The sequence below is a fragment of the Pelophylax lessonae genome (assembly GCF_965119305.1).
Source record: "Pelophylax lessonae genome assembly, chromosome: 7".
NCBI classification, from domain to species: Eukaryota; Metazoa; Chordata; class Amphibia; order Anura; family Ranidae; genus Pelophylax; species Pelophylax lessonae.
Genome location: NC_138774.1, coordinates 49,195,177 through 49,339,355, shown reverse-complemented (window position 1 = coordinate 49,339,355; position 144,179 = coordinate 49,195,177). Strand labels below are relative to the sequence as shown.

The following is a 144,179-nucleotide window of genomic DNA, read 5'->3' as shown; positions in this document are numbered from 1 at the left end:
CACACCTTTACAATTTTTGGGCCTCCTTCAACGCCAGCTCTTTGGGGTTAAGGTGGGGAGGCTATGCTAAAACAAAAACTACAATGTTTGCGCACCTGTTCCACAGGTGCACACCTTTACAATTTTTGGGCCTCCTTCAACACCAGCTCTTTGGGGTTAAGGTGGGGAGGCTATGCTAAACAAAAACTACCATGTTTGCGAACCTGTTCCACAGGTGCACACCTTTACAATTTTTGGGCCTCCTTCAAAGCCAGCTCTTTGGGGTTATGGTGGGGAGGCTCCGCCAACACCAAAACTACCATGTTTGCGCACCTGTTCCACAGGTGCACACCTTCATAATTTTTACGCCTTCTTCAACACCAGCTCTTTGGGCTTACAGTGGTATGGCTCCGCCAACACCCAAACAACAATTTTTGCGCACCTGTCACACAGATGCATATCATTGTAATTTTTTTCCTTACAAAGGCAATTATTGCTTTCATTACCAGCACTTTCATAGGGATATGGTGTCAAGGCATCGTCCGCACCACCAAATGCCCAATTTTTAAGCATCCTTTACTTCTATTCAAAGTCAAGAGACAACAGTATTCATCCAAAACATCTCTAATCTTGTTCACTCTGCACTACATTGTGGCCCCTACCCCTAACCCTCAATGTATCCGTGCATATATGTCTGTTTCTTGTGAGATTTCAAGTTAAAGTGCACCAAACACCATTTTACATGAAATAAAGTGCAATTACATACATCTTTGGACTTCTTGAAACATTTGGTAATAAAAGCCCCATTGTGGAAATACACCCGTTAATTATATGCACATTTAAAGAGACAGCACCTTTTTCCAAAAAAACCTCTAATCTTGTTCCCAGTGCACCGCATTATGTCCCCATCATACACATTGGCTGAGCCGTTGATTAGGAGCAAAAGAAAGGTGCGGTTAAGCAAAAAAGTCATTTTTGAAGGTTTGGTATGCTGTAATTCTGGTTCTGGACATGCTACAGAGCTGAAACTTCACAGGTACACCTTTTAGACCCCCCAGACACTAAATCCAAAGAAATCTCTTTTTTTTTTTTTTTTTTTTAATTTTTTCAATAATTGGCTATCTATCAAAAACGACAATTTTTAAGAACTTTTTTTTGTGTGATTAATAGTCCCTGGGGCATGACCCAGAACCCTAGGCACTTTTTAGGGGCATTTATTGGGTTTTAGGGCTTAAAAATGGTGTTTTTTGATTACAGAAGTTCGGGTCCCTTTGATTTCAATGGGGTTCTGAAATCCGAACCGAACTTTCGTGAAGTTCGGGTGTTCTGGTCGAACCGAACTTTTCAAAAGTTCGATCATCCCTACTGATTGCCACTCAGTCCACAGATATCATTGTGCACTCAGTGTACTAGTGAATATCACTTGTTAGATGGCCACTGGTCCAGAAGGAACAATCATTCTGGCAGGCTGATAATTATACACACAAACTAAAATGCTTTAATTAACATTGAACTATGTGAACAGGACAGCCATCATACATTTTGTGCCACCTTGCACAGCTTTAGACCTGCCCCCCCCCCCCCCCACGGCAAGCCAAAGAAATATTCTAACACACATTGTTGAGTGTAAACATTTTTTAATAAAACACATTCACAGGGTTAGGGTTAGGGTCAGGGTGTTGTAAAGTGCTTCATATGCATAGGAGCCCTGTATAAAACAGTATAAATTTTTTTAAAACTTTGGGACACCTTTTGCACATTATCAGGTATTGGCCAAAAAATAGGCCATACATTTTTTTAAAAACATCGGGAAAACAAAAAATATCCCAATTAAAACAAAAAACATAGAAAAATAAATAATCTTAAAATTTTGCTAGCAGGTCAACAAAGTCATGCATTTTGCTTTTTAATGCTGTAGCAGCCTCCTTCATTTTTCTAGTTCAGAGCAACACTGCAAAGCCTCAACTGTCATCCTGGCAATTGTAAAACTAGGAATAACATGACCTGTTAATAAAAAATAAAATATATTAAGTACATGCCAAGCAACTAGATGAGGTCATAATATCTAAACATTTGGGGTCAAGTTCATCATAAACTAATTAATAGTTAGTACCTACCCTGTGCATTGTTGTGTGTAACCAGCTTGCCCTTATGACACCTATACTACTATGAAAGTACACAGTGCAAACATTATGTTCTCTTTACACTGGTGTCTGTGGCTCATAAACGATTCCACCTGTTGAAACAAACAGCTCACTACACCTCTTCCTCCCCCATGGTAATGCACTTTATACTATGTACATTAGCACTGTATGGTTTCACACCTTGCTAATGTAGCAAACAGGTAGTTCCTTTGAAGCATTACTTCAAATACACCAAACTAGAAATACACTAGAAACAACATTAGAATAATACTTACTTGGGCACAAAACAGGCTCCCCAACACTTGGTTCTGTTTGCTGATTTTTTGGAGACGCACTCTGAATGATGGCAGGGGATCTTGGATCAAAGTTTTCCACATCTGATCCGGCTGGAGGTGACAGATCCCATGGCTCAAATGAGGGAACCTCGGGGACATCTGGAATGTCCATTTTGTCTGAAATACAACAATAGAAGGTTAAACAATCATCCCAAAATCACATATTTTACGTCTCCCATTTATAAACATTATGTGCCTACCAACCTTGATGTTGCTGTGGTGGTATGCTGATTTGCTGCACACTTGACTCCACCATGCTGCACTCTGGACTACTTGCCATTTCCTCCCTAGTGGTCACAGTGTGTTTTCTTGGTTCATTTTCTACATAATAAAAATGTGGCATGTCAGAAAATTCACAGGGGGGAATTTGCTATGACATGTTGGACTGCTTGATAGCTATTTTCACATAAAATATTCTGACATGTACATGGTTACCTCCTAAAAAGTAGGGACATTAATGATTGACATAGGAAACAATTACCTTTTTGGGAATGTGCCACAGCATCAGGGCCAATGTCTTCATTTTCTTCATCCAATGTGGATGGAGCAGCCATTGTAGATTCCCTTCTCCTCATATTTTGTCTTTCTTTTAATTTCATTTTTTGTTTTTTCCCTATTTAAAGGTGAAAAAAAGAATATGGAACAAATATGAGTTTGTAAAGAAAATTCTTTGCAATAATATGCATATATAGTTTAGTGTGGATTCCTGTCTTTTAATGTAATATACAAATAAATCATAAATATATCAATAAAATACATACATGACAAAAAAATATAAAAAGTCAAGTTTTCATATACATAAGTATCTATACATTTCTATACAACATACACCAAATATACCCAATACATATTGCTTAAACACAACTATTGCTTACTTTTTTTCAAGATATGATGGATGTAACCTAGCTGTTCTTGCTCCCGATGTTTCAGATCTGACCATCTTTTTCTGATTTGGTCCTTTGATCGATCCACACCATAAATCTTTCTTAAAGATGATATCACCTTATCAAGAATTCTTTCTTTTCTGGAGTTGGGCCTTTCATAATTCTCCAGCTTGCCATCATAGTCGTTTTTTCTAGTATGGCCTTCATCTCCACCATCTCACCCTTGCTCATAGGTGTGGCTTTGTTTTTTTTTCTGAGCCCAACCACTGCGGCCTTCACTGCAACTCCACGATTCCGCCATCTCCTCCACGAATCTTCCGCCGACTCACGTGTGTGTGTCTCATGCAGCTTAATATTCGGCACGTACACGCAACTGCGTCAGCGCGTCACTGGGGGCAGAGTTGACGCATGGGCTGTATTTAAAGGACGCCAGATCGTTCGCTCTCCGATTCGCCATCGGACAGATCTTTTCCAGGAGCACGATCGATCGGCGAACCACGATTCTTCAGAACAAAAAAAGGTACGACTTTTGATGCAAAAGCAGGTGTTTTGGGCCCTATACAGCTTATATTGGGCCTATCTTTATTATGTGACAAAATACATGATCTTTGACTATGTTTTGTGTTGTGTTGTGTCTTGCAGGAATATACATAATAATGGTAGACAAGTTTACCTCACCAGACTTTTTGCTTCTATTCATTGAGGAATACCGCAAATTGCCTTGTTTGTGGAAGGCCAAGAGTAGGGATTAGTCAAACAAGCAAATTAAAAGTGAGGCCTATCAAAAATTGGCCGATTTATGCAAGCCTATTTGCCATAATGCTGACATCAATTATGTCAAGAGCAAAATCGGAAACCTCCGCAGCACCTATAAAAGGGAGCTCAACAAGATCCGAAATTCAGAGAAGTCAGGAGCTGGTACAGACAAAATCTATATACCAAGGCTCTGGTATTTCGAGAGCCTGCGGTTCCTGATGGAACAATCTGAAGCAAGGCCATCCCTGTCGACTCTCCCTTCCACTTTGGCAGAGGGCTCATGTGGTGCAAGCCAGGAGGAAGATTTCCTGGAGCCAAGCTTGACACAGGTATAGCATTTAACAATATATTGTCTGCAATAAAGATAATGATGCAATAAATATATGATCAAGCCAATAATTCACCCTTAATGTAAAGTCTGTTATTTGGTTAAAATAATCAAACAAACATGACTTTTTATATACACTATAACATTATAATAATTTGTTAATTTCATCAACAGGAAAGTGTCAATGTGGAGGAGCCAAGTGGAAGCCAGGCGTCATCGGAGCAGTCGGCAACCACCCAACCTCCACAAAAACGCCGGAAAAAAACTAAAAATTTGGAGGAGGCCACTGCTTCGTTGCTCAGTCAGGCCTCTATGGCATTGCAGAGAAAGCCAGATGAGGCTGACTCATTTGGCTTTCTCACTGCAAATAAATTGCGGCTAATGACTGAGCAGCAGCGGCAAAGGGCAGAGGTACTTGTCCTACAGGTGCTTAATAAAGGTGTCTGTGGAGAACTCCATGGACACACGCACCTGTCACCACAGCAACCACCTCCACCACAGCCACAACAGCCACATGGCAGTCAGTGGCAATATGCCCCTGATCCCCACCTACCCCAATGGTCACACGACTATACATATTTATAAATGAAAATAATTTATAATATGTTTTTTCTGTTACCCCTTATTATTTATTTATACGTTATTTGAGGAGGGAATGCCCTTTTTTTCTGTTGTATTTTGATTAATGTGAGTATCTCGATATTTATGTTTGAATATCTTTATTTCTAAATGAAAGAAAATGTTAAAAAAAATATTTGCCTGTCTTTATTTGTTAAAATTGAGCATATTTGGAGTAGGCAGCAATATATGTTTTATACATTAATGAAAAAATTAATAAAGGAACACATCAATAGTTAGATATTTTCCAGTCATAAACCAAAGAGAATGGTGAAGAGTTTTAACAACTGTTTTAAAAAAAATTCATGCAACATATAGAATAGCACAATCATTATCATCATCATAACAGAACACATGCCTCTTTAATTCTAAAGTATAGAATTATGAGCAGCAGCTTCCTTCTTCTCACATTAACCAAGATGAGCATGTGCACCGCATTTACTATATTTATTTGCCTGCCGCGAGACGAAAGTTCTTTCTTGATACAATAGCTAGTTTTCTTGACAAAATTCTTCCGGGCCGTTATTTGCTTCCGATAATGCGTGTTCCGATTTTTAGATTTTTGTCTGAAGAAATCTGTACTAACTGCAGGAAAATCGGACGTTGTGTTGACGGTTGACAAAAATTTTATAGCCTGCGCACCAGGATTTTTTCGGCCGAAAAGTCGGAGTCTGTTGTCGGAAGCATCATACTAACAAGCCGAAAATCGGCAGATCGGTCGTCGGACGAAAATTCCCGGCCGAATTTCGACTCGTGTGTACGGGGCTTTACCTAGATATAACCCTCACTTCTTACCCTGAGCAGTTCTTTAAGGCTAATTATCTTCCCTTAGAAAAAAAATTACGAACAAGTCTACAACTCTTAAGCAAACACACATTATCATGGTCAGGAAGGTGGGTAGCCTTCAAGATGCAACTATTGCCTCAACTGCTCTATATATACCAATCCATACCTATACTTGTACACAAAAATGTCTTTCATACTCTGCAATCCATATTATCCAGATTCCCCTGGGAGGGTAAAAAAGCTAGAAGAGGGGGCAGGGGGAGCGGGATTGCTAGTCCTCACTGATTATCATTTAGCAGCCATACTGGCACAGCTTAGAGGGTGGTTTCCTAACTAACCTACTCCTCTTTGGGGGGAAATTGAACAATCTCTCATCCCAGGTGGCAGCTTGTATGATTTTGTTTTAGCTTTTTTTCACCTAAAATCTACACCTAAAGATCTCCCTCTACCAGTCCTAGCAACCCTGAATTCTTGGAAAACCTTAGTTGTTACTCAAAACACATTCATCCCCTACTACCCATTTCTCCATGCCCCTTTCTACTTCATCACTTTTAATCCCTGAATTGATTATGGACTAGTTGACAAAGAGGGGAATCAAATGGATGTCGGACTTATACTCGGGTCCCAGTGTAAAATTCTTTGCTTCTATGCAAGCAGAATACTAATTACCTAACTCGGGGTACCTTAACTATATCTGTGTAACATCGTATCTCAAACATAATTCTTCCTTAGGCTATGGGTATATCACACCTCTAACAAGGGCCATAGAGGAGGCATTTCTTTATTTTACAAGTTTTTCAAAGACAAATCTATATTCATGAAAATGCCATGCTGGCCTGGGAGGGGGACCTTAAAACATAATTTTTGGACGCACAATGGAGTGAAGCTCTACGTATACTCCTCAACTAAATGTACCAATCTTTGTGAACTTTCTCACAAAGTTACGCAAAGATGGTATCCAACACCGTACAGAATTGCCAAGTTCAGCTCTTCCATGTCCACCTTGCGCTGGAGGAATCGTACACAAGTAGGCACAATTTTCCATATATTATGGTCCTGTAGCAAGCTGGAACATTTCCAGGTTAGACTATTCATAAACCTCTGCCAAGTAACATGCCTACCCATACGGCTCTCTCCATCACTGGCCCTCTTAAACATGGGCATAAAGGATATACCACCATCCCTTAGCTAATTCACTTACTGCCCATCTCTTTTTGGCAGCTAAACTAGCCATACTTACACTATGGAGATCCCCATCTTCCCCAGAGGTGAATGATGCCATACGTACACTCTCCACTCATTATATATATGAGAGTATTCTAGCATCAATATCTGGAAAATACATAGACTTCAACAAACAGTGCAACCTTGGATAGGCTGGTATAAATCCCATATGAGACTATAGGGTACTCTTTGAAAATCTCTCCTAGAGTGTTGACTCCTGAGACTATTGAGCATACAAATAACTTTATATTTGAGTCCTGAGTTGCTGAGTCCTCCTACATTTTCTTCTTCTTATGTATTTTTTTATTTTCCTTTCTCTCTTTATTAAGTTTTATACCATTTGTGTGACTTCTCTTTTGCCTTGCTCCACCCAATAAAAAGCATAGATGGTATTGTGACAACCTACTTTAAGTGTACAGTAGTTGATATTATGCCTTCCAACCCATTACCAAATGTCAAAGGATCAATGTACGCACATAGAAAGGCATTGTTTTTTGTTACTTGTGCTTCACCATTTTCTGTGCTTTTTCTATTACTATGATGTTGCCAATGTGATATTTGTGTTGGTCCCCTTTTCTCCAATATAATTTATTGAATTTAAAGAACTTACAAAGTATTTCCTGAACAGCGCCCATGCCTCCGATATTCACAATATTCACAATGCATCATTGCAGTTGCTCATCATGGCATTTGGAAGCAAGTGGAAATCGCTAGAGTAACAGTGTCTATTGCAGTGTTTTTCAACTTCCAGGAGGATCAACCACATATGGTAAATGCATAGTTACATTGGTTCAAGCTGGGCCAATGCAACTAAGTAAAGATATCCATACCTGGGTTTAATCTTTGACCTTTGTAGGACCACCCACCTGCATTGTACTGTGGATAGGTGACTCCTACAGGCACAGTAATTTACCTGTCAGGCCGGCCATATAGGGTTTGAATCTCGGCCAGTTCAGCAGGAACTGGTCAAGATTCCAACCATTAGAGGGCAGGCTAAATGTACCAAGTTGATTGATCAGATAAATTGGGTACAACCAGCCTGCCGGACTCTTTTAGGTTTATTGCTAGTGGCCCCTATAGCTGCTGGTGATAATGACAGTCTTCTCCCAGCGGGGGTGGCTTCCCCTGCATCCCCCCCCCCCTGCTGGGAACAGACAATTGCATGGCAAGAGGAATTCCTCTGTCAGCACTGACTGTGTTGATGGGGGAATTGTGTGAATTTGCAGGAAAGAAGTTTGCACCGTGTGTGGCCTGCCTAAGTCGTTGGCCTCTTCTGGGTGGGGGGGGGGGGATGTGTGATTAGACACAGTGGTATTTTGTCAGCAGGTCCAGGCCAGTGATTCATGGCTGGGATCTGCTGATCAGTTGTGACCAGTCACTTCCTAGAGCGCTGTGTTGACAAACAACACAAGTCTCTGTACAGAGGGAATGATCTCTTTGTTTCAAAGAGATTTTTAGCAAATTTTTTAGCAAAAAGATTTTCGATTTTTTGCAAATAGCAGCATATAATACTTGTTAGGCACACACTTAACATCTTGATTACCCTAAGATGTTAAATTTATTGTAAAGTCTCATTTTTTTCTATAAAAATAACAAACATGTTATACTTACCTCCTCCGTGCAGTTTGTTTTGCACAGAGCAGCCTGGATCCTCCTCTTCTCGGGTCCATCTCCGGTGCTCCTGGCCCCTCCTTCCTGTTGAGTGCCCTCATAGCAAGCAGCTTACTATGGGGGCTCCCGAGCCGAGCCGCAGCTCCATGTTTAAATTCAGACACGAAGCCGCGGTTCGGTCTCGCCCCCTCTATCTCCTCTTTGGCTAACTGACTTTGGTTGACAGCAGTGGGAGCCAATGGTGTCGCTGCTGTGTCTCAGCCAATCAGGAGGGAGAGTCCCGGAGGGGCAAGGTAAAGTCCAGATGGGGCTCAGGTAAATATTGGAGGGGCTGAGGGAGGCTGCTGCACACAGAAGTTTTTGTTTATGCTAATGCACAGAATGTATTGAGATATACAACTCTGCCTTTACAACAACTTTAATGCCTTCCCACCCAGTGTCATTAGTACAGTGACAGTGTATCATATTATCACTGATCATTGTATAAGTGTCACTAGAGATGGCAGTGTCAGTTACACAGTTCCCACGCAGTGTCAAATTTCCTTTCGCGCTACCACAGTCCCACTATAAAGACAAGAAAAAGGATCTCCCAAGCAGGACTTTATATGAGGCTGCCACAATAGTCATAAAGAGTCAAAGAGTAAATTTATTAGTAGAGTAAAAGCATACAATGAATATATATGCATAGCTATAAGTATAGTTACAAGACATGTACAGCATGTAAGACAAATTGACAAAATAACAGCATAACAGCAAATTGCACATGATGGCAACATTACAGCATCCGTGTAGCATAACAATGGATATATCTGTATTGGAAACTCTACGCGTTTCGTGGGTCTATACGCTCACTCATCAGGAGTATATAAGTAGATCTATCTAAAAATAAATAATAAAATGTCAATGTTTGCCGTGTGTTTATATTGGCCGACAAATGTGAAGTTTCAACAAATTTATGACCCAAGTGGGGAAACAACACTTACATCGGGCCAAATCAGATTGATAAATGCTGCCATGAAGTGGGGGTGCCAACGTCTGATCCGGGAGCTAAAGAGACAAGAATACCCACAACAAAATGGGGATCCGGGCAAGGAAACGTGTGGTGGAGAATGCGATCATTAAAGATAATATGACGCTGGCTGAAAATGCAAGGAATAATATACCAAAGTATTAGAATATGGGCTGTATCCCATAGTAAAAAGTAAGAGTATTCAATGTGGAAGGTATATTCCAGCAGAAACAGTGTCGGCATTAAAAGAAAAAAGCAGAAAGAAAGCACCAGATCCCCAGAAAAAGTGCTGATCTCAGTGGTCCTCAACTCCGGTCCTCAGGGCCCACTAACAGGCCAGATTTTAAGTATTACCTTGGGGAGATGCAGACTAGAGTACTGCAATCACTGAGCAGCAAATTATATCACCTGGGATGTATTTCAGTTATCTTTCAAACCTGGCCTGTTAGTGGGCCCTGAGGACCAGGGTTGAGGACCACTGCTCTATGTAACCAAAAACCGGGAATGTGTGATAAGAAAACTATGATAAATTAAGTAAAATGAAGTAGATGAGCTCATATGGTTTCATAACACTGAGTGAGTAGACATAAATAGTGAAACATAGTATCTCAGGATAATATTAGTACAAAATAGTAACAATGTAATAAAAATAAAATACAAATGAAAATATAGTAAGGTTGAGACAAGTGTGGAAACCATAAAGTAATGAGCTCGCAGGGTGATGCCTGTCCTAAAAACAGCTATGCTGAAAGTAGTGAAGGATTGAAAGGGTGAAGTGTCTCAAGGAATAGGATGTGGAGATAGTGAGGGAAGTGATAGGGATGTGGCAAGGTGTGTAAATGTAGCCACATAGTAAACCCATAGGAGATAAGATAGGAGTTGTCAGTGCGTGAAAAGATAGGTTGAGTTCCTCACCCAAATATCCACATAGGCTGTATGTAGATCTTGTCCCTAGTGCCATGTATATGGTAGGACAAACAGACACCTGTTCGTCAACATGGAAAAAGCCAGCAAGAGCTGGCAACCATGACCATGGATGTTACAAACACCACCAGCACGTGTAGACGCCGCAGATGCAGCGGTGCACGTAATCAGCAGGAGCATGACGCCGATATATAGGTGGCTCCACCCCAGAGGGGAGGAGACAGCAAGGGAGGAAATTCTCCGCATAATACATCGCAGCTCCCGGAGCATATCTGCACCCGCCACCAGGGGGAAGCGCATATGCCACTAAAATTCGGGTGCCAAAGTGCACCTGCAAAAAAGTATTGTAAAATGGATTATTAATATAATATAAAATGCTTTATTGAATTAATGCTATGATGTTGCATTAGTTAGACTAAAGCAGTGCGAGACCGAAGGCGGGCAATAGGTGTCTACAGTCCCACTATAAGTCGCTAATCACCATCATTAGTACTATTAAAAAATAAATAAAATAAAAACATTTCCAGTATACATAACATAATTTGTAGATGGTATAAATTTCACACAAACCAATCAATCCATCAATATACACTTATTGGGATTTTTCTTTTTACCAAAAGCATGTAGCAGAATACATTTTGGCCTACATTTACATTTTTTATTTTCTTCATTTGATATGTTTTATAGCAGAAGGAAAAAAATATATATAGTTTTCTTAAATTTTCAGGCTTTTTATGTTTATATAATAAAAAAAAAATATTTCTTGCAATAAAGCTTTTTATTGAAAAAAAAAAAAAAACAGTGCTGATCAATTACCACCAAAAGAAAGTGTGGTGTGAAAGAAATTATATACATTTTGTTTGGGTAGAGCATTGCATGACCCAGCAATTGACAAGTAAAGTAGCTCAGTGGCAACTAGAAAAAAATGGCCTGGTCATGAAGGGAGTAAAACCTTCTGGAGCTGAAGGACAACTTCACCCTTAATTGTGTGTAGTATGGAGAGAAACCAGCCACGTTAAACAGTTAAAAAAATTAAAACCATTTCAAAGCCAAAGTAAAATCGTTAAGCATTAAATATTTTTTTTTCCTCATATCTATAGTTTTATCGATATGAGAATTTTTTTTTATTTAATAACTAAAATATAAAAGTTGCATTTTCTGGTGATTACAGCTCATCATTCTATTTGTTTCCTTTGAGTAAGAACCCCCTACTGTTTTCTTTATACCTCTTGTTTAATGGTCAGTATTTTTGCCATCATTCATTGGAAATTAGAATTTACAAGCAGAAACTTCTGATTGATTGTAATGTTATCTTTCACACAGCAGCAGTAAATCAGTGTGGCAATTGTGATTTTTATAGCACTGGGTATGTATCTCCAAGGGGTTTCAAGGGTTTTTTCAGAAGTAAGAAATGATCCCTGATGTGGAATTTGTGTTCTAGAATCCTTCGTTTGTATATTTTTTGAAGTATGTTAACTTTGACACATTGAAGTATTTGAGAATAAAAATTGCAAAGCGTCATAAATATAATTTTTAAGATAGATAATTAAGTACTTTGTCATTGCCACAAGTCACAATGAAATTACTTTATAAAAAAATACTTACACTTTTTAAATATATAAACAATTAATATAAAACAGATCATTTTTTGGAAAAAATAAATAAAACAGATCCATGTTATTTTCTTACCTGCTGCTGTAATGCTCAGTGGTAAGAGAAGGGATAAAACAAAGGTTGGGACAGAAACCTTCATCTCTCTTCTTTAAAACTTCTGTGAGAAATTAAAAACAGCTATAAATGATAACACCAGGAAATGTACTTGTGTGTTTATGCAAAAAAGGGAAAATCTGTTTCTCCTTTTACTGTGTAGGAGGAAATGGTTACTGGGTAGGTTTATATTGCTATACACAGGTCACACAGGGTCACTTGATAGACCTCGTCTGCTATAAAGTTTATCTAAAGCTATGAAAAATGTAATATATTGCAGTTTACGTGTCCTGTGATGCCTGCATTAGCTCTCATTTTTTTACACTAAGAACATGTTTAGAAAGCACAAAAAATACTTGTTGATCTTACCAGAAATTATGTGTTCTTGTCACTTTGTCTGAACTTAGCTGAAAGCATAAAATGATGTTATCTTCCTTCTGTAAAACACCAAATCCCCAACTCCAATGTCATAGAGAGGAAGAGGACAAGACATTTTTGAAGATGTTGAAGATGTTGGTGCCAAACTGTACAAGTCCCCACCCCGCTTCTTCTCGGATAGGACAACCACATCCCTTAAACATCCCTTGTAATAGAAATAAGGATGACAGGTCCTCTTTATGGAGAGATCTGGGGGTCAAAAGGACCTCAAATCTCTTCTTTACCTTTAAAAGAAAAAAATACAATTTTTTTGATCTTTCACATAAAAAATATACAATATATATATAATATATGTGTATTCACTGCTCAAAAAATTTAAACATTTTCTAATGCTTCTCATCAAGTCAAATAAACTTCTGGCTTAGTTAAGTAGCAGAGCGGGTTGTTAATCAGTTTCAGCTGCTTTGTTAATTTAATTAACAACAGGTGCATTAGATGGGCAACAAAACAACCTCCAAAACAGGAATGGTTTTGAAGGCCACTGACATTTTTTTCACCTACTCATCTTTTCTGACTGTTTTTCACTAGTTTTGCCTTTGGCTAGGGTCAGTGTCACTACTGAAAGCATGAGCCAATACCTGGACCCTATAGAGGTTGCACAGGAAGTCCAACTCCTCCAGAATGACACATCGATACATGCCATTGCCGGAAGTTTTGCCAGCACAGTCTCAAGAGCATGGAGGAGATTCCAGGAGAAAGTCGGTTACTCTAGGAGTGCTGAACAGGGCCGTAAAAGGCCCTTAACCCATCAGTAGGACCGGTATCTGCTCCTTTGTGCAAGGAGGAACAGGATGAGCACTGCCAGAGCCCTACAAAATGACCTTCAGCAGGCCACTGGTGTGAATGTCTCTGACCAAACAATCAAAATAACAGACTTCATGAGGGTGGCCTGAGGGCCTGACATCCTTTAGTGGGCCCTGTGCTCACTGTCCGCCACTGTGGAGCTTGATTAGCATTTGCCATTTAACACCAGAATTGGCAGATCTGCCACTGGCACCCTGTGCTTTTCACAGATGAGAGTAGGTTCCCCCTGAGCACATGTGACAGACGTGAAAGGGTCTGGAGAAGCCACGGGGGAATGTTATGCTGCCTGAAACAATGTCCTGCATGACCGGTTTGGTGGTGGGCCAGTGATGGTCTGGTGAGGCAAATCCATGGAGGGACGCACAGACCTCTACAGGATAGACAATGGCACCCTGGCTGGATTTAGGTATCGGGATGAAATACTTGGACCCAATGTCAGACCCTACGCTGGTGCAATGGGTCCTGGGTTCCTCCTAGTGCACGACAATGCCCTGCCTCATGTGACAAGACTATGCAGCCAGTTCCTGGAGAATGAAGGAGTTGATACCGTTGAATGGTCCCCACGCTCGTCTGACTTAAATCCAATAGAACACCTCTGGGACATTATGTTTCAGTCCATCCGACGCCACCACTCAGTCTGTTCAGGAGCTCAGTCATGCCCTGGTGCAGATCTGGATGGAAATACCCCTTGGACACCATCCGTCATCTCATTAGGAGAATTCCCTGACATTGGCAGGCATGCATACAAGCACGTGGGGGGCCATACAAACTAATTAGTACCATTTTGAGATGCTGAAATGAAATGGACTAGCCTGCTGCCTTTTTTCACTTTGATTTTTGGGGTGTTGTTTAATATTAGGCCTCTGTAGATTAATAATTGTAATTTCCCTCAAATGATTTGGCAGCCTTTCATTCCTAAACACATTACCCAGACCATATCTGTATAGATATCCAGCATGATATCTTTACCCATTGATATCTGATGTGTTTTCAAAGTGTTCCTTCAATTTTTTTGAGCAGTGTATTTTCTTCCGGCCTGGACTGGAAGTGATATTTGGTCCTCCAAGGCCACAGAGTAGATCAAAGAGTGTTAACCGCACTGTCGGATAGTTTCTTGGGTGCACCAGCAGAAGCTGTAAGAAACAGCGCCGCTTCAGAAACCTTTCCAATGGCTCATGAGCCACTTGGACCAGTTTCCTGAGAAAGCCTGCTGAAAAAAATTATACCGGGGTTATGGGTGATGTATTCAGCCATAACCCTGGTAAACCACTTGCAGGCCCAGTGTTCATTTTTACGTCAAATTTTGATTTCATTTTAGTCATAGTCTTTTGACTAAAATGGTAGTTTTAGTCGTATTTTAGTCTTTTGAATTGTTTGATTTTCTGTCATATTTTAGTCAACTAAAATCTCCAGTACCATAGAAACATAGAAACATAGAATGTGTCGGCAGATAAGAACCATTTGGCCCATCTAGTCTGCCCAATATAATTAACAATACCAGTGTTAATTATATAAAATATTTTCATCGACAAAATTACCACTTCAAAGGCCCAAAGCAAGTGCACCGAGAAAACCACTGTTTTCATCATATACACTCACTGGACACTTTAATAGGCACACCTGTTCTGTTCAATTGCTTGGTAACACAAATTGCTAATCAGCCAATCACATGGCAGCAACTCAATGCATTTAGGATGTGATTGTGGTAGAAAGGGGATTTCAGTGACTTTGAACGTGGCATGGTTGTTGGTGCCAGACGGGCTGGTCTGAGTATTTCAAAAACTGCTGATCTGCTGGGATTTTCCACACAAAACCATCTCTTGGGTTTACAAAGAATGATCTGAAAAGGAGAAAATATGAATTGAGCAGCAGCTGTGTGGAGGAAAATGATATGTTGATGTCAGAGGTCAAAAGAGAATGCGCAGACTGGTTTGAGATGAATGTAAGGCAATAGTAATGGGGCAGACAGGTCAGACAGGGGTCAGCCCCTATTGGTGGGTGGAATAGGAAAAGGTGGGGGGAAGGGCTATGGCAGGTGATATGATGGTTCCCATGTTACAGATGTAGCACCCTCCTAGGTAGGTGCTAGGAAAACACATTAAGTGGCTCTGCTTATCAGGAGAGCCTGATCTGTTAGATTTTCCAGCCACATTTCCAGGTGTGATTTAGTGGGGCTAAGGGAGTATCCCCACTGTATCCAATGAGGGAGCATGTTGGACAGTGGAGGAAACCTAACCAGTAGCACACCAGGGTTTATGGCTGTCTCAGTGGGTGGACATTCTCGCAATGCATCCTGGGATTGGCCATAAATCCTGAGGGAGCATGTGACAGGGCGTCTTTTGGCGGGAGAAAAGTCCCAGGAGGAGGTGGACGGCTGTCTGTCCTCTTGCAGGTGTGAGGAAGGTGGTTCAGGCGGTCGGCCTATTGAACCAGGTCTGGAGCTGGGCTGCAGAGGATCAAGAGAGCTGACAAGTGGAGCTGCTGGCAGAGTCTTTTGGGAAAAACAGTATTGTGAGTACCAAGGGGTGTGCCTAAGGGTCTGCCTAGGAGAGGGAACCACTCCAGAGAAGTCAGGGGACCAAGGAGCTAGCTCACACAGCAAGCTTAACAGTAAAGGGGGTACTGTGTAATGACCCTAAAGATTAAAGAACAAGAGGGTTAAGGCAGTGCTGTAAAATAATGGTGGCCACAAAAAATATTGACACTTTGGGCCCAATGTGGACATTTACACATAGGAGTGTACTTACTTTTATTGCCAGTGGTTTAGACATTAATGGCTGTGTTAAGTTATTTTGAGGGGATAGCAAATTTACACTGTTACCTTACATTGTAGCAAAGTGTTATTTCTTCAGTGTTGTCACATGAAAAGATATAATAAAATATTTACAAAAATGTGAGGGATGTACTCACTTTTGTGACATACTATATATACAGTGCCTTGCGAAAGTATTCAGCCCCCTTGAAATTTGCGACCTTTTACCACATTTCAGGCTTCAAACATAAAGATATAAAACTGTACTTTTTTGTGAAGAATCAACAAGTGGGACACAGTCTTGAAGTGGAACGAAATGTATTGGATATTTCAAACTTTTGTAACAAATAAAAAACTTAAAAATTGGGCGTGCAAAATTATTCAGCCCCCTTAAGTTAATACTTTGTAGCGTCACCTTTTGCTGCAACTACAGCTGTAAGTCGCTTGGGGTGGTATGTCTCTATCAGTTTTGCACATCGAGAGACTGAAATTTTTGCCCATTCCTCCTTGCAAAACAGCTCGAGCTCAGTGAGGTTGGATGGAGAGTGTTTGCGAACAGCAGTTTTCAGTTCTTTCCACAGATTCTCGATTGGATTCAGGTCTGGACTTTGACTTGGCCATTCTAACACCTGGATATGTTTATTTGTGAACCATTCCATTGTAGATTTTGTTTTATGTTTTGGATCATTGTCTTGTTGGAAGACAAATCTCCGTCCCAGTCTCAGGTCTTTTGCAGACTCCACCAGGTTTTCTTCGAGAATGGTCCTGTATTTGGCTCCATCCATCTTCCCATCAATTTTAACCATCTTCCCTGTCCCTGCTGAAGAAAAGCAGGCCCAAACCATGATGATGCCACCACCATGTTTAACAGTGGGGATGGTGAGTTCAGGGTGTTGCTTTTACGCCAAACATAACATTTTGCATTGTTGCCAACAAGTTTGATTTTGGTTTCATCTGACCAGAGCACCTTCTTTCACATGCTTGGTGTCTCTCCCAGGTGGCTTGTGGCAAACTTTAAATGACACTTTTTATGGATATCTTTAAGAAATGTCTTTCTTCTTGCCACTCTTCCATAAAGGCCAGATTTGTGCAGTATACCAGTGGTCCTCAACTCCGGTCCTCAGGGCCCACTAACAGGCCAGATTTTAAGTATTACCTTGGAGAGATGCAGACTAGAGTACTGCAATCACTGAGCAGCAAATTATATCACCTGAGATGTATTTCAGTTATCCTGCAAACCTGGCCTGTTAGTGGGCCCTGAGGACCAGAGTTGTGTAACGCTCCTGCGTTTTTTGTTAGTGAATGGATTTACAGCTGCAGAATTATTACACTCAGTAGTCATGTAGAGATGTGTTGAACAAACATATCCAACTCTTAGGACTCATCACCGTGCACAGCCTGATTTATGCAAATATACATACACTCAATATGATGTTCCTGGAGTGATAGGATGTATATGATAGTATAGAGGTGAGAGACAGGCGATAGAAATGGTGAACACTTAGTAGTAATATTCAGGAGAGTGGTAGGTGATGATAGGTAGTATGCAGATAGGTTTAGCAATCATGTATAGTAACAGGTGGTAGGGGACAGCAGATGAAGTATACAAGAGAGAGTAACCTAGTGCAATGGTATAGATGATGGTAGGCTCAAGAGCTTGCAATCTATGAAGTTATGCAGATGATAGAAATAGTGCTTAGATAGTAACAGTCCTTTAGTATGCAGAAGTAGATAATGAGGTTAGTTAGGAAGGAATCCCCAGCGAGGTTCCGGTTTTGTTCAGGCAAAAGAATAGCTAGAAGCTCCGGCAGCATAGGACAAGACTGGTCAAGCATGCGGTTTGAACGAGCAATGAGTGAGAGAAAGCCGGCGATTGAAATAGCCGCTCATAGCGGCGCTCGGCGATGATGTCATCGTTCTTAAAGGTGTATGCGTTCCACCTGATTAGCAAGGTGGGACGCAATATTAAGGAGAAATACGGAAATAAGGGTACCAGAGGTACCAGAATCTTACAGGTTGAGGACCACTGCAGTATACGACTGATTGTTGTCCTATGGACAGAGTCTCCCACCTCAGCTGTAGATCTCTGCAGTTCATCCAGAGTGATCATGGGCCTCTTGGCTGCATCTCTGATCAGTCTTCTCCTTGTATGAGCTGAAAGTTTAGAGGGACGGCCAGGTCTTCGTAGATTTGAAGTGGTCTGATACTCCTTCCATTTCAATATTATCGCTTGCACAGTGCTCCTTGGGATGTTTAAAGCTTGGGAATTTTTGTATTTTTTTTTTATTTTTTTGTATTTTTTTGTATTTTTTTGTATTTTGTATTTTTGTATCCAAATCCGGCTTTAAACTTCTCCACAACAGTATCTTGGACCTGCCTGGTGTGTTACTTGTTCTTCATGATGCTCTCTGCGCTTTAAACGGACCTCTGAGACTATCACAGTGCAGGTGCATTTATACGGAGACTTGATTACACACAGGTGGATTCTATTTATCATCATTAGTCATTTAGGTCAACATTGGATCATTCAGAGATCCTCACTGAACTTCTGGAGAGAGTTTGTTGCACTGAAAATAAAGGGGCTGAATAATTGTGCACGCCCAATTTTTCAGTTTTTTATTTTTTAACAAAGTTTGAAATATCCAATAAATTTTGTTCCACTTCGTGATTGTGTCCCACTTGTTGTTGATTCTTTACAAAAAATTACAGTTTTATATCTTTATGTTTGAAGCCTGAAATGTGGCAAAAGGTCGCAAAGTTCAAGGGGGCCGAATACTTTCGCAAGGAACTGTATACTAGTGTATCTCCTACACAGTCTGACAGTCTGGTACTGCGGAGTACCACTAGGGGGAGCACTGAGTGGCAGGCTGTACAGCACAAAGGAAGACCAGATAGAAGTGGTTTATTTTTGAATGTATTACTTGTGTTAAAAGTTGCCTCTGGATATGCTGCTGGATTACTTCCTAAAGATATAGTATATGGGAGAGGAAGTAAAAATGTGTTCAAGATTTCACCTTCACCTTCTTACAGCCAGGTGGAAAGCATTTCTGCTGCTATGGTCCAGGGTGGTGCTGGTCAGTTGGCAATGAATGGCGCTATACGCCTATATATATGGAATATACTACACCAGTGACCACATTGTGGGAGCTGGAAGGGCCAAATGTGGACCAGAAAACAGCAGAGATCCTGACCGGGGCTCAGATGGATGTGATTAAAGAGATTGGGGACACCAGGTCCACAAAAGGTTTATGTGACAAACCAGATCGGGTCCCAGAAATGGGGAAATGGATAAGCAGTGTGGTAAAAGTGAAATATAGATCAAACGAGAGTTCACCTGTGAAATAACTAACACACAGCACAAAAAGGTCGTGATTAAATAATAAATTACCATCAATATTAAGCATAAGTGAAGGTGCAACGTGCAAAAAAATTACAATAAATTGTGTTGTGATAAATACAATACTTAATCGCATACAATAAAACACTTAGAAATAAATAGTACATAGTTCCACGTGAAAGTCCAAAAATTAAATATAAAGTGCATTCAGCAAGTAGCCAGTGAAAATAGTCCAAATTTTTAAGTGCCAATAGATGTGTGCAAAACCATGCCAGCAATCCAGTGCAGTGTAAATACAGATCCACCCCCTTTGGACGTTCCACTTACCGGACTAAAATGACCCCTATGCAATATAGCATAAAAGTCAAAAAGGCTTGTGTCCTAGTAAGGGACCAGATGGATATCCTTGGAGTTCTAGTGGATAATTCTCCCAGCAAATAGCAGCACGGTATGCAATCATATGAGGAAGGAAAGTGCACAATAGTGTAAATCTGTTTTTCAAATGTATTAAATGAAAATAAATGAAAGTTACACTCACATTTAATCAGATAGGAACAGGCGTTTTTGCAAATCAAAGCAGATCTTGTATAGCTTTCTGACTTCCTAGCTGCGGTGTTCGCTCAGGATGAGGCTTGGTCCCGGCGTGCATTCCACCGCAACCAGAAGTGACGTAGCGGCAACGTAGGACCGGAAATTGCATCTCTTTTTTTATGCGTTTCATCCTCCTCCAGGACGTTATCACAGACGTATTTGCGGCTACGGCATTGGAGGTCGCACTTATACATCCTCCACTCATTACTCGGTCATCTTACTTCCTGTTCCTGTTGGGTGTACTAGACCTCATCTACACCCAACAGGAAGCCGCTACCCACCATATTAAATTGTATGGGGAATATATAAATATACATTTGATACATATAATTCACAAATATGAGTGATAAGATTTGAATCTAAAAAACATATAGGCTAAAAACCTACTTCTAAAAATAATTTTATGCGCCAATGCATAAAATCATTATAGAATGTCGGGACATATCTGATGGTTATAATGGGGTTTGATGAAACACCCTAAAATAATCTGAGCATACATTAAATCAATAAAGCCATATACAAAGCTATATACTATTATTTAGTCCCTTGATAATAACTACCATTATAAATCAATAATAGTGACAAATATATTAAATAATTACATAGGGAATGAACATCTGAATTTATATTAATAAGGAAAAATATCAATATCATGAATAAAATATTTAAAAAAATCACCACTAGTTATAATTAAGAACAAATAATCTAGTAATTATTTTTATCAAGATTAAAAAAATATATTTATTATTATCAAGATATTAAAAAAAAATGTTTTATTTATACAAAATTATTTAAAAATATATTCATATTAAATTTTAAAGGGAACTTACTACATATAAAACTAAAACTACTACCAATTAGATAAAAAGCAGTTGAGGTCGGAGTCGACATTCAACCCATTGGGATGCAAAGTTTTTAAAAGGTATATCCATCTCCCTTCATTCTGTGAAATCCCTTTTGTTAAATTTCCCCCTCTCCAGTTTTGTATCAATCTGTCTATACCACAGAATTTGAGTCCGGATGGATCCCTGTTATGCACCAATCTGAAGTGATTTTATAAACTATGATTTTTGAATCCCTTCCTTATATTTACTACATGTTCCCGTAGCCGGACTCCTAGTTTACGGGTGGTACGGCCCATGTACTGGAGTTTACATGGACATTCCAGTAAGTATGTTACGTGGGTGGAGTCACAAGAGATGAATTTATCAATTTTAAAATGTGTTCCTTTGCTGGTAGATGAAAAATATGGTGTTTTCCTAGCTCTATATTTGGAGGTTCTACATATTGCACAGCGCCCGCATGAAAAGAAACCTATTTGGTCAAAAAACGTACTAGTGGTTTTAGGAAAGTCTACTACATTTTTGGCTAGTTTGTTTCTTAAAGTGGTTGGTTTAGTATAAATAAACTGAGGTTTCTTTGGCAATATTTTCTCAAAAGTGGGATCTTTTTGTCGTATATACCAATGTTTTTGAATTAATTTCTCTATTTGTTTATACTGTCTCGAAAAGCCTGTAATGAAGGCCGTTCCATGTTTATTATTGTTGTTCCTTGGACGGGTCTTTAACATTTCTTTTCTATTGTAGTTGCAAACTTCTTCTTTTATTCATAATAAAGAGCTTTTTTCGTACCCCTTTTCTTCGAATCTCTTTATGATTGTGTTTGCTTGGCTGTTAAAATCATTATCATCATCACAGTTGCGCCTAATCCTTATTAACTCGTTTTTGGGAACCGTATTTAGCCATCTTGGATGGTGGCAACTGTGTACCGGAATGTAACCGTTACGGTCCACTTCTTTAAAATAAGTTCTGGTGCATAGTTTTCTACTTTGCTTAAAGATTACCAGATCCAAGAAATTAATAATTTCTTTATCCCATAGGTCCGTAAAGGATATATGATAATCATTGACCCTAATTTCTTCCATAAACTCTTGGAATAACTCTGCGCTTCCTTCCCAGACAATTAAAATGTCATTGATATATCATTTATATAAACGTAGCTGTGGTCTGTGTTTGCTAAAAATCACCTCCTCTTCCCATTTACTGAGAAAAATGTTCGCCACCGAGGGAGCATATTTTGCTCCCATTGCCACGCCTTTTCTTTGTCTGTAGAAATTTCCACTGTGCCAAAAAATGTTTTCACTCATGGCCAAATCAAGCGCTTGTATAAGGAATTCCACTTGCTGACTGTGCATATTCGATCCCTCAAGTGCCCACCTTACTGCTTCAAGTGCATGTTCTTGATGTATATTGGTGTATAGCGAATCTATATCCACGCTTGTCAAAATTTGGTGTTTATTGGTGGTAATTTCTTGTAAAACTTGTATAACCTCCTTACTGTCTTGTAAATGACTTGGGAACTTTTTTGCCAAGGGTTGCAGAAAGCAGTCTAAATATTCTCCTAATCTACTAAATAAGGACTCAATCCCACTCACAATGGATCTTTTGGGGGGTTTATCCTTGTTCTTATGGACTTTGGGGATTTGGTAGATGATTGGTAGCCAGGGAGCATCCGGGACCAGATATCTGGCCTCTCGTTTATTAATCAATTCATCTTTTTGAGCCCTTTTGACTAAACTTTTGAGTTTTGCTTTATTTTTGTTAGTAGGGTTAACTTTTAATTTTTCATAGGTTTCTTGGTCTCCCATCAGCCTAGAGAGTTCACCTGTAGATAGAAACCTAGGTGGTATTAGAAGTGGTCAGATGCTAGGACAGATGCCTGCTGAGTGGGTGACCCCAGGGGAGGTGACATCTTGCTAGGTTCCCGTGGGTAATGGCCGCCCTCTGCTCTGTGTACCCTGCGCAGACTCTGCCCTAACCAGTGCTGGAAATAGGAGAAGTGGTCCCCTTAAGAATACCATAGAAATAGGTCCCCTACAGGCTCAGGACAGTAACGCAGGGAGAGGTATGGTGAAACCTGGAAACCTAAAGTGTGGAGGCAGAAGGGTTGAAGTAACGGCCAGGGGTATCTCATTAAAATTTCAAAAGGAGAAATGCTTATGGAAGTGCACATGAAGGAAGAGTTTGGAAGGTCTCATTAAAACCCGTAGCAGAGTGACAGTTGGGCATAGAGGGAGAAACCAGAGGAGGCATTGGTTAGAGTTCCCCTTTAGAACAAAAGGCGTAGTAAGACAGGGTTTGGTCCCTGTGGGTAAGAGCTGGCACAGAGGTGCCAAGTGGAAGGTAGGCTGGTGTCTTACGCCCCCTCCGGGGTCGAAACAAGGGGGGGGGGGATATGTGGCAGTGCAACTAGTGGTGAGCAGGTATTTCTCCCAGGGTTATCAACCAGGCAGGTTGAGAGGCTCCAGAAGGACTGTTTTACTGGGAGAAGACTGGGTTTGCAGTTTCCCTTATGGTGGATAAAGTCCAGTTGGGGACCTGGAGTCGTGAGATTTCCAAGTGATCTGGGTGAGTTTGGAAGGTCTCATTAAAACCCGTAGCAGAGTGACAGTTGGGCATAGAGGGAGAAACCAGAGGAGGCATTGGTTAGAGTTCCCCTTTAGAACAAAAGGCGTAGTAAGACAGGGTTTGGTCCCTGTGGGTAAGAGCTGGCACAGAGGTGCCAAGTGGAAGGTAGGCTGGTGTCTTACGCCCCCTCCGGGGTCGAAACAAGGGGGGGGGATATGTGGCAGTGCAACTAGTGGTGAGCAGGTATTTCTCCCAGGGTTATCAACCAGGCAGGTTGAGAGTAACTCAGTAAAGTTATATCGAGACCACTGTTCCTGATCTTTGCTGACAGTATTAGGACAGGAGATGTACCAGGGGATTGGAAGAAAGCTAACGTGATTCCAATATTCAAAAAGGGCCAGAGGCATATCCCGGGAAATTATAGGCCTGTCAGTTTGACATCAGTAGTATGTAAACTTCTGGAGGGGATGATAAGGGACTTTATTGTAGAGTTTGCTAAGGACAACAACATCATCAGCAGTAATCAGCACGGGTTTACAAATGGGCGTTCTTGTCAAACCAATCTCCTTACATTCTACGAGGAGGTGAGCTGTGAGCTAGATAGGGGCAGACCAGTAGATGTGGTGTACTTAGATTTCGCTAAGGCGTTTGATACAGTTCCCCACAAGCGCTTAATTTATAAAATAAGGTCTGCAGGTACCGATAGCAGGGTTTGCTCTTGGATACGGAACTGGCTAAAAAGGCGGGTCCAAAGGGTAGTAATAAACAGCGCATACTCAGACTGGTCTGAGGTGGTAAGCGGGGTCCCCCAAGGCTCAGTCCTGGGACCAACCTTGTTCAATTTATTCATAAACAACATTGAGGTCGGGATCAGTAGTTCGATATCAGTTTTTGCAGATGACACAAAATTGGGCAGGGCAATAACTTCACAACATGAAGCAGATATCCTGCAGAATGACCTGGACAAAATAACAGAGTGGGCAACGACATGGCAAATGAGGTTTAACGTGGAGAAGTGTAAGGTTTTGCACTTGGGGACTAAAAACATAAAATCACAATACACGTTAGGAGGGGAGCCCTTGGGGGAATCAAAAATGGAGAAGGATCTGGGAGTATTGGTTGATGATAGATTAGGAAACAGCATGCAATGTCAAGCGGCAGCTTCCAAAGCCAACAGAATATTAGCATGCATAAAGAAAGGGATGCATTCCAGAGATAAGACTATAATCCTTCCACTTTATAAAACTCTGGTCCGACCGCATCTGGAGTATTCCGTCCAGTTCTGGTCGCCAGTCCTCAGGAGGGATGTGTTGGAGCTGGAGAGAGTCCAGAGAAGGGCAACTAAACTAATTAGGGGATTGGAGGACCTTGACTATGAAGAGCGTCTACAATCGCTCGATTTATTCTCCCTGGAGAAGAGACGTCTGAGGGGGGACATGATAGCAATTTATAAATATCTTAATGGGGATCCCAGCTTAGAAAAAAAGCTGTTCATTCGAAGGGATTGCATGAGGACTCGAGGGCATACAATGCGATTAGAGGAGAAGCGTTTTAACCTCAGGCAACGCGGGGGGTTCTTTACTGTTAGGGCAACAAGATTGTGGAATTCTCTACCACAAGAGGTGGTTTCTGCGGGTAGTATGGTGGCTTTCAAAAGACTCTTAGACTTACATCTCAAGGATCAGAACATTCAGGGGTATGGGAGATGATTACAGCCACACATGCCTACACAGGTTGAACTGGATGGACTATTGTCTTTATTCAACCTCACCTACTATGTAACTATGTAACTATGTAAGAGGCTCCAGAAGGACTGTTTTACTGGGAGAAGACTGGGTTTGCAGTTTCCCTTATGGTGGATAAAGTCCAGTTGGGGACCTGGAGTCGTGAGATTTCCAAGTGATCTGGGTGGGAGGAAATCTCCAATCCTGGGACCAGGTCTTAGGAACAGCCAGCACACTGATTGTGCAGGTGGATCTGGGCCTTTTAAGACAGACAGGACCAGGGTTCTGGGCTCCACCCTCCTGAGGAGTCCTGGCGCACAAGGGAGAAGGGTGCATGTCTGCACGGTGCAAGTAGAGGGTGAGCCTTTGGGCTGGAACAGCAAAGAAGCTGGAGAAAGTGTGCTAACTGAGGTACAGTGTTTGTACAGGAACTCTGTTAGATGGCCAAGAGAGTCGAGGCTTAAAGCCTGAGCAGCGGTGCTTCTAGAGAGCCAGGTGGCTTTGGATTTTTAATTTACATTATTGCTGTGGAAAGCTGAAACTCCTGCATGGGCAACTGTTATGTTATTGGACTTGTGTTTCTTTATATTTTCCTTTAATAAAAGTGGGCCAACAAGCCCTTAAATGGCACAACTGCATGGACTAAGCTCACTGGTAGGCTCTGCACTCAAGCTAAACACCCCCAAATATTACAAGATAATTTTTTTTTTTTTTTTAAGAAAGAAGTCTACCCAAATCACAGATGCTTTTAAAAAAAGTGGTTAGCAAATGTGCCGTGCAACAGTGTATTTGAGTGTTCCAATCCCTGAACTACCTACAACTGTCTCTGTTGTTCTATATGACAAGCAACAAAAATATGGCTCCCCCCCCCCTAAAAATAACAAATTGTATACATGTGAAAATAATATATTTGTTGGTTGAGTGGAAAGACATACCGTATTAGTGTTGCTTCCCATAAAGAACCACATTAAACTATGAAAAATAGCAAAGTGTTTGAGCTGCAAAATCCGAGAATTTGGAAATTGATTGAGCATATGCAGTGGAACCCCAGAACTCAGAATTAAACAACCCTTAAAAAAAAAAAAATATATATATCTCCCCAAGATATAATTTATATATATTTTTTTTTGTTTAAGAATGAGTTCTGCTGCTCATGCTCAAACCATTTGCTATTTTGCACAGTTTTTTGTTCCAAAAATACTACATCAACTCAACCCACATAAGAAATGCTTTCAATAATCTCATGAGCACAAACTGGCTTTTCCATTTTGACAAACACTTTCATTCATTAGTAAACTGGTGCTTTTGCATTAGGAACCAACAGACCCAATTAATTACTTTTCTGGGGGTTTCCTTTACTGGGTGGGTGTAGTTTAACCAATGTTATATAAAGGCATGGTCTAGAGCAGATCATTTGCCCTCTGAAAGGGCCACATGTCTTTCTGCCCGAATTGGCTTTTGGTTTTGGGGTGGGGGGGTTTGCTGGCATGCCTAAGGACCCATATTGCAGTAAGTGTATTTTGTTGGATGAATACTTTTCATGCTCTAAAGGTTTTGTATAGTTTTTGCAAAGTGTGTTTTTCTGCACTCTATACATGTGTTTTTTTTTTCTTTTCATGCCTCTGTGTAACTGTATGTTCTAGTGATTTGATAGTGGCTTAAATGGAAATGGAAAGGTAGGTTAATGCAAACACTAACCCTAAAAATGTGTTGGGTATGTTTCATGCTTAACACTAAGGTGTCTACAACATATTTTGTTTGACTGTTGGATATTGTAAGCTCTATATCTATTAATCATATGTTGTATCTTTGCACTGTAATTTGAATAAAAATACTTGATTTGGGGATTTGGGGATTTGGGGGTTTGGGGGGGGGGGCATTTCACCTGCCTGCTTGAATGATTACTGATGTTTTATACATGTTCAATAAAGCTTATTCATTTGTACACAGCTCCTGGTTTTTTCTTTTCTTTTCTTCATATTTGTCTGGGTGTAATTTAGATCTCTTTTGTGTCTTTTGAATGTATTCCATTTCTTATATTTTTGCCGTGTGTGCAATGTCAGTACAGTATGAACATGGGTATGGCTCCCTCCCTATACTCCAGCGAAGTGTGTATGGCTCCCTCCCTATACTCCAATGAAGTGTGTGTGTGTGTGTGTGTGTGTATGGAGGGGTGTGTGTGTGTGTGTGTGTATATGGAGGTGTGTGTGTGTGTGTGTGTGTATGGAGGGGGGGTTTATGGAGGGGTGTGTGTGTGTGTGTGTATGGAGAGGGGGGTTTATGGAGGGGTGTGTGTGTGTGTGTGTGTATATGGAGGATTAAGGATTACCATCACTGGCATAGGTAAAATATTTCCAATACATTTTAGTTGTCTGTGTGCACCATTTTTAAAATAAAGCAAAATCCCTTTAAAATAAATTGCAAATGGCACATAGGCGTTCGCGCGTTCACACTGGACTAGAAATGAGACCAAATTGGGTTGCACACATTCCAGGAAGTGGTCACAATCAACTGGCTAATCATGGTGAGGGCCACTTTCAGCTATGAAGAAATGGCATTCATATGCAAAGTAAGTGTGTGTGTGTGTGTGTGTGTGTGTGGGGGGGGGGTCTGTGCTTGTAATCAGAGCATTGATTACCAGTGCAGACTCTTGGGGGATGCCACTGGAGCCACCAGGGATTGCTGACCCATGGCCACCAGGGATGCCCACCCATGCTACCATTGATGCCAATTAGTGCTCAGGGAGCCTGTTAGTGCCCTCCTAATCAGTGCTGCCCATCATTACTATCTATCAGTGCTGCCCAGCAGTGCCACCTGTCAATGCCCATCAATGCTGCATATCAGTGCCGTCTATCAGTGTCCATCAGTGCTGCATATTAGTGTCTCATCAGTGCCTCCTCATCAGTGCCTGCCAGTGCAGCCTCATCAATGCTCGTCAGTGCAACAAAAAAACATTGATTTACAAAATTTTATTACCTAAGCAAAAACATTTTTTTTTTAATTTTTTTTTAGGGGTCAAACATTTTGGTCTTCTTTTAGCAAAAAAAAAAAATAAAACCTTGCAGTGATTAAATACCACCAAAAGAAGGCACTATTTGTGTGAAAAAAATGACATAAATTTGGGTTAGGTACAGGGTTACATGACCGTGCAATTGTCATTCAAAATGCAACAGCATAAAAAGCTGAAAATTGGAGCAGCGGCCCGGAAGTGGACATGTGAGGCTGTACTCTGTGAGCCTCGCGGGAATCTCCCTCCCTTTCAAGGACCCTATCTGAGAGCTGAGCGGGAGATCGGCATGCAGTGATGGTATAGAGTGGCGAACGCTGCGGACCCGCTCTTTGTTATCCCGGCCAGCCGGTGCGAGTGACCGAGCAGTACCGCGGCTCGGAAGGAGGTTCGCTTCCGCTCTATACCCCCCGCCAGTGGACGGAGTGAGAGCGGGGCTATAGGGCGAGTGTCGTCAGTCGGCTCCCCCATGAAGTCCGGGGAGAGGAGAGCGGTGGAAGCCGGCACTCGGTAAACCCCATAGAGAGCGGCGACCCCTGCTGACACACGCGAGGCAGCTCTCCCGATGATGGGCTAAAAAGACGCCAGAACTACGGAACTAATACTCCCTCAGGTCCGGCACTGGCTTTGCTGTTATTAAGGGCAGTGTGTAAGATATGTAGCGACTGCCAGCAGGAACTATAAGCATAAAAAGGGTGCTTAGAACGGAACCCAGGAGGAAGGCTTCCTGCAGGCGGGTGACTGTAAAGGAGGAGAGTAGCTGCATCATCTCTCTGACGCTTCCTAAATACCCCGACAGTGCGGTCTGTAAAAGGAAACTGGCGTGGACACACACACAAGGAATATAAGATCACCAGAAGAGCAACTTTGGAGAGGAGAAGGTCTGCTCAAAACCGTGAGTGCAAACCCCTATTGCCTATTGCTTATTAAGACTGCATGTACTAGCAACAACTGACTGATAGAGATATATCCAGCGTTGTATAGGCATAGGGACAAATTGGTGATAAAGTCGGGAGGGGATAGAAGAGGTCGCGGCTGGCAATATTGAAAATAAAACTAGTTTCTGCCACCAGCGGAGGACTCTGGGAAAGCAAAGGAGGAAGGCTATAATAAAAGTGGAAAAGCGGCAGAGCGGAGTGGGGGTCCAAACTCTTGGAGGCGCACACGGCTGGATAGAATACCCTAAAAAATCGAAGGAGACCGGGGGGGCCAGCTAGCGCCATACCATTGACTTCCATAGGATAAAGAGCTAGTATGACCCTCACAAAAAAACGGAAAGTTAAAAAGAATACGGGGAAGACCCAAGGGAAACCAGAGGGAGAGATAAGGAAGTTCCTCTTCACTGGCCTAAAATCTGTGACAGCAAACAATATGGCGAAACTAGCGGACACACAGACAAGCTGGGATACCAGTGACATCACAGACTCTAGGGCTACGTCACCCATAGGGGATATAGCCACAAGTTCTAACTCTAAATTCCAGGAAGAACAGGTTGCATCCTCCCCGATTGCTCAATGGGCAGCGCAAATGGCGGAATTTAGAGCTATGATTAGTTCGCTCCCAACCAAAAAGGACATGGAACAGCTAGTGAATCGGGTAGAGGAGACCCATAAAAAGGAAATTCAGCTTATTAAAAATGAGATTCAGGCACTGGCCACTAATCAAAGCAAGGAGGATGCAGAAATTATTGCAATAAAGGAACGGTTAATAGTGTTGGAGAGGAAGGTAGAACACCAGGGGGAAAATGAAGCTAGGCTACAGCTTCAGATTGAAGATATGGAAAATCGAAGCCGCCGTAATAATTTAAGAATTCGAGGCCTAACAGAATCACTAAAAAGCACACAACTGGAAGAATCTGGAAGAAACTGGAAGTTACCCGGGCAAAATAGAGCTTGACAGAATACACAGGGTGCCCGGCCCAATTAAGAAAGATCAGGAAAGACCAAGAGACGTAATATGCAAATTGCACTACTATGCCCAGAAAGAACTGATACTGAGATTGGCCCTAGACACCAGAGAGTGGAAAATGGAAGGAATGACCATACAGGTTTTTTCAGATATCTCCAAAGGGACTCTAAAGAGAAGGGCGATACTGAAACCCATTTTGGAATTGGCCAGGCGAGAGGGATTTTCTTACAGATGGGGTTTCCCATTTACAGCAACATTTAACAGAGATGGTCGCTTTTTCACGTTGCGGAACTTTCAAGATAGGACGGCTCTTTTTGACTTCCTGGGGGTTTCGGCAATAGATACCCCAAACTGGATGGGGAAAATTAATGGAAACTCGTCCAGAGGCCCACATAACCCCGAGAGATAGAGGGGAGGAGGGAGGGTAGGGATTAGAGTATAAGGGGTACTATATTGAGGGTGGAGATGTTTAGACCTCTGGGGGAACCCGGAGGTTAGTAAAAGATGGAGAAGGACGCAGTCCTATTGGCAGATGGAAGGGAGGGGCTGTGAATGAAGAGGGAGTGCCCCTTCATCTAGGCCCCTCTTTGTACAGTTTTTGGGGATGGTTTGTTTTTTTTGCTTTTGTTTTTTTTTTTTTTTTTGTTTGGCACTAAGAGCACAGTGTAATTTAGGGGTATAATTTCCCCTACTGAATTAAGTCACAAGAGTTTTCAGAAGTGGTGTTGTGTTTTTTTTTTTTCTCTTCTCTTTTCTTTCCGCACTAAGACTATAACAAAATGTAGGGGTACAATGTTCACCATTGAATCAAGTTTTAATAGAAGGGTTGCAGCAACTTTTTGGGTTTCGGGTCCTTTTTTTTTTTTTTTTTTGGTACTGGGAAGTATAGGAATACTATACCCCGATTAAGTTAAGACACTGGAATGGTGGGAGTAATACTGCATTTTTTTTTTTTTCCTTGATTGGGGTTTTTTTTTTTTTTTTTGGTTTGGCACTAAGAGCACAGTGTAATTTAGGGGTATAATTTCCCCTACTGAATTAAGTCACAAGAGTTTTCAGAAGTGGTGTTGTGGTTTTTTTTTTCTTCTCTTTTCTTTCCGCACTAAGAGTATAACAAAATGTAGGGGTACAATGTTCACCAATGAATCAAGTTTTAATAGAAGGGTTGCAGCAACTTTTTTGGTTTCGGGTCCTTTTTTTTTTTTTTTTTTTTTGGTACTGGGAAGTATAGGAATACTATACCCCCGATTAAGTTAAGACACTGGAATGATGGGACTAATACTGCATTTTTTTTTTTTTTTTCTTGATTGGGGTTTTTTTTTTTTTTTTTTTTTTTGGAGCATAGAATTGAACATAGAATAAGCCAATAGTGATTGTGGGAAACTTGGGTGATCTGACCCCCCAAACCCCCTTTTCGTATTATTAGGCTTGGAAATCTAGCAGAAGAGGGGGGACGTAGAGTTTCAAAAGCAAGGGTGGGTTAGTAAGGTCAAATATGAAAACCGATCATTGGGTACGCCATATATCTCATTGCCTCCCTATCCCCCTAGCGTTCAATATTTTATCCCCGGTTTCTTTTTTTTTTTTTTTTTTGGGGAGTAGTAGCACTGGGAAGTATAGGAATACTATACCCCCGATTAAGTTAAGACACTGGAAGGGTGGGAGTAATATTGTAATTTTTCTTTTTTTTTTTTTTTTTCTTTCCTTCTTAATGAAATTTAAGGGTATAATACCCCCTATTAAGATTCACAAGGTTGGTCGTAATTGTCGGCCTCACTTTACACATATTTTCCCTTTTTTTTTTTTTTTTGTTTAATATATGGCACGGTGTTAATGTGGGGCACAATAGCCCCTATTAAATAGAGTTAACTAAGCTTTAAGGGGAATGGGTTTTTTACACGTTATTGGGGCGAGTTGAGGTGTTTTTTTTTTTTTTTTGTTTGTCCCTGTTTTTATCATTGTGTTGTAGAGGGGAAGCTATTGTTAGACATCAAGGCTCTAAAATACTCATAGAGTTTCAGGAGGGGAGTATCTCAGGGTCACAGAAAACTAGAGGCTTGGGGTGTAGAGGAAGAAAGGGATGGGCAGTGGAGATAGGGAAATAAAGCATATAAGCAAGAATAGGGAGGGAGAATGCGGGGACAGAGGGGATGGCCTCAGGTAATTCCCTGTAAAAAGTTTAGAACACACAGGTGGCAGTAAAATGCTGTGTGTTGGAAGGATTTAAAAATCCTACCTGGGGATCCGACCGGGAAGAGCTTTCGCTCCAACCGGCAGGGTAGGATCCACAGGGAAGGGCATAGGAGTGATTGGATCAGTGTGAGGTGTGTGGACAAAAGATTGAGTGAGTGATTGTTCATAGTAGGCTGTGAGATTTTTTTTTTTTCTTTTTTCTCTTCTCTTCTCTCTTCCTCTCCTTTTCCTCCGATCCTCAGTCTCCACTTACGTAACACAATTTGATAGCTTAAAATGGAGAATATAAAGATTGTTTCAATTAATGCAAAGGGCCTAAATACGCCCGAAAAAAGGCGAATATTATTATCAGAACTCAAAAGAGTTAAGGCGAATATAGCGTTTATACAAGAGACGCACTTTAGATCAGGGAACTTACCATACCTAAAAAATAATGCATTTCCATACACATATCATTCAACTTACACACAATCAAAATCAAGAGGGGTATCAATATTAATTGATAGTATGACACCATGGCAGATGGAGGAGAAGCTATGTGATGACAGCGGTAGATATCTCTTCCTAAAAGGGAAAATAGGAGAAACACAGATGACACTGGCAACCTTATACTCTCCTAACAAGCAACAAGATAGATTTGTCGCTAAAACATTGAATATACTCAGAGAATTTACTCAAGGTCAATTGATAGTGGGAGGAGATTTCAATACACCGCTGTCTCCCGTGGCTGATACCTCTAAAACTAAATCTTCTTCCTCAGAAGCGATGTGTCGGCGGATGAGGAAGAACATACATAAGGAACAACTGATAGATGTATGGCGTCTCCAGCACCCAACTGAAAAAGAGTTCACATTTTTTTCACATCCGCATGAGACCTACTCGAGAATAGACTTCTTCTTAGTGCCACATGCGCATCTCCGGGCGGTGATATACACCGACATCGACAACATTTCATGGTCAGACCATGCAATGGGGTCGATGGTTTACAATATTTCCACAATTAAATCAACTAAACAAAGATTTTGGAAATTAAATGAAAGTCTGTTACAGATAGAGGAAGTAAGGTCAGAGGTACAAAAAGAACTTAAGGACTACTTTGATTTTAACGATCTACCTGGCTGTGCGATAGGCACGTTATGGGAGGCACACAAGTCAGTGATAAGGGGAATTCTAATTAAGCACGGTGCAAGAATAAAAAGGGAAAGGAATAAACAATTGCTAGCATTACTAGATAAGCTCAAAATACTGGAAACAGAACACAAAAGAAAAAAGGCAAATATAGCAGTAGGGGAATTGACTCTAGTAAGAAAGCAGATACTCGATTTAATGCATTATAAAGCGAAAGCCGCGATACAAGTATCAAAGAAAATCACATACGAATCAGGGAATAAATGCGGTAAAGTTCTAGCAAGATCTGTTCACAATCAAAAAGTAAGATCCTATATCCCACAAATTCTATCTCCAGAAGGAGTTAAAAAAATATTGCCTGATCAAATAACGGGAGAATTTAGGAATTTCTACTCATTGCTATATAACTTACCGGAAATAGGAAAATCGCAAAAGGAAATGGATGACTATATGGCACAATCAGGACTACCGAAACTCTCTGAGGAAGATAAAGACGATTTGGAAAGGTATATCTCACAGACTGAAATAGAACAGACCATAAAAAGTATGAAAAGTGGCAAAGCGCCAGGCCCAGATGGCTTGACAATACAGTATTTCCATGTATTGGCCCCCATTCTGGGGCCATACATGGAGAGACTGTTTAATGAGAGAGGAATAGAGGGGTCGCTACCTAGGGATACATTAATGGCGTATATAACGCTAATTTTAAAAGAGAGTAAGGACCCCTCGAATTGCGGAAGTTATAGGCCCATTTCACTTCTGAATACGGACTTAAAAATCTTCACAAAAATCTTAGCGGCAAGGATGGCAAAGGTACTCCCTAAAATAATACACTTAGATCAAGTGGGCTTCATGGCGGCGAGGGAAGCAAAGGACAGCACTACAAGAGTTCTTAATTTAATTCATATAGTCACCAAAGAAGAACTACCATGTATCATACTGAGTACCGACGCAGAAAAGGCCTTTGACAGAGTCGAATGGACCTTTATGCAGTCGGTACTCAAGTATATAGGAGTAGGCGAAATAATGCGGGAAAGAATAACTAGGGTATACTTCACCCCGACCGCAAGAGTGAAGGCAAATGGTGTGTTGTCGGAACCTTTGAGTATAAAAAATGGTACAAGACAGGGTTGCCCATTATCTCCCCTGTTATTTGTGTTGACACTGGAACCCTTCTTGAACAAAGTTCGATTGAATCAGGATATAAAAGGAGTCACAGTAGGTAAGGAACAATATAAGACTGCAGCATATGCAGACGACTTATTGTTCACATTGACAGAACCAGAAATATCGCTACCAGTACTCCTAGAGGAAATTAAACAATATGGAGAGTTATCAAATTTCAAAATAAACTATAGGAAATCCGAAGCAATGGGAGTGGGAATATCACAAACAAATAAAGACAGAATAAAGAGCAACTTCGGATTCTCATGGGTAGAGAAAGCAGTGAAATACCTAGGGACCTATATATCCGCAAATTTAGCCCAGATCTATGAACTAAACTTCACCCCCCTGATTGGAGAGACAAAGAAAATTCTGGAACAATGGAGGGGAGGCCTCCAGTCATGGTTTGGAAGAGGAAATTTAATCAAAATGAATATCCTGCCAAAATATTTATATATCATGAGAGCGCTCCCAGTCAAAATTCCTAATAGTTTCTTCAAAATGATTCAGGGTGTGTTTGGAGGATACATCTGGGCGGGTAAAAAAACATGTATAGCGCGCAATACACTAACACTCCCCAAAAACATGGGTGGACTAGCTGTACCCGACCTGCGTAGATATTACCACGCCATCCATTTAAATAGAATATTGGACTGGTGGCACCATTGGGAATCGAAAGGATGGGTCCAAATGGAACAAGCACAAACGACGGTCTCATTAAAGAGAGCAATCTGGTGCTATAAGACACTCCCTAAACCTCTGAAGTTACACCCCTTGTTGGGAAACACAATAAGAATAGGGTCTCAACAGACCCTGAGACAAAACTTAACTTCAATAGAATCCCCACTATATCCGATCTTGGGAAACCCCAAATTTATCCCAGGCTTAGAGAGACAGCATTTTAAAAAACTGTGGGAAACAGGACAAGATGGTATTAAAAACTTTACGAGCCAGCAGATGTGGCCTACAATAGGTAGACTAATAGATGAGGAGGGTCCATATAGGCTACTCTTATGGGAGGCACTCCAACTGCGACACTTTTTAGAGTCGCTGCCGGAGCCGGACAAATTTAAGAAACCACTGACACACTTTGAAAAACTATGTGAGAAAACAGGAGGTATAGATCGCTCATTATCTATTTTATATAAAATGTTGAACACTCCATTGGATCAACCGAATCTGAAATGGTTGGAAAAATGGAAATAGGATCTAAATATAGACATAACGGACACACAGAAACAGAGGATGTTTAGGGCAATATTTAGACCAACTAAATGCACGAAAATGCAGGAAATAAACTATAAAATTCTGACTAGGTGGTATAACACACCAGACAAATTGCATAAGTGGTACACTCAAGAATCAGATAGGTGCTGGAGATGTGGAGAAGGGGAAGGCACAATATATCACATTTTCTGGAACTGTCCAGAGATAAAGAAATTTTGGTCAGAGACTGGTGATATAGTCCAAAAAGTAACAGACTATAAAATCGAGGGAGAAGCTGCCTTCTGCCTCTTACAGATATCAGAGCAGTCAGAGAGGAAATACGCAAGATCAGTACTGCCACACATGATGAATGCCGCAAGAGCATGTATTCCCCAACACTGGAGAAATAGACAAGCGCCAACGGTGTTCGACTGGGTAAGAAAATTAGAACACATTAATAAAATGGAGGACCTTGTGCTTTCCTCACAACACAAACAGGAACAATACAAAAAAACATGGAGAACATGGAACTTATTCATATCTTCAGATGCGGGCAAACAATTGCTGGTGCCCCCATCTCAGAGTGGGGAGGTTGCATGAGAGGGGAGGGGTTCCTTACCACTCTTTGAGGGGGGGGGAGAGGTGAGAGAGGGAAGGAGAATTTTCCGGGCTTTCCCTTTTTTTTTTGTGTGTGTGGTGTTTGATAGTGGGTATGAATGAGGAGAGAGAGGGGGGGGGGGTAATATAGAAAAGATGAGGGAAAAGGAAAGGAATGAACAGATAGAAAGAAGAAGGGGAAACAAAGACAAGATTAGAGGCTAGGTCATTTAAATTAAAGTACAAGGAAGTAAAGAGAGGCAAGGATTGAATGAACAGGAATAGAGAAAGAGACTTGCTGACTTAACAATATCTTGCCTTAGCTGAATATTTGACAAATGACTATATGTTAATGAGTTGGAAATCTCTAGAGGTCTCTTTAGACCTAGGAGATGAAAAAAATTGATGTGGACGATGTCTTTGTAACCTATCTACCTATTATGGAGTTATATATTCTGTAATGATTTTTTCTGAAAATTCCAAATAAAATTATAAATATAAAAAAAAAAAAAAAAGCTGAAAATTGGCCTGGGCAGGAAGGGGGTGTAACTGCCCTGTAGGGAAGTGATTAGCTATTGAAACATAGGACTCAATATTCCAAGGGTAATCATGCTCAGCTCAATGGTTTAGTGGTTAGTGCTCCTATCTATAAACACTGAGAGCATGAGTTCAAATCCCAAGTATGAATAGGGAAATAAGGTGCGCGAGCCTTGTGGCAAGATGAAAAAGTGAAAGCAGCACTGCAAAAAGAATTAATAGTGAAAGGGTCGTAATATATGGAACATAAATTACAAAAGTGCGCTAAACAAAATGATGAGAACAAAAATGTTCATGAATGGTGTCTGCTAGACTAGCAGTTAACACAAAACATATATATATCCAAAGAATATAAAAAACTGTGAAAAAGTCTTTCAGTCCAAAGAATATAGTGAAGGTTGGGGAGTGGTGGGAGGTGGGGGTGGCCTCTTCCCAGACTGTGATCCAAAGTGAATATAAGACTTCAATGCACATGTGAACACCCAGTGATAGGAGTGGACTCTTACCACAATGTGGAGAGATGTGAGCATATACTGTATTATATCCAGAGGTCCAAACTGATCGGCTAGATGATGAAATTCTCAGGTGGAATGGATCAACCAGCTGCTTCCAAATTGAGGGGATCTGTAGGCTTCCAAACAGGGGGATATCGCCAAAAGATCGTGCCCAAAGAAGAAGAAGGGACTATAGTGCATTACCTTCAGTTTATTTAAGAAATATGTGAAGTGACACTTACAAATTCCAGACGAATAAACAGCATATACAGGGTAGTCGCGGACGTCTGCAGTACGGTCCGAGACTTGTAACAGCACGGCTAGCTCCCCCCGACGCGTTTCCACTGAAGAGTCGTCTTCTGGGACTGGAGCTGTAGCCGTGCTGTCCGCATCTCTCATAAATAATTTGGCTGATGGAGACTTCCGGTGCGGCCGCGGCGGGGACCCGGAAGTGTAGTGACGTACTTCCGGTCGCGGAGTCGGCCAATCGCAATGTCTGACCCATTGCGATTGGTCGGGGGGAGCTAGCCGTGCTGTTACAAGTCTCGGACCGTACTGCAGACGTCCGCGACTACCCTGTATATGCTGTTTATTCGTCTGGAATTTGTAAGTGTCACTTCACATATTTCTTAAATAAACTGAAGGTAATGCACTATAGTCCCTTCTTCTTCTTTGGGCACGATCTTTTGGCGATATCCCCCTGTTTGGAAGCCTACAGATCCCCTCAATTTGGAAGCAGCTGGTTGATCCATTCCACCTGAGAATTACATCATCTAGCTGATCAGTTTGGACCTCTGGATATAATACAGTATATGCTCACATCTCTCCACATTGTGGTAAGAGTCCACTCCTATCACTGGGTGTTCACATGTGCATTGAAGTCTAATATTCACTTTGGATCACAGTCTGGGAAGAGGTCTTGTGTTAACTGCTAGTCTAGCAAATCCCAAGTATGCCATCACCTCCTTAAATTTTAGACAGCTGTAAATAAATACTGAAACTTGGCAAATGCATAATTGCACCCGGCGCATGTGTATGCATGCATTGTATAAATTACACTGGCAGGGAAGGGGTTAACATCTGGGGTGATTAAAATGTTAAGTGTCCTCCTGGGGAGTGCTTTCTAACTGTGGGAGGAATGGATGCACTAGAGGAAAACATAGATCAGTATTCCTGCTTAGCAGGAACACAAGATCTTCCTCTGTGACAGATCAGCGGTCTGCCTTGTTTACATAGGCAGATCGCCGTTCTGCCTCTCCTCTGAATGACCGGACATTGTGTCCACCGGACCGGCTGATTGGCTACCATTGTGTCTATACACAGAGGGAGCGGGTCACTGGTGTTCATGCAGTAGGGCTCACCTGCCGCAGTATATCTCCTTTGGGCGGTCCTCAAGTGGTTAAAGAAGTTGAAAAAAATATTTACTGGCCAGATCACCAGGTGAAAATAAAGAAAAAAGCCTAAAAGGAAAACAAATTCAGCCACCACATCTAACAATTGGTAAGCTGCAATAAAATATTTTTTTTTATTTTTGGGTTTATTACTTGAAGGGAGTGAATATTGGTTTTGTTGCCATATTAAAAAAATTAAAATGCATACAACTAGAAAACAAATAAAATATTCTATAACAAATAATATGTAGTCTTCTGTCAAGTCAGCAGATAGAACTTTATGCTCCCTTCATTTTTTCCTGCTTCTAATAATATTAAGGGCACAGTTGCTGTACCCCCTTGGGGATCTCAGGCTCTATTCCTTCTGCTCCAGACGTGGGTGTTTTAGTTTTTGGCCCACCAGCACTGATAATTTTAACCGCACAATTGATGTACCCCCTTGTGCATTTCAGATGCTATTCCTTCTGCATCAGCAGGGGTTTTCTTTTTTTTTTTTTTGGCTTTAATAATTTTTTCTTTATTAATAAAAAAATATATAATAAAATGGTTTATAGTGCACTAAGGACTAGGGATGATCGAACGGTTCGGGTCCACCATCGGTTTGGCCCGAACATTGGGTGTTCGAGGTTCGGCCGAATTTAGAACTTTTTGCCCAAAAAGTTCGGAATTCGGCAACCAGAACCGACCAAAATGCAATGCTTCAGGAAATGGGCTTTAAAAGCCCGTGATTGGACCAGAACCATTAGCAAAAGCCAATTGAGGGGGCAGGAGAATGCTAGGAATGTGATTGGAGTGACTAGGGGGTCCCTAGACCAATCATTAGTGAATACGCCCCCCAGTATATAAGATCGCCCCCGCCATATTCCTAGCATTGTTATACTGAACATGGAAGAGAGTGGAAGCAGTTCTGTTAATTTTACTTTAAAAGTGTCATTTAGCTATTTATTAGTGTGAGGAAAGGGATATCTAGTGTAGTTAGAGTGCTCCTTTACACTTAAGTTAGCTTCAAAAATTTAGTTTCTGTAGGGAAATTGTTAAGTGTAAGGGGACCGTAGTGTAGTGTAGGGTTAACTGGCAGTGACTGCTATGGCAGGGTGACAAAACCCTTCCATAGCAGGGTGACCGCTATAGAGAAATGATCATTTCTCTGAATTGCTTCGGCACAGGAATATGGCTTCTCACCAGCCAAGCATTTTTTATGCTGCAGGGGCTGCCACTGCCAGTGCTTTTTTGAGGACATGTTTGATGTCAGACATGACATCTGAACATGTGTATAGGGGGTATATATACACATATATGTCTGTATATATACCCCTAGACATATATAGGTGTGTGTAATGTTCTAGTACCTTGGGTACCCTAATTACTCTTTTTCCTAAGTGTATGCGCCCCACCATTCTCTTGTGGTAAGGTGCGCATACACCTTTAAGACTGATGCTGTCATCACTGAGCGCCAGACTGAACAGCTATTTAAATCACCAGCTTTCACTCACATGTGTTCGTTCAATGTGCTTTGTCCCTTGATGCTGACCTGTCTTGGAGCTCTCATGCTTGCAAGCATACCTTGCTGTCGGAACCACGCTGAGCTGATCCCTGTATCCCGCTACCGGATCATCCGCTCTTGCCGAACCTCTCCTCTGCTACATTGCTACTAGTGATAAGTACCCCACAGGGGAAACCTCTATACCCTTCATACTAAAAGCTTACACTATCTAGCGCTGCATACTAAAGACTATTACTGCATTTGCATTATCTAAGATTGCTAGCTCTTGAGCCTACTACCATCTGCTCTTGCACTGGGTTGATCTCTCCTGTATGTTCACCTGCTATTCTATCATCTGCTACCATACATGATTGCTCACCTATCTGCATCCCATCTGCTACTATCTTACTTTCAAGAACATTCCTTTCAAGTGTCTGTCATCTACCATCTCTACCCAACCTGTCTCTTCAGCCTATCATCACTGTGTTACTATATACATAAGTCACTCTAGGAACATCTTATTGAGTGTGTGTATTTACTTGCTGAATTGAGATCATCCACACATGATGAGTCTTGGGAGTTGGGATTGGTGTCTCAGCGTTTCTCTATATGACTACTGAAGTGGAATATTTCTGCAGCTGTAAATCCACATCATACATAAAACGCAGGAGCGTTACAGTGTGATAGTAGCAGAAATAAATGCTTGCGCTAATGAAATCATTTACAGTAATATATTTCTGCTACTATCACACCTATATATGGCTAGGTGTCTATATACATATAATTATGTGTGTATATATACCACTATACACAAGTTCAGATGTTTTGCCTGCCTCAAAAGAACCCAAAAAAATGCCAAAAAAACCCTAGCGTCAAAAAAAAAATGCCCAGGTGTGTTTTTGCTGGCATTTTTTGGGGGGTTTTGGAGGCAGGCAAAACATCTGAACTTGTGTATAGTGGTGTATATACACACATCCATATATTTATATACACACCTAGACATATATAGGTGTGATAGTAGCAGAAATATATGCTTGTGCTAATGAAATCATTTACAGTAATATATTTCTGCTACTATCACACCTATATATGTCTAGGTGTGTATATAAATATATGGATGTGTGTATATACACCACTATACACAAGTTCAGATGTTTTGCCTGCCTCAAAAGAACCCCAAAAAATGCCAAAAAAAACCCTAGCGTAAAAAAAAAATGCCCAGGTGTGTTTTTGCTGGCATTTTTTGGGAGTTTTTGGAGGCAGGCAAAACATCAGAACTTGTGCACAGTACCACTATACACAAGTTCAGATGTTTTTCCTGACTGCAAAGAACCCAAAAAAATGCCTTCTATTAAACTGGCAAGGTGTTACAGCAGCGAAGCCAACCCCCTGAGCTGAAAGTTTTCTAATACAAACAATCTTTTTCATTCCCTAGACCCCAGGAGTTATACGTGGCTGGGGAGAGGTTGCTCCTGACAATGTCATCCTTAGTGACCCAGAGGACTCAGAATCACATGCCTCCTCAAACTTATGCTGCATGGGCTCCCTGATTCTGCAAAGCCTGCGAAAGAACCAGAGGATTTGTGGTATGAAGGAGAGGGATTATTACTGGTTGGCAACCCTTCTTGATCCAAGTTACAAGGGTAAAGTTGCAGAGCTCATCATCCTGCCTTCACGGAGGGAGCAGAGGATGAAACATCTTAAGGACGCCTTGAGGAAAAATTTGTGTAACACCTTTCCAGACACTGGAAAGTTAACATTCTCTTGACGTGTTTCTGAGGCATCATTCAGCCAAATGAGGAGAGGTGGAGAAGGCGGCTGGCTAACCAATGCCTTTAAACAATTCTTTAGTCCTCAGCACCCAGGGCTGTTCGTTTTAAGCAACCACCGGCAGCATCTCCCTCATATGATGCAGGATTATCTAGGGGCAAGAGCAGACTTGGAGACCTTTCCAACTGAGAATCCACTGGGTTACTGGGTCTTGAGGATGGACCACTGGCCAGAACTTGCTCAATATGCAATGGAGCTACTGGCCTGTCCTGCTTCCAGCGTGCTTTCCGAATGGACATTCAGTGCTGCTGGAGGTTTTGTGATGGATAAAAGAATGTGCCTGTCCACAGACTCTGTTGACCAGCTGATATTTATCAAAATGAATCAGTCCCTGATCAACAGCAGCTGTCAGGCCCCTGATGCTGATGTAGCTGATGGAATTTTCTAGGGGTCTGACATCCCTTGAAGACTGCATATGCTGCTTATCCTATTCCTAAATCTTGATTATGCTAGCTTGCAACAATGTTTTTGGTTTAGGGCACCACCAACACCCAAGGCCTAATTTTTCTGCACCTGTAAGAAAAGTACATGTGATTTCAATTTTTTATGTAATTTTTAACAGCAGGACCCCTTCCTGCACCCAGAAAGAGTAACTGTGAGGGTTTGCATTGTTCAGGCACCACCAACACCCAAAGCCCAATTCTTCTGCACTTGTATGACAAGTACATGCAATTTCAATGTTGTATGTCAATTTTGACAGCAGGGCCCCTTCCTGTGCCCAAAAAAGAGTAAATGCAAGGAGTTGCGTTGTCCAGGCACCACCAACACCCAAGGCCCAATTTTTCTGCACCTGTATCACAGGTTCATGCGATTTCAATTGTGTATGGAATTTTTAACAGCAGGGCCCCTTCCTGCATCCAGCAAGAGTAACTGCGAGGGGTTGCATTGTTCAAGCAACACCAACACCCAAGGTCCAATTTTTCTGCACCTGAATGACAAGTACATGCGATTTGAATTTTGTATCCAATTTTTAACAGAAGGGCCCCTTCCTGCACCCAGCAAGAGTAACTTGGAGGGGTTGCATTGTTCAGGCACCACCAGCACCCAAGGTCCAATTTTTACCCATGTGCTCGGCTGTGTCCAATCACAGCTGGTCACATGTAAATGAAGAAGTGCTGTTTACTGGCTCTCCTCGCCTCACACTGTCAGAGTGTGTGGCGAGGAGAGCCGATCAACAGCTCCTCCTCAAAGGGGAGTCTATGACAGGTAATCAGGGAACTGATCATCAGTGCCCTGATTGCAGTACAGTAAAAAAACAGTGCCCATCAGTGCCCACAGTGCCCACAATCAGTGCCCATAGTGCTGCTATTAAGTGCCCATCAGTGCCTGCTCATCTGTGCTGCCCATCAGTGTCCATCAGTGACACCCATCAGTGCCGCCCGTCAATGCCCAGTCATGCCACCTATTGGTGCATCCTCTCAGTGCCCATCAGTGCCGCCTATCAGTGCTCATCAGTGCTGCCTATCAGTGCTCATTAGTGCTGCCTATCAGTTCCACCTATCAGTGCCCATCAGCGCGGCATATTAGTACCTCCTCATCATTGCCACCTCATCAGTGCCACGTCACCAGTGCCTATCAGTGCAGCCTATCAGTGCCCGTAAGTGCCACCTTATCAGCGCACATCAGTAAAGAGGAAAAAATTACTTATTTTCATTTTTTTTATTTTTCAAAATTTTCTGACTTTTTTATTTTTTACTTTTTTTTTGTAAGAAATAAAAAACCCAGTGGTGAATAAATAGCACCAAAAGAAAGCTCTATTTGTGTGAAAAAAATGATAACAATTTCACATTGGTACAGTGTAGCATGACCGCGCAACTGTCATTCAAAGTGTGACAGTGCTGAAAGCTTAAAATTGGCCTGGGCAGGAAGGGGGTGAAAGGGCCCTGTATTGAAGTGGTAAATTTATTTTTTTTCCTTTAGAAATGTCAGTATTGCACCAGCAGGCTACATACATCACTCAAATGCTCCCTTTTACAGGCACATTAAGGGGACCTCCCAAGCACGATATTTAAAGGAATTTTTCATTTTCATTCTTTAACTTTAAGCATCATTAAAATCACAGCTCCTTTATAAACGATTGTTTAAATTTTTTTTTTTTTTGCATTGGTACATGTCCCCCAGGGCAGTCCCCGGATCCCCATACCCTTTTTTTGGGTAATAACTTGCATTTAAGCCTTTATAATAAGGACTTTTGATTTTTCATGTTCGAGTCCCATAGACTTCGATGGAGTTCACATGTTCTAACAATTTTTTTCCGCTGTTCTGGTGCAAACCGAACCAGGAGGTGCTCGACCCATCACTATTCACGACATCATGTAGATGGTGGATGTTAGAGACTTTGCGCTCCTCCACCCTCCATTTGAGGATGCCCCACAGATGCTCAATATGGTTTAGGTCTGGAGACATGCTTGTCCAGTCCATCACCTCTACTGTCAGTTTCTTTAGCAAGGTAGTGGCCGTCTTGAAGGTGTGTTTGGGGTCAGTATCATGTTGGAATACTGCCATGCGGCCCGGTCTCCGAAGGAGAGGATCATGCTCTGCTTCAGTATGTCACAGTACATGTTGACATTCATGGTTCCCTCAATGAACTGTAGCTCCCCAGTGCTGACAGCACTCATGCAGCTCCACACCATGACACTCCCACCACCATGCTTGACTGTAGGCAAGGCACACTTGTCTTTGTACTCCTCACCTGATTGCCACCACACACGCTTGACACCATCTGAACCAAATAAGTTTATCTTGGTCTCATCAGACCACAGGATATGGTTCCAGTAACCTATGACTTTAGTCTGCTTGTCTTCAGCAAATTGTGGGCTTTCTTGTGCATCATCTTTAGAAGGCGCTTCCTTCTGGGATGACAGCCATGTAGACCAATTTGATGCAGTGTGGTCTGAGCACTGACAGGTTGACCCCCCCCCCACCCCTTCAACCTCTGCAGCAATGTTGACAGCACCCATATGTCTATTTCCCAAAGACAACCCCTCTGGATATGATGCTGAGCACATGCACTCAACTTCTTTTGTCGGCAATGGCGATGGCTCTTTTGAGTGGAACCTGTCCTATTAAGCCACTGTTTGGTCTTGGCTACCATGCTACAGCTCAGTTTCAGGGTCTTGGCAATCTTTTTATAGCCTAGGCCAGTGTTTCTCAACTCCGGTCCTTAGGGCACACTAACAGGCCAGGTTTGCAAGAAAACTGAAATACATCAGGTGATATAATTTGCTGCTCAGTGATTGCAGTATTATAGTCTGCATCTACCCAAGGTAATACTTAAAATCTGGCCTGTTAGTGTGCCCTGAGGACTGGAGTTGAGAAACACTGGCCTAGGCCATCTTTATGTAGAGCAACAATTCTTTTTTTTAGATCCTCAGAGAGTTCTTTACATGAGGTGCCATGTTGAACTTCCAGTGACCAGTCTGAGAGAGTGAGAGCGATAACACCAAATTTAACACACCTGCTCCCCATTCACACCTGAGACCTTGTAATACTAACAAGTCACATGACACCGGAGAGGGAAAATGGCTGATTTGGCCCAATTTGGACATTTTCCCTTAGGGGTGTGCTCACTTTTGCTGCCAGAGGCTTAGACATTAATAGCGGTGTTTTGAGTTATTTTAAGGGGACAGCAAATTTACACTGTTATACAAGCTGTACAATCACTACTTTACATTGTAGCAAAGTGTCATTTCTTCAGTGATGTCACATGACAAGATATAATAAAATATTTACAAAATGTGAGTGGTGTACACACTTTTGTCAGATACTTGTATGTATTATATTCTGAACCACCCCCAAGCTAGCACACCTGTGTTGAAGGCACTGGCAGCCCCACAAACTGCTTCCCCTCTGTTTCAGCCCGGACAGTTGAGCTGCCTCCTTTGCCACCGCTGCCGCCATTAACCTCACAGACTTTTGAGTCTCGCTTTCCGCCTGGGAAGTGGAGCTAAGTGGAGGGAGATAAATCACTTGGCCAGGGAAGGCAAGTACATAGGTAGGCAGGCGGCCAGCTGGGACTTGAGCCAAGTCCAAACCACAAGAACAACATGCGAAGCAGGTGCGGAATGGACATGTACTCAAAACAGAAGAAATAGTCCCTCCACTTCCACCAGGACATCATCAGGGAAAGGAGCCCAGAAAATGGAAAAAATACACCAAGCTAAGTTCGTAGGATGGGGGGGGGTGTGTAATTCAGAAACGGAAATTTTTTTTTGTCCTTGAGATTACCTGGGCCCCCCTGCTAAACTGAGGGCGGCGGGCCTAGTACAACAGGGCCGGTTGTACTGGCTTATTAGCGACCCTGGTGAGCATATTCATAACTCTGCCCATACCTCTGTGTATCAGGAGAAATATTAGATGTGCAATAAAGAGTAGACACAAACATTAGCATGCACTCTCAGCATTGCTGTTGGCATCCAGTGGCCTATATAAACTGAAGAACTGCAGAAGGCAGTTGTTAAGTGGTCTTCAGCTTGCTCCAGTTTACTTTAACCCTGATCTGGTGATTTTGTCTTACAATGTATGACGCAGAAATGCTTGTCTCCAGACCTGCCTCTGGACTGTTGCCTCTTTATTGTGACCACGACCTGCCTTTTGCACTCTGCTTACTGCCTTCTGGCTTGCCCAGCTGTTATTACTATATATTTTTTTATTTATTGTGATCAAGTATTTATTGATTTGGTTTAGTGAATTATTCCATTTGAGCAGTAGCATGCAAAGGATTGTGATAAGACTAGGTGTGGCTTTTGCATCTGCAGACATGTTTCTGGCTGTGTCAGTAGGGTTCTATTTGTGTCTGTATGGATGTTTCTCATTGTGTCAGTATAGACATGGTTCTGGTTGTGTGGTTGTGTTGTGTTGTGTTGGGGGGGGGGGGTGTAATTCAGAAACAGAAACAATTTTTTTTTGTTTTTGAGATTGCCTGGACCCCCATGCTTGTCTCCAGACCTGCCTCTGGACTGTTGCCTCTTTATTGTGACCACGACCTGCCTTCTGGACTCTGCTTACTGCCTTCTGGCTTGCCCAGCTGTTTCTGACTTTGACTTGTTTCCATGTCCTTGCCTCCTGATCTGGTGCTATGCTGCTTGGCTGTTCCTGACCTCAGTTTGTGCTTTTGTCTTCTGTTCTCCACTGCCTGATCACGTCCGCCCTTGGCTAGGGCTTAAACCTAGCTTCTGTAACCTTCAGTAGTGATAGCCAGTTACATGATACTGTAGTGGCAGGGTCATTTTAAAGAGTAATTCCACGTTTGTTGAGAAAAAATAATCCCCTCTGAGTGATCAATGTACATTTCAAGGATTTTATTAAACTTTATTTATTAAAATCTAAAGAAAATGCTGTATGTTGTGTGCAGAGTAACCCAAATGATGAATAATCAGCTGATGCACTTGCATGGTTCTAATGAGGAAAGTTATGCCTCGTATACACGTTCAGATAATCGTACGAAAAAACTCACTTTCGACCTGGTTGCACAATAATCTGATCGTTAGTACACAGCTTTCGACAGCCGATCACAACAGTTCGTCCAACAAAATCCGAAGGGACAAACAGGAAAACTTCTGTCGTACGATAGCCTAGCGAACGACAATCGTGTAATCAGTACACTATGCGTCTGCTAAAGATCGTTCAACAAAGCCCGCGCATGATCGGAAACACAGAAATAACCCGGAAGGGGATTGGAGAATGTAAACAATGGTGTTACGACCCGACAATAATATTGCAGCCTATTCCCAATGTTTTCCCGAACGTTCGGCCAGTAATAGTAAAATCCAGCTATAATGATCAAGCCTGGTTATTTTATTTGTTACCTAATTTTACATAATTTTAGCAAAGACTGGCATAAATGATAAAGATAAAGAACTGATTTTCTTTGCATTTTGGATACAATTTGCACTACACTGTTGGTCTTAATTTAAATAAAGAGCAAATAGTGGGTACAATTATACAATCATAAATATCTAATATAATAATGACAATATACAAGGCCAGTGATGGAAGCATGGTAAACTTTATTAATCAACAGATAACATCAACAATCACAAGCAACAACCATATCAATAGTTAGCAAGATCAACAATACAAGTGCCACATATGTGTGTTTGAATGTCCAAAAACAAGGAAACATTTTCTTAACTCAAAAAAACTCTATAATTGAGTGTAATTAAAATCTTGCGGCCATGGAGTATGTTGTCTTTCCTGTTGCATGTGGTGCCATTGGGCACCATGATGCTGTGATCCTGGTGATGTATGTTGGTTAGATTGGACAAATTGCTGGGATGTCAATCTACTCTCTATGTATTCTGTCATGCGAGTATTTCTGGACAATTCCCCTCTCACCCCTTTATTCAGCGTCTCCAGCATCAAACTTTCCGCAAACTGACGTTGCTCCTCAGACATTTTACAGAGCTTGCTTGTCGTAAGGATCCCAAAAGCATCTGCTTCGTCATGTTTTTTTTGAAGAGCAGCGGTTGCTTTGCTTAAAAATGATGTAGTCGCATCTTCAAATCTCCTCCTCTTTTGAGGCCTATGAACTGGAGTTGATGTAGTGCTCTCCTGTTTTTTTTTCAGTGAGAACATTTATGTCCTCTGATGTTTCCTCTTGTGTGTTTGTCTAAAAAAGTGAAAATCAAGCTTATATTTGTATCACAGATTGCATTTCACATTAACATCCAACCCCCAAACATCAATTGTACCTGAAAACATAGCATGGACGGATTAGTTATAGGATTAAGAAAGTTAATACCTGTGTCTGTGGTATGTCCTCAGTGTCCTCAGACAGGTTTTCTGGAGACATAAAGTCATCCAAAGCTGCTGATGTAGATGGTGTAGACAGTGTACATATGGACGATCTGGCATCCACCTGTTCAGTAAGGAACCGCAGACTGTCAAAATACCACAGTCTGGGAATGTATATGTCCTCCGCTCCTGCTCCAGATTTTTGGGAGTCAACAATCTTGTTCAATTCTCGTTTGAATACGGTTCTCAAATTAGCAATTTTATTACGTACATAATTAATGTCCGCTGACATATGAATGGTTTTGCATAGGTCTACCAGTTTTGATAGGGCCTCATGCCTCTTATTCCAGTCTGAGTAGTCTTTTGATTTTATTTTCCACAAGCAGGGCATCTGCCTGTACATCTCTATGAATTTCGGAAGGAATTCAGGGGATGTGAATTTGTCCACCATGGTTCCTACAAAGATAAACACGCTGGTTTAGCTATGTTGCACATCATGTACACCGGCATAGAAGTATACCAAAAAATATGTCTTTAATTAAATAAAGTGGCAGCAGTAGTACATAAGGCCTCCTGCAAGCATATGATATAGAAAGATACACTGAGATGCTAGGAATCTGCCAAAAATAAAGTTGACGAATAATATCAGAACAATGAAGAAGCAATGGGCTTGCAAATGATGTTTCAATGCTTCAAGAGAACAATCTTTCGAACAAATGCTTAGTTTACCTTTGTTCGTTATCACAGTTCCGTCGTGAATCGGAAAATGCTGGTTCAGTCTTCTCTAAACCACAAGTACAATCCTTCCGTGATTGTGCCGCCACAAGACGAACATTCGGTGTTTGACGGTCTGTGCATGCGTCGGGTGTACCGCCCCTATCCGATGTTACGCACATGCACGTCGGGCGCCGTGATTGCAATAACAAAAACGTCACAAGTAAAACGACCGAATGTCTGATGTGGAGGAGAACAGGATGTCAGCGAAAAAACCTGGGAGACAGGAAAGAAGAGTTAAGGCAACATCCATGTCAAAAAATGAAATGGTGGAGATGGTGAAGATCCTGGAGAAGCATGATTATTATGGCAGGCTTGCACATTATGAGAGGCCTAATACAAGGAAGGACCGCATCCTGGACAAGGTAGTGGAAGTCCTCAGATGCAAGCATGGTGTGGAACGGTCCAAAGACCAACTGAGGAAGAGGTGGTCTGATTTAAAAAGTCGTGAACACAAGCAACTGCTGGAAATCCAGGAAAGAATTAAAAAAAGTAAGTACATTTGCTTGTTGACATTTATTATTGCTTTCCAATGCTTTTTTGATTCTAGCCTTCTAATCATATGCTGTACATTACTGTGTATAGGATATCTGACTGATATTTCTTGTTTGTGCTTTTTTTTTAAAATAAGTTATATAGCTGTGAATGTGCCTGCCTCGATATATGCTGTCATTTATTTAATGTTATTTTCTGATAGTGAAAACAATGAGCTTGAAGAAACGGCTGCGCCATCAGAAGATTCATGAAAGGAGGAGGGGTTTGGCATCAGAGTCTGTGGATGTGGATGAGGAGAAAACAGCAGATTCTGTAGTTTCCGCTGCTGCAGCAGGTTAGTCATGTGGGTTTGTGAAGCAAGTTTAAAGTTCTATGATGACATAGCAAGTAATCCAATTTATATGTATTTATATATCGTTTAGGCTCCAAGAGGAAGAGACGACGCATACAATCGGACAGTGACGATTCAGGAGGAGAAAAAGCAGGGCAACCAACAAGCAGTGTCCATGATAAAGATAGTGGTGTACGCACCATTGAAGAATTGTCTGAGCATACTGAATTAAGTATGTGTTTAAATATATTGTACATTGAATGTTAATTTTGATGGTAGAGGAATGCACGATTTATGAGGGAGGACATGTTCTGGAATGCATTTCAGTACGCTTCAGATAGTAGCAAAGTTCACAGACAATAACTATATATATATATATATATATATATATATATATATATATATATATATATATATTTAGTGTGCTGGTCAGTGGCGGATGGTGTGTTGAGGGCGCAGGGGCGCCACCCCACATCCATGCGTTCGGCCCCCTAATCTACATGCAGGGGCGCCGGACACATGGAGTTCAATGGGATTTATTTTTTTGCCATCATCTGATTAGAGCCAGAGGCTCTAATAGGGCGATGAAAAGGATGGAGCCGGGGCGCAGAGCAGTGCGTCCCGACTCCACCCATTGTGTGACAATAGCAAATGAAAATTCGCTATTGTCACACTGATCCTCCTCCTAGTCCCGCCATCAGCAGCAGAGAGCAGCAGAGTCGGTCCGGTCATCGTGAGGAGGTAAGTGATTCAAGCAGCCGCTGCCTCAGACTCAGTGCCTCCCTCCTCTCTCTCTCCTGTCACTGTGCGGGACTGCGGACTCAAGTCCGGCGGTGGTGGGGGGGCACACCGTGGTCACTGTACATTGAAGGGGGCACACCGTGGTCACTTTACATTGATGGGGGCACACCGTGTTCACTCTACATTGATGGGGGCACTGCTCACTGGTCACTCTGCATTGATGGGGGCACACTGTACCTTGATTACTGAAGGCACCTTTCACACTTGTGTGACCTCAATGTCACGTTATTTTTAAAGCGTTTTTTGCCGCAAAGCAATGCCTATTAAATTTTTCTGTTTGCGCCCCCCCCCCCTAAAAAAATTTTCAGCACCACCCACCACTGGTGCTGGTGCAATTCAAAACTGTTTGCAATGACAACAAGGTAATCCTGTCATGATGCTGAAAGATCACTATCATACGTAAATCGTGTTATCAAGTATGAGAAATTTGTACATAGGGAAAGAATGTTTGTAAGCAAACTATGCTATTTTTCCAGATGACATATGTGTCGAAGCAATCCAGCAGAAACAATGCAGTGTTTCTTCTCCAATCCACGTATGGGATGCCATAATGGAGGGTACAGCTGACTTTCCCACACGGAGCACAGAGGATACTCTGCAGAGTGTGACTAGCACACGTACATACAAGTGAAATGAAATGAGTTGTTGTGGTCTTTACAGATGCACATCTCATTAGTAATCAATACCTCTCCTTTATTACAGAACCTGGTTTGGATGCTGCTACAGTGGGACAGATATCCAGGGAGTTCATTTTAGCATGTACTGACCTCCAGAAGATCAAGGATGCAGCTACATGTGTACTGAGCCGTTTACAGTACTTCATAGACATATTTGCGAAATTACAGGCACATGTTTAATTTGATTTTTACCTTGCTTGTTTATTGTCTAATAATTGTTTTGTTTTGTTATTTTTTCATGTGGATTTGGTGGAAACCTAAAGTTCAGGGTTGCGTTTGTCTGTATTTGTCTGTACTGCACGCACATTGCACAATTGTTCACACTGCAATCTGCAAAAAATTAGGGACATCAATGTTAGATCGCAGTGTGACCGCGTGAACTGATACATGGTGCTGCAGTGGCATTGCATAGGTGTCAAGACCCATGCAATACCATTCCAGTGCAGTACCAAAAGAGGGTTCATCATGGCCCATTAAGGTTGATTGCTGGAAAATCATAGCTGCTGATTCTTCTTTTTTATATTGGAAAACATGTTAGCTAAAAATAAAACTTTTAACTGTTTTCAAATCTTTGCTTCATTATTTTCTTGAATATAACCATTGATTACTTGTTTAAAGTGCTACTTTTGCTAATTTGATGAAGACATGTTATAGAACCTTATAATATAAGCTATTTCTGAACATTATCTTAATGCTGTGGTACAGTAAAAAAGTACACTGTTTATAATGAAAACAAAGAAAAAAGTTATTAGATACAGTGGACATATTTATTCAGCACATTTGCAAACCCAAACTATTATAGACATGTAACTTTAATAAAATATAACAACTAGATAAGCCAAGAAGTTATGTGAAAAATAACACAACAATCAATTTTTTATGCAGAATTAAAAAAAAAAGGAGCCTGCCATATTGCATATGTATAGTATTAGCTTTATGTTGTCCAGTGGTCTTTTATTTGTCATCCTGCCAGGAAACTGAGCCCCTACCAACAAAATACTCCATGTAATCCAGTCGACACTGCCGTGCATTTGTGAGGGAAGTCTTGGATATCCACTGTTCAGGGGAGTTAGTAAATCCATATGCTCATGACTGTCTCCACGAATGGTACTCCCTGGCATTGATGAAGGATCATCAGGCTCTCTTTCAAAAGGCACAAGTGTCATGTAGCCATGGGCATTTCTTCTCAGATAGTTGTGTAGAACACAACAGCATAGAACAAAGCAGTCGATTTTATACAATGCTAAATTTATTGAGGTGAGAAAAAATGCGGAAACGATTTGCAAGTATGCCAAATGCATTTTCAACAACCCTGCATGCCCGGGACAACCTGTAATTGAAGATCCTCTGTTGTCTTGTTAGATTTCTCATGGGGAATGGTTTCATGACATGTTCACTAAGCGCAAACGCGTCATCAGCATCAAATACAAAGTTCATGCCTTCAAAGGTTTCCTCGCAGGATGGCAGATTGAGTTTCCCTTCCTTGAGACGCTTGTAGAACTCTGTTTGATCGATGATACTCCCATCTGAGTTCTGCCCATTCTTGCCAATATCTAAATACATGAACTCGTAGTTGGCATTAACTATGGCAAGCATCACAATACTGAAGAAACCTTTGTAGTTGTAGAAAAAGGAGCCAGAATTTGCAGGTGGCACTATACGTACATGTTTGCCATCAATGGCCCCACCACAATTTGGGAAATTCCAATGCTGTTGGAAATTGTTGGCGACCTCATTCCACTCATGGGGATTGCTGGGTAACTGAAAGTAAATTTAATAAGAGGTCAATACAATGAATAAACATATAGCTGGACATTAGCATACAAAAGATTGACTGTACCTTGATATATTCCTGCTGTAATGCCATTATGATAGCCTTGCAGGTCTCTGGGATTATCTTCCCAAGTGATTGTGGAGAAATGCCTGTGGGAAATTTCAGGTCCTGAAGACTTCTCCCTGTTGCCAAGTAACGAAGAGTAGCAATTAGCCGTTGCTCTGGGCTAATAGATTCCGGCATTGGGGTGTCCTTTTTGATGATGAATGGTGTGACAGCTTGCAGCAAATTTTGAAAACAGACATCATTCATCCTTAAAAAATTCCGATAGTCATCTGGATTGTTCTCATTCAAGTGTTTTAGCAGAGACATGTGGGAGTACTTCTGGCGGTCACGCAACCATTGCTTGGACCATGTCTTTCTTTTTTGCTTCTTCCTGTTCATTACATTGAGGATAGCCACTACCCCCAAGATGGTAATTGGAAGCCCGGTGTCATGCATTCCTTCACGTACAGTTCTCCGTATTATGAGAACGAGCGAATAAACGCAAACAAACGATTAAACGCGGGGAAGAAAATCACAGATATGCCTCTACAATGCGAACGGAAGAGGTGTGTCAGATACAGGGGTCACACGCATGTGATGTATGTGACATCACTTTCCAAGACGTAGCTACGCATTCAGGTTGCTTTCACACAATCGTACGACAGAAATCATATGGTTAGTACACATGGTTGAATTCAACATTTTGTAGCATGCTACTTAACTCGAACGATACGTCGTACGATTATCTGAATGTGTGTACGAGGCATTAGATTGACCCTTTGGGATTATACAACCAAAAATTAAATTTTTGTTGCAGAGGATGCCTAAAATTTGACGTGTATGACATAAACAGAAAATGTAATTTTTGGGGTCGTTCTGTATACCAATGGTTTACACAATACCTCCAGGTTGCCATATTGCATTGAATTTTACAGAAAATGAGTGCTGCAGTTTGAAAGGAAAAGGGAATTTTTAATAACATTAGTTTACAATTTGCAATTGTATATGCTATATTATTATTATTAATTTTTTTTTTTGCTATTTTTTTCCTATAAAAGTGGAGTTACTCTTTAACTTTGGAGGTTAATTTTGCATATACAGTGCTTTTAAAGCATCTCACTTAGCACACTTCCACTTGTGCAGTATTAAGTTGGAGCTGCAGTCTCTGCCTCATACTAGAACTAAGAGGGAACTGAAATTCTATTTTACTTCCTATATTTGTCTTTTGCATCAACGTGCTGTATAGGATTTAAAGACAGTGAAGATTATTTATTTATTGTAATTGTAAACATGGTAGATATATTATGGAGTTTATAATTATAGCTTAAAATGTATAATATTAATAATAAAAAAAAAAAAAATATATATATATATATATATATATATATATATATATATATATATATATATATATATATATACACACATATTTATATTCACAAATAGCTAAATATAAATGTTCACTTCGTATTATGTATAGTATGTATGTTTATTAATGCATTTACTTATTTTTTTATCTATTATTTATTTTTTTATTTATTGTCAATAGCAACACATACATTGTTATTCCAGGTTTATTATTGTACCATATTAATTTATTTAATACTATCCTTTATATGTGCTTATTTATTGTGATCAAGTATTTATTGATTTGGTTTAGTGAATTATTCAGTTTTAGCAGTAGCATACTGTGACGAACGCCCATTTGCTGGGACGTTCACCATGGGCTACTGGAGGAGTGTGGAGGCCAGCCTCCTGCCCAGGGACTACGGACCCTGGCTTGTAGGGGAGCTCGGCTCTGTGTGGGGGTGTATGCTGGGGGACCCTTGGAGTACTGTTACTTTGAATTCAAGTCCCTGTCACCCCAAGGGACACAGACTCTAGGCCTAAGCTGCCTACAACCAAGGACTTTACACAAGGAGAGACTAAACAGATGCTAATGACATAAGACTCAGCTATGGTATACTGGGGGGGTGTGTGAATGGACACTTATAATAAGGTGTGTTGAAAATGGAGACGGGCAGTCTGCAAGCCTATGTCTTCTGCTTTCATCTGTTTAGAGGTGGTGTGTGTTCACACTTCTAGGAATGCGTATTCGGCTATGTTTTGGGCTTGTTGTTTGTTGAGTCAATAATGATAATGCTAATCCTGTCTGAGCCTGCTGTGTCATTCACCTAAGACTGTATATACTGGAAGTGAGTTGTTGAATAAAGAGTCTTTGTTTTTACCCTTCATCGAGCTTAGGCTGATGTTTGGGGGAGAATTGGGGGCCATAGTCACTGCATCACGTGGGATTCAGGCAGTGCTGGGGAGTAACTAGTTACATGTAACGGCGTTAGGTAATTTAATTACAAAATAAATGTAACTGTAATTCGTTACAGTTACTGTGCAAAAACGTGTAATAAAATTACAATTACATATGGAAATCTGAAAGATTACAAATAGGGTTACTCTCGTGTTCAACATTTTATAATTATTAGCCACATTCTGTGCTGGCTGCCTGGGTCTCACCTGGCTCTCTCTCTACTTCCTGGCCTGGCCTGCACTGTGCGCCGGATACACTGGATGTGTCACGTGACGTCACATCAGCATCGTCAGACTCAGGTCAGGTGACTGTGACAGGCAGCACAGCAGCCGAGTCACCTCCCAACAGAGGAGGATTCCTCCTCCGCGCCTATAAAGTCTCCCCCCCACCGGCGGCCACCTCCTCCCTCCTCTCAACTCCAGGCACAGCAGCGTGTGTCTCAGCTTAGGAGGGAGGGCCTGAAGAAAGCGTTGCACTGGCGTGGCACCATTTTCACACATGCGGTGCTCTTCAGTGCTCCAGGCCAGGCTGCCTCCACCCTCCAAGACCACACTAGGACTAGTAGGACCGACCAGGAGCTGGAGTTATCGATCGTTATCCAACGAGATTTCACACACACCAATGTGTTTCAGCAGGACCAGGACAGAGCTGGGTTAACATACATCAAAAAAGTAAGTTATCATGATTAGTGTTGAGCGAACACGGACTGTATTATTCGGGTTTAAACTTTACTGTATGTTCGGGTTTAAAATCTGTGTTCGGTAATTTTATTTCCTGTTTTGTATGTAATGGCTCACTTTTAATGGCGGGCTTTCAACAGCCAATCAACAAGCGTTTAACTGGTGTGCCAAAGAAGCCATCACAGCCATGCCTACTAATGGCATGGCTGTGATTGGCCAGCTGAAGCATGTGACCCAGGTCTTTATAAGCTCGAGAGACACAGCGCAGTGCGTCAGTCTGCTGTAGTGTAGGGAGAGAGCACACATAACGGTGCTGGCTGCTGCTGATTAGGAACAGACAGGGTAAAACAACATTGTGCCCGAAAAGAATGCAGGGACAGTTCGGAGTGTAGGCAGGGAAAGATATTTGAGCATTTTATGGACAGGCTGGAGAGATTAGGCAGGGAGAGATTATTAGGAGACACAGGACAGAACAATTGTCCGTTAGCGATCTACATCGATTTTGCTGTGTGGGGGGTGGTGCAGTGAACAATCTTTTTGCCCTCACTTGAGCCCACTGAGGAGGAGGAGGGAGAAAAAAATATATTTTTATCAGTCTGTTGTGTGTAGCGTTCAGCTATATTTTACTACAAATTGCTGTTCTAATCTGCTTTTTAAAAATTACAAAGTTAAAGGGGAATTTTTTTTTTTCCCTTCATAGCCTGCTGCTGACCGTGACATAAAACATAAGACACTGCTGTGTTCACATGTGCTATTGAAAAATCACCAATTTTATATACTTTTTTCTATTCCGCTATTCAATATACACCCTTTTGGGGTAAAGAAAAATTAAATTGCGGCATAGTCTGTATTGGTACGTGTGAGATAGACCTTTTTATATACTTTTTTCTATTCCGCTATTCAATATACACCCTTTTGGGTTAAAAATAAATAAATTGCGGCATAGTCTGTATCGGTACGTGTGAGATACACCTTTCACATTTTTTTGGCGCATCTTCCACCGCCGAGGATTGCAGGGCGCTTCAGTTTGCCTCCTGTTCCGAACTCCTCCTACTCCTCTTCCTCATCCTCATCCTGCCTTTAGGGTACAAAAAATTGTAATCGGGGCCTAGTCTGTGTTTTGTACGTGTGAGATACACCGTTTTATACATTTTTTTCTATTCCGCTATTCAATATACACCCTTTTGGGGTGAAAAAAATAAAATTGCGGCATAGTCTGTATCGGTACGTGTGAGATACACCTTTTTATATATACTTTTTTCTATTCCGCTATCACGATGTGGTGTACCTAGATTTCGCTAAGGCATTTGATACAGTTCCCTATAAGCGCTTAATTTATAAAATAAGGACTGCAGGTATCGACAGCAGGGTTTGCTCTTGGATACGGAACTGGCTAAAAGGGCATATCCAAAGGGTGGTAATAAACAGCGCATACTCAGACTGGTCTGAGGTAATAAGCGGGGTCCCCCAAGGCTCAGTCCTGGGACCAACCTTGTTCAATTTATTCATAAACAGCATTGAGGTCGGGATCAGTAGTTCGATATCAGTTTTTGCAGATGACACAAAATTGGGCAGGGCAATAACTTCACAGCAGGAAGCAGATATCCTACAGGATGACCTGGACAAAATAACGGAGTGGGCAAAGACTTGGCAAATGAGGTTTAACGTGGAGAAGTGTAAGGTTTTGCACTTGGGGACTAGAAACATAAAAGCACAATACACTTTAGGAGGGGAACCCTTGGGGGAATCAAAAATGGAGAAAGATCTGGGAGTCTTGGTTGATGATAGACTAGGCAACAGCATGCAATGTCAAGCGGAAGCTGCCAAGGCTAGCAGAATATTAGCATGCATAAAGAAAGGGATGTATTCCAGAGATAAGTCTATAATCCTTCCACTTTATAAAACTCTGGTCCGACCGCATCTGGAGTATTCTGTCCAGTTCTGGTCGCCAGTCCTCAGGAGGGATGTGTTGGAGCTGGAGAGAGTCCAGAGAAGGGCAACTAAACTGATTAGGGGATTGGAGGACCTTGATTATGAAGAGCGTCTGCAATCGCTTGATTTATTCTCCCTGGAGAAGAGACGCTTGAGGGGGGACATGATAGCAATTTTTAAATATCTCAATGGGGATCTCAGCTTAGAAAAAAAGCTGTTCAGTCGAAGGGATTGCATGAGGACTCGGGGGCATACAATGTGATTAGAGGAGAAGCGTTTTAACCTCTGGCTGCGTGGGGGGTTCTTTACTGTTAGGGCTACAAGATTGTGGAATTCTCTACCACAAGAGGTGGTTTCTGCAGGTAGTATGGTGGCTTTCAAAAGACTATTAGACGTACATCTCAAGGATCAGAACATTCAGGGGTATGTGAGATGATTACAGCCACACACACCTACACAGGTTGAACTGGATGGACTGTTGTCTTTATTCAACCTCACCTACTATGTTGTAACTATGTAACTATGTACCTGGAGGTGAGCCTGAACGGTGAGGAAGGCCTCTCTTACGCCTCCGACTCGGGACCCCTGATAGTGCAGACAGGAGGTGCCGAGTATAGAGTAGCACGAGTGCCTGATGTAGCTGGAAGCAGGCTGATGTCCACAGACAGGGATAGCCAAGTAGGTCCAGAGCAGGTATGCAGGCAACTGGTGCTGGTGGCAGGAGCGTAGTGAGACAAGCCGGGTCAGAAGCCAAATGGTCATACAGGAGCCAGAAGGAGCAGACTGGAGCAGAGGTCAAGGGACAAGCCGAGGTCGGTGCAGACGGAAAGCAGAGGATAGTCAGGACAAGCCGGGTCTGGTACTGGTAACAGGATACAGGTAGCAGGTTCAGGTCAATAAGGCTGAAGACAAAGCAGCACTGGAGCTGAGCAAGGGCTGAGTTTAAATAGTCCATTTGGCGCCTGCATCTGTCACATTGTGTGTTTGCGTGGTCGCGTGCTTGCGCGCGCGCGAGTTCGCGCATGCGCATTGGCCAAGTCCCGGCGGGATTGAACAGAAACACCACTCTGAACAGCAAACCTCTTCTTACATCCGCTATTCAATATACACCCTTTTGGGGTGAAAAAAATTAAATTGCGGCATAGTCTGTATCGGTACGTGTGAGATACACCTTTTAAATTTGTTTGGCGCATCTTCCACCGCCGAGGATTGCAGGGCGCTTCAGTTTGCCTCCTGTTCCAAACTCCTCCTACTCCTCTTCCTCATCCTCATCCTGCCTTTAGGGTACAAAAAATTGTAATCGGGGCCTAGTCTGTGCTTGTACGTGTGAGATACGTATACATTTTTTACTATTCCGCTATTCAATATACACCCTTTTGGGGTGAAAAAAATGTAATTGCGGCATAGTCTGTATCGGTACGTGTGAGAAACACCGTTTTATATACTTTTTTCTATTCCGCTATTCAATATACACCCTTTTGGGGTAAAAAAATTTAAATTGCGGCATAGTCTGTATCCGTACGTTTGAGATACACCTTTTTATATACTTTTTTCTATTCCGCTATTCAATATACACCCTTTTGGGGTAAAAAAAATTAAATTGCGGCATAGTCTGTATCGGTAAGCATGAGATACACCTTTTTATATACTTTTTTCTTTTCCGCTATTCAATATACACCCTTATGGGGTAAAAAAAATTAAATTGCGGCATAGTTTGCATATTTGACTGTGAGATACACCCGTGCGATACTGTTGTTTTTTTGTTCCGCTATTCAATAAACACCTTTCTAGGGCAAGATCATAAATTATAGAAATATGAGGAGAACGTCAAATAGGGGCCGTGGCCTGGGTCGTGATGTTGCTGGTAGAGCTCCTGTTGCAAGGAGAGGATGTGGTCGATCTGTGCCAGCTACACGCATAAGTGAAACACCTTCCTCAAGTGTGAGTAGGCGACAGAACCTGCAGCAGTATTTGGTAGGGCATCATGCACCTCTACAAGTGTTGAGGCAAGAACAAGTAGAGGCGATAGTAGATTGGTTTGCTGACAGTGCCTCCAGTTCCTTCACATTGTCTCCCACCCAGTCTACTGCAGAAAGGTCAGAGTTGGCACCTGCAGCCAATGTCCAACCGTCTTTCACCTCACCCCCTTGCAAATCAGGCAAGCAGTCTGAGCCCCAAGTCATGCAGCAGTCTCTTCTTCTTTTTGATGACTCTGTCAGCAGGGTTTCCCAGGGCCATCCACCTAGCCCTGGCCCAGAAGTGGAAGAGATTGAGTGCAGCGATGCCCAACCACTTATTTCTCAAGATGAGTACATGGAAGGACCATCGCAGCATGTCTCCGATGATGACGAAACGCAGGTGCCAACTGCTGCAGCACTCAGAATTGTGCAGACCGACAAGGAGGGCAGGGGTGAAAACTGGGTGGAAGATGACGTGGAGGACGATTAGGTCCTCGACCCCACATGGAATGAAGGTCATGCAGGTGACCTGAGTAGTTTGGAGATAGAGGCGGTGGTCGCACAGAGCCACCAGCACAGCAGAAGAGGGAGCAGGGTGCAGAAGCAGAGCGGTCGTGCCCTAGACACTACGCCTGCTACTGCCCAACGCAGCAAGGGACCGAGCGCACCAAAGCCAGCTCAAAGGAGTTCTCTAGCGTGGAAGTTCTTCAGACAATGTGCTGATGACAGGACACGAGTGGTTTGCACCCTGTGCAATCAGAGCCTGAAGCGAGGCATAAACCTTCTCAACCTGAGCACAACCTGCATGATTAGGCATCTAAGTGCAAAGCACAAGCTGCAGTGGAGTAGACACCTTCAAAACCAAGAAAGGTCTCTGGCTCCTCCTGCTTCCTCTTCTGCTGCAGTCTCGGCCTCTTCATCCACCTCTGTAGTGATACCTGCACCTGCCACACCGCAAACAGACGATCTGTCAGCAACACCACCACCTGGGTCACCAACCATCTCCACAATTTCCCGTGGAAGCGCTCAGCTTTCCATCTCCCAAACACTTCAGAGGAAGAGGAAGTACCCCCCTACCCACCCGCGATCCCTGGCCCTGATTGCCAGCATTTCAAAATTCTTGGCCTTTGAAATGCTGTCATTCTGTCCGGTGGAGAAGCACAGTTTTAAAAGCCTTATGTCGGTGGCTGTCCCACAGTGCGTCGTGCCCAGCCGCCACTACTTTTCCAGGCAAGCCATCCCTTCCCTGCACAACCAAGTGGGGGAAAAAAATCAGGTGTGCACTGCGCAACGCCATCTCTGGCAAGGTCCACCTAACTACCGATACGTGGACCAGTAAGCACGGTCAGGGGCGTTATATCTCCCTAACGGCACACTGGGTAAATGCAGTGGCGGCTGGGCCTGAGGCGGATAGCAATTTGGCGCATGTCCTTCCACCACCGAGGATTGCAGGGCGCTTCAGTTTGCCTCCTGTTCCTAACTCCTGCTACTCCGATTCCTCATCCTCTACCACCTCCTCATCCAGTCAGCGTAACACCTTCACCACCAACTTCAGCACAGCCAGGGGTAAATGACAGCAGGCAGTTTTAAAACTTGCCTGTTTGGGGGAAAAACCACACACCGCGCAGGAGTTGTGGAGGAGCATGGAACAGCAGACAAATGAGTGGTTGCTGCCAGCAAGCCTCAAGCCCGGCCTGGTGGTGTGTGATAACGGGCGAAATCTCATAGCAGCTCTGGGCCTAGCCGGTTTGACGCACATCCCTTGCCTGGCACATGTGCTGAATTTGGTGGTGCAGAGGTTCCTTAAAAATTACCCCGATATGTCAGAGCTGCTGCTGAAAGTGCGGGCCGTCTTTGCGCACTTTCGGCGTTCTCACCCTGCTGCTGCTCGCCTGTCAGCGCTGCAGCATAACTTCGGCCTTCCCGCTCACCGCCTCATATGTGACGTGCCCACAAGGTGGAACTCCACCTTGCACATGCTGGAAAGACTGTGCGAGCAGCAGCAGGCCATAGTGGAGTTTCAGCTGCAGCACGCACGCATGAGTCATTCCGCGGAACAGCACCACTTCACCACCAATAACTGGGCCTCCATGCGAGACCTGTGTGCCTTGTTGCACTGTTTTGAGTACTCCACCAACATGGCCAGTGCCGATGACGCTGTTGTCAGCTTAACTATCCCACTTCTATGCCTCCTTGAAAAAACGATTCGGGCGATGATGGAAGAGGATGTGGCACAGGAGGAGGAGGAGGAGGAGGAGGAAGAGGGATCATTTCCAAGGCTTTCAGGGCAGTCATTCACAAGTGGCTCCGAGGGTGGGTTCCTTCACCCACAAACGCCAGGGACACAATTGTCCAGCAGGGGCACAGTTCTGGAGGATGAGGAGATGGAGGAGGAGATGGAACCATGTTCACAGCAGGGTGGCACCCAGGCCAGCTCATGGCCATCACTGGTGCGTGGCTGGGGGGATACAGAGGACACAGACGATACACCTCGCACAGAGGACAGCCTTTCGTTGCCTCTGGGCAGCCTGGCACACATGAGCGATTACATGCTGCAGTGTCTCCACAATGACCACCGAGTTGCCACATTCTAACTTGTGCTGATTACTGGGTGGCCACGCTGCTGGATCCCCGTTACAAGGACAACGTACCTTCCTTAATTCACTCACTGGAGCGTGATCGCAAGATGCGCGAGTACAAGCGCACGCTGATAGACGCAATGCTGCTGGCATTCCCACCTGACAGCGGGGCCAGAGTGGAAGCACAAGGCCAAGGCAGAGGAGGAGGAGGAGGAGGAAGAGGTCGCCAAAGCAACCAGGGCACCGCCAGCACCTCAGAAGGCAGGGTTAGCATGGCCGAAATGTGGAAAAGCTTTGTCAGCACGCCACAACAAACAGCAGCACCAGCAGCTCATATGGAACGTCTTAGAAGGAGGCAGCATTTCACCAACATGGTGGAGCAGTATGTGTGCACATGCCTACATGTAGTGAATGACGGGTCTGCCTCCTTCAACTTCTGGGTCTCCAAATTGGGCACATGGCCTGAGCTTGCCCTTTACGCCTTGGAGGTGCTGGCGTGCCCTGCAGCCAGTGTATTATCCTCCCTCCTACTCCATATGGGCCTCGTCCTTCACAGATGAAGAAAATTGTTTTATTTTTCAGTTTTTTTTTTTGTTGTTTTAAGTTATTTGTTTGCAGAGCACTTGCCATGCTCTTAACTACATTTTGCTGCCATTTGCAGCACTCTAGCCCTTTCCATTGTTTTTTTTAGAGCCATTTTAGTGCCTGAAAGTTTGGGTCTCCATTGACTTCAATGGGGTTCGGTGTCCGAGTAAAGTTCGGAAAAAGTCCGGGACACGAACCTGGACTTTTTTTTCAAGTTTGGCTGAACCCGCCAAACACGGACATCCAGGTGTCCGCTCAACTCTAGTTGTGACAGTATACCATCTGATAGGATCCTAGCTGAGGGAGTGGAATAGAGTGAGAGAATGGCTTTTTGGAGCCAATCTGTAATACCAAATTTTTGTAAAACTGCCCATAGGAACATGTACTCGGGCAAACGCCTTCTCTGCGTCTCGAGACAAAAGCAGAGAAGGCGTTTTTTTCAGGTTCCAGGTGATGTATGAGGGAGAGTAGTCTTCTCATGGCATCAGTAGCCTGGCGGCCAGGGATAAAACCTACTTGATCAGGGTGATCAGTGATGGGAGGACTGGCATTAACCTCTTGGCAAGAATTTTTGCACACAATTTCATATAGGTGTTTATGAGGGATATAGGCCTATAATTTTGCACATGTTCTGGATCTTTACCTAATTTGAGGATCATTATCACGGATTGTAACATTTCTTTAGGTACGGAGCCAGGGGTCACGACATGGTTGTAGAGGTCAGTTAGATGAGGGGACAAGATAGGAGCAAATTGTATGTAGAATTCGTTAACAAAACCATCACCTCCTGGAGCTTTGTTTGAGGGGAGGACTTTAATGACTTTTTCTATTTCTGTTGGTGAGAATGGGAGAGATAGAATTTGGAGTTGAGATGAAGATAATGTGGGGAGTTTTAATGAGTGGAGCAAGTTCTGTACATAGCGCACCCCTGCACTTTTCACTCTGTATGTAGTGCACCCCTGAACGTTGCGCTCTGTACATAGCGCACCCCTGGACTCTGTACATAACACACTCATGGCATTTTATTGCCCATTTAAGATTCTCCCACTGTGCAATTTGGCCACACTCACTGTTTGGTGCAGTTTTGGAGAGAAAAAGAGGGCAACCATAATTCTGATGTGACCTGTGATTATTTCTGATACCCCTGATCTACAGGATTACAACCTGTTTGTTTTCATCTACACTTATCCTGGTCTGCGTTATACAGTATCCACTGATTATATAGCTCTCCTGTAGGGCCATCGGAGGGGACATAATATTAGGGAGGGAAGATTGGGGTTTAGGAGGGATACAGGGGACAGGGGGCTCACTGGGGTGGGGTTCAGGTGGAATGGTGGGATTTTAGCAGGAGGGCTGATAGGGTTAGGGGACCCCCCCAGGGGGGTTAGCGGACACACTGTATTTTTTGTTATACTGTTTATGTCCAGTGTAAATAAACTGCATTTAGTAGCTATTGAGGTGCTTTATCCTTGTGCTGTTTTGTTTTTGTGTAACAGTATTTTTGGATTCACTTCCACTCTATTTGGGTTTAGCACTTTGCAGAGTTACCACTCCCAGGATTCCTTTTTGGTGTTTTTTTTAAAACCTGCCTACATGCTTACATCCAATATATGTCATTTTTTTCTTGGTGATCCTGAGAGAAATAGGAACCTACCCAATAGACAGTAGGTTGCTCACAGTTCAACTACAAGAGCTTCAGGCTTCCCAATCTACACTGCTGAAAACGAACATACAAGTCCATTTCCTCTTTACTTCAATATTTTAGACAATTTTCTTTTTTTTCCTCACAGCAGTTTTAAAGAAGAGAGATGAAGGTTCTTATCCCATCCTTTATTGTATCTTTTCTCATACTACTGAGCATTGCAGCTGCAGGTAAGAAAATAACATGGATCTGTTTTATATTCATTACATTATTGTACAATACGTTCTTTATGCATCACAACTTATATCATCAAAGTGTGGCTGCATTCACACCTGAGTGTAGCGTCTTTGAGCTTTTTCTGGTGTTTTTTTACGTGTTTTTATGCGCGATATTGGCTCGTTTTTATGCAGCGTTTTTGAGCTTTGACGTTTTTTTATTAGCCAATAGAGAAAGCTATTATCAGTTGCATCATTTGTTGCTAGGTATTTCAGCTTTTTTTAACTGTTACCTTAGCTTTTATTTCTTTTTTTATTATTCTTATTAATTTATTCTTATTTTTTTCCGTTAAGGTAAGGGATTAGAGTTAAGGTTAGGTTAGGGTTAGGATTGGGTCAAAAAAGCCAAGGAATTTCCAGTCACAACTTACCAACCAGCCTGAGACCAACCAAATTAACCTGTCTAACAGTATGCGTTAAAAACAGGGGTTTCGTTGCACACATTTGCAAATACATGCATAAGCTGCAGGCCACGGCAAGGCACCCGGATATCTGCAGACCCTAACTCTACCTTAAAAGAGTCTCCATAATGAGAGCAACAGTCACATGTCCCCCATTTATCCATCAGAATGCATATGCTCTCATTGTGGAGACTCTTTAAAGGTAAAGTTAGGGTCTGCAGATATCAGGGGTGCCTTACTTACGCATGTATTTGCAAATGTGTGCAACTAAACCCCTGTTTTTAATGCATATTATTAGACAGGTTAATTTGGTTAAATATAACCAAAAAAGTGCTTCGCCAGATCATAAATAAGTGCTTAATATATGACTCAAATAATCAAATAGAAAAATATATGACTCAGATAATCACATAAAAAATTAAAGTGCTACAAATATCATGTGATAAAATCAAAATCCAAGTGAAAAAGTGATGCTGTGGTCCCAATATAACATCAGTGTCCAAATCCACACTTCCGTGAGCGTGCTCCAGTTCAGCACCACCACAAAATTATAGCCTCTCACCTTAATTTCTGACCCAGGAGTCACCCAGGGTCAAATGCAGTTATTTGGGGTATAGTTTCATTTGACCCTGGGGGACTCCTGGGTCAGAAATTAAGGCGAGAGGCTATAATTTTGCGGTGAATGTTAAAATGGTGTGTTCAATAAAAACCATGGCAACATTTCATTCTTTGTGTGTTATTAGTTTAAGCAGACTGTGATTGTCTATTGTTGTGACTTAGATAATAATCAGATCACATTTTATGACCAATTTGTGCGGAAATCCATATCATTCCAAAGGGTTCACATACTTTTTCTTGCAGCTGTACATTTTCTTTGGGTAAAGTGTCGCACAACTGCGCAATTGTCAGCGCCGTATCGCAAAAAATGGCCTGGTCGGGAAGGGGGGTAAACAGTCCGGAGCTTAAGTGGTTAAAGACTTTTGATAAATTAAACAAATTTAGGCTTGGATTCTGCATTACATGGTTGTAATTTCTTGTAATACATTGTAGGTAAACCCTTACAATTTAAGTCTCTTTTTTGCTTCCTTTTTTTGATCTGTTAAATCCTATACAGGAAGTAAAATTTCAGTTCCCCTTTAGTGCCAATCTTATGGCCCCATGTACACAGGGCATCAGAAAAAATTAGCTGCAAACCTATTTCTGATGCCAGGAAAAAGCGACGTCAAAAACTCGCCTTTAGCAGCATTTCGCATTGGGGTCAATGTGCGTTTAGGCGCGTTTATGCACGTCGGTGCTTAGCAGCATTTTTAAATAAACACAACTCTCTTCTATTTGTGACCAATCACATTTTAATTTTTCACATCTTAAAAAATGCCTGACGCTGCTAAAAGCCGATATACAGCATTAAGCCGCATTTAGCAGCATCAGGCGTTTTTACAGCTTAACGCTGCTGCTCCTGAACGCACTGGCCCTGTTTTTTTTTGCAGCTTATACATGCCTATGCCCCTAGAGCTCCTAAAAGCCTGTGTGTGCATGAGGCCATAGAATAACTTAGAGGGGCGTTTTTAAGGTGCCCATTTTTGTGTCATCCGCAAAAACTGAGATTGAGCTAGTGATCCTGTGCTCAATGTTATTTATGAATAAATTAAACAAAATTGGTCCCAGAACTGAGCCTTGGGGGACCCCATTTACCACTCCAGACCAGTCTGTACGCGTTATTTATTACCACCCTTTTCACTCGCCCCTGCAACCAGTTTTCTATTCAAAAACAAACCTTGTAGTCGATGCCTGCAGACCTTAGTTTGTAGATTAAGCATTTGAGGGGAACTGTATTGAATGCCTTAGCAAAATCCAGATACACCACATCCACTGGTCTCCCCCTATCTAGCTCACAGTTCACCTCCTCCTAAAATGTTAACAGATTGGTTTGACAAGAACATCCTTTTGTAAACCTGTGCTGATTACTAGGGATGATCGAACGGTTCGGGTCGACCATCGGTTCGACCCGAACATTGAATATTCGAAATTCGGCCAAATTCCGAACTTTTTGCGGAAAAAGTTTTCACATCTTAAAAAATGCCTGACGCTGCTAAAAGCCGATATACAGCATTAAGCCGTGTTTAGCAGCATCAGGCGTTTTTACAGCTTAACGCTGCTGCTCCTTAACGCACTGGCCCTGGGTTTTTTTTGCAGCTTAAAAATGCCTATGCCCCTAGAGCTCCTAAAAGCCTGTGTGCGTGAGGCCATAGAATAACATAGAGGGGCATTTTTAAGGTGCAAAAAAAACACCTGATGCTCCTAACAGCAGCTGCAAAAACGCCCTGTGTGCATGGGGCCTATGTAGAAACTGCAGCTTTAAAATAAAACTATATATGTGAAAATAGTGGAAGTGGGCTGAGTGAGATGCTTTTGAAGGAAGGGATTTGGAAAATTAACCTCTAAAGTTAAAGAGGCCCTGTTACTTGACCCTAAGTAATCTGCACACCAGGAAGAATACTTGTAGCAGCTGGGCAGCAGCGATGCAGCTGATTTTCAATATACCGGCTGCCTGAAAGGTCAGCATATAAAATCTTATATGCTATCCTGTTATGTAAAATTGGCCCCGTGTTGACAAAGTCACTTTGAGGACAATACTTTAATAAGTTTAAAACAGACTTTAACAATACGGCACTGTGGATGAGCGTGTCCAGCCAATTTTTCCATCACAACATTACATAGTTGAATAATAGTTGAGGTTGAATAAAGACAGCAGTCCATCCAGTTCAACCTGTGTAGGTGTGAGTGGACGTATTCATTTCCCATATCCCTGAATGTTGTGATCTTTTAGATGCATGTCCAAGAGTCTTTTAAAAGTAGCTATATTCTCCACAGTTACCACCAATTGTGAAAGAGAGTTTCACAATCTTTTTGCCCTTACATTAAAAACCCCTTACGTAGCTTAAGGTTAAACCGCCTCTCCTCTAATCTCATTGTGTGGCCACGTGTCCTTTAACACTGCTTGAGACGAAATCGTTTTTTCCTATGCTGAGATCATCATTGAGGTATTTGTAAATCGATATCATGTCTCCTCACAGGCGTCCCTTCTCCAGGCAGAATAAATCAAGCGCATGCAAACGCTCCTTAAAATTTAGGCCCTCCAATCCCCTAATCAGTTTAGTTGCCCTTCTCTGGACTCTCTCCAGTTCCAGCACATCCTTTCTGAGGATTGGCAACCAGAACTGGACAGAATACTCCAGATGTGGTCGGACCGGTGTTTTATAAAGTGGTAGGATTATAGTTTTATCTCTGGAATAAATCCCCTTCCTTATGCATGCTAATATTCTGCCAGCTTTGGCAGCTGCAGCTTGACATTGCAAGCTATTGCTTAGTCTAGCTTCTACTAAGACTCCCAGATCTTTCTCCATTCTTGATTCCCCCAGAGGTTCCCCACCTAAAGCGTATTTTGCGTCCATGTTTTTAGTCCCCAAGTGCAATACCTTACACTTCTCCACATTAAACTTCATTTGCCCTGTAGTTGCCCACTCTGTTATTTTGTTCAGGTCATTCTGTAAGATTTCTATATCCTGATAAGAAGTTATTGCCCATTTTTGTGTCATCCGCAAAAACTGAGATTGAGCTAGTGATCCTGTGCTCAATGTTATTTATGAATAAATTGAACAAAATTGGTCCCAGAACTGAGCCTTGGGGGACCCCACTTACCACTCCAGACCAGTCTGTACGCTTTATTTATTACCACCCTTTTCACACGCCCCTGTAACCAGTTTTCTATTCAAAAACAAACTGTTAGGAACCTGTCAGGAAGGCTCTGGCAGTGGATGAGTTAAGACTCACAGGCTATTCCGGCTCCACCCCTCTCATCTAGAAAGAGCTCTATTTAAGCTGGATCAGCACACAGGTTCAGTGCTGTCTTGTCTTCAGCTCCTGCCGTTGTTCCTGAACCTGTGACCTGTTTGCTGCTGATTTCCTGTTGACCTTTTGGCTTGTTCCTGACTCCGCTCGTCTGCTGCCCGTCCTGACCCCGGCTTGTTTGACCATTCTCTCGGATCTCCCTTGTCTGTTTACCCGCCTTCGGACCTTGATCGGTTCACCCCTGGTGGGGCGACCCTGAGGACCGCGACCTGGTATCCACACGCAGCGAACTCCATCCTCACCACTAGAGGCTCTGGCGAAAACCGGTGGATACTTCGACTCCGCACCTCAGGCTAGCCTGTGTCACTTACCTTGGGGGTTCCGTCCAAGCTCCGCCCTCTAGCGGACATCGGGGCCTATCTCTGTCGCCAGGTTACCACCAGCACCCTAACAGTACAAGACAGACATGTCGGAACCTGCAAGAGAGGCTTCACCGTTAGAGGAGATCGGCCAACACCTAGCAGCCCTGTCTCAAGCCGCGAGGACGCTTCAGGATGGCTATACACAGTTAGAGGGACGATTACGCTCTGTAACCCTCACGGCAGATTCCACTGCGCCATCTGCTCCCTCCTCCGCTGCCGAAACCGCAGCACCGGCCTCCAGCCCCACAGTAGTGATGCTGCCACCGGAACCTCGGGTCCCTGCCCCTGAAAAATATTCCGGAGATCGGGGTAAATTCCGAGCGTTTCGCAATGCCTGCCAGCTCTACTTCTCCTTGCAACCCCGGACCTTCTCCCTGGAGGCCACCAAGGTGGGGTTTGTTATTTCATTGCTACTATGCGGACCCCAGTCCTGGGCCCATCGGCTCCTTGAAGAGGGTAGCCCCCATTTGAACTCTCTATTGTCATTTTTTGAGGCTATGGCCCAACTCTATGACGATCCACAGTGATCTTCCACCGCAGAAGCTGCGCTACACGTTCTCCAGCAGGGGCGCAGACCCGTAGAAGACTATGTCACGGACTTCCGTCGCCTGAGTTCCGACACCTCCTGGAACGAGGCTGCACTCCGGTACCAGTTCCGTCTAGGATTGTCCGAAGCACTGAAGGACGAATTGGCCCGGGTGGGCATCCCCGATGCACTAGAGGATTTGATCTCCCAGGCCATTCAAATCGACCGTCGGCTCCGAGAACGCCGGGCGGTACGATCAACGCAGCAGTTTCGGCCAGCCTGGATGTTGCCACGAGTAGCACCTCCTGTACACTTCCCTTCCGCTGGGGCAGTCTCTCCCAGCCCTGCTCCCGCCGGAGCCATGCCTGATGCTCCTGAACCCACGCAACTTGGGGTCATGCGGCCTGTCTTGTCTCCAAAGGAGAGACGTCGCCGCCAGCTGGGTAATCTTTGCCTGTATTGCGGAGAAGCTGGCCATTATGTGCGCACTTGCGTAGCAAAACACCATAAGTCTTTGCCAGTCTTGCCCTCCAGTTGTGTGGCATCAGTTACCTCCACCTCCCACTTAGCCTTTCCTGTGTCTTTGCAACTCCCAGAAGGACCCGTCCAGGTTACAGCAATCATTGACTCGGGAGCCTGCAGTTGTTTCATTGACCGTTCCTTTGCGGGGCAGCAAGGCATACCTCTCCAGACCAAGACCCAGGACCTCACTATCTTCCTGGCCGATGGCTCCCACATCAAGTCTGGACCCGTGACCCAAGAAACCCTTCCTCTTCCAATGGTCTCTCCATCTGGCCATAAGGAATTGATACGTTTGGATGTCATCGCATCTCCCTTATTTCCCATTATCCTGGGATTGCCATGGTTGCAGGCACACAACCCGCAAATCAACTGGATCACAGGAGCCGTCCAGTTCCCGTCTCCTTACTGCAGGAACTCCTGTCTACCCGCTCCATCCAAGTCCCCCCAAACTCTGTTCTGTCTCGAATCTGAGCCTGATTTATGTTCTGTTGTACCCAAGGCATATCACAACTTCCTGGATGTTTTCAGTAAGCGGGGAGCTGAGACCTTACCTCCTCACCGTTCATATGATTGCCCCATCGACTTGCTCCCGGGAGCCGAGATCCCATTTGGCCGAATTTACCCACTATCTGAACGTGAGCTGGACGTTTTAAAGGACTATGTGGACGAAAGTCTGAAGAAGGGGTTTATCCGTCCTTCCACCTCTCCGGCAGGGGCAGGTATCTTTTTTTGTAGAAAAGAAGGATCACTCCCTTCGACCTTGTATCGATTACAGAGACTTGAATAAAGTTACCATTAAGAACCGCTACCCTCTCCCTCTGGTTCCCGAGCTCTTTCAGCGGCTCAGATCTGCTGTCCTGTTCACTAAGTTGGATCTCCGCGGGGCCTACAACTTAGTCCGTATTAGAGAAGGCGATGAGTGGAAGACAGCTTTTCGTACCAGGTTCGGGCATTTCGAATATCTTGTGATGCCTTTTGGCCTCTGCAACGCCCCAGCTACGTTCCAACACTTTGTGAACGATATTTTCCGGGATTGGCTGGATATCTTTGTCATAGTTTACCTAGATGACATCCTAATCTTCTCTACATCCCTGGAGCAACATCGCGAGCATGTTCGAAATGTCCTCGGCCGCCTCCGTCAGCATGGTCTCTATGTTAAGGCCGAGAAGTGTGAATTTGAGCGGAGCAGCATCCCGTTTCTGGGGTTAATAATTTCTACAGAGGGTATAGAGATGGATCCCCAGAAAGTCTCTGCCATCCTGGATTGGCCACCTCCATCTGACAAAAAGGGAGTGCAGCGATTCGTTGGCTTCGCCAACTTCTATAGAAAGTTCATTAAGGGTTTCTCTCATATCATCACTCCCATTACTCAGCTCACCAAGAAGAGTGTTTGCTTTCAATGGACCCCCGAAGCCCAGTCCGCCTTCTTGGTCCTTAAGAAGCTCTTCACATCAGCCCCTGTGTTGAGTCACCCAGATCCCACCTTACCCTATCTCCTCGAGGTTGACGCTTCTGAAGTTGCTGTCGGGGCAGTCCTCTCCCAAAGACAGGGAACCAAGAACTTGATACACCCGATAGCCTTCTTTTCCCGGAAACTCTCCTCTGCAGAGAGGAATTATGATGTTGGGGACCGGGAACTTCTGGCGATCAAAGCCGCACTTGAAGAGTGGCGGTATTTGCTTGAGGGGGCTGTACACCCTATTCTTATTTTTACGGATCACAAAAACCTTGAGTATCTGAGATCTGCAAAACGTTTGAGACCCCGTCAGGCACGGTGGGCACTTTTTTTTTTCAAGGTTTTCATTCCATATAACCTATCGGCCTGGGTCTAAAAATGTTAAACCGGATGCCCTGTCCCGGATGTTTGATAGCCTGAAGGAAACTTCAGTACCTGACACCATCCTATCCGAAAAGAACTTCCTACTTTTATTCACAAATCTGAAGGCCCGTCTTGAGCAAGCCTCTGCCCACATTCCTGGTCCACCCGGAATACCCCTGGTGCACAAAAATGGCTTGTTATGGGTTAAAGACAAGATCTTCGTCCCGGAAGAGGTCAGAACAGCAATTCTGGCTGCCTGTCATGATCACCCTCTGGCCGGTCATTTTGGCGTCCATAGAACTCTTGACCTCCTGCAGCGTTCTTTTTGGTGGCCTGACATGGAAGAGAGCTGCAGGAGTTATGTACTCTCCTGTACCACCTGTTCCCGGTGTAAAACCGCCAGAAGTAAGGCATGGGGCCTTCTCAGACCTCTTCCCATCCCTGATCAGCCCTGGCAAACAATTGCCATGGATTTTATCGTGGAACTTCCACCTTCTGCAGGGTGCTCTGCCATTTTTGTGGTGGTAGATCGACTCTCTAAAATGGCCCATTTTTTGCCCCTCAAGGGTACTCCCTCTGCAAGGGAAACTGCAGAGATCTTCATTAAGGAGATCATAAGACTCCATGGGATTCCCAGGAACATCATCTCTGACAGAGGGGTACAATTTACGTCCCGCTTCTGGAAGGCTTTATGTAAATTGTTAAAGATCGAGCTGTCTATGTCCTCAGCCTACCACCCACAGACCAACGGACAAACTGAGAGGACAAACCAAACCCTGGAGCAGTACCTGCGGTGCTTTACCACCTTTGTCCAGGACGACTGGGTAGCCCTGTTACCATTTGCAGAATTCTCCTACAACAATTCCAAGCACTCTGTTACTGGCCAATCTCCCTTCTTCGCTAATTACGGATTTCATCCCTCCTTCTTACCAGATATTCCATGTGAATCCGGAGTTCCTGCAGTCCAAGACACTGTCAACTTCTTTTCCCGGAATAATAACCTTCTGCGGGAGACCTTAGCTAAGGCCCAAACTGCGTCCAAAAGGATCTTTGACAAGAGAAAGAAGGGAGAGTTGATTCTTCAACCTGACGATCGGGTCTGGCTTTCCACGGCTAATCTCCGCCTAGCCTGTCCGTCCAAGAAACTGGCTCCCAGATTTATTGGTCCATTTCCAGTTAAAAGGAAACTCAATGATGTGTCCTATGAACTATCCCTACCCGATACCCTTCGGATCCATCCCATATTTCATGTTTCCTTACTGAAGCCCGTGATCCCCGATAACTTCCCTGGTAGAAGTTCAGGTACCCCAGAACCTGTGTTCGTGGATGGAGAAGTGGAGTATGAGGTTGAGGCTGTGGTGGACTGTCGAAAGAGAGGCAACCAGCTACAGTTTCTCATCAAATGGAAGGGTTATGGTCCGGAAGAGAACTCCTGGGAGCCTGAACGGAACGTCCATGCTGCGGACCTAATCCAAGCATTTTTTCGTGCTCATCCACAAAAAAGGAGCTTGTTGGGCACCCGGAGGTTGCCCTTAAGGGGGGGGCAATGTTAGGAACCTGTCAGGAAGGCTCTGGCAGTGGATGAGTTAAGACTCACAGGCTATTCCGGCTCCACCCCTCTCATCTAGAAAGAGCTCTATTTAAGCTGGATCAGCACACAGGTTCAGTGCTGTCTTGTCTTCAGCTCCTGCTGTTGTTCCTGAACCTGTGACCTGTTTGCTGCTGATTTCCTGTTGACCTTTTGGCTTGTTCCTGACTCCGCTCGTCTGCTGCCCGTCCTGACCCCGGCTTGTTTGACCATTCTCTCGGATCTCCCTTGTCTGTTTACCCGCCTTCGGACCTTGATCGGTTCACCCCTGGTGGGGCGACCCTGAGGACCGCGACCTGGTATCCACACGCAGCGAACTCCATCCTCACCACTAGAGGCTCTGGCGAAAACCGGTGGATACTTAGACTCCGCACCTCAGGCTAGCCTGTGTCACTTACCTTGGGGGTTCCGTCCAAGCTCCGCCCTCTAGCGGACATCGGGGCCTATCTCTGTCGCCAGGTTACCACCAGCACCCTAACACAAACCTTGTAGTCGATGCCTGCAGACCTTAGTTTGTAGATTAAGGGTTTATGGGGATGCTCCTATCACACCTGTATGTGTGTATGTGTATATATACATATATGTGTGTGTGTGTGTATATACCCCTATACAGAATTTCAGATGTCATGCCTGCCTCCAAAGACGCCCAAAAAATGCACAATAAACGCCTGCGTTAATAAAAATTCTAAGAAAAATTATCTTTTTTTCTGGTTCTAGACATGCTACAGAGCTGAAACTTCACAGGGACAATTTTTAGACCCCCCAGACACTAAATCCAAAGAAATCTCATTTTTTTTTCAATAATATTTTCAATAATTGACTCTCTATCAAAAACGACAATTTTTAAGGAATTTTTTTGTGTGATTAATAGTCCCTGGGGCATGACCCAGAACCCTAGGCATTTTTTTAGGGGCATTTTTTGGGTTTAGGGCTTCAAAATTGTGTTTTTTGATTACCGAAGTTCGGGTCCCTTTGATTTCAATGGGGTGCGGGAATCCGGACCCGAACTTTTGGGAAGTTTGGGTGTTCTGGTCGAACCAAACTTTTCAAAAATTTGATCATCCCTACTGATTACAACTGATGATACTGTTATCCCTAGCAAGTTCATGCTAAGTTGGCCTTTCCTAAAAGGAACCTGGCTGTAGTTTGGATTTGTATCATGTTATCAGGCATGATTTGTTGGTGAAAAGACTCACTTTTCTAAAGAGCAACACATATCGCTGAAACACACCACCTTGCCTGGTCTTTTGCCACTCACTGCATAGGGCAGTTTTGAATTTTTTCATATACATGTTAAAATCATCATTCTTTTTGCTAGAAAATTGCTTAGAACCTGCAAACATTAAATCTTTTCTGAAAACAAAGGCCCTGTAAACTAAAATGGTTGTTGCTGCAATTTATTATATCAGACATTTATCAAATGCAAATAATTTTCAAGAAAAAATACAATTAATAATGAATAACTAATGAATTTTAGTGTGAACAAACACAATATAATACCCAATTTTTGGTAAAATATACAATATGATGTTGCATCGAGTAAATAGATATTAAACATATCAGCTGTTATAAACACAGCTGAACGTTGTTCTCTCTGAAATTATCACAGAACACCTGTGATACTTCTATATAGGATCACAGGTCTCTATGGTTATTTCACAAGTCAATCCCCCCCCACAGTTAGATCGGCTGTTTGACTAGCTGTAGCAGCCAGGTAAACACCCAGCTGAAACTGGAAGTGATGAAATCCTCAATGCTTCCAACTTAATTTGTTACAGAGGAGAGGGAGGAAAAGATGTTCCTCCTTTTCCTCTGTGCACAGCCGACCAGTGGTCCTGGGCTCCCCGGTAGAATGGGAGAGCCCTGGAAAGGAAACGGGCTGGGGACGCATCCATGCACCCTTAAAATGATTGGGCAGATTGCTTGGTTCGCTTTTACTGGAAAGTCAGTTGCTGCCTGTAAAAATAATACCAGGATCATGGCTGCAGCTGCAGGAATTATACACAATGCTATGTTTACTGACCAGGAAGTTCAGGAGGCTGAACAAAGGGTGAACAAAAGAGTACTGTTTCTGTGGTTCCAGGAGTGCAGTTATCTGCAGGAGATGGCTGGGACTGGTGGGTCAGTGCGAGCAGCAGGAAGAGACGTGGTCACCAAACAGTCAAAGGATCTGTGCAGGTGGCAAGCCATAACATAGTTGATTACCAAGCCATCAGTCATCAGACATCAGCTCATTATTATGCTGAAATATGTAGGGTGTGGCTTCCTGAAGTGACAACATCCCGCACAACCTGTCCGCTTGCGGTTTGGTCTGATAGCTAAAGCTGACATTTTTGAGAATATGGACTAATTGTCCCCTAGACACGTGCAGTAGTTTTGATCCAAATCAAGATTCGAATGTATCTGAACTTCGAATACAACAGTAATGAATTTCAACAAATCCAAATAAAAGATTAATGAAATTCTGTGGTGTGCTGTGGCGTTCTTACCAACCATGACTCATCTGCTGTTAGCGGAATTCCCGATGTCAGCAGAATATAAACAAATCAGTGCCGACATTTGAAAATGAGAAAAAAAAAAAACAGCATGGAGGTCCCCGTTCCTCAAAGCATCCCCCCATGTTGAGGGCATGTGGCCTAGTATGGTTCAGGGGTGGTGCCCTTGCTCATCTTCCCCCTTCCCTGACCTGCCGAGCTGCATGTTCTGAAAGATTTTGAGGGGGGCCCCGCGCTGTTTTTTTTTGTTTTTTTACATTTTGGCATGGGGTTTCCCTTAAAATCAAGTAATCCCCCCCAAAAAAACGTAAATTTCTCTGACAGCAGAGAAGTCATAGTTATTAAGCTGCCGGCCGCCCTGCTTCTTAACCACTTTACCACCAGAGCATTTTGCTGTCTTACGTCTGGGCCACTTTTTGCGATTCGGCGCTGTGCGACTTTAACTGACAATTGCGCGGTCGTGCGACGCCGTACCCAAACAAAATTTACGTCCTTTTTTTCCCACAAACAGAGCTTTCTTTTTGTGGTATTTGATCACCTGTGCGATTTTTTCTTTTTGCGCTATAAACAAAAAAAGAGCGTTTATTTTGAGAAAATAACAATATTTTTCAAATTTTTTTATATGAAATTCCCCCCAAAAAAGATGTAAAAACCAATTTTTTTTAAAATTTTTGGCCAATTTGTTTTCTGCTACCCATGTTTGGTAAAAAAAAATCGCAATAAGCGTATTTTGATTGGTTTGCACAAAAGTTATTGCGTTTACTAACAAAGGGAAAGATTTATGTCATTTTTGGTGTTTTTTTTTTTTAACGAGTAATGGCGGCGATCTGCGATTTTTTTTGCGGGACTGCGACATTGCGGCGGACAGATCGGACCCTTGACTGACATTTTTGACACTTTTGGGGGTACCAGTGACATTACTGCAGTAATCAGTGCTATAAATATGCACTGTTACTGTAAAAATGACACTGGCAGGGAAGGGGTTAACTTTATTGGAGAGGGAGGGGTTAATGTATGCCTGGTGCTTACTGACGTGTGGGGGGGGAGGTGACTGTGTGAGACAGGGACAGATCGGATGTCCAGCTATGCTGAACACTCCGATCTGTCACTCCCTGTCACTGAGGAGATCCGCCCGCTTGTGTTTACACAGGCGGGCGGATCTCCACACTAGATCCCCGACGATCGGGGCAGAGCAGCGGCGATCGCCACTGCTCCTCCCCTGGCCCGACTCCCGCTGTGAATGAAAACAGCGGGAGCGCGCCTCCGGCGGCGCGCGAGCGCCGCCTACAGGGGAGGAGTCTGGCGACGTAGGTCTACGTCGTCAGACGGGAACGAGCCACTTTGCCGCAGTACTATTACAGTACTTAGTGGTAAAGTGGTTAACAACCAGCTATTTTTAAAAATGAATTAAAATAGATTCAGTAGTTTCAATTCAAATTTGATTAGAATCCGGTCGAAAACAAAGGAAACAAAACAAATTTACTTATGAATGTAACGAAAAGAAATTGGTAATCTAACAAGATAAATTCCAAAGTGTCAGATTGTATAAAGGGGTACCTACGTCCTAGTCTTTATATATACATAAAGAAAAGAATGGAGGCATAATGGACTTTGATGGTACCATAAACACTGAACATAAACTGAGAATCTTATATATAAAATGGGAAATGTTCTAGTGAACATGAGAACTCCATTAAAGTCTATGGGACATGAACATGAAAAATCAAAAGTCCTCATTTTAAAGTGTATGGGGACCTGGGTACTGCCCTGGGGGACATGAATCAATGCAAAACAAAAAGTTTTTAAAACAATCGTTTTTACAGGGGCAGTGATTTTAATAATGCTTAAAGTGAAACAATAGAAATGAAAAATTCTGTGCCTGGGGGGGCCCCCTTAGTGTGCCTGTAAAGTGGTGCATTTGTGCGATGTATGTAGCCTGCTGCAGCAATACTGACATTTCTAAAAGAAAAAAATGGCATTTAAAATTGTCACTTAAAAAGAGTATGTTCAGCCTATGCAGCCTTGACGGTAGTGTAGGTGGTGGAATACCAGGCTTGCAATTGAGATGGTTGGGAGTTTGAATCCCTTGGCCAGCAGGTGATTTATTGGAATCAGAGGTCAGAGTCCATGATAATGCGGGAACTCAACACAAAGAATCCCATTTGTTCGTCATTCAACGAACGAGTGAACAGCCAAGGTTCGAGTCGAACTTACGCTTAACTCGAAGCTCATCCCTATATAAAATACAAATTTAGTAAATCAACATAAAATCATCAATGAAAAGCACATACAAATAAGTCATGTAAAATATATCACATCTGAAAAAAGCTCTGTAATAATACCACGGATGCAATAATAAAGAGCAGTATAATAACCCCAATGAACATCATCCTAGTAGATTGAATAAAAGTGCAAAGTGGTTGATACGGCGCTACATGTGAGTGACCCTGTGATACGGCGCTACCTGTGAGAGCCCTATGCCTGCAAATAATTTCATTAGCGCAGGCATAGGGTTCTGCTACTTTCACACCTACAGTATATGTGTGTATGTGTATATATACTGTACATATATGTGTGTGTATATATACCCCTACACAGAAGTTCAGATGTCATGCCTGCCTACAAAGACGTCCACAAAAAAGCCCAATAAACGCGTGCAACAAAAACGCCCAGGTGTGAAAATAGCGGAGCCATATCCCTGCTCTACTGCAATTCTAATACAAACAATCTTTTTTCTATGGCGGTCACCCTGACATAGAAGAGTTTGGTCACCCTGCCATAGCAGCCAGAGTCAGTTCACCCTACACTACACTACGGTCAGCCTGACACTTAACACTTTCCCTACAGAAACTAGATTATTGAATCTAGAGATATCCCTTTTCTCACACTAATAATTGCTAAATTACACTTTTTAAGCAGGAGTAACAGAACTGCTTCCACTCTCTTCCACAGCCCCTGTATTACAATGCTAGAGATTTGGCGGGGCTATCTTATATACTGGGGGGTGTATTCACAACTGATTGGCCTCTGGACCCACTGGTCACTCCAATCACATTCCTAGCATCCTCCTGCCCCCTCAATTGGCTTTTACTGATGGTTCTGGTCCAATCACGGGCTTTTAAAGCCCAGTTCCTGTGCCATTGCATTTTGGTCGGTTCTGGTTGCCAAATTCCAAACTTTTTCAGCAAAAAGTACGGAATTCGGCCGAATTTCGAACAGTCAATGTTCAGGTCGAACCGATGGTCGACCCGAACCGTTCGATCATCCCTACTTATAACATCTCCAGTCGTTGTTGGGAAATCACGTGCACCACAATCACCTATTACAGTTTTTGGACACCTTTCCCTTCACCTTACAGACACTTGGGATTTTTGTTATTTATACATCACCATGGACTTTATTTGGACACTTATGATTGCATATATTTGTTTACATGCAATGTTTTACTAGCGCTGCACGGTTTATCATTTTTTATCATTTTTTCCATATTTTATCAACTTCTTTTTGTCAGTTGTTTTTATGCTAGCAGCTTATCTTAAGGTTAGCTCAGTTTATTTGCTTTTCTTTTAAAAGAGGTATAGACTCCAGAGAGAGGGACGTAATTTTGCCCCTGTACAAGTCATTAGTAAGACCTCATCTGGAATATGCAGTTCAGTTTTGGGCACCAGTTCACAAAAAAGGATATCGGGGAACTGAAGAAAGTGCAGAGAAGGGCAACTAAACTGATAAGAGGCATGGAGGAGCTCAGCTATGAGGAACAAATAGCTGAATGGAAAATGTTTTGTCTTTTGAGAAGAGGCAATTAACCACTTCAGCGCCGGAAGATTTGGCTGCTCAAAGACCAGGCCCTATTTTGCGATTCGGCACTGTGTGTCTTTAACAGACAATTGCGTGTACATGTGATGCTGTACCCAAATGAAATTGACATTCTTTTTTTTGCCACAAACAGAGCTTTCTTTTGGTGGTATTTGATCACCTGTGCGATTTTTATTTTTTGCGCTATAAACAAAAAAAGAGCGACAATTTTGAAAAAATAACAATATTTTTCAATTTTTTTTATATGAAATTCTCAAAGAAAATGTAAAAATCAAATTTGTTTTCTGCTAGATATTTTTGATAAAAAAATAGCAATAATCGTATTTTGATTGGTTTGCGCAAAGGTTATTGCTTTTACTAACTACGGGAAAGATTTATGTCATTTTTATTGTTTTTTTTAAACTAGTGATAGTAGCGATCTGCGTTTTTTTTTGCGGGACTGCGACATTGCGGCAGACAGATTGGACCCCCTGACTGACATTTTGACACTTTTGGGGGTACCAGTGACATTACTACAGTAATCAGTGCTATAAATATGCACTGTTACTGTAAAAATACACTGGCAGGGAAGGGGTTAACTTTATTGGTGAACAAGAGGTTAAGTGTGTCCCTAGGGGCGTGATTCTAACTATTAGGGGGCGTGGCTTGTGAAGTAATCACAGAGACATGTGATTCTATATAGCAAGATCAAATAGCCTCTGTGATCACTTCAAGGAGAATGACAGACGGCTGTGTTTACATCAGCCGTTTGTCTTTCTCTCTTTCCTGTGGGAGATCACGAGTGGCCAGCGGCCATCAGAGCACGCGCTGGCTACGCAGGGAATGAGCGGGGGAGGGAGCGTGCCGCAGGCGGCGCGTGCTCACCCCCTACAGGCTCTTTGGCAAGCGACGTAGGTCTACGTCACTTTGCCTGTAAGCGGCTGAGTGCTGCAGTAAAAAGACGTGAGGCAGTCGGCAAGTGGTTAAGGTGGTATGATCACCATATATATAGATGGTCCATATAGCTAACTTGATGTAGAGTTATTAATTTTTAGGCCATAACAGAGGACAAGGGGGTCGCATTATACGTCTGGAAGAAAAGAGATTTAACCTCCAAATACAGAAAAGTTTCCTAAGATTAAAAGCTGTGAAAATGTGTAAGACTCACTAAAAACTAGTTGTAGCCAGCTCAGTAGATTGATTTAAAAAAGAGCTGGATACGTCCTGAAAGGGTTTGTAACCCTAAATAATGATTTGCTGCCAACTCCTCTCTTTTAAGCTCCCATCCTGCAATGTATACAGCACAAAAATGTATTTAGAGGCATAGTTTCTAAAAAAACACTTATACAGTGCAGAATGGGAACATAAAGGAGATGGGAGCGGGGGGGGGGGGGGCACGGACACAGACTTCCCAGCTGACAGGCAGCGAGGAGAGGGGGGAGAGGATGGAGGGATGGGGGAGCAGAGAGGAGACACAGCGGATGACGGAGGCACATAAACTGACCACGGTGTCAGAGCTCAGCAGCCATGATAAACCGTGGTCAGTTTACAGGGGGGATAATAGAAACTGAGAGGGTCAGGCAGGTATTTTACAGTTTCCAGAGAGGCAGGTTAGACAACACAAGCCTGCTATAAAGAAACAGGATCTCGTTTTTTTTTTTTTTTTTTTGCGTAACAACCACTTGAACCACCTCAATACTAGGCACTTTCACCCCTTTTATAATTATATCATTTTTTCACACAAATAGAGCTTTCTTTTTGGTGGTAATCACTACTGGGTTTTTTTATTTTTTTTTTAAAAACTAAAAAAGACCAACAGGCCGCCCTAGGCTGCCCCCTCAGTTTTTGTGTTTCCTGCGTCTTGCAAACACCGGAACAAGAGGGGACAATTCCCCAGTTTGTTATTTTAGGCCTGGAAACAGGTCTTTTCTTACCCATGGCAGGCATCCCTGGGTACCTCCTGCACCCCCCTGTGGTATAAAAATGTTGAATATCCCCGCTACCAGAGAACAGCAGCTAGCATTAACCACAATATGATACACAAAATAAAAAAATAAAATGCAGCGCTATAAAATTGTAAATATATAGGCAAATCAACAATAGTAAAAATGCAAGAGATATAATTATATAAGTCCACTTCACGATGGTATATGGAGTTGACCAATTCACCAGCACCACCTCATTGTGTGAAAGTCCGTATATTCAGTGACTGGGACAGTGAAAACCTCCACCACACATAGAGTAGCCGATTGGCCTCTTACCAGATGAATATGACCACTGCTCTCACAATGGTCATTAGATGCTTTGAATTACAAGGCTGGACAATTGACCCAGGAAGCCGCCAATGGATACTCCCAGGACATCCAGAAATCAAATCCCAGAAGCAGGAACAATCAAACACCACCACTCCCGAATGTGAAAATACAAAAGCGAGGGAACACCATAGTGAAGTATGTTTTAACATGTATATATTTATTCAAGATAGAATGCACTCACCAAATATATGAGCATAAAAGGCCATTCAATAAAACTGCAAACATAAGAACCGCAACACAGCATACAGCGGTGAAAGCTTTCCGGCTTGTGACGTCGACGCTGGCTGGTACTACGCCTACATGTTTCGCAGGCAACTGCGTCATCAGGGGGGGGAGTGGTCAACATCAGAAGACGTCATTAAATAGTAATTGTGTCCGGAAGAGGAAGAGAACATTGGACCCACCCACCAGCGTCATACAGGAAACCGGAAGATCCAACTGAACCGCACGGGGAAACTGGAAGGGACTCCTGAACCGCAAGCTAGCTGGGCAGCAACCGGAAGTAATGTATGATTGCGGAACAGGACAAAAATTTCACCTTGGGAGAGAAAGCGAATCCACACCCCGGAAAATGCACAATCAAATTAATCAAATTAATGTATACTACGGAAAGTGAACATCCGACCATAACAATGGCCACACTTCCGCAGTATCCGTGGTTTGTGGAAACACTTATACAGCACCCCTCCGGAAGATAAGTGAAAAATCGTCCAGATCAACAATCAAAAATCCCGCCATTATAATCAACCAAGATCATATAAGAGACTATAAAAAAAGGAAAAAACATTCCACTTAAAACCCAAAAGCCGCAGGGGTTAAAAGAAAAGTTTACATTTATATTAAAATCTCTATAAATATAAATGTGCCAAAATTTATATATGTATAAAAGAGTCAAGGTCACAAGCCAGAAAGATACAAATAATGCAAAACACCGTACAAGGATATAATATATATAAAAATCACAATAAAAATGTATCATTTAACACAAGAAATTGTGAAATATTTAAAAGAATTAGCTGTTGTTAATAAAGGAGTTGATATCAATGTCTACATTCAGGCCAGATGGTCTAAGACATTTCAAAAGGTAGATCCATCTGGTCTCCAACTGTGAGATGCCCCTACGCAGGTGACCCCCTTGCCAGTTGGATTTAAAAAGGTCAATGACCACGAAAGAGGTCCCTGAGGGATCCCTTCAATGGTATTTGTCGTAGTGTTTTGACAAATTGTGCTTCGGAAATCCCTCCGAATATTTCCGATATGCTCATTCATTCTCACCCTAAATTCCCTAATTGTGCATCCTACATAGTGTAGCACACAAGGGCAGGTGATTAAATACACCACATTTTTTGTCATGCAAGTGGCAAAGCACTTGATGTCATACGTTATGCCAGTTTTATTGCACGAAAAAATTGGGTGTACTTCCTCTGTTTCAAGTGGGTAATAGAACAGACGGCACATCGCCTGCAAGCATAAAAGCCATCTCTGTCAAAAAAGAACTTAGATTTGACAGGAGGCTCAATAACATTGGGAGCTATCCTCAGCCTCAAAGGGGGAGCTCCCCTAAAGATGACCAAGGGGTGATTGGGGATGATAGGTCCCAAAACTCTATCCCCTTTCAAAATTCCCAATGCCTGGCCAAAATCCTTTTCACCATATAATGGTGAGAGGAAAAGGACGTGAAGAAGGAAAACCTGGGTGAGAACTTAGTAGACTCAACTCCAGCCCCATCGTTGGAAAGGATCTCCCTCTCCGGATTTAAAATCAAATTCCTGTCCATCTCTGCCACCATTTGAATAATGGAATCGAGTTCATCCGATCCATAGCCTCTGTCCAAGAAGTGTCCCTGCAGAACCTGGGCCTCTACATGATAGTCTTGCAACAAAGTACAATTCCTCCTGAGCCTCCGGAATTGACTTTTGGGGACCCCCCTTAACCAGGGTCTATGATGGCAACTCTCCAAACTAATAAACCCGTTCTGGTCCATTTCCTTAAAAAACGTGGATGTAACGAGTCTATTACTCTGGACCCGAATCCTCAGATCCAAAAAATGTATTTCCTCCCCACTGATATCATGTTTGAGGGCTATACCGCGATCATTGCCATTCAGGTACAGCTGTGGTACAGCTGATGAGGCAGTCAGTCACAGGCTGTGGGGTGAAGGAGGAAAGAGGAGTGGGGGCACCCACTCCAGCATGCTGGAACCCACCCCACTACTAAAGAGGTGAGTGCTCTAGAAGGGGAAAAAAGGGTATCCAGTGTGAAGCTTCCTTTGCCTCCCATCCCTGCTTTAGGCTAAGGGGGGATGGGGGAAGACAGAGCCAGGAGGACTTACATGTGACACCAGTGGTATCCCGCAGTCTGCCGCCCCTCTAAAAGCCTCCGGGCAGGCTCGCGCAGGAGATGGTGGACGGGTTCCTCTCTCTCTCCCCCTGCATCACACTGCTGGACTTCGGACCGGAAATGACGTCATCAAGATGGCGCCGCCACAGGAAGTGGCGGTCGGCCCTCTTAAGTGTGGGAAAAAACACTGTATAAGCCAGAGGGATGCCCTTACTTCAAGGGGGCAGGCCCCACACATACCTGGCGCGAATTCCAATATAAAAACATGCCAGAACACAGCAGCAGGGCTTTGCCACTTCCACAGGGGAGCTACTAAGCCAGAAGTGACCCCTCTCTAGGACGGTCTTATGGCGGAGGACCGGACCAAACTGCCAGAGGATGCGGAAGTTACCCCCAGCTCTCATATGGTAAGGGGGCAGGGGGATTGATGGAAAGCCCGGTCGGATGGTCTGGGCCCCATTCTCTATATGTACAAATTAAGGGGGTTTTTATCGGGGGAGATTATTGAAGGTCCTTTTGCTAAAACTCGTTTTCTCTCTCTCCACCCCAGCCCCCCCTGTTTTTTCTCTGTTGTCTTGCTCACTATCCTCCTCTCTCTCTCCCACCCTGACACCTGTGATTCCTTTTGCACAGCCTAAAGGTCAGGAAATGGCGGAAGCCATGGATAAACCAAAAAAGAGGAAATACTGTCGCACATGCAGTGCAAAGATGGCACCTGAAAGCGACAAATTGTTATGCGAAAGATGCATTAAAAAGATAATAGATGAAGAAAGTAAACCGATAGCGAAAGATTTCATGGACTTCAAAAAGGAAATGACATCCACGCTACAGACTTTACAATCAACCATCAACACTATGAAGGGACAGGATAGAGCAACCACTTCATCCCAGGGAAAAACCCCTAAAGCAAAGGGAAAACCCAGGAAACCACCACCCCAACCACAACCAAGCTCCTCAGACTCAGCCTCTGACTCTGAGGAGGAATGCAAACTGCTGTTCAAAAACAGCTCAGACTCGGATGACGATGTAGACATAACAGAACCTCAAAAAATCTCCAAACACCTCTTCCCGGCAGAAGAGACAGAGGAACTGCTTAAAGCAATCTACTTAACGGAAGAAATTCAAAAAACGGCACCTACAGATTCCATCAGAGACAAATTATACAGGGGACTTCAAGAGGAAAAGCGCAAAACGTTCCCTATCCACCAAGCCATAAAAAATATCAAAGATAAAGAATGGAAAAATCCAGAAAATAAGCTGTTTTTTCCTAAAGCCTTGAAAAGAAGATTCCCCTTCGAAGAGCAGCAGAGCATCCTCACCAAATGCCCGAAGCTGGATGCATCACTGGCCAAAGTATCTAATAGATCGGACCTCTCTTTTGAAGACATGGGTCAATTAAAGGACCCGATCAACAAAAAGATGGATGTCACATTACGTCAAGACTATGAGGCCGGGGCAGCGGGGTTCCAGCCCAACATCGCAAACACATGCGTTGCCAGAAATGTCGCTTTTTGGGTGGAGCAGCTCAAAGAACATCAGACCTAATCCTCGTAGAAAAAGGGGTGGCCTATATAGCAGATGCCTTGGCGGAAGCCATAAGTTTCTCCGCCCGCAACACAGGCCTTGTCAACGTGGCCAGAAGAACCTTATGGTTGAAGACCTGGGAGGGGGATTATGCCGCCAAAAATAAATTGTGCAACATCCCATTCAAAGGTAACCTGCTGTTTGGTGCTGATCTCGAAAAAGTTCTAGAAAAATCAGCAGACCGAACGAAAGGGTTTCCTTTTAAAATAACCAAAACAAAGAAGGAATTTTTTTCGTCACCCAAGACGTGAAACACAGACAAAAAACGAGAGACCTCGGGCACAACGCAGATGGACCCTCAACAGGAACAAAGCTAAGCCCAATGTCCTGTTCCCAAATAGGGCTTCTTCCAGCAAGACACAATGACGCCAGTCAGGCCGTGGGAGGCAGACTGCGTCATTTTCTTCCGCAGTGGAAAACATTCTGCACAAACAACTTCATTCTACAGACAATAGCCCAAGGTTAAAAAATAGAGTTTGGTTCAAAACCGCCAAACAGATTCAGGACTATGAAAGTACAAGCTTGATCAGACCACAAAAAGATCATGAAATCCGCAATCACGGAGCTACTAAGGGAGGAAGTAATAATGGAAATAAACCCATCCCTCCTCTCCCAGGGACATTACTCACACATCTTCCTGAGAGTAAAACCCTCCGGCAAACCCCAATTGATTCTGAACCTAAAGAACCTGAACAAATCGATAACTTACAGAAAATTCAAAATGGAAACCATTTTTTCAATCCGAACGATCCTTCCAACGGCAGCGTTCTTAGTAACACTCGACTTGAAAGATGCCTACCTACACATACCGATACACCCCAACCACCAAAAATTCCTGAGATTCGCCATGCCGGAGGGGTCAAGGATACGACACTATCAGTATCAAGCCCTCCCCTTCGGCATCTCTTCAGCCCCGTGTATATTTACAAAAATTATAGCGGAGGCAATACAGGAACTCAGGCTAAGAGGGGTCCAGATAATCCCTTATCTGGACGACTTCCTAATCTATGGAGCCTCCCAAGAAGAGGCCATGGCTGGTCTACAAGAGTCTGAACTATTCTTCACCCACATAGGTTGGAAAATCAACTTCAAAAAATCAATCAGGATCCCTTCCCAGGAAATCCTATTTTTGGGCTATATCATCAACACAACAAAGCAAAAAGATCCTTCTGCCAGATGAAAAAATAACAGAGTTGAGCAACAGAGCAAGCCAACTGAAGACAGCAAAACAGGGGACCCGGAGAGCTGTTATGTCTCTCTTAGGACTCATGTCCACAGCAATACCAGCGGTACAGTGGAGCCAACTGTACATGAGGGCCCTACAACACCACTTATTAGGTGGCTTGAACAAGGACCAAAAATCACTTGAAGAGACTATTTCAATCCCTGGAACAGTCAGGGAAACCCTGACCTGGTGGACGCACAAGACCACTCTCAGGGAAGGCAAACCCTGGTTACCACAAACGCAAGTCCGGGTCACCACGGATGCAAGTGCGTCCGGATGGGGTGCGCACATCAGACAGCAGGTCAGACAAGGGACCTGGGACCCCACTCTGACAAGAGCATCCTCCAACCTAAAAGAACTAACAGCTGTAGGGATAACTCTACTAGCGTTCCAAGAAACGGTAACGGGGAAACATGTACAGATACTGTCAAACAATACGACGACAGTAGCGTACATCAATCGACAGGGAGGAACAAGATCAAAGACCCTTATGAGGACAGCACATGTGCTCCTCTCCTGGGCAGAAACGCACATTCAGTCCCTATCAGCGATACACATAAAAGGTTTGCTAAATACACTAGCGGACACACTGAGCCGTTAGACTCAACAGAATGGCAACTAAACTACCAAATCTTTGCCAAAATTGTCAGGAAATGGGGAGTCCCCGAGGTGGATCTCTTCGCCTCGGCGAACAACAAGAAAGTGGAGAGATACTTCTCTCTGAAAAGGGAGAAATACTCCCTAGGGATAGACTCCCTGGGGTTCTCATGGCAATTCAGGCAGGGGTACGCTTTCCCACCCATACTACTATTCCCCAGGACAATCAGGAAGGTTCGGACAGAAAAGTCAAGAGTGATACTAGTAGCACCTCTCTGGCCAAAAAGATCCTGGTTCTCGGCCCTGAGGAAGATGACAGAGGCAGAACCCTGGACCCTGCCACTACAGAATGACCTCCTTCACCAGTCAGGAGCCTATCACCCTCAACTTCAAACCTTAAAATTGACAGTGTGGATGTTGAACGGGGCATTCTACGGAGAAAAGGCCTCACGGCGAGAGTGATAGAAACCTTCCTAAAGAGCAGAAAACCTATTACACAGAAAATATACGGGAAAATCTGGAATAAGTACTCCGCAAATATGAACCAGAAAAACAGAGACCTACATAGCAACAGTGCTGGAATTTCTACTGGACGGAGCAGAAGCAGGGTTGACAGTAAGCACCCTCAAGGTACACACTGCTGCACTCTCTGTCTTCCTGGATACCCAGCTTAGTGCTAACCCGCTGATCACACGTTTCTTCAAATCTATAGCGAGATCACGCCCAATCGAGACCATGAACGTGGCACCATGGGACCTCTCCTTGATACTCAAAGCTTTGACCCAAGCACCTTTTGAGCCAATCTCGGAAGCCTCTGTAAAAACCTGACACTTAAGACGGCTTTCTTAGTAGCAATTACTTCAGCCAGACGGGTCAGTGAACTCCAACCACTCTCAATAAAAGAGCCCCTTCTCACCGTCTTTCCAGACAAAATCTTACTCAGGACTGACCCATTGTTTCTTCCTAAAACCTCGTCAGAGTTTCACAGATCTCAGGAAATTACCTTGCCATCCTTTTGCCAAAATCCGGCTAACCAAGGGGAAGCAACGTTCGCAACCCTAGACGTTAGAAGGTGTACCCTAAACTATTTGGAAACCACCAAACAATTCAGAAAAGCCTCAAATCTATTCATACTGTTCGGAGGCATACATATAGGAAAACCAGCGTCCAAAAACTTCATTGCCAGATGGATAAAAAACGCAATAAAAATGGCTTACGACAATCAAAAACAAGCTGTACCAACACACGTGAAGGCACACTCTACACGCTCCATAGCCACGTCTTGGGCAGAGAGAGCTGGGGCCTCCATTCAGCAAATATGTCGAGCAGCCATCTGGTCCAGTGATTCCAATTTTGCAAAACACTACAGGATCAACTTGGTCTCCGCCCAAGATCTAACCTTTGGTCGAAAGGTCCTGCAGGCGGTAGTCCCACCCTAGGTATGAATATTTGGGGTCTCGTGTGACCGTCCTGGAGGATGACTTGGGAAAGCTAGAGTTATTACCTGATAACTCCTTTTCCAGGAATCCTCCAGGACGGTAGACCCCCACCGTCATTGATGTAAGATACTAAGTCCGTATGTCAGCACACTCGTGTTTGAAAACAAAGCAATCTTTGTACAACTGAGGGGGCAGCCTAGGGCGGCCTGTTTTAAACTTGTGTGCTTGTGTTTCCTGCAGGAGGTGGAGCCTATCTCTCATGTGACCGTCCTGGAGGATTCCTGGAAAAGGAGTTATCAGGTACAGGTAATAACTCTAGCTTTTTCCATGCTGGAGCAAATTGGACCATGTTTCATAGATGGGGGGGGGGGGGGGTCTTCCTCAGGATCAACTGTGCATATAAGATTAGGTTTTCTTTCTTTTTTACTTTTTCTTACTTTTACTTACTTTTCTTTTTTTTCTTTTTTTAACTAGATAGACTTGTGTTGTTCAACATGACTTATTATGTAACTACTGGTAAGTTTACGGGTACATGTTTCCCAGTGCAGTGCCCAGGCCTCATGAAAATGCATTGCCTATTAGTTTAGAAAATGGCCAACTGACTTCATTGGGGTTCAGATTCAGCATCCAGATTTTGCTCATATTCTGTAAACCTCCCTCGAACCAAACCTGGGTACATTTAGCTCAACCCTACCAGGGACACTCAAATGTCAAAATCCAAGTTTGTTCTGAGTGCTTCTTGTGAGACATTTCATAGTACTGGCATTTTTTATGTTAAGTTTTATGTTATGAGAGACCTGCTTAGATATACATAACATCATGAGAGTTTCCTTTTCTTTTCCCAGGCTCTCTGAGGTTAACATGCACGCAGAACATCTATTTCTCAAATGAACAAATACAGACTGCCTGGCTCTCCCTGGAAATAGAAGACATTGAGATAGCGGCATTCTACAATGATACATGAACAATTGAATTTAAGCAAAGCTGGTCGAAAGCAAACATTACTTTTCTTGACCAGAAATTGATGGATATGTTCTTAAGACGTTATATGGATAATGCCCAAATATTCTTCAGAAAAATCGACCAGGAGCTTGGAATTAAAGGTGAGCGATTGTAATAGGGAGCTTTAACCTTTCACTTCAGCAGAAGTCATATCATTAAAGTTACATTGTCATTTGCTCATTCTGGACAGAAGACAGTACCCCTGATAGACCCCCCCCCCCCCAGCAAGACACAACCATCCGTCAGTGCTCCCTCACTCTATCCTAGTCAGTCCAAGCCTTCACCCACAGGGCTTCCAGGTATGGGGTAGCATGTGACCTCCCTCACGTGACAGTACACTACCCTCCAGAGGGGGCAGAGAGTTCATCCACCTGGATAAGTGCCAAAACCAGAGTTTATCCAGCAAGTAAGAGCTAGATACAGTATATGAGTATATCTTGCTGATGCATGCAGGTGACAGAGTTGCTTAGGAATCAGTATAGTATCTTTAAATTATGGTTTAGAATGGCGCTGATCTCACTCCAGGGGAGGACACATTATATTTGGTCACACAACATCTCAGAGTCACAAAGGAAGTTAGCGTTGGAAAAATAACTACAGACATTATGGTTGCAGGTCTGAATGGGGAGCAGATAGATACACTAAATTACCAAAAGTATTGGGATGCCTGCCTTTACACGTACATGAACTTTAATGGCTTCACAGTTTTAATCCCTAGGGTTCAATATTCAGATGGCCCACCCTTTGCAGCTATAACAGCTTCAACTTTTCTGGGAAGGCTGTCCACAAGGTTTAGGAGTGTGTCTATGGGAATGTTTGACCATTCTTCCATAAGCGCATCTGTTAGGTCAGGCACTGATGTTGGATGAGAAGGCTTGGCTCGCAGTCTGCGCTTTAATTCATCCCAAAGGTGTTCTATCGGGTTGAGGTCAGGACTTTGTGCACCCAGTCAAGTTTCTCCACCCCAAACTCGATCATCAATGTCTTTATGGACCTTGCTTTGTGCACTGGTCCAAATCATTTGGTGGAGAGGGTTATGGTGCGGGTTTGTTTTTCAGGGGTTGGGCTTGGCCCCTTAGTTCCAGTGAAGGGAACTCTTAAAGTGTCAGCATATCAAGACATTTTGGAAAATTTCATGCTCCCAACTTTGTGGGAACAGTATGGTGTTGGCCCTTCCTGTTCCAACATGACTGCGCACCAGTGTACAAAGCAAGGTCCATAAAGACATGGATGAGCGATTTTGGGGTGGACGAACTTGAATGGCCTACACAGCGTCCTGACATCAACCCGATAGAACAACTTTGGGATGAATTAGAGTGGAGACCGCGAGCCAGGCATTCTCGTCCAAAATTAGTGCCTGACCCCACAAATAATCTTCTGGAAGAATGGTCAAACATTCCCATAGACACACTACTAAACCTTCTGGACAGCCTTCCCAGAAGAGCTGAAGCTGTTACAGCTGCAAAGGGTGGGCCAACTCAATATTTAACCCTATGAACTAAGACTGGGATGCCATTAAAGTCCATGTGTAGAGTTGAGCGGACACCTGGATGTCCGTGTTCGGCGGGTTCAGCCGAACCTGAAAAAAAAGTCTGGGTCCGTGTCCCGGACTTTTTCCGAACTTTACCTGGACACCGAACCCCATTGAAGTCAATGGGGACCCGAACTTTAGGCACTAAAATGGCTCTAAAACACCAATGGAAAGGGCTAGAGTGCTGCAAATGGCAGCAAAACGTAGTTAAGAGCATGGCAAGTGCTCTGCAAACAAATGTGGATAGGAAAATAAATTAAAACAACAAAAAAAAAAAAAGGAAAAGGAAACAATTTTCTTCATCTGTGAAGGACGAGGCCCATACGGAGTAGGAGGGAGGTTGAGGTGGCGGTGGATGTGGCGGTGTAGGTAGAAGCGGCGGTGGAGGGGGACGAGGTAGCCAACACTGCTTTTTTTCAGTCATTTTAAATTAGGGTACACCCCAAAAGAGTTAGAAAGATCAAAAATATAACAATGTCTGGGTAAGGTCGGTATCCATCTCTATTCTGCACAAGGTACGGAAAAGTCCTGTGGAATCCATGCCTGGTTCATTTTAATGAACGTGAGATTGTCCACATTGTCTCTAGATAGGCGGCTGCGCTTGTCTGTGACGCCCCCAGCCGTGCTAAATACACGTTCAGATAATACACTGGCTGCAGGGCACGCCAGCACCTCCAAGGCGTAAAGGGCAAGCTCAGGCCATGTGCCCAATTTGGAGACCCAGAAGTTGAAGGGGGCAGACGCGTCATTCACTACATGTAGGCGTGTGCACACATACTGCTCCACCATGTTGGTGAAATGCTGCCTCCTGCTAAGACGTTCCATATGAGCTGCTGGTGCTGCTGTTTGTTGTGGCGTGCGGACAAAGCTTTTCCACATTTCGGCCATGCTAACCCTGCCTTCTGAGGTGCTGGCGGTGCCCTGGTTGCATTGGCGACCTCTTCCTCCTCCTCCTCTGCCTTGGCCTTGTGCTTCCACTGTGGCCCCGCTGTCAGGTGGGAATGCCATCAGCATCGCGTCTACCAGCGTGCGCTTGTACTCGCGCATCTTGCGATCGCGCTCCAGTGAGTGAATTAAGGATGGTAATTTGTCCTTGTAACGGGGATCCAGCAGCGTGGCCACCCAGTAATCAGCACAAGTTAGAATGTGGGCAACTCGGAGGTCGTTGTGGAGACACTGCAGCATGTAATCGCTCATGTGTGCCAGGCTGCCCAGAGGCAACGAAAGGCTGTCCTCTGTGGGAGGTGTATCGTCTGTGTCCTCTGTATCCCCCCAGCCATGGACCAGTGATGGCCATGAGCTGGCCTGGGTGCCACCCTGCTGTGAACATGGTTCCATCTCCACCTCCATCTCCTCCTCCTCATCCTCCTCATCCTCCAGAACTGTGCCCCTGCTGGACAATTGTGTACCTGGAGTTTGTGTGTGCAGGAACCCACCCTCAGAGCCACTTGCGAATGACTGCCCTGAAAGCCTTGGAAATGTTACCTCTTCATCCTCCTCCTCCTCCTCCTCCTCATCCTGTGCCACATCCTCTTCCATCATCGCCCGAATCATTTTTTGAAGGAGGCATAGAAGTGGGATAGTTAAGCTGACAACGGCTTCATCGGCACTGGCCATGTTGGTGGAGTACTCAAAACAGCGCAACAAGGCACACAGGTCTCGCATGGAGGCCCAGTTATTGGTGGTGAAGTGGTGCTGTTCCGCAGAGCGACTCACGCGTGCGTGCTGCAGCTGAAACTCCACTATGGCCTGCTGCTGCTTGCACAGTCTTTCCAGCATGTGCAAGGTGGAGTTCCACCTTGTGGGCACGTCACATATGAGGCGGTGAGCGGGAAGGCCGAAGTTACGCTGCAGCGCTGACAGGCGAGCAGCAGCAGGGTGAGAACGCCGAAAGTGCGCACAGATGGCCCGCACTTTCTGCAGCAGCTCTGACATATCGGGGTCATTTTTAAGGAACCTCTGCACCACCAAATTCAGCACATGTGCCAGGCAAGGGATGTGCGTCAAACCGGCTAGGCCCAGAGCTGCTATGAGATTTTGCCTGTTATCGCACACCACCAGGCCGGGCTTGAGGCTCGCTGGCAGCAACCACTCATTTGTCTGCTGTTCCATGCTCCTCCACAACTCCTGCGCGGTGTGTGGTTTTTTCCCCCAAACAGGAAAGTTTTCAAACTGCCTGCTGTCGTTTACCCCTGGCTGTGCTGAAGTTGGTGGTGAAGGTGTTACGCTGACCGGATGAGGAGGCGGTAGAGGATGAGGAAGCGGAGTAGGAGGAAGCACCCTGCAATCCTCGGTGGTGGAAGGACATGCGCCAAATTGCTATCCGCCTCAGGCCCATCCGCCACTGCATTTACCCAGTGTGCCGTTAGAGAGATATAATGCCCCTGACCGTGCTTACTGGTCCACGTATCGGTAGTTAGGTGGACCTTGCCACAGATGGTGTTGCGCAGTGCACACCTGATTTTTTCCCCCACTTTGTTGTGCAGAGAAGGGATGGCTTGCCTGGAAAAGTAGTGGCGGCTGGGCACGACGTACTGTGGGACAGCCACCGACATAAGGCTTTTAAAACTGTGCGTCTCCACCAGACAGAATGACAGCATTTCAAAGGCCAAGAATTTTGAAATGCTGGCATTCAGGGCCAAGGATCGCGGGTGGGTAGGGGGGTACTTCCTCTTCCTCTCAAGTGTTTGGGAGATGGAAAGCTGAACGCTTCCACGGGACATTGTGGAGATGGTTGGTGACCCAGGTGGTGGTGTTGCTGACAGATCGTCTGTTTGCGGGGTGGCAGGTGACGGTATTACTACAGAGGTGGATGAAGAGGCCGAGACTGCAGCAGAAGAGGAAGCAGGAGGAGCCAGAGACCTTTCTTGGTTTTGAAGGTGTCTACTCCACTGCAGCTCGTGCTTTGCACTTAGATGCCTGATCATGCAGGTTGTGCTCAGGGTGAGCAGGTTTATGCCTCGCTTCAGGCTCTGATAGCACAGGGTGCAAACCACTCGTGTCCTGTCATCAGTACATTTTCTGAAGAACTTCCACGCTAGAGAACTCCTTTGAGCTGGCTTTGGTGCGCTCTGTCCCTTGCTGCGTTGGGCAGTAGCAGGCGTAGTGTCTAGGGCACTGCCGCTCCGCTTCTGCACCCTGCTCCCTTTTCTGCTGTGCTGGTGGCTCTGTGCGACCACCACCTCTTCCTCCAAACTACTCAGGTCACCTGCATGACCTTCATTCCATGTGGGGTTGAGGACCTCATCGTCCTCCACATCATCTTCCACCCAGTCTTCACCCCTGCCCTCCTTGTCGGTCTCCACAATTCTGAGTGCCGCAGCAGTTGGCACCTGCGTTTCGTCATCATCGGAGATGTGCTGCGTTGGTCCTTACATGTACTCATCTTGAGAAATAAGTGGTTGGGCATCGCTGCACTCAATCTCTTCCACTTCTGGGGCAGGGCTAGGTGGATGGCCCTGGGAAACCCTGCTGACAGAGTCATCAAAAAGAAGAAGAGACTGCTGCATGACTTGGGTCTCAGACTACTTGCCTGATTTGCAAGGGGGTGAGGGGAAAGACGGTTGGACATCGGCTGCAGGTGCCAACTCTGACCTTTCTGCAGTAGACTGGGTGGGAGACAATGTGAAGGAACTGGAGGCACTGTCAGCAAACCAATCTACTATCGCCTCTACTTGTTCTGGCCTCAACACTTGTAGAGGCGCAAGATGCCCTAGCAAATACTGCTGCAGGTTCTGTCGCCTACTCACACTTGAGGAAGGTGTTTCACTTGTGCGTGTAGCTGGCACAGATCGACCACGTCCTCTCCTTGCAACAGGAGCTCTACCAGCAGCACCACGACCCAGGCCACGGCCCCTATTTGACGGTCTCCTCATATTTCTGTAATTTATGATCTTGCCATAAAAAGGTGTTTATTGAATAGCGGAACAAAACAACAACAGTATCGCACGGGTGTATCTCACAGTCAAATATGCAAACCATGCCGCAATTTAATTTTTTTGACCTTAAAAGGGTGTTTATTAAATAGCGGAATAGAAAAACAGTATACAAATACAACGGTGTATCTCACAGTCAAATATGCAAAGTATGCCGCAATTTAATTTTTTTCACCTCAAAAGGGTGTATATTGAATAGCGGAATAGAAAAAAGGATATAAAACGGTGTATCTCACATGTACAAACACAGACTAGGCCCCGATTACATGAGGTTGAAGGATTATAAGAGGTGCAAAGTCAGCAATCCCCCAGTCTGATGTACTCACCCTCCAGTCTGTCACCAACCAAGTAGACCTGTCTCTTGATACAAAGAACAGGGGTTTAGTTGACACACATTTGCAAACGCATGTGAAAGCTGCAGAGCCACTTCACGGCACCCTGTTAAATCTGCAGTCCTAACACTCCTAATTTAGCGTCTTCACACTGAAAGCACATGGCTGCTAATGGATGGATGGGGGAACAGGTGAGAGGGAGACAGCCCAACTTCCCCCAACCCATCCTCATCCATGACTGGCTGTTTTCTCAAAACTCAAATAACAAACTTGTAACGATGGTACAAACTGGAAAGGACCAACTGAGAAGCATTACACCTCCATCCTCTTGGTGGATGCAGTATAAAGACAGATAGGGATTTTATATATGGGGCATGGCCTGTAAAGCACAATGCCTTTCAGTCCCTAATTTCCTATTTGGGACTTTGTGTGAGACAAGCAGGTCATGCTATTGGTCTCCATCCCTGTATATGGAAAAGTAAGGTCAAATCAGACTGCATCCACCAAAAACGCACGAAAATCGCACGGTGGGACTTAATATGAGGCACCAAGCTGTAAGCAAGGCGTCTCCATCCCTGGTTGCTTAAACATAATGGACTAGGTGGTACTTTAAGTGAGACCCAAGCAGGCGGTGCCCGGCGTCTCTATCCCTATAACAAGAAAAAAATGAGGTTGAAGGATTATAAGAGGTGCATGAAAGTCAGCCAGCCCCCAGTCTGATGTACTCACCCTCCAGTCTGTCACCAACCAAGTAGACCTGTCTCTTGATACAAAGAACAGGGGTTTAGTTGACACACATTTGCAAACGCATGTGAAAGCTGCAGAGCCACTTCACGGCACCCTGTTAAATCTGCAGTCCTAACACTCCTAATTTAGTGTCTTCACACTGAAAGCACATGGCTGCTAATGGATGGATGGGGGAACAGGTGAGAGGGAGACAGCCCAACCTCCCCCAACCCATCCTCATCCATGACTGCCTGTTGTCTCAAAACTCAAATAACTAACTTGTAATGATGGTACAAACTGGAAAGGACCAGCTGAGAAGCATTACACCTCCATCCCCTTGGTGGATGCAGTATAAAGACAGATAGGGATTTTATATATGGGGCATGGCCTGTAATCCCTAATTTCCTATTTGGGACTTTGTGTGAGACAAGCAGGTCATGCTATTGGTCTCCATCCCTGTATATGGAAAAGTAAGGTCAAATCAGACTGCATCCACCAAAAACGCACGGAAATCGCACGGTGGGACTTTATATGAGGAACCAAGCTGTAAGCAAGGCGTTTCCATCCCTGGTTGCTTAAACATAATGGACTAGGTGGGACTTTAAGTGAGACCCAAGCAGGCGGTGCCCGGCGTCTCCATCCCTATAACAAGAAAAAAATGAGGTTGAAGGATTATAAGAGGTGCATGAAAGTCAGCCAGCCCCCAGTCTGATGTACTCACCCTCCAGTCTGTCACCAACCAAGTAGACCTGTCTCTTGATACAAAGAACAGGGGTTTAGTTGACACACATTTGCAAACGCATGTGAAAGCTGCAGAGCCACTTCACGGCACCCTGTTAAATCTGCAGTCCTAACACTCCTAATTTAGTGTCTTCACACTGAAAGCACATGGCTGCTAATGGATGGATGGGGGAACAGGTGAGAGGGAGACAGCCCAACCTCCCCCAACCCATCCTCATCCATGACTGCCTGTTGTCTCAAAACTCAAATAACTAACTTGTAATGATGGTACAAACTGGAAAGGACCAGCTGAGAAGCATTACACCTCCATCCCCTTGGTGGATGCAGTATAAAGACAGATAGGGATTTTATATATGGGGCATGGCCTGTAATCCCTAATTTCCTATTTGGGACTTTGTGTGAGACAAGCAGGTCATGCTATTGGTCTCCATCCCTGTATATGGAAAAGTAAGGTCAAATCAGACTGCATCCACCAAAAACGCACGGAAATCGCACGGTGGGACTTTATATGAGGAACCAAGCTGTAAGCAAGGCGTTTCCATCCCTGGTTGCTTAAACATAATGGACTAGGTGGGACTTTAAGTGAGACCCAAGCAGGCGGTGCCCGGCGTCTCCATCCCTATAACAAGAAAAAAATGAGGTTGAAGGATTATAAGAGGTGCATGAAAGTCAGCCAGCCCCCAGTCTGATGTACTCACCCTCCAGTCTGTCACAAACCAAGTAGACCTGTCTCTTGATACAAAGAACAGGGGTTTAGTTGACACACATTGCAAACGCATGTGAAAGCTGCAGAGCCACTTCACGGCACCCCTGTTAAGGCCCTGATTACAATTTTTCGGGAGGACGAGGAAGAGGAGTAGGAGGAGTTCGGAACAGGAGGCAAACTGAAGCGCCCTGCAATCCTTGGCGGTGGAAGGAGATGCGCCAAACAAATTTAAAAGGTGTATCTCACACGTACCGATACAGACTATACCGTGATTTAATTTTTTACACTCCAAAAGGGTGTATATTGAATAGCGGAATAGAAAAAAAATTATAAAACGGTGTATCTCACACGTACAAACACAGACTAGGCCCCGATTACAATTTTTTGTACCCTAAAGGGAGGATGAGGATGAGGAAGAGGAGTAGGAGGAGTTCGGAACACGAGGCAAACTGAAGCGCCCTGCAATCCTAAGCGGTGGAAGGAGATGCGCCAAACAAATTTAAAAGGTGTATCTCACACATACCGATACAGACTATGCTGTAATTTTATTTTTTACACTCCAAAAAGGTGTATATTGAAAAGCGGAATAGGAAAAATTTTATAAAACAGTGTATCTCACACGTACAAACACAGACTAGGCCCCGATTACAATTTTTTGTACCCTAAAGGCAGGATGAGGATGAGGAAGAGGAGTAGGAGGAGTTCGGAACAGGAGGCAATCTGAAGCGCCCTGCAATCCTCGGCGGTGGGAGGAGATGCGCCAAACAAATTTAAAAAGGTGTACCTCACACGTACCGATACAGACTATGCCGTAATTTAATTTTTTACACTCCAAAAGGGTGTATATTGAATAACGTAATAGAAAATATGATATCAAAAGGTGTATCTCACAAGTACAGACCCAGACTAGGCCCCGATTACAATTTTTTGTACCCTAAAGGCAGGATGAGGAGTAGGAGGAGTTCGGAACAGGAGGCAAACTGAAGCACCCTGCAATCCTCGGCGGTGGAAGATGTGCCCCAAAAATTTAGAAGGTGTATCTCACACCTACCGATACAGACTATGCCGCAATTTAATTCTTTTTACCCCAAAGGGTGTAGATTGAATAGCGAAATAGAAAATATGATATAACAAGGTGTATCTCACACGTACAAACCCAGACTAGGCCCCCGATTACAATTTTTTGTACCCTAAAGGCAGGATGAGGAGTAGGAGGAGTTCGGAACAGGAGGCAAACTGAAGCACCCTGCAATCCTCGGCGGTGGAAGATGCACCCCAAACATTTGGAAGGTGTATCTCACACGTACCGATACAGACTATGCCGCAATTTAATTCTTTTTACCCCAAAGGGTGTAGATTGAATAGCGGAATAGAAAATATGATATAAAAAGGTGTATCTCACAAGTACAAACCCAGACTATGCCCCGATTTCAATTTTTTGTACCCTAAAGGCAGGATGAGGATGAGGAGTAGGAGAAGTTCGGAACAGGAGGCAAACTGAAGCACCCTGCAATCCTCGGCGGTGGAAGATGCGCCCCAAAAATTTGGAAGGTGTATCTCACACGTAACCAATACAGACTATGACGCAATGTAATTATTTTTACCCCAAAGGGTGTAGATTGAATAGTGGAATAGAAAAAATGTTATAAAACGGTGTATCTCACACGTACAAACACAGACTAGGCCCCGATTACAATTTTTTGTACCCTACAGGCAGGATGAGGAGTAGGAGGAGTTTGGAAAAGGAGGCAAACTGAAGCACCCTGCAATCCTCGGCGGTGGATGATGCGCCCCAAAAATTTGGAAAAGTATCTCACACGTACCGATACAGACTATGCCGCAATTTAATTCTTTTTACCCCAAAGGGTGTAGATTGAATAGCGGAATAGAAAATATGATATCAAAAGGTGTATCTCACACGTACAGACCCAGACTAGGCCCTGATTACAATTTTTTGTACCCTACAGGCAGGATGAGGAGTAGGAGGAGTTTGGAAAAGGAGGCAAACTGAAGCACCCTGCAATCCTCGGCGGTGGATGATGCGCCCCAAAAATTTGGAAAAGTATCTCACACGTACCGATACAGACAATGCCGCAATTTAATTCTTTTTACCCCAAAGGGTGTAGATTGAATAGGGGAATAGAAAATATGATATCAAAAGGTGTATCTCACACGTACAGACCCAGACTAGGCCCCGATTACAGTTTTTTGTACCCTACAGGCAGGATGAGGAGTAGGAGGAGTTCGGAACAAGAGGCAAACTGAAGCACCCTGCAATACTCGCGGTGGAAGATGCGCCCCAAAAATTTGGAAGGTGTATCTCACACGTACCGATATAGACTATGCCGCAATTTAATTTTTTTTTACCCCAAAGGGTGTAGATTGAATAGCGGAATAGAAAATATGATATAAAAAGGTTTATCTCACACGTACAAACCCAGACTAGGCCCCGATTTCAATTTTTTGTACCCTAAAGGCAGGATGAGGATGAGGAGTAGGAGGAGTTCGGAACAGGAGGCAAACTGAAGCACCCTGCAATCCTCGGCGGTGGAAGATGCGCCCCAAAAATTTGGAAGGTGTATCTCACACGTACCGATACAGACTATGCCGCAACTTAATAATTTTTACCCCAAAGGGTGTATATTGAATAGCGGAATAGAAAATATGATATCAAAAGGTGTATCTCATACGTACAGACCCAGACTAGGCCCCAATTACAATTTTTTGTACCCTAAAGGCAGGATGAGGAGTAGGAGGAGTTCGGAACCGGAGGCAAACTGAAGCACCCTGCAATCCTCGGCGGTGGAAGATGCGCCCCAAAAATTTGGAAGGTGTATCTCACATGTACCGATACAGACTATGCCGCAATTTAATTATTTTTACCCCAAAGGGTGTAGATTGAATAGCGGAATAGAAAAAATGATATCAAAAGGTGTATCTCATACGTACAGACCCAGACTAGGCCCCGATTACAATCTTTTGTACCCCAAAGGCAGGATGAGGAGTAGGAGGAGTTCGGAACAGGAGGCAAACTGATGCACCCTGCAATCCTCGGCGGTGGAAGATGCGCCCCAAAAATTTGGAAGGTGTATCTCACATGTACCGATACAGACTATGCCGCAATTTAATTATTTTTACCCCAAAGGGTGTAGATTGAAAAGCGGAATAGAAAAAAAAGTATAAAACGGTGTATCTCACACGTACAAACACAGACTAGGCCCCGATTACAATTTTTTGTACCCTACAGGCAGGATGAGGAGTAGGAGGAGTTTGGAAAAGGAGGCAAACTGAAGCACCCTGCAATCCTCGGCGGTGGATGATGCGCCCCAAAAATTTGGAAAAGTATCTCACACGTACCGATACAGACTATGCCGCAATTTAATTCTTTTTACCCCAAAGGGTGTAGATTGAATAGCGGAATAGAAAATATGATATCAAAAGGTGTATCTCACACGTACAGACCCAGACTAGGCCCTGATTACAATTTTTTGTACCCTAAAGGCAGGATGAGGAGTAGGAGGAGTTCAGAACAGGAGGCAAACTGAAGCACCCTGCAATCCTCGGCGGTGGAAGATGCGCCCCAAAAATTTGGAAGGTGTATCTCACACGTACCGATACAGACTATGCCGCAATTTAATTATTTTTACCCCAAAGGGTGTAGATTGAATAGCGGAATAGAATTTTTTTTATAAAACTGTGTATCTCACACGTACAAACACAGACTAGGCCCCGATTACAATTTTTTGTACCCTACAGGCAGGATGAGGAGTAGGAGGAGTTCAGAACAGGAGGCAAACTGAAGCACCCTGCAATCCTCTGCGGTGGAAGATGCTCCCCAAAAATTTGGAAGGTGTATCTCACATGTACCGATACAGACTATGCCGCAATTTAATTATTTTTACCCAAAAGGATATAGATTGAATAGCGGAATAGAAAATATGATATAAAAAGGTGTATCTCACACGTACAAACCCAGACTAGGCCCCGATTACAATTTTTTGTACCCTACAGGCAGGATGAGGAGTAGGAGGAGTTCGGAACAGGAGGCAAACTGAAGCACCCTGCAATCCTCGGCGGTGGAAGATGCGCCCCAAAAATTTGGAAGGTGTATCTCACACATACCGATATAGACTATGCCGCAATTTAATTTTTTTTTACCCCAAAGGGTGTAGATTGAATAGCGGAATAGAAAATATGATATAAAAAGGTGTATCTCACACGTACAAACCCAGACTAGGCCCCGATTTCAATTTTTTGTACCCTAAAGGCAGGATGAGGATGAGGAGTAGGAGGAGTTCGGAACAGGAGGCAAACGGAAGCACCCTGCAATCCTCGGCGGTGGAAGATGCGCCCCAAAAATTTGGAAGGTGGGTGTATCTCACACGTACCGATACAGACTATGCCGCAACTTAATAATTTTTACCCCAAAGGGTGTATATTGAATAGCGGAATAGAAAATATGATATCAAAAGGTGTATCTCATACGTACAGACCCAGACTAGGCCCCAATTACAATTTTTTGTACCCTAAAGGCAGGATGAGGAGTAGGAGGAGTTCGGAACCGGAGGCAAACTGAAGCACCCTGCAATCCTCGGCGGTGGAAGATGCGCCCCAAAAATTTGGAAGGTGTATCTCACATGTACCGATACAGACTATGCCGCAATTTAATTATTTTTACCCCAAAGGGTGTAGATTGAATAGCGGAATAGAAAAAATGATATCAAAAGGTGTATCTCATACGTACAGACCCAGACTAGGCCCCGATTACAATCTTTTGTACCCCAAAGGCAGGATGAGGAGTAGGAGGAGTTCGGAACAGGAGGCAAACTGATGCACCCTGCAATCCTCGGCGGTGGAAGATGCGCCCCAAAAATTTGGAAGGTGTATCTCACATGTACCGATACAGACTATGCCGCAATTTAATTATTTTTACCCCAAAGGGTGTAGATTGAAAAGCGGAATAGAAAAAAAAGTATAAAACGGTGTATCTCACACGTACAAACACAGACTAGGCCCCGATTACAATTTTTTGTACCCTACAGGCAGGATGAGGAGTAGGAGGAGTTTGGAAAAGGAGGCAAACTGAAGCACCCTGCAATCCTCGGCGGTGGATGATGCGCCCCAAAAATTTGGAAAAGTATCTCACACGTACCGATACAGACTATGCCGCAATTTAATTCTTTTTACCCCAAAGGGTGTAGATTGAATAGCGGAATAGAAAATATGATATCAAAAGGTGTATCTCACACGTACAGACCCAGACTAGGCCCTGATTACAATTTTTTGTACCCTAAAGGCAGGATGAGGAGTAGGAGGAGTTCAGAACAGGAGGCAAACTGAAGCACCCTGCAATCCTCGGCGTTGGAAGATGCGCCCCAAAAATTTGGAAGGTGTATCTCACACGTACCGATACAGACTATGCCGCAATTTAATTATTTTTACCCCAAAGGGTGTAGATTGAATAGCGGAATAGAATTTTTTTTATAAAACTGTGTATCTCACACGTACAAACACAGACTAGGCCCCGATTACAATTTTTTGTACCCTACAGGCAGGATGAGGAGTAGGAGGAGTTTGGAAAAGGAGGCAAACTGAAGCACCCTGCAATCCTCGGCGGTGGATGATGCGCCCCAAAAATTTGGAAAAGTATCTCACACGTACCGATACAGACTATGCCGCAATTTAATTCTTTTTACCCCAAAGGGTGTAGATTGAATAGCGGAATAGAAAATATGATATCAAAAGGTGTATCTCACACGTACAGACCCAGACTAGGCCCTGATTACAATTTTTTGTACCCTACAGGCAGGATGAGGAGTAGGAGGAGTTTGGAAAAGGAGGCAAACTGAAGCACCCTGCAATCCTCGGCGGTGGATGATGCGCCCCAAAAATTTGGAAAAGTATCTCACACGTACCGATACAGACAATGCCGCAATTTAATTCTTTTTACCCCAAAGGGTGTAGATTGAATAGGGGAATAGAAAATATGATATCAAAAGGTGTATCTCACACGTACAGACCCAGACTAGGCCCCGATTACAGTTTTTTGTACCCTACAGGCAGGATGAGGAGTAGGAGGAGTTCGGAACAAGAGGCAAACTGAAGCACCCTGCAATACTCGCGGTGGAAGATGCGCCCCAAAAATTTGGAAGGTGTATCTCACACGTACCGATATAGACTATGCCGCAATTTAATTTTTTTTTACCCCAAAGGGTGTAGATTGAATAGCGGAATAGAAAATATGATATAAAAAGGTGTATCTCACACGTACAAACCCAGACTAGGCCCCGATTTCAATTTTTTGTACCCTAAAGGCAGGATGAGGATGAGGAGTAGGAGGAGTTCGGAACAGGAGGCAAACTGAAGCACCCTGCAATCCTCGGCGGTGGAAGATGCGCCCCAAAAATTTGGAAGGTGTATCTCACACGTACCGATACAGACTATGCCGCAACTTAATAATTTTTACCCCAAAGGGTGTATATTGAATAGCGGAATAGAAAATATGATATCAAAAGGTGTATCTCATACGTACAGACCCAGACTAGGCCCCAATTACAATTTTTTGTACCCTAAAGGCAGGATGAGGAGTAGGAGGAGTTCGGAACCGGAGGCAAACTGAAGCACCCTGCAATCCTCGGCGGTGGAAGATGCGCCCCAAAAATTTGGAAGGTGTATCTCACATGTACCGATACAGACTATGCCGCAATTTAATTATTTTTACCCCAAAGGGTGTAGATTGAATAGCGGAATAGAAAAAATGATATCAAAAGGTGTATCTCATACGTACAGACCCAGACTAGGCCCCGATTACAATCTTTTGTACCCCAAAGGCAGGATGAGGAGTAGGAGGAGTTCGGAACAGGAGGCAAACTGATGCACCCTGCAATCCTCGGCGGTGGAAGATGCGCCCCAAAAATTTGGAAGGTGTATCTCACATGTACCGATACAGACTATGCCGCAATTTAATTATTTTTACCCCAAAGGGTGTAGATTGAAAAGCGGAATAGAAAAAAAAGTATAAAACGGTGTATCTCACACGTACAAACACAGACTAGGCCCCGATTACAATTTTTTGTACCCTACAGGCAGGATGAGGAGTAGGAGGAGTTTGGAAAAGGAGGCAAACTGAAGCACCCTGCAATCCTCGGCGGTGGATGATGCGCCCCAAAAATTTGGAAAAGTATCTCACACGTACCGATACAGACTATGCCGCAATTTAATTCTTTTTACCCCAAAGGGTGTAGATTGAATAGCGGAATAGAAAATATGATATCAAAAGGTGTATCTCACACGTACAGACCCAGACTAGGCCCTGATTACAATTTTTTGTACCCTAAAGGCAGGATGAGGAGTAGGAGGAGTTCAGAACAGGAGGCAAACTGAAGCACCCTGCAATCCTCGGCGGTGGAAGATGCGCCCCAAAAATTTGGAAGGTGTATCTCACACGTACCGATACAGACTATGCCGCAATTTAATTATTTTTACCCCAAAGGGTGTAGATTGAATAGCGGAATAGAATTTTTTTTATAAAACTGTGTATCTCACACGTACAAACACAGACTAGGCCCCGATTACAATTTTTTGTACCCTACAGGCAGGATGAGGAGTAGGAGGAGTTCAGAACAGGAGGCAAACTGAAGCACCCTGCAATCCTCTGCGGTGGAAGATGCTCCCCAAAAATTTGGAAGGTGTATCTCACATGTACCGATACAGACTATGCCGCAATTTAATTATTTTTACCCAAAAGGATATAGATTGAATAGCGGAATAGAAAATATGATATAAAAAGGTGTATCTCACACGTACAAACCCAGACTAGGCCCCGATTACAATTTTTTGTACCCTACAGGCAGGATGAGGAGTAGGAGGAGTTCGGAACAGGAGGCAAACTGAAGCACCCTGCAATCCTCGGCGGTGGAAGATGCGCCCCAAAAATTTGGAAGGTGTATCTCACACGTACCGATACAGACTATGCCGCAACTTAATAATTTTTACCCCAAACTGTGTAGATTGAATAGCGGAATAGAAAATATGATATCAAAAGGTGTATCTCACACGTACAGACCCAGACTAGGCCCCGATTACAATTTTTTGTACCCTAAAGGCAGGATGAGGTGTAGGAGGAGTTCAGAACAGGAGGCAAACTAAAGCACCCTGCAATCCTCGGCGGTGTAAGATGCGCCCAAAAAATTGGAAAGGTGTATCTCACACGTACCGGTACAGACTATGCCGCAATTTAATTATTTTTACCCCAAAGGGTGTAGATTGAATAGCGGAATAGAAAATATGATATCAAAAGGTGTATCTCATACGTACAGACCCAGACTAGGCCCCGATTACAATTTTTTGTACCCTAAAGGCAGGATGAGGAGTAGGAGGAGTTCGGAACAGGAGGCAAATTGATGCACCCTGCAATCCTCGGCGGTGGAAGATGCGCCCCAAAAATTTGGAAGGTGTATCTCACATGTACCGATACAGACTATGCCACAATTTAATTCTTTTTACCCCAAAGGGTGTAGATTGAATAGCGGAATAGAAAATATGATATAAAATTGGTGATTTTTTAATAGCACATGTGAACACAGCAGTGTCTTATGTTTTATGTCACGGTCAGCTCTGCAGCAGGCTATGAAGGGAAAAAAAAAATTCCCCTTTAACTTTGTAATTTTTAAATAGCAGATTAGTACAGACTATGCCACAATTTAATTTCTTTTAACCCAAAAGGGTGTATACTGAATAGTGGAATAGAAAAAAGTATATAAAATTGAAAATCACTCAATAGCACATGTGAACACAGCAGTGTCTTATGTCACGGTCAGCTCAGCAGCAAGCAGGCTATGAAGGGGAAAAAAAAATTCCCCTTTAACTTAATTTTTAAATAGCAGATTAGTAAAATATAGCTGAACGCTGCACACAACAGACTGATAAAAATAGATTTTTTTCTCCCTCCTCCTCCTCCTCCTCCTCCTCAGTGGGCTCAAGTGAGGGCAAAAAGATTGTTCACTGCACCACCCCCCACACAGCAAAATCGATGTAGACTGTCCCTGCCTAATCTCTCCAGCCTGTCCCTAAAATGCTCAAAAAGATTGTTCACTGCACCACCCCCCACACAGCAAAATCGATGTAGACTGTCCCTGCCTAATCTCTCCAGCCTGTCCCTAAAATGCTCAAATAACTTTCCCTGCCTACACTCTGACCTGTCCCTGCATTCTTTTCGGGCACTATTTTTCACTGTCTGTCCCTAATCAGCAGCCAGCACGTATGATGTGTGCTCTCTCCCTAAACTACAGCAGAATGACGCACCGCGCTGGCTCTCTGGAACTTATAAAGACATGGGTCACATGCTTCAGATGGCCAATCACAGCTACTAATACATTAGTAGGCATGGCTGGGATGGCTTAAGGCACACCAGTTAAACGCTTGTTGATTGGCTGTTGAAAGCCCGCCATTAAAAGCGCGCCATTACATACAAAACAGGAAATAAAATTACCGAACACGGATTTTAAACCTGAACATACAGTAAAGTTTTCAGGTCCGTGTCCGGGTAGCAAAAATCCAATTATTCGGTACGAAACCAAATAATACAGTCCGTGTTCGCTCAACACTATCAATAACTTGATTTAATTTGTCAAAAAAATATACACTATATTACCTAAAGTATTGGGACCCCTGCCTTTACACACAAATGAACTTTAATGGCATCCTAGTCTTAGTCCGTAGGGTTCAATATTGAGTTGGCCCACCCTTTGCAGCTATAACAGCTTCAACCCTTCTGGGAAGGCCGTCCACAAGGTTTAGGAGTGTGTCTATGGGAATTTATTGGGCATTTGTGAGGTCAGGCACTGATGTGGATGGATAGGCCTGGCTCGCAGCCTCCGCTCTGATTCATCCCAAAGGTGTTCTATCGGGTTGAGGTCAGGACTCTGTGCAGGCTAGTCAAGTTCCTCCACCCCAAACTCGCTCATCCATGTCTTTATCGACCTTGCTTTGTGAATTGGTCCAAATCATTTGGTGGAGGAGGGATTATGATGTGAGGTCTTTTTTGCAGGGGTTGGGCTTGGCCCCTTAGTTTGGGGACAGCCCTTCCTTTTCCATCATGACTGCTCACCGGTGCACAAACAAGGTCCGTTTGATTCACTAAAGACTGCCTGAGACTTATTGTTCATCTGGCTTACGCCAATACCTGTTTGTTTATAACCCTTCTGGGAAGGTTGTTCACGAGGTTTATGAGTGTGTCAATGGGAATGTTTGACCTTTCTTCCGGAAACACATTTGGGAGGTCAGGCATTGATGTTGGACAAGAGGGCCTGGCTCACAGTCTCCACTCTAATTCCTCCCAAAGGTGTTCTATCGGATTGAGGTCAGTACTCTGTGCAAACCAGTCAAGTTCCGCCACCCCCAAACCTGCTCATCCATGTTTTTATGGACCTTGTTGGTGCACTGGTGCGCAGTTATTTTGGAATAGGAAGGGGCCATCCCCAAACTGTTCCTACAATGTTGGGAGAAAGAAATTTCCAAAATGTCTTGGTATGTTGGTGTCGTAAGAGTTCCCTTCACTGGAACTAAGAGGCCAAGCCCAACACCTAAAAAACAACCCCACACCATAATCCCCCCTCCACTAAATGATTTGTACCAGTGCACAAAGCAAGGCCCATAAAGATGAGCGAGTTTGGGGTGGAGGAACTTGACTGGCCTGCACAGAGTCCTGAACTCAACCCAATAGAACACCTTTGGGATAAATTAGAGCTGAGACTGCGAGCCAGGCCTTCTCATCCACATCGGTGCATGACCTCACAAATGCGCTTTTGGAAGATTGGTCAAACGTTCCCAAAGACACACTCCTAAACCTTGTGAACAGCCTTCCGAGAAGAGTAGAAGCTGTTATAGCTGCAAAAGGGGGGGGGGACTCAATATTAAACCCTACGGACTATGACTGGGGTGCATTAAAGTTCATGTGTGTGTTAAGGCAGGTGTCCCAATACTTTTGGTAATATAGTGTATATTTCAAACCAAATCTTTATTATTTTTTTTAGCAATAACATGGTGTGGATGAATTTCTGCCAGTCACAGGCTGTGTCAATCCCCTCCAGCCTGTGTCTTAGAATAACAGGGAGATAAAGCCTCAGTATGATGTAATATCCTGCCCCCATTGTGTTTAGCTGGTTAGTGGACATTGAGTAGGAGGGAGGTAGAGGATTGTCATTTACCACTGTGTATACGCCCACATGTGTGACTCTATACTCACATGGGCTGCTCAGATGTCATAGGGAGAAAATGCTCAGGGTAATAAAAATACACTGCAAACTGAGCATGTGCACTAGCTGTCAACACTGCTCTGCAAAATCCCCAACTGCAGTGGGGACATGGACAGAAGGAAGGAACAGTGAACAACAGACTTACCCAGGATTTTTTTGTCAGAATACAGAAAATGCATCCCATAGTGACTGAGTGAGTATGAACAGCATATAATACAGCATGTCTAGATAGTTTTTAATGATGTGGGTTTATGACATTTTTAAAATTAATTAAGAATCTATCCACCTCAGCTTCCTATCTAATCCAGGCCTGGGCGGGATGCTCCTCCTCGTTGGATGACATTGAGGGTTTCACTTACAGACTGGCTAAGGAAGGAGAAGATCTGGCGTCCTTAAATGTCACAGAAGGAGTGTGGGTGGCTGGGAATGCCCCTGAATCTCAGATTGCTCGGAGGATCCTGCAGAAGGACAGAGCCGGAGTAGAGAGCATTCAAAATGTGCTGATGCACTATTGCCCTTCACTGCCCGCCTTATATTTAACTGTGGGCAAGGAAACTTTTTCAAGAAAGAGTAAGTATAAATATTAAACGCTTAGAACTGATGTCCTGGAAAAATGTATTTGAAATCACATCTCTAAAAGTTTTTATTCTATCCACTGGATCTTCTATGTAGCTCTACCCCCATAGGAGCCACTTTAATGATGCCCAGGGTTATTTTCCCAGTGGATGCCACGCAGTCACTCCTTGGCTCAGTGAATAGTCCAAGGGTATTCCTTTTGGTGTATTTTTGGGTAACTTGCATGGGGGGGGGGGGGTGGTAGGTAATAGAGCGGGGTGCTGCAGAACTATGTACAAATAGGAGGATACTTTCTCTTCTGTATAACTATGAGCCAAGTCCTTGCCCAAGTAAAATAATGGACTAAGTGTTGTAGAAGAAGCTCAGAGAGAATAATCTCTCTGGCCAGTCCAAAGTCCTTTCACAAAGAATTACCGTAAATAGACTAAGCTCTTCAGGAAATTAATGAAAGACCCAGCGCCCAGGACACTTGTGTACAAAAAATATAAAACATTGGTTTTTAAGAATAAATAAACAGAGATGCAGCCATTAAACCATAGCAGGCTATGTGAAAAGTGAGGAAAAATATTAGGCGCAATATCTGTTAAATTAATTATTAATAATAATTAGGGTTGAGCGGACACCTAGATGTCCGTGTTCGACGGGTTCGGCCGAACTTTAAAAAAAAGTCCGGGTCCGTGTCCCGGACTTTTACCAAACTTTTCCCGGACACCGAACCCCATTGAAGTCAATGGGGACCCGAACTTTAAGGCACTAAAATGGCTCTAAAACACCAAAGGAAAGGGCTAGAGTGCTGCAAATGGCAGCAAAACGTAATTAAGAGCATGGCAAGTGCTCTGCAAACAAATGTGGATAGGGAAATAACTTAAAACAACAAAAAAAAACAGAAAAATAAAACAATGTTCTTCTTCATCTCTGAAGGACGAGGCCCATATGGAGTAGGAGGGAGGTTGAGGTGGTGGTGGATGTGGCGGTGACATAGGCATGCGCACAGGGTGTGCCGGGTGTGCCTGGGCACACCCTAATCACCTAGGGCACATAGCATTGCCAGTGAGGAGATGGGAAAGATCTCCCTCGGACCTGCTCTGCTCTATTTCTCTTTGCCTACAGGTACATGGCCCCGATACATTACTCTCCCTGCTGGCAAACACATGCATGTGTATTTCAACTTTGGGGTGCACACCTTAATGCAATAGGCTGCGCACACCTATGGGCGGTGTAGGTGGAAGCGGCGGTGGAGGAGGACCAGGGCCGGATTAAGAGCATCATGGGCTTGGTGCTGAGGATTTTGAAGGGCCTTAAGGGCCGTGCCTTGCCATGCACCCAGAGGAGGAAGGGTGCAGCCATGCATGCCTAATTCAACATGGGATGCTGTCTCTGAAGCCCATAAACACATCCATGCATCGGCAACTGTCCCTCCTTGTCCGGCCTTCGCGCTGTGTGGGGAGGTTCTGAGGGTGCTGCCTGGGGAAGCGAGCATAGAAGCCAGACTTCTGTGTTTACAAGTGACAGAAGAGCGGTAACAGTGAATATGGCCAACCCGGGGCCTATATAAAAGGTAGGGGCCTGGAGCTGCAGCTCCAATAGCCCCTACGTTAATCTGGCCCTGAGGAGGAGGACGAGGTAGCCAACACTGCTTCTTTTCACAAATTTTAAATGAGGGTACACCCCAAAAGAGTGAGAAAGAGCAAAAATGGAACAATGGGTGGGTAAGGTCGGTATCCATTGCTATTCTGCACAAGGTACGGAAAAGTCCCGTGGGATCCATGCCTGGTTCATTTTAATGAACGTGAGCTTGTCCACATTGTCTCTGGACAGGCGGCTGCGCTTGTCTGTTATAACGCCCCCAGCCGTGCTAAATACCCGTTCACATAATACACTGGCTGCAGGGCACGCCAGCACCTCCAAGGCGTAAAGGGCAAGCTCAGGGCATGTGCCCAATTTGGAGACCCAGAAGTTGAAGGGGGCAGACCCCTCATTCACTACATGTAGGCGTGTGCACACATACTGCTCCACCATGTTGGTGAAATGCTGCCTCCTGCTAAGACGTTCCATCTGAGCTGCTGGTGCTGCTGTTTGTTGTGGCGTGCTGACAAAGCTTTTCCACATTTTGGCCATGCTAACCCTGCCTTCTGAGGTGCTGGCGGTGCCCTGGTTGCGTTGGCGACCTCCTCCTCCTCCTCCTCTGCCTTGTGCTTCCACTGCGGCCCCGCTGTCAGATGGGAATGCCAGCAGCATGGCGTCTACCAGCGTGCGCTTGTACTCGCGCATCTTGCGATCGCGCTCCAGTGAGTGAATTAAGGACGGTACGTTGTCCTTGTAACGGGGATCCAGCAGCGTGGCCACCCAGTAATCAGCACAAGTTAGAATGTGGGCAACTCGGCGGTCGTTGTGGAGACACTGCAGCATGTAATCGCTCATGTGTGCCAGGCTGCCCAGAGGCAACGAAAGGTTGTCCTCTGTGGGAGGTGTATCGTCCGTGTCCTCTGTATCCCCCCAGCCACGCACCAGTGATGGCCATGAGCTGGCCTGGGTGCCACCCTGCTGTGAACATGGTTCCATCTCCTCCTCCAGCTCCTCCTCCTCCTCATCCTCCTCATCCTCCAGAACTGTGCCCCTGCTGGACAATTGTGTCCCTGGCGTTTGTGTGTGCAGGAACCCACCCTCGGAGCCCCTTGCGAATGACTGCCCTGAAAGCCTTGGAAATGTTACCTCTTCATCCTCCTCCTCCTCCTCATCCTGTGCCACATCCTCTTCCATCATCGCCCGAATTGTTTTTTCAAGGAGGCATAGAAGTGGGATAGTTAAGCTGAGAACGGCGTCATTGCCACTGGCCATGTTGGTGGAGTACTCAAAACAGCGCAACAAGGCACACAGGTCTCGCATGGAGGCCCAGTTATTGGTGGTGAAGTGGTGCTGTTCCGCAGAGCGACTCACGCGTGCGTGCTGCAGCTGAAACTCCACTATGGCCTGCTGCTGCTCGCACAGTCTTTCCAGCATGTGCAAGGTGGAGTTCCACCTTGGGGGCACGTCACATATGAGGCGGTGAGCGGGAAGGCCGAAGTTACGCTGCAGCGCTGCCAGGCGAGCAGCAGCAGGGTGAGAACGCCGAAAGTGCGCACAAACGGCCCGCACTTTCTGCAGCAGCTCTGACATATCGGGGTAGTTTTTAAGGAACCTCTGCACCACCAAATTCAGCACATGCGCCAGGCAAGGGATGTGCGTCAAACCGGCTAGGCCCAGAGCTGCTATGAGATTTCGCCCGTTATCGCACACCACCAGGCCGGGCTTGAGGCTCGCTGGCAGCAACCACTCATTTGTCTGCTGTTCCATGCTCCTCCACAACTCCTGCGCGGTGTGTGGTTTGTCCCCCAAACAGGCAAGTTGTAAAACTGCCTGCTGTCGTTTAGCCCTGGCCGTGCTGAAGTTGGTGGTGAAGGTGTTACGCTGTCCGGATGAGTAGGCGGTAGAGGATGAGGAAGCGGAGTAGGAGGAGTTAGGAACAGGAGGCAAACTGAAGCGCCCTGCAATCCTCGGTGGTGGAAGGACATGCGCCAAATTGCTATCCGCCTCAGGCCCATCCGCCACTGCATTTACCCAGTGTGCCGTTAGGGAGATATAACGCCCCTGACCGTGCTTACTGGTCCATGTATCGGTAGTTAGGTGGACCTTGGCACAGATGGCGTTGCGCAGTGCACACCTGATTTTTTCCCCCACTTGGTTGTGCAGGGAAGGGATGGCTTGCCTGGAAAAGTAGTGGCGGCTGGGCACGACGTACTGTGGGACAGCCACCGACATAAGGTTTTTAAAACTGTGCGTCTCCACCAGACGGAATGACAGCATTTCAAAGGCCAAGAATTTTGAAATGCTGGCATTCAGGGCCAGGGATCGCGGGTGGGTAGGGGGGTACTTCCTCTTCCTCTCAAGTGTTTGGGAGATGGAAAGCTGAACGCTTCCACGGGACATTGTGGAGATGGTTGTTGGTGACCCAGGTGGTGGTGTTGCTGACAGATCGTCTGTTTGCGGGGTGGCAGGTGCCGGTATCACTACAGATGTGGCTGGAGCGGCCGAGACTGCAGCAGAAGAGGAAGCAGGATGAGCCAGAGACGTTTCTTTGTTTTGAAGGTGTGTACTCCACCGCAGCTCGTGCTTTGCACTTAGATGCCTGATCATGCAGGTTGTGCTCAGGTTGAGAAGGTTTATGCCTCGCTTCAAGCTCTGATTGCACAGGGTGCAAACCACTCGTGTCCTGTCATCAGCACATTTTCTAAAGAACTTCCACGCTAGAGAACTCCTTTGAGCTGACTTTGGTGCGCTCGTTCCCTTGCTGCGTTGGGCAGTAGCGGGCGTAGTGTCTAGGGCACGGCCGCTCCGCTTCTGCACCCTGCTCCCTCTTCTGCTGTGCTGGTGGCTCTGTGCGACCACCGCCTCTTCCTCCAAACTACTCAGGTCACCTGCATGACGTTCATTCCATGTGGGGTCGAGGACCTCATCGTCATCCACATCATCTTCCACCCAGTCTTCACCCCTGCCCTCCTTGTCGGTCTCCACAATGCTGAACGCCGCAGCAGTTGGCACCTGCGTTTCGTCATCATCGGAGACGTGCTGCGATGATCCTTGCATGTACTCATCTTGAGAAATAAGTGGTTGGGCATCGCTGCACTTAATCTCTTCCACTTCTGGGGCAGGGGTAGGTGGATGGCCCTGGGAAACCCTGCTGACAGAGTCATCAAAAAGAAGAAGAGACTGCTGTATGGCTTGGGGCTCAGACTGCTTGCCTGATTTTCAAGGGGGTGAGGTGAAAGACGGTTGGACATCGGCTGCAGGTGCCAACTCTGACCTTTCTGCAGTAGACTGGGTGGGAGACAATGTGAAGGAACTGGAGGCACTGTCAGCAGCAAACCAATCTACTATCGCCTCCACTTGTTCTGGCCTCATCACTTCTAGGGGTGTATGATGCCCTACCAAATACTGATGCAGGTTCTGTCGCCTACTCACACTTGAGGAAGGTGTTTCACTTGTGCGTGTAGCTGGCACAGATCGACCACGTCCTCTCCTTGCAACAGGAGCTCTACCAGCAGCACCACGACCCAGGCCACGGCCCTTATTTGATGGTCTCCTCATATTTCTGTAATTTAAGATCTTGCCCTAGAAAGGTTTTTATTGAATAGCGGAATAGGAAATATGATCCAAAAATGTGTATGTATCTCGCACGTACAAAACCACACTAGGCCCCAATTACTATTGTTTCTACCCCTAAAAGGATGGATGAGGAGTAGGAGGAGTATGGAACAGACAGCACCCTCAAATCTTCAGAAGTATGAGATGAACCTCAAAAACTTGGAAAGGTGGATCTCACACGTACCGACACAGACTATCCCGCAATTCAATTGATCCTCAAAGGTTTTTATTGAATAGCGGAATAGGAAATATAATCAAAAAAAGTGTATGTATCTCGCACGTACACCACCACACTAGGCCCCAATTTCTATTGTTTGTACCCCTAAAAGGATGGTTGAGCAGTAGGAGGAGGAGTATGGAACAGGCAGCACCCTCAAATCTTCAGAAGTATGAGATGAACCCCAAAAACTTGGAAAGGTGGATCTCACAAGTACCGACACAGACTATCACGCAATTTAATTGATCCCCAAAGGTTTTAATTGAATAGCGGAATAGAAAATATGATCAAAAAGAAAGTGTATGTATCTCACACGTACACCACCACACTAGGCCCCAATTACTATTGTTTGTACCCCTAAAAGGATGGTTGAGCAGTAGGAGGAGGAGTATGGAACAGGCAGCACCCTCAAATCTTCAGAAGTATGAGATGAACCCCAAAAACTTGGAAAGGTGGTTCTCACACATACCTACACAGACTATCACGCAATTTAATTGATCCCCAAAGGTTTTAATTGAATAGCGGAATAGAAAATATGATCAAAAAGAAAGTGTATGTATCTCACACGTACACCACCACACTAGGCCCCAATTACTATTGTTTGTACCCCTAAAAGGATGGTTGAGGAGTTGGAGGAGGAGTATGGAACAGGCAGCACCCTCAAATCTTCAGAAGTATGAGATGAACCCCAAAAACTTGGAAAGGTGGATCTCACACGTACCGACACAGACTATCACGCAATTTAATTGATCCCCAAAGGTTTTAATTGAATAACGGAATAGAAAATATGATCAAAAAGAAAGTGTATGTATCTCACACGTACACCACCACACTAGGCCCCAATTACTATTGTTTGTACCCCTAAAAGGATGGTTGAGCAGTAGGAGGAGGAGTATGGAACAGGCAGCACCCTCAAATCTTCAGAAGTATGAGATGAACCCCAAAAACTTGGAAAGGTGGATCTCACACGTACCGACACAGACTATCACGCAATTTATTTGATCCCCAAAGGATTTAATTGAATAGCGGAATAGAAAATATGATCAAAAAGAAAGTGTATGTATCTCACACGTACACCACCACACTAGGCCCCAATTACTATTGTTTGTACCCCTAAAAGGATGGTTGAGCAGTAGGAGGAGGAGTATGGAACAGGCAGCACCCTCAAATCTTCAGAAGTATGAGATGAACCCCAAAAACTTGGAAAGGTGGATCTCACACGTACCGACACAGACTATCACGCAATTTAATTGATCCCCAAAGGTTTTAATTGAATAGCGGAATAGAAAATATGATCAAAAAGAAAGTGTATGTATCTCACACGTACACCACCACACTAGGCCCCAATTACTATTGTTTGTACCCCTAAAAGGATGGTTGAGCAGTAGGAGGAGGAGTATGGAACAGGCAGCACCCTCAAATCTTCAGAAGTATGAGATTAACCCCAAAAACTTGGAAAGGTGAATCTCACACGTACCGACACAGACTATCACGCAATTTAATTGATCCCCAAAGGTTTTAATTGAATAGCGGAATAGAAAATATGATCAAAAAGAAAGTGTATGCATCTCACACGTACACCACCACACTAGGCCCCAATTACTATTGTTTGTACCCCTAAAAGGATGGTTGAGGAGTAGGAGGAGGAGTATGGAACAGGCAGCACCCTCAAATCTTCAGAAGTATGAGATGAACCCCAAAAACTTGGAAAGGTGGATCTCACACGTACCGACACAGACGATCACGCAATTTAATTGATCCCCAAAGGTTTTAATTGAATAGCGGAATAGAAAATATGATCAAAAAGAAAGTGTATGTATCTCACACGTACACCACCACACTAGGCCCCAATTACTATTGTTTGTACCCCTAAAAGGATGGTTGAGCAGTAGGAGGAGGAGTATGGAACAGGCAGCACCCTCAAATCTTCAGAAGTATGAGATGAACCCCAAAAACTTGGAAAGGTGGATCTCACACGTACCGACACAGACTATCACGCAATTTAATTGATCCCCAAAGTTTTTAATTGAATAGCGGAATAGAAAATATGATCAAAAAGAAAGTGTATGTATCTCACACGTACACCACCACACTAGGCCCCAATTACTATTGTTTGTACCCCTAAAAGGATGGTTGAGCAGTAGGAGGAGGAGTATGGAACAGGCAGCACCCTCAAATCTTCAGAAGTATGAGATGAACCCCAAAAACTTGGAAAGGTGGTTCTCACACGTACCGACACAGACTATCACGCAATTTAATTGATCCCCAAAGGTTTTAATTGAATAGCGGAATAGAAAATATGATCAAAAAGAAAGTGTATGTATCTCACACGTACACCACCACACTAGGCCCCAATTACTATTGTTTGTACCCCTAAAAGGATGGTTGAGGAGTAGGAGGAGGAGTATGGAAAAGGCAGCACCCTCAAATCTTCAGAAGTATGAGATGAACCCCAAAAACTTGGAAAGGTGGATCTCACACGTACCGACACAGACTATCATGCAATTTAATTGATCCCCAAAGGTTTTAATTGAATAGCGGAATAGAAAATATGATCAAAAAGAAAGTGTATGTATCTCACACGTACACCACCACACTAGGCCCCAATTACTATTGTTTGTACCCCTAAAAGGATGGTTGAGCAGTAGGAGGAGGAGTATGGAACAGGCAGCACCCTCAAATCTTCAGAAGTATGAGATGAACCCCAAAAACTTGGAAAGGTGGATCTCACACGTACCGACACAGACTATCACGCAATTTAATTGATCCCCAAAGGATTTAATTGAATAGCGGAATAGAAAATATGATCAAAAAGAAAGTGTATGTATCTAACACGTACACCACCACACTAGGCCCCAATTACTATTGTTTGTACCCCTAAAAGGATGGTTGAGCAGTAGGAGGAGGAGTATGGAACAGGCAGCACCCTCAAATCTTCAGAAGTATGAGATGAACCCCAAAAACTTGGAAAGGTGGATCTCACACGTACCGACACAGACTATCACGCAATTTAATTGATCCCCAAAGGTTTTAATTGAATAGCGGAATAGAAAATATGATCAAAAAGAAAGTGTATGTATCTCACACGTACACCACCACACTAGGCCCCAATTACTATTGTTTGTACCCCTAAAAGGATGGTTGAGCAGTAGGAGGAGGAGTATGGAACAGGCAGCACCCTCAAATCTTCAGAAGTATGAGATGAACCCCAAAAACTTGGAAAGGTGGATCTCACACGTACCGACACAGACTATCACGCAATTTAATTGATCCCCAAAGGTTTTAATTGAATAGCGGAATAGAAAATATGATCAAAAAGAAAGTGTATGTATCTCACACGTACACCACCACACTAGGCCCCAATTACTATTGTTTTTACCCCTAAAAGGATGGTTGAGCAGTAGGAGGAGGAGTATGGAACAGGCAGCACCCTCAAATCTTCAGAAGTATGAGATGAACCCCAAAAACTTGGAAAGGTGGATCTCACACGTACCGACACAGACTATCACGCAATTTAATTGATCCCCAAAGGTTTTAATTGAATAGCGGAATAGAAAATATGATCAAAAAGAAAGTGTATGTATCTCACACGTACACCACCACACTAGGCCCCAATTACTATTGTTTGTACCCCTAAAAGGATGGTTGAGCAGTAGGAGGAGGAGTATGGAACAGGCAGCACCCTCAAATCTTCAGAAGTATGAGATGAACCCCAAAAACTTGGAAAGGTGGATCTCACACGTACCCACACAGACTATCACGCAATTTAATTGATCCCCAAAGGTTTTAATTGAATAGCGGAATAGAAAATATGATCAAAAAGAAAGTGTATGTATCTCACACGTACACCACCACACTAGGCCCCAATTACTATTGTTTGTACCCCTAAAAGGATGGTTGAGCAGTAGGAGGAGGAGTATGGAACAGGCAGCACCCTCAAATCTTCAGAAGTATGAGATTGTGTTCACTGTACCCCACAAAGATTGTGTTCACTGCACCCCACAAAGATTGTGTTCACTGCACCTCAAAAAGGATTTTGTTCACTGCACCCCACAAAGATTGTGTTCACTGCACCCTAAAAGGATTTTGTTCACTGCACCCCAAAAAGATTGTGTTCACTGTACCCCCCAAAGATTGTGTTCACTGCACCCCACAAAGATTCTGTTCCCTGTACCCCACAAAGATTGTGTTCACTGCACCCCACAAAGGATGTTGTTCACTGCACCCCAAAAAGATTGTGTTCACTGCACCCCAAAAAGGATGTTGTTCACTGCACCCCAAAAAGGATTTTGTTCACTGCACCCCAAAAAGATTGTGTTCACTGCACCCCACAAAGATTTTGTTCACTGCACCCCACAAAGGATTTTGTTCACTGCACCCCCCAAAGATTGTGTTCACTGCACCCCACAAAGGATTTTGTTCACTGCACCCCAAAAAGATTGTGTTCACTGTACCCCCAAAGATTGTGTTCACTGCACCCCACAAAGATTCTGTTCACTGTACCCCACAAAGATTGTGTTCACTGCACCCCACAAAGGATTTTGTTCACTGCACCCCAAAAAGATTGTGTTCACTGCACCCCAAAAAGGATGTTGTTCACTGCACCCCAAAAAGATTGTGTTCACTGCACCCCACAAAGATTGTGTTCACTGCACCCCACAAATGATTTTGTTCACTGCACCCCAAAAAGATTGTGTTCACTGTACCCCCCAAAGATTGTGTTCACTGCACCCCACAAAGGATTTTGTTCACTGCACCCCAAAAAGATTGTGTTCACTGTACCCCCCAAAGATTGTGTTCACTGCACCCCACAAAGATTGTGTTCACTGTACCCCACAAAGATTGTGTTCACTGCACCCCACAAAGGATTTTGTTCACTGCACCCCAAAAAGATTGTGTTCACTGCACCCCAAAAATGATTTTGTTCACTGCACCCCAAAAAGGATGTTGTTCACTGCACCCCAAAAAGGATTTTGTTCACTGCACCCCAAAAAGAGTGTGTTCACTGCACCCCACAAAGATTGTGTTCACTGCACCCCACAAAGGATTTTGTTCACTGCACCCCAAAAAGATTGTGTTCACTGCACCCCAAAAAGGATTTTGTTCACTACACCCCAAAAAGGATGTTGTTCACTGCACCCCAAAAAGGATTTTGTTCACTCCACCCCAAAAAGATTGTGTTCACTGCACCCCACAAAGATTGTGTTCACTGCACCCCAAAAAGGATTTTGTTCACTGCACCCCAAAAAGATTGTGTTCACTGCACCCCACAAAGATTGTGTTCACTGCACCCCAAAAAGGATGTTGTTCACTGCACCCCAAAAAGATTGTGTTCACTGCACCCCACAAAGATTGTGTTCACTGCACCCCAAAAAGGATGTTGTTCACTGCACCCCAAAAAGGATTTTGTTCACTGCACCCCAAAAAGATTTTGTTCACTGCACCCCAAAAAGGACGTTGTTCACTGCACCCCAAAAAGATTGTGTTCACTGCAGCCCAAAAAGATTGTGTTCACTGCAGCTCACACACAGAAAAATGGATGTGGATCACTGACACCTGCCTATCTCCTATCCCACACCACACAGCAATATCGATTGTAGTTTGTAGAACACAGTTTCCCTAAAATTCAGCAGCAGCAGCCTCTCCCTAACAGGATTGAGAAGAGATCGTAGATCAGGATTGAGTGCAGAGTCACCCCACCCCCAACACAGCAATATCGATTGTACTTTGTAGAAGACACTGACCCTATAATTCAGCAGACTCTATCCCTAAAATGCCTACAACTCGCCCTGCCTAAACACTCCGACCTGTCCCTCAATTCTATCCGGACACAAATGGTTTTTTCCTGCCTGTCTTTCCCTAATCAGCAGCCAGCACGTTGATGTGTGCTCTGTCCCTGATCTAAGCAGCAGAATGAAGACGCTGCGGCTGCCTGGAACTTATAAAGACTTGGTCACATGCTTCAGACGGCCAATCACAGCTACTGAGACATTTGCAGGCATGGCTGGGATGGCTTAAGGCACACCAGTTAAACGATTGTTGATTGGCTGTTGAAAGCCTGCCATGAAAAGAGCGCCAAAGCATGCAAAACCCGGAAATAAAACGACCGAACACGGATTTTTACCCGAACATACAGTAAAGTGTCCGTGTCCGTGTTCGGGTACAAAAAATCCAATTATTCGGTACGAACACGAATAATACAGTCCGTGTTCGCTCAACACTAATTATACCAAACAATACACTCCTTTTGTGTACGTGCATATGTATGTGCTCCGCTTGCTAAGATTAAAGTGCCAGGTGCTCCCCCTGTGGTTCCCTACTTACCACAAGACGCTAATTAGCTGGCATAGAGTATATATCCTTTGTGTGCTGTCACTCCTTGGAACACAGCATTGATTATCCAGTCACTTGGAGAGATCCTTATAGATGGCCATTCTTAGATCCAAAGTGCCCTCATAAAGATATAATGCCATCCATGGTGAAGTATGTTCAAAAAGTAATTTTATTATTAAAAAAGAAACCTACTTACAATGAGTATAGATCCTACAGACAGAGTGTGGCACGGTGGTTCCCTGCTCTCACAGCATGCGCTCCACCGGCCGGAAATGACGTTGTTCTAGGTCTGGTACGCTCAGCCAATCGCTAGACGCATTTCGCCATCCAATCAGGCATCTTCCGTAGTTTATAGTAGTAGGTTTTGCCTTTGCCCTCTGTATCCAAGATTTCCCTTAAATTGTTCCCTTGGAGATACAACCGGAAATGAGTGGAAATTTCAACAAACTGAATGGAAATTCCCTCTTAGACAGTTGACTTGATAGACATCCATCTCCACCCACCACCTGTATAGATGACAACTGTAAAATTTTGGATTTTCCATCACCATCTGTCCCAGTGACAATGGTCACCAAAATAAATAAAGATGGTGAATTGCAGACAGCACTCAAAAACCTAACAAAAAACATTTTGACATTTCTACATTCTATCCAAAGGTGGCTATAGATAAATAAACGTTATTAATACATTAAATAATACATACCAAATATGTGCCCCTATTTCTTGGCTGTACATGTCCTTCCTACTTTATGTTAGATGAAAATTGCTATTCCCAATAGATCACATACTGCATGTGCCTTTACCAGTGTTGTTTTTATTGACTTTCCTCCATATATCTCAGTCCAACCACAGTTCTACATTACCAAGAAACCTTATAACTCTGACACAGAGGTTATCTGTATGGTAACTGGCTTCTATCCAAAACCAATTAATGTAAGTTTGTGGAAGGATGACACAAAGGAGGATGCGATATCAACTGTGACTCTACCCAATGAAGACAGGACTTACCAGATAACAGTGATGATCACTGCAAATTTGCTAGCATGGCAAAATGTCTACTGCCGAGTGGAGCACAATAGTTTGAAAGAACCACTCATAGTACATCTGGGTAAGTAATCCATTAAGTATTGGAATGTAAACAATTTGTTAGAAAAAAGATTATAGAAATTATGACATTGGCTAAAAATGGGTGTAGACAGGTGCAGGCATTCATCTTACCTGTAGACGGCACAGTGCCATGCTACGAGAGAAGAGTCTAAAAAAAAGGAATAATCCTCTTATGGACTCCTCTAGTATACTCTGGGAAGGTAGGTGTCTGATTTTATGTCAAATTCCTGCAACCATCTTAATGAGGGAACCTTTAAATAAAGGATCACATGTCAATTGGGCACGCTATTAACGAGCGAAAGGTTAGGGAAAGGAATTTGATGGTTAGGGAGGGACAGTGCTTAGCACAGGGAAAGGTTCCTGGTGAGTAGTAGGGATAGTTCAGGGGATACTGAAGAGGTTTCTCAGTATCTCTTGCAGTGAGCAAGTTCAGCTGTGGTTATACAAGGAACCGTCACCCCTCCAGCAGAGACCGTCCTCCAGTAATCTTACCATGAAATTACACTACAGAAGTTGTACTGAAATGGCTACATTGACCAGTGTGTCATACTGTTATCTTATTGTGATTGCTATAACTCAGTACAATCATCATAAAGTTTATTAGGCCTCTGAAAGCCCTGTGTGTGTTCCTCTTGAGCAGGCACTTTGTCATGTACAGCGGCTGTGAAATTCAAAATAAAACTGAATTAACAGCTTGATAATCTATCAGCTCCGAAACAGCGGGAGGGTTTAGGCTCAGTCAAACTAGTGTTTTTTGTAGATGTAAAGGAGCAGAGGAGGCACAGATAGGAGAGCTGACAGCTTCAAATCTCACAGGGCTTAATGGCATGCACCTTCACCACACCGATTGTGCTCAACCCTTAGGGCAACGAACACTCACCAGACCACAGATTTAATACACCTTTGAACCATCAGCTTAACTCTGGTCTCAGCCTCCACTCCTCCAAGCACCATCAAATGGAACTACAAAACCTTTTGATTTAATCATTTTTTAGGTTGTCACTTCTAGATTTGGTACTGCTCTCTTTCAGCGAATGGTGCTCCCATCTGTAGGGGAAATCTCAGTAGCAGAGACAGGTAGGAGTTGGTAGTTGGGAGGAGAAATGTGCTGCAGGGCAGGTAACACACACTTGTTGTCATTGGTTTCTAACGACTCCAGTCTCTGTTCCAGTGTGTTGTGTAAAGGGGGGGAATCCCTTCACTCCAATCAACTCTCAGAGCTCTCCTCGCTGAGCGTAATTTCAGTTTAAGGCCAGGTTTACACTGGTACGACATGACAGTCGTACGCATGTGGATGCGACTTTGCCCTGAGACTTCATTTCCGGCTTCAATAATGCGATTTTGATCTCGACAATACCAGGCCCTTTGGGGCTGGTATGGATCTTGAGTGGAAACCCCACACCAACATTTTAAAAAAAACAGCGTAGGGTCCCCCCCAAGACCATACCAGATCCTTCGGTCTGGTATGGATTTTAAGGGGAAACTCCATGCCAAAAAAAAAAAATGAATGTAGGGGTTCCTCTTAAAATCCATACCAGACCGAAGGATCTGGTATGGTCTTGGGGGGGATCCTAAGCTGTTTTTTTCTTAAATGATGGCGTGGTGTTTACCCTCAAGAGCCATACCAACCCCAAAGGACCTGGTATGGAATTGGGGGCGGGACCCTTCTCCATTTTTTTTACATTTTGTCGTGGGGTTCCCCTTTAAGATTCTCAGAGCACAAGTCACATGCCAAAGTCCGATCAGTTAAGATGATGATGATCTGACTTTGATCCGACTTTAATGATATTCAGTGGGCTGAAGTAGGACCAAAGTCAGACCAAAGTAGTACAGGAACCTTTTTCAAAGTTGGACTGACTTGTGTCTGACCAATTAACACAGCTCTCGTAGGGAACCATTGATTTATACACATCATGCGACATATACTACCCAAGTCAGAAATTAGGTCGTACCAGTGTGAACTCAGCCTAAGTGAGTAATTTAAGCTCTCTGCCCCCTGTTTTTTGAAGCTCTGACAAGCTTCATATATTCAGCACTTTGAAAGGCTGTAGAGAATTGAAGACTTTAGATAACCTTGTACAACTTATGTAGGATAATTTGTTTCATCTCTGTGTATCACCTGTGGCCAGTCACTTCACTTGGTATATGTTAGGTTTTACAACCACTTTAAGTGGACTTTATGTAATATTTCTTATTTAAATATAGTAGTTCTTATTTAACCTTGGCATCTCATTTTAAAATTTTTTGATCTAAATTTAACACCTCTGCAGATAAGGAAGATCACTCCCCGATCAGACTGATTATAGGAATAACAATTGCTATGGTGTTTGTAGTTGGACTGGCGTGCTTTTTTAAGTTGTATACAAAGCGCAGGTAAGACATCATCATCAAGAGGTATACTGTAAATGTATTATAGTAAAAAAGCATCCCTTGAAATCCACAATCATTACCAAACAAACACTAGAAGTATGACTTCATAAGATCATCCCCTAAATTTAATTATCCACTCAAACTATTTTTTTCTAAATGTAAATTTTATGTGCAAATTACATTTTTCATGCTGTAGTGCATGATCGTTTTTTTTCTTACCATTTAATAAGAATATTTGTCATTGTTTAAGTTGTTATATTTCCTTCTTTATCTTTTAGCTTGTAAGGCTGCTTTTATACTGATCAGTTTTTCTTCCATTTTTTGTAAGAAAAAAAGCAGAAGAAAAATGCATGACCATTAAATTCTATGGAACTCTTCACACAGTTGCAATTCTGTTGAATTCTGAGTCCTGAAAGCTGCATTTTTAGTGCATCAAAAACAAACCTTCTATTGAAATGAATGGAAATCACATCACAAATGTAGCAAAAATGCATAAAAATGCACCCAAGGTTGCATTTTTGGTGAGTTTTTTGAGTCACATGTCATTTTTTTCACAGGTGCAAAACGCAGTGGAAACGCTGCAAAAACGCATATACCTTTTTACCTTGTTTCTGCAACAGAGCAGTGTGAAAGTAGCCTTAATGGAGATGATGCACAAATGTTGGCATTGCTTGCAAAAAAAAAAGGCTCCACAACAGTGATCATCAGTGAAAAGTTATGCAGTTGCAATATACCTAAAGTATTTTTTTTCAGTTTTGGATAGAGTGGAGAGGGGATAGAACACCTGTTTGGTGTTTTTATTGCTGTCTGTATTTTTTAATGGAAGGCCATGGTTCTACTTTAAAGCGTTAATCCACTTTTGTTGAGAAAAAAACATCCCCCTCTGGGTGATCTATGTACAAACCCGATTCCAAAAAAGTTGGGACACTGTACAAATTGTGAATAAAAACAGAATTCAATGATGTGGAAGTTTCAAATTTCAATATTTTATTCAGAATACAACATAGATGACATATCAAATGTTTAAACTGAGAAAATGTATCATTTTAAGGGAAAAATAAGTTGATTTTAAATTTCATGGCATCAACACATCTCAAAAAAGTTGGGACAAGGCCATGTTTACCACTGTGTGGCATCCCCTCTTCTTTTTATAACAGTCTGCAAACATCTGGGGACTGAGGAGACAAGTCACTCAAGTTTAGGAATAGGAATTTTGTCCCATTCTTGTCTAATACAGGCTTCCAGTTGCTCAACTGTCTTAGGTCTTCTTTGTCACATCTTCCTCTTTATGATGCGCCAAATGTTTTCTATGGGTGAAAGATCTGGACTGCAGGCTGGCCATTTCAGTACCCAGATCCTTCTTCTATGCAGCCATGATGTTGTAATTGATACAGTATGTGGTCTGGCATTGTCATGCTGGAAAATGCAAGGTCTTCCCTGAAAGAGATGATGGGAGCTGGATGGGAGCATATGTTGTTCTAGAACTTGGATATACCTTTCAGCAATGATGGTGCCTTTCCAGATGTGTAAGCTGCCCATGCCACATGCACTCATGCAACCCCATACCATCAGAGATGCAGGCTTCTGAACTGAGCGCTGATAACAACTTGGGTTGTCTTTGTCCTCTTTAGTCTAGATGGCATGGCGTCCCAGTCTTCCAAAAAGAACTTTACATTTTGATTAGTCTGACCACAGAACAGTTTTCCACTTTGCCACAGACCATTTTAAATGAGCCTTGGCCCAGAGAAAACGCCTGTGCTACTGGATCATGTTTAGATATGGCTTCTTTTTTGGCCTATTGAGTTTTAGATGGCAACGGCGAATGGCACGGTGGATTGTGTTCACCGACAATGTTTTCTGGAAGTATTCCTGAGCCCATGTTGTGATTTCCATTACAGTAGCATTCCTGTATGTGATGCAGTGCCGTCTAAGGGCCCGAAGATCACGGGCATCCAATATGGTTTTCCGACCTTGACCCTTACGCACAGATTTTGTTCCAGATTCTCTGAATCTTTGGATGATATTATGTCCTGTAGATGATGATAACTCCAAACTCTTTCAAATATTGCTCCACTATTTTTCACCGCAGCATTGGGGGAATTGGTGATCCTCTGCCCAGCTTGACTTTTGAGAGACACTGCCACTCTGAGAGGCTCTTTTTATACCCAATCATGTTGCCAATTGACCTAATAAGTTTCAAATTGGTCCTCCAGCTGTTCCTTATATGTACATTTAACTTTTCCGGCCTCTTATTGCTACCTGTCCCAACTTTTTTGGAATGTGTAGCGCTCATGAAATCCAAAATGAGCCAATATTTGGCATGACATTTCAAAATGCCTCACTTCCAACATTTGATATGTTATCTATATCATATTGTGAATAAAATACAAATTTATGAGATTTGTAAATTAGTCCATTCCTTTTTTACTCACAATTTGTACAGTGTCCCAACTTTTTTTAGATTTAGGTTTGTACATTGCAGGGATTATAACAACTTTGTTGCAGATTCCTATCTTTTTTTTATTTTGAAGAACTCATTGCTTGTTCCTCTGTGCTGAGTGAGTCTAATGGGGGTGGTTTCATAATTATCAATCAGCTGTGCAGCTGCAGAGAACTAATGAGGAAATCTGCTGGGCCTGCATCCTGTTAGACAGGATTTCCTATTAGGAGTATCTCACCAAAAATGACATTATTGTTGCAGGGGATGTCTGAAATCTGGCTTGTAACTCAGGCAGACTTCTGGGAAAATTGGTGAGCCAATCACACAAGCAGGAAATTTTGTTTCCGGGGTCTGTTCAGTATACATTCTGTGTACAGAACCACTCCAGGTGGCCATATTGTATTGCATTTTCAGAAAATTACAGCGGCTACAGATTGAAAAGGAAAGATCATTTATAATAACATTCAATTACAATATGATTTGTGTTGCAATTCTATACGCTATATTATTTTTTATTCATTTGCGATTTTTTTCCCCACAAAAGTGAAGTTACCATTTCAGTTGTAGGGAAAATGCATATTTTGTGCATTTCTTCATTAGCTTCCTCAGAAAAGTGTAGAGATAATTGGTATTGATTGATATGCTTGTGTGCCACATTGCAAAACTGGTGAGGGCCGCAGGGGGGCGACTGATACACGGGCAGCCAGAGTCTGGATAATTGTTGACTATATTTTTATTGTAATTTTTAAGTAAAAAGGAGTATAAGAAATGCCATTAAATGTCAGTGCAATATAAGCTAAAACAAAAGGAACATAGTTATGTAGCGCTACCCCCGCAGGAACTGCTGGTGAAACGGGATCCCCAAACCTGCCCAGCCAGGCACACTACAATTTCCACAGAACACTTGATTCAAGAAACAATCCAGCAACTCTTTTATTTTATTAGGTGTATTGAACTTGGATGGGATTAGGGGTATTATGGGATGCCCACTTGACTTCAAAACTTCAGCAAACTTCTTCGGGGATACTTCTCCTATATACAGCTATATACACTCCTCTGCCCGCTAGCACATATCTTGCTTGCAGAACACTTGCTTGCTGGAACACAGTTAGGTGATCTGACAAAAAGGCTCAGTCAGATAAAGCAAATTATAGGCAAGGCTTGCAGGCCCCTTTGGTTGTGTAACAAAGTCCCAGTGTCCAGCTGTCCTCTTGTGGCTACTGATCTCAGCACCACCTTTTCAGACACTGCCTGCCCACTTGGCTGAAGCTGCCCCTTTCACTAGTCCTCCCAGCTAATCTTCCACAGTCCTTCCAGACTGACTCTGCAACCATCACAGACTGCACTCCCCAGTCCTCTCATGCTGCCTCTCAGTCCTCCCTGACTTTCTGACTCACCAGCCACCCGGTTGTCTTTTCCCTGGAGATCTCATGGATGTGCTTGCTGGCTCCTGCTGTCCTTAAACCTGCTCCTGTGCCAGTGGATAGGACTCCTCCTTGTGTTGTCAGAGGATCCCACCTTCACCTAAACCCCAGGCCCAAGGTCACCCCACACCATACTAGGGGGCTACCCTCAAGGGCCCCTGGCAGCCTTCGTAGCACTCCTTCGCCAGCTTCCACCCAAACTCTCCTACCCTGCTGGGCTGACCCTGAGTATTTGAGGTGGCCTGCCCCCTGCCAAACCATCTGTTGGGGATTGGTCAGTGCCCTCATGAATACTCCAGGCAGCTCCTCCTAACCTCCCTCCCATTCTTGTGGAAACCTCTAGAAAGTTCCAGCAAATAGGGGGAGGTACCAAAGGTGCTGCCTGATGAGTCATTCCAGCCTCCCTGAGTCACTCAAACCCTGACCCAGAATAAACCCAGGTTTGCCAGCTAAGCCCAACTATTTTACCTACACTATCAAAAACCCTAACACTTCTAGCACTCTACACTAAAGGGTGCTACAATTAAAAACAGTAAAAAAACGGAACCTGCATAACCAAGTCACATTATTGAGATTTCGAAGGCATTGAAACTGAGAGCTATCATTAATGACCTCTAGTAAGGGGAAACATTGTGATGAAAGCAGCACTAGAAAATAAACTCTTGGAAGAAAGAAAAGAAAAAGTAAATGGAGGAAAAAAATATAGACTAACTAGATAATATTATTTTTGATAATTATACAGGATTTATATAAAGCCAACAGTTTGCATAGCACTTTACAACTTAGGGGCAGACAGTAAAGTTACAATACTATTCAATACAGGAGGAATCAGAGGGCCCTGCTTGTTAAAGCAATACGTTAAAAAAAATAGAGGTAAAGAAAAATATAGCAATAGAAAGGTCAGGGTCTGGGAATTGTGGGAGATTAGCTCGGTGGCGGGCGTGGATGACCCCTTGGGGGGGTTCGTTACACAGGGAGATAGCCGAGAAGTGGTTGAAAACAACAGTGTAAGGTTTTATTCTTGCAATTTTCTTCACACAAGTGCAAGCTCCAAAAACAGCATAATTCAAAATAAACATAAATAAAATAAATCCTTGTCACTGTGGGCGGCTACCTTCTCACATACCGGAACCTACCTAGAGAGTCTGTCTCCAACCTACTGTTGGGCAAACTTTGCTGATCCTACAGCAGACACTCAATAGTCCATGTTTTTTCTTCACACAACAAATGTCCATTGATCATGTCCCTTTTCCTCTTCACATTGAACAGGTCCCTTTGCTTTTCTCTTCACATAGAACACAGTGCATTTATTTCTTTCCACATAAAAATAGTCCAAGACCTCACCTTGAGTAGTCTTCACACTTGTTACCCTCCTCAGCTTCACATCGCTTCAGGAGGTCTTCCCCATGCTCACACAGCTTTCAGGGGGCACACATCTGACTGTCCTCCTCTCCCCATGCCCACACAGCGGCAGGAGGCAGCAATCCTTAGACTTCCTTTGGACAAATTATAGAGGCCTTAATTTCCTCATTCTGAACAGCTGAATGGTTTTCAACTTCCTGCTGGCTATCTCTGCAGCCCACACCCTATAGTAATTGGTGATCTTTCCAAACCAGGTGGAAATGTATCTCCTGTCTGTGACTACATCCACAGATTTATCTGACTTCCTGTCACAGAATCTAATGTAAAAAAAGAAAAACCATGGCAAAAAATCATATAAACTGATCAACAATGGTCGAACATCTAGCCACAATAGCCAAAGCTCAATTGTAGAGCTAGTGGAACAAGCCAAAAAAGAAACAAAAATCACAAAAAGAGGTCATTTAAAGTCTATTCTTCAATGTATCTGATGCAGAAAAAAGAATCCATATTGTCCATTCTCCAATGTAGATCTAGTATCAATATTGAAAGCCAGTAATTCCTCGTCATTCACTAGGTTAACCCATTTTGTCATTTTCCAATAGGAAGGTATCAATTTCCTCCCATCAGAAAGAAAATATTGAAAAAATAATTTTTTTGAGGGAGACTACAGGAAAATAGATAATAGAGCGATTTTAGGTGATGGAGATATCGATTCACCATATAGTTCATAGTAGATGTTGAAAATTAAATGCCAGAAGGGAAGGATCTTACTGCATTCATTCCCACAGTATGTGGATATACAATAGGTACCTCTAGCACCGTGGCATTGCCAACATACATCAGATACGGAAGGAAAAATAAAATGTAAAGAGACAGTGTCCCTGTACCATCTGATGAGGACTTCATAGTTATTTTCCTGTGCATAACTGGAAATGAATGATTTATGGGTAAACGTAAAGGATTTATGCCATTCTTCAGAAGTAATCTCACAATCCATCTCTTTGTTCCATGTTGTCATAAAGGAGGGTGTTTGGTTAATGTGTTTTTGTCAAAGTAATTTAAACTTGGCACCCCCTTTCACTCTCTCTCTCTATGTTGACACCCGTCCACTGACTCTACACTCCGGAGTGGTCCCCTTCCCGGGCAGACCCCTGGGCACGTTCCTCTGTACTCATGGACACTGTTTTTCTAGATTTACTTCAGCCCCAACTCCTTCAGTCAGCATCTCAAGGACCTCTGGCTTCAGCCACGCTCTCTGGTTCACCAGGCTGACTGACTGTAACCACCATCCATAGCTAAAGAGGGAGAGATGGCCATCACCCTCCTTCCGGTAGCTGGTTTCCTGCCCAAAGACCTCTTGCCTCATGTGCTCCTGGCTTTTATACCCTATCGCACAATGCACCACTTCCTGTGCCAAACCCATGGAACCGTATCTAAGCCTGTGTGTCATTGGCTGGGTTTCCTCCACTGTCCAACGTGCCTCTACATTGGATACAGTGGGGACACTCCCTCAGCCCACATGAATCACGCATGGAACACATGAGCAGCCCTAACTAACAATCAGGCTCCCCTGATAAGCATAAGGAGCAACTAGGCTTTACCTACCTAGCATCTATCTAGGAGGGTGCTACATCTATATAAAAAAAAAACACAGAAGTGTTCTAAATAGGGTATCCTCTGCATCTGAAAGGCATCAGGCATAAGCTATAACTATAAAAAGGAGCATCTTCTTCTTAGAATGATGTTGCCATTGTGTGGTGAAGAGTAGACCTATAGTCAGAGGATTCACAGGCCAATCCAGGAGAGCAATATTTGGTAGGTCAGGGGGTGTGGCTTGGCACACACGAGGTATGGACGCTTGAGAGCAGAGCTCCGGAGTAAGCAGTGTGAACCTACCTCCTATCTAAGTGGATGCCCTATCGGGAGAAACGCGTCAGAGAGGAGGCGCCGCGTCATCACATCTAGACCAGGCAGCGGTCCGCACTGCAGGCGAACCCCGCCATACAGCTCCTCCGTGAGGGAACTCGCTATTATTGTCTTCACAACTGTAAGTGCAACCATTTTTTTTTAATAAATATCTACTGTTGGTAATGCACTATTGCGGTCCCCTCTGTTGTGTCCCCTATTATTGAGGTCAACCAGACTAAGGAGTTACAGCAGCCAATCAGAGTCTAGTCACCTTTGGCAGGATCTTCTTTCGTCAGGCTTTCTGACTGGGTCTGTTCCTCTTGGACACAAGCAACTACATCAGCCATCCTAGAGTCCAGTAACCCCCGGCAGGACCACTCATCAACATAGAACCAGGCTTCTTGTTTGGCTTTTGTCCGGTAAGAGTCTAGGGAGCACGAGTGTGTCAGAGTGCCTTCTGTATTTCTGGGAACTTTTCTACCTGGCTGCATGACCTTTGGAGCGGTCATATTCATATTTGCCCTTAACGTTTAACTTCTGGTAAGAGGCCAAGCTGGTGGTGGGACTTTGTACCTTCCAATCACAGTTCACCTTTCTCCAAGCTGGAAGTTTTTGTCACCATTTTTTGCACTTTATTTATGGACTTATAACATGGACGTTTATTGCACATTGGTGTATCACTAGTCACCTCTGGACATTTTTTGTTTTACACGAATTGCATACGTTTTAATTTTTTTGCATTATTATTGCATTTTTGGTTTATTTGTTTGCATCATTTTGTATGTTGCACATATGCACTAGGGCAGCGCACCTGATTTCTTTACATATTCTACAACATACACTCTAAGGTAGCAGCACACCCTATATTGAATCAGTGCACTTTCCTACCCACCACAGTGTGAATCCACAGCCATCCAGCAATCCCACGGCTAAAAATGGGCAGAATCACCAAGGCTGGAACATAGAGCAAGCGGCTGATAACCCCCGAACGCTAACTCGGGGAAATACATCCCAGATTTATTAAAAAATAAATCAATCATCGGGGAGGAAGGCTTCACTAGGCCCCAAGATGGCGCCGCCAGCAGACCATGAGGAGGATAATGAGTATGAGGAAATTTCCAATACAGCTTCTGAGGAAACGGTAGGAAACGATCCTTTTAGAGATCACACACTTACCTACTCTGACATGATGGAAATTGCTGCTGACATCAAGCGCTCATTTTCATCCGCACTCACTGACATAAAGACCGAGCTTTCCCGACTCACAGATCAGGTTGCTGCTGCGGGGAGGGCTGGCAGGCAGAGAGAAAAAGCCATTCGGAAACTTGAAGAGGTTACACCCACACACGCCAAACATTTAATACTTATGAATAGACAAATGGAAGACTTGGACAAGAAGGGCAGACGAAACAACATCAGGGTCAGAGGAGTGCCAGAAAATGTTAACCCAGAGCAAATTAAACCAGCCTTATGCTCCATCATTAATAGTTTACTTGATCGATCCACTGAATCCCCCATTGACTTTGATAGGGCACACAGATCCTTGAGACCCAGGCCCCCTGACCCGGCTCCCCCAAGGGAGATTGTCTGCTGTTTGACCAGTTTCAATCTCAAAGAAGAAATTCTACAAAATGTGAGGCAGAATGATCAGATTCTATTCAATGAACACACTATTAAATTGTTTCAGGACTCAACGCTCAAAAACAGAAGAGCACTTAGGCCTCTACTTGAAGTCCTTAAGCTTAAAGGGATAACCTACCGCTGGAAATATCCATTTGCTCTTCAAATATTTGGTACGTCAAAGGTACCCAAAATTGTAGGCAAGTCCCCAAAATTGCAAAAAATTGCAGATTCCCTTGGTGAGAATCTCTTAACTAAAAAGGAAATCTCCATCTATTGTTTTTATTGTTTTTAGGGGCAATCAAAGGGTTAAATGTGTCCCTAGGAAGTGTTTGTACTGTGTGTGTGTGTGTGTGGGGGGGGGGGTGCTTGTACTCTGAGAAAACAAAGACCCGTGTTCCTGCTTAGCAGAAACATGGGGTCTGTGTCTTCCCTTGTCACAGCACAGTGATCTGCCTTGTTTACATAGACAGACCACCATTCTGCCTCTGTCAGGAACGATCAGCGGGTCCCGGTGGACATCAGGGCGCCGGACACGCTGATTGGCTCCAGCTGTGCCCAATCAAAACCTGGAACTAAAAATTATGTACAGGTATGTGCTTCTGAATGTAGGAGCTGCCACCCCGCAATACATGTATGTGGAGCGGTCGGCAAGCCGTTAAACTCTCCCACTGTGAGTTGGAGGGCCTGGGTGGGAGAGCATGTAATACACAAATAAAGGAGGATTTGGCTCACTCAGGGAAGGTAAAGGATATTTTCTGTTCACCTTATGGGGATTGAGCATCACATAGTAACTGAATTTGGTACCTGTTTAACCACTTATGGACTATCCCATGCAGATACATTGCGGCAGGGCTGCCCTCCAGTACAAAATCACGTACCTATACGTGATTTTGTAGACAATGTCTTGGATGTGTGTGCGCGCTGCTGGCAACCCGCTCCCGCTATGATTGGACACAGCAGGAGCCAATCAGTGATTCTGGCTGATGCAAAGATTGCCAGGGCCCACTGATCGTTCACAGGAGAGGCAGAATGCCGTTATGTCAGAGAGTAGGAGCAGAGATCTTGTGTTTCTGCAGAAACACTGATCTCTGTCTTTTTCCAGTTAAGCCACCCCCACACAGTTAGAAAGCACTCCCTAGGAGCACACTTAACCCTTTGATCGCCGCTGATGTTAACCCTCTTCCCTGCCAGAGTCATTAGTACAGTGACAGTGCATTTTTTTAAGCACTGATCACTGTATTAGTGTCACTGAACCCCAAAAAAGCATCAAAAGTGTCAGTTAGGTGTCCAATTTGTGCACTGCAATGTTGCAGTCCCGCTAAAAATTGGTGATCTTCGCCATTACTAGTAAAAAATAAATAAACAAATAAAAATTCCATATAAAACATACCATAGTTTGTAGACGCTATAACTTTTGCACAAACCAATCAATATACACCTATTGTGATTTTTTTTACCAAAAATATGTAGCAGAATACATACTGGCATAAATTAATGAATACATTTGACTTTTTACAATGTTTATTGGGTATGTTTTATAGCATACAGTAAAAAAAAATTTTTTTTTTGTTCAAAATTATTTGTTTATAGCGCAAAAAATATAGGAATGATAAAATACTACCAAAATAAAAAGGCTTTATTTGTGGGGAAAAAAGGACATACATTTTATTTGGGTACAGCGTTGCACGACCATGCAATTTTCAGTTAAAGTAATGCAGTGTCGTATCGCAAAAAATTACCTGGTCATGAAGGGGGGTAACCCTTCCAGGGCTGAAGTGGTTAAAGTCACATTCTTTACAGGGCAGTGAAGTGCACAATGTGGGCAGAGAAGACAACTGGTTTGCAAGTAGTGGTTAAAGGGGACATTTACATCCTACTACTGGAACAACCTTCCCTAAAGAGGGGTGGGAGCATTCTACACCATTTATCACCCACATACTGTATCATCGCTACTCTGGCATTTTGACAACAGTTCACAACTTCAGCCATGCAGCTTCAACTTTGTGGTACAAACTTTTACACATACAATCACATACTCTCCAACATTCTGAGATGGGAATGCGAGACACCTATAAGCAAAAGTATGTAGGCATAGGCCACACCCCCTGTCACGCCCCCTTAAGAGAGAATTGTACAAAAAGAATGAATGGTAAATCCCACAAATGTTTTTTTAATCATTACTTTTCCCTTATACTGGCTTTTGGAATTTACAAATGCAGCAATTTAGAATTGGATAAAAGGTTTGGCACTGGGAAACACTTTTTGATAGATAAGTAGGTAGTGCATTTTATATACAACTATGTAGATCAGACCAAAATGAAGGACAAATGAAGAAGGAAGAGGGACAGAGGGACTTTTTTCCAAATCAGGGACAGTTCCTCGAAATCAGGGACAGTTGGAAGCTATGCAATCTTTTTCTTGAATAATCAGCATCTGTTGATGCATTACATGACACTGTAGTGCTTGGATTAAGGTACCTAAGAGTTAATAGAAATGCTGGGGTATGTTCCTCACACTCATTTGAACTGAAGAAAATGAGACCCTTTACAACCTACTGGTATTTACTAGTTCACTAAGCAAGCCAGGTAGATTTCAACATATTTAGTCATCATGCATTACCAGACATGGGAGTATGTCACACATGTGAAAGTCACAAGCAAGTCTCAAGTCTTAACCTTCAAGTCTCAAGCAAGTCCCAAGTTAATGTGGCGAAAAGCAAGCAAGTCAAGTCGAGTCCCTGCTAGAAGTCAAACAAGTCAAGTCAAGTCATTTATTTTTTTCAAGTCACAAATCAAGTCAAAATACTGATCTACCCCAATTTTAACCTTTAAATCAGTTAAAAGTCAGTGGTCAGGAAAGGTTTTGTTTTATTTTCAACATTAACAAAACTGCTTAGTGCTTTTTTCTTGGCATATTAAAGAAACACTTTGAATGCCCAAACAGCTCAAAATCCTTCGTCACTAAAAATATGTTAAAGCAGAGTTCCACCCATTTTAATAAGTTTAGATGTACGTAATCCCCTTTAAAAATGCTTTTACAATGTAAACAATTTTTTTTTGCAAGGAAATACCTTTTTTTCTTCTTTATTCATCCGCACTCCCGGGTCCGGCCACCTATAGCTGATTACGTCACTAGGCGATTCACAAAGGCTGCTGGGATGTATCCCAGCAGCCCTTGCAAATAGCCTAGTGACGAAATCTCACATTATTACACCAGCACCAGCTGTACTCAGGGATATATTGCTTGGAGACCGGGCTCCGCCCTGCCTCCTCTCAGTGAACGTTGACTGAAAGCATTACATTCCGTAGAGCTCACTGAGAGGAGGAGGGGCGGAGCGCGGACTCCAAGCAATACATTCCTGAGTACAGCTGGTGCCGGTGTAATAATACAAGATTTTGTCACTAGGCGATTCACAAGGCCTGCTGGGATACATCGTAATCGCCTATAGGCGACCGGACCCGGAAGTGCAGATGAATAAAGAAGAAAAAAAGGTATTTCCTTGCAAAAAAAAAAAAATAGTTTACATTGGTAAAAGCATTTTTAAAGGGGATTACGTACATCTAAACTTATTAAAATGGGTGGAACTCCGCTTTAAGTATTTCCATTGTTAAACAGCCAGTGTCCTAAAAATCAGAACACACTGAGGTGTCAGAAACATAACAGGCACATTAATTTTGGTTTAACACATCTTGAAAAAATGCAAATATTTAATAACTTAAAAAAGTAAAGTCATTTCGAGTCATATGTCTCAAGTCAAAGTAAATTCTCAAGTCATGAATACCAAGTCAAAGTCAAGTCGAGTCTATTATTAATTTTAGTCAAGCAAGACTCAAGTCCTCAAACTGGTGACTTAAGTCTGACTTAAGTCAAGTCATGTGACTCAAGTCCCCCATCTCTGATCATTACACATACTATTTTACAATCAGTTTATAGAAAAGTGGATCCAGTATTTGCTTTTTAGTTACTCGAGCACCACTGTGATGTGTTTGTTTTGTAAAAGATATAAAGATTCCTCTAACTGCAAAATGACAGGTACTAACCAAGGTTGTTTTTCAAATTAAACAGAAGATACAGATCCATCACCGGACTGACTATGGACCGACTCTCCTGGAGAAGAGATGAGAAAAATTAGTGAACTGTTGCCGGGCAATAAACAAGAACAATACATAATTTCATCACAACTTATACCTCTACCAAAAGTTAATGTATGAAATAAGCATTGTATAAAAATGTGTAGTGCTTCTCCCGTAGAAATTACTTGTCCAGAACTTCTCAACTTCAGCCAGTCACGCAACAAGCTCATTCTTTCTTCTTCAAAAAACAGTCTAGGGAGTGTTGTTTTTATTTTTGGGTAGGGATGAAGGTAGTGGCGGGATACTCCAAGAATGGGAACTATGTACATTGAGGACTTAGAGTTGTAAAGTCAGGAAGGTTTTTTTATCCTAATGCATTCTATGCACGAAGATCAAAAACTTTCTGTGTGCAGCAGCCCTCCCCAGCACCCCCCAATACTTACCTGTGCCCCCTTTCTGTCCAGCGATGTTCATGAGTCCCTCGGCCGTTCTGGGACTCTTCCTCCTGATTAGCTGCGATACATCAGTGGCGCCATTGGTAGGCTGAAAAAGATGAAAAGATATAATAAAATATTTACAAAAATGTGAGGGGTGTACTCACTTTTGTGAGATACTGTATATACAGTATGTATATATATATATATATATATATATATATATATATATACACACAGTATCTCACAAAAGTGAGTACACCCCTCACATTTTTGTAAATATTTTATTATAACTTTTCATGTGACAACACTGAAGAAATGATACTTTGCTACAATGTAAAGTAGTGAGTGTACAGCTTGTATAACAGTGTAAATTTGCTGTCCCCTCAAAATAACTCAAAACACAGCCATTAATGTCTAAACCCATGGCAACAAAAGTGAGTACACCCTTAAGTGAAGATGTCCAAATTGGGCTCAAAGTGTCAATATTTTGTGTGGCCACCATTATTTCCCAGCACTGTCTTAACCCTCTTGGGCATGGAGTTCACCAGGGTTTCACAGGTTGCCACTTGAGTCCTTTTCCACTCGACCATGACGACATCATGGAGCTGGTGGATGTTAGAGTTCTTGCGCTCCTCCACCTTCCATTTGAGGATGCCCCACAGATGCTCAATAGGATTTAGGTCTGGAGAGACATGCTTGGCCAGTCCATCACCTTTACCCTCAGCTTCTTTAGCAAGGCAGTGGTCGTCTTGGAGGTGTGTTTGAGGTTGTTTTCATGTTGGAATACTGCCCTGTGGCCCAGTCTCCGAAGGTAGGGGATCATGCTCTGCTTCAGTATGTCACAGTACATGTGGGCATTCATAGTTCCCTCAATGAAGTGTAGCTCCCCAGTACTGGCAGTACTCATGCAGCCCCAGACCATGACACTCCCATCACCATGCTGTAGGCAAGACACACTTGTCTTTGTACTCCTCACTTGGTTGCCACCACACATGCTTGACACCATCTGAACCGAATAGGTTTATTTTGGTCTCATCAGACCACAGGACATGGTTCCAGTAATCCATGTCCTTAGTCTGCTTGTCTTCAGCAAACTGTTTATGGGCTTTCTTGTGCATCATCTCTAGAAGAGGCTTCCTTTTGGGACGACAGCCATGCAGACCTGAGACCTTGTAACACTAACGAGTCCTATGACACAGTGGAGGGAAAATGGCTAATTGCGCCCAATTTGGACTTTTTTCACTTAGGGGTGTACTCACTTTTGTTGCCAGCGATTTAGACATTAATGGCTGCGTGTTGAGTTATTTTGAGGGGACAGCAAATTTACACTGTTATACAAGCTGTACACAATCTATTACCCCTTGCTATCCTCCTATGGTACCATTCCCTTTATGGCATGGAGGTATCACCAACCGACCAACTTTATTTCTAAACTAGACCATAAACTGCGCCCTATGACGAGTCTTACGACATTTGAGTCTATGTGTATATATCTCACAGACACTTGTTATCACAAATGTACAAGTTGGCCTTAAGCAAATACTCTACGATGGTCCCTTATTACATTAGGGAATGTGAGAAGGAACATGGACTGGAAGTTACCACCCCCCAGATCCAACGAATCATTAAAGCAACCTACAACGCTTCTGCTAGTTCCCGTACCCAAGAATCATCCTATAAATTCCTTAGTAGATGGTATAGGACTCTATCTCGCTTGGCTCAGATATTCGCTACTGCTAGCAACAGATGCTGGCGGGATGTAATGAAAGAGGCACATTCCTCCACATCTGGTGGTCATGTCCCAAGATCAGAGAATTTTGGGATGCCGCAAAGACCTTGATACCCAGATTTTGGAAACAATCTACCTGTCCAACTATATCTGATTCGAAAAGGGAGGTGAATACAATTATGGAGGCTGAACGCTAGATACATTTTATCAGGGAGCAACAAGAAAAATTTAGAGACATATGAATGGGATGGCTGTATTATGAGCATGAGATACCCAGCGATTGAGTATATCTCCTCCCTTGCCTCGTAGTAAGCAGTTGATCCACACATAATATAACTCGAAAGAGAATTACAGCATGCTGCCTCCCTTTAAGTTAGTACTCACCACACCCAAGTAGCAAAACAGTATTTCCTTCTCTATCTTTTATTATTTTCCTGCTGTTACATTCCACCCTCCTCCCCCCCCCTTTTTTCTAGTTGTGTTCTCTGGCATGTTTAATTCAACGAGATGTCCTGTCCATGCCTGGCATACTCTCACATATTATGTTGTTGGTCTACATATATGTTTCTATCAGCTGCAGAAGAGACGACAGCCCAGGGGGACTCTCGGTTTATCTAAGTATTGTGAGGGATTAGCTCAGTGGTGGGTGTGGATGACCCCTTTTGGGGTTCGTTACAAAGGGAGATAGCCGAGAAGTGGTTGTAAACAACAGCTTGATTTATTCATGCAATTTTCTTCACACAAGTGCAAGCATCAAAAATCTCAAAAATAAAATAAAACACAAAATAAATCCTTGCCACTGTGGGTGGCTACCTTCTCACACACAGGAACCTACCTAAGGAAGTCTGTCCCCAACCTACTGTTGGGCAGACTTTGCTGATCCTACAGCAGACACTCAATAGTCCATGTTTTTTCTCTTCATACAACAAATGTCCATTGAACATGTCCCTTTTCTCTTCACATTGAAATAGTTCATTTATTTCTTTTCACATAGAAACAGCCCAAGACCTCACCTTGAGTAGTCTTCACACTTTTTTACCCTCCTCAGCGCACATTGCTTCAGGAGGGGTTCCCTTCTCCCATGCTCACACGGCTTCAGAAGGCACACGTCTGACTGTCCTCCTCTATTCACACAGCGTCAGGAGGCAGGGTCCATAGACTTCCTTTGAACAAATTATAGAGGCCTTAACTTCCTCATTCTGAACAGCTGAAGTCTGTTCAACGTCTTTAGAGATTTCTGCTGGCTTCTGCAGCCGACACCCTATAGTAATTGGTGAATTGTCTAAACCAAGCAGATCTGTGACAACACTCACAGATTTACCTGACTTCCTGTCACATATACCTGACGTCCTGTCACATTCCCCCCTTGTCTCAACCCTAGGGTTGGGACACAGTTTTCCAGGCATGCATGTGTCTGGCACTGCTCTTGACTCTCACTGATAAGCCTCCTAGTATCTTCCCAAGTAATGTTCGGTCTATTCGATTCTTTGCCTGCTTCAGCTGCCAGAGATACATCCTTCTGAGCAATCTGCTTTGCTTTTTCCATCAGCCACTGTCTTTTATGCTGATATGAATTTATTTCCCTCCACAGTTCATTAAAAACTGCTAACCTTTGTTGAAATGCTTGTAGGGGTGGCTCTTTCTTTAAGTCCGTTAGCTTGTCTATATACACTTGTTTTGGCTGATCCTCTCCATCTTCATATAGCCAATTCTCTGTATCTTCAAGCTTCAGGATGAAACTGTTTCTGTCATCTTCATTGACAGATTTATCATATACACATTCCTCAACTGCATTTTTGGCATCATTTAGCTCCTTCTGAAGTTTGTCCTGCATAACCGTCTGTCCTATCCGCCATGGAGGACCGTGATCCATAGGTAACTCAATTGTGCTAGTCTTAATGTCTTCACCAGTCTTGAGCCGCCTTTCTCTGCAATCAATAAATGATTTCCACAAAGCTTTGAGAATCTCTGCTTCACTTAGCTTTGTTCCAAGTAATATCTGTACTTTTTTTAGTGGACCTGTTTTGTCTTGATCCACGCTGACTGTCCCCACTACTGTTTCTTTTAAGGTTTGAAGGACCCCTAGAAAGTCTGCATGTATTCTTAAGAATTCTCCTAATTTGGACAGGGACTCTTGACGTCCCTCTGTGACTTGAATTACCTCTCCATACTGCCGTCCACAATCATTGACTTTTTGTTGTAAACGGGAATGATCTTCCTTCTTGAGCTTGGCTTGCTCTAAGATGCTGTGCAGAGGATCTTCCATTTGCGACAATAGGCTGTCACACATTTCTTCAAAGTGACCTCTGTTCCTTTTTCCAGAGACATCAATATCATTTACAAAACATTTCATATTTAGAGGTAGATTTG

The 144,179-nt window shown here is 43.5% G+C and overlaps 2 protein-coding genes across 2 annotated transcripts; one reads left to right on the top strand and one right to left on the bottom strand.

Moving 5' to 3' along the window:
- Positions 1–53,342: 53,342 nt before the first annotated feature.
- On the bottom strand, positions 53,343–54,384 carry LOC309559764 (uncharacterized protein; the record flags this gene model as incomplete). The annotated part of the gene is made up of 2 exons (XM_082263199.1): positions 53,343–53,870; positions 53,950–54,384. 2 exons carry the CDS (start codon positions 54,382–54,384, stop codon positions 53,343–53,345), a joined length of 963 nt encoding a protein of 320 aa, XP_082119325.1.
- Positions 54,385–65,769: 11,385 nt separating this feature from the next.
- LOC309560282 (antigen-presenting glycoprotein CD1d-like) lies at positions 65,770–139,731 on the top strand. Its single transcript, XM_082263882.1, has 6 exons — positions 65,770–65,839; positions 91,647–91,904; positions 111,321–111,599; positions 124,178–124,444; positions 126,714–126,816; positions 139,636–139,731. The coding sequence occupies exons 2-6, from the start codon at positions 91,826–91,828 to the stop codon at positions 139,700–139,702; spliced, it is 795 nt and encodes a 264-aa protein (XP_082120008.1). The 5' UTR covers positions 65,770–65,839; positions 91,647–91,825; the 3' UTR covers positions 139,703–139,731.
- Positions 139,732–144,179: the final 4,448 nt, after the last annotated feature.

What these genes read in the sequence shown, in the direction of transcription:
- LOC309560282 (XM_082263882.1), top strand. Translation starts at nt 91,826, where the DNA reads ATGGATATGTTCTTAAGACGTTATATGGATAATGCCCAAATATTCTTC. An exon ending in ACCACTCATAGTACATCTGG is followed by an intron (nt 124,445 to 126,713) that starts GTAAGTAATCCA and finishes ACACCTCTGCAG; the next exon opens with ATAAGGAAGATCACTCCCCG. An exon ending in AAGTTGTATACAAAGCGCAG is followed by an intron (nt 126,817 to 139,635) that starts GTAAGACATCAT and finishes CAAATTAAACAG; the next exon opens with AAGATACAGATCCATCACCG.